General features: G+C 44.2%; 2 protein-coding genes across 5 annotated transcripts; one reads left to right on the top strand and one right to left on the bottom strand.

Moving 5' to 3' along the window:
• The first annotated feature begins 18,252 nt into the window (after positions 1-18,252).
• On the top strand, positions 18,253-27,258 carry LAGE3 (L antigen family member 3). 2 transcript variants are annotated; one of them, XM_078766395.1, is made up of 3 exons: positions 18,253-18,544; positions 26,355-26,483; positions 26,926-27,258. In XM_078766395.1, the coding sequence occupies exons 1-3, from the start codon at positions 18,438-18,440 to the stop codon at positions 27,038-27,040; spliced, it is 351 nt and encodes a 116-aa protein (XP_078622521.1). In that variant the 5' UTR covers positions 18,253-18,437; the 3' UTR covers positions 27,041-27,258. The 2 variants fall into 2 exon arrangements, with proteins under 2 accessions (XP_078622521.1, XP_078622522.1); XM_078766396.1 differs by having other exon boundaries at positions 18,272-18,544; positions 26,929-27,258.
• Positions 27,259-41,463: 14,205 nt separating this feature from the next.
• Positions 41,464-125,702, bottom strand: LOC137438269 (uncharacterized). Of its 3 annotated transcripts, none has more exons than XM_068133389.2 (11): positions 124,143-125,702; positions 108,317-108,431; positions 99,327-99,479; positions 98,540-98,618; positions 97,904-98,034; positions 97,487-97,666; positions 94,916-95,241; positions 46,187-46,274; positions 45,138-45,262; positions 43,722-43,820; positions 41,464-43,575 (listed from the first exon to the last, which is right to left on the bottom strand). In XM_068133389.2, the coding sequence occupies exons 1-11, from the start codon at positions 125,430-125,432 to the stop codon at positions 43,465-43,467; spliced, it is 2,697 nt and encodes an 898-aa protein (XP_067989490.2). In that variant the 5' UTR covers positions 125,433-125,702; the 3' UTR covers positions 41,464-43,464. The 3 variants fall into 3 exon arrangements, with proteins under 3 accessions (XP_067989490.2, XP_067989491.2, XP_078622520.1); XM_068133390.2 differs by having other exon boundaries at positions 43,722-43,817; XM_078766394.1 differs by lacking the exons at positions 41,464-43,575; positions 43,722-43,820; positions 45,138-45,262; positions 46,187-46,274 and adding an exon at positions 68,034-69,109.
• Positions 125,703-133,239: the final 7,537 nt, after the last annotated feature.

The raw sequence follows: 133,239 nt of genomic DNA, 5'->3' as shown, positions 1-133,239 counted from the left end.
AGTGAGGTAAAAGACACAGAAGAGATAGGCACTTCGATACAATCTTATCTATCCCAGACAGACCACAGACAAACGGAACAAGACTGACTTACACAGGGATTGATGGCAGGGAAGGACAGGCAGTCGATAGCACAAGGTGCACCTTGGCTCAGGGACAGGATAAAGCACGGTCCAGTCCAGAGATGCGGGGAGGTGTCACAGCGCTCGGAGGTGGCGTCCTTCTCTCTCCAAGCTCAGCGCGCATCTGACGTCACCTCCCTCTTCCTGCGCATGCTCAGCGGGGAGTGACACGCCCTCGGCTCGTTGGCTCCGCCCCAGATGGGATCGGTCCGCCGCTTCTATTGGGTGCGGGGGTTACCGGGCTCCGCCCTTGACGAGGAGCTGACAGCGAGCCCCTACTTGGTAACCCCGTCGAGCACATGCTCGATGGCGGCTCGTTGGAAAGGCATGGTGCCCTCCCAACACCCCCTACCGACCAAGCCGGAGTGAGGACGCGCACTCCCCGCGCCGCCGCCGTTGTTGTTGTTGTTGTTGTTGTTGTTGAACCGTGAGGAAGAGCTGCGGGGAGGTATTGGGAGGTCCTAAACTTCCTAACGGTGCCATACAATCACATTCTGGTGCAACGAAGAGTCAGAATTAATGGAAACGAGTCCTTAACTGACATAGACTAAGAATAACTAGCAAGATGTCCTATAGTTGTCTACGTGAGATGCGGTGGACCTGGATGCGACATTTAATGGGGGAAATAGGGGGAGGTCGGGTCTACAGAGTGTTGTTTACAGAAAATGGGACTAGGGAATGGGGGATTGGGGATAGTTGGGAACTATGGAGGAAATAGGGGAATATTTACAAGCGGATATGGATGGATGTAAATCCCATATCCGCAACATTGCACCCTTCTCTACCTCGGGGCGTCCCGACCCGATAAATTTTTACCTACTTTAGTGTGGCACTCAGATGTAGTTCCCTCTACTATTAACTCAACCCTGAGTGCGACAGTTTTACAGATGTTCACAAATGAGTAAATATGTCCCCCTGCGACGTTGCACCCTTCTCCTAACAGAAACACACCCACAGGATAACCGAATCGCGGAAAGCATTCTCAAACTAAACATACAGCCGGTAGGGAGCATTATTTACACAAGACTGATATTTACACTACGATCCAGGACCTGTTCTTTGAGGAACACATGCAGATGTTATGCATAGAGAGAGCACGCATGCCAGCATCGATACACCAATCCACGAGTGCCCTGTGGCCCTACGGCCTTTAATAATGTGCAGAGCACCCCATCCAAGCACCAAAAGCACCACCCCATACACAGTCAGCACCATCCGGTGCACCAATAAAGTGTTCATAGTCAGCGGTGGTGTCGCAGCCGGCCGATGTTCTACCGCTGGTCTTGCCTTCATGGAGTGCACTTGGCCTTCTGGCTTCTTTAAAAATAAAGAAAGGCGCCAACCGCGTCCATTTCTAAATTGTGGCCGTCAGGGGGGCCAACTATAAGTGGTTCACCTGTATGGCATAGGTGCCACGTTGACCCAGAGGTCCATCAACGGGTGGTGCTTGCCCGCAAAAGAACTGCGGTCCATTGTGGGCGGCCACCAAAATTGCGGTCCATATGGTGTATCGATCCAGGCAGCAAGCAGCGGAAGTACAGGCCCACAACTGCAGAGCCAGCACCTCTCTCTCCTCTCTCCAAAGCCAGATCCTCGGAGGTGGGAGACAAAAGAAGACAAGTGAGTAAGGTGGTAAGGGCGCAAAAGTGCACGCAATACTAGGTAATGCACACTGGGGGCACATGGGAACCAGGTGAGACAGGTACGTTCCTACCGTACACCCCCCCCCCCCCCCCCCAACCAGGTAACCTACATTGCCCCTCCCTTACCCCTTACTGTATCCACAAAACACAACACTACCCATAAACATCTACTTTACACATCAACAAACGTCCCTACTGTCTTCCCCGTTCCTCCCATAAACCAAATTCGTCTTCTCTCCCTCCTAACCAATCAAATTTGCCATTTCCAAATCTCATCAAAATTTGCCATCTCCAACTAAACATCAAAATTTGCCATCACCAATTCATCATCAGTCCCTCCTAAGGAGGGAGAGATGGAATCACCCCAATGTCTTATCCACGTCGTGATGCGTCTCACAAATCCACACAGCAATTCTCCTTTCCTGCAACACAGAACAAAGGAACACAGGTGTGGAGTCATCATCATCACCTCAGGTAAGTGGCTGCGTATGGTGCGACAGGTTCATCAATCCTAACTATTTCCTAAATGACTTTAACAACTTTACATTACCCGGGGTCTTTCCCTGCCAATCCATTGGCCAACTTACACTATGGGTTCTAAAAACCAATTCCCATTGCCCAAACTGTGGTGCTTCTCAAGTTGGGGTCTCACTCCCCCGATTCATCACTCGGTGGCCCGCACAATTTCGGTGGCTGGGTCGTGTGACGCTCCCAGCTGGTCCGCCCACCTGCACACCTCCACCACTGTTGTTGCCTACCGAGCTCACCTGCTCCTCACCCTAACCTAACTAACTGGGGAAGGCCCTCTCGCACTCTCACCCCCTCAGTGCCCTCTCTGGCACGGGCTGCCCGATCCACACCCGGGATCCTCAGGCACCCACTGACACTAACGGCTCCCAGAGCCCACCTGCGGCCTCACCTGGCCGACATCTAACAGTGGCGGAGTGCCCAACCATTCACACTCATACTAACAGGCCACACGACCAGCCAATTTCACCACACCAATGAACCCATCCACAATACCATTCTGCATCCGCACCACAAATGCCAATATCCAACCACAATTTACCTATACCCTCTACCTAACACTTACACTACCCGCCCCGGGTACTCGTGAAAGGGGTCCACTCTTCCCCCATCCACACCTTCGCACCATGCACACCACTCCGTACCACTTACTCCAACTCTCTCTACACCACTCATTCTCCGCTCCATATATTCCATACACCTGTGCTCTCATACTTGGTGCCGCCTGCACCCTTCTCTCCCCCAAGCGCATTCGCGCTGATCCACAACACTCACTACTCATACACTGCTCCACACACCTGTCCAGTTCTCACACAGCATCATCTCATCTAACTACTCCCCTCTGAAACTTGCGCTTCCCAGTCGTCCCTTTAAACTATTGCGCTCCCTCGTCATTATCATCCACTCTAATCTACCTGCGTCCCCTCTACAGGTATCCTTGTCACTAACTAATCTTAACGTTACCTAATGTCATCTTCGCTAGATCCCTACACACAATATCCTAACCCACCCGGGCTAGTTTTCACTGCCATACACCCCATAATCTATAGCGCATTTGCCCCCATTGTGAGTGATGACAGAGTTGCCATCCCACCACATCGGGCATCTCCCACTACCAATTTTGCACATCAAATTTCAACAAATCAAAAATTTGCCAATCACTACGCATCTGCCAATCATTACTGCCAATCCTTTGCCAATCATCAAATTTTGTTTTTCTAATTTCGGGGCCAAAACACTATCCTCGTCATTACAGTCTACTTACTAGATCCTCTCGGTGCGCCAATTCCCTTCTAAAGCTCGGCTTCGTACAGCCGAGCAATGAATGCGGGTTGTTTTGTGCCAGCGGCTGGATGCGTCCGGCACTCAGTGCAGGGAAGGAGGTTTACCCGGGCCGAGGTCCCACGCACCATCTCGGCACGGAGCCATCCCCTGGCCCGATCTCGACCTGCCGGAATGCCTCAACAAAAAGTGGTCGCCATGACGACCCTTCCTATCGGGCTGCCCGCTCCGCCTCGTGGAGCACGGACGCGGCCGTTCAAAGCGAGGCCCAGCGTGGATCGCGTACGGCGGTCCTTTCGAACCCGCCGTGGCTCGGATCCCCGCTGGTTCTTGCGGCACGCGAAGCCCGGCACGCACCGAGGGCCCGATTCGGCTAACTGTCGTTCTAACCGCTAACCCGGTTACCGTCGATGCCTCACCTGCATGCTTACACGCATACGCTACCCCTTTCTTGCTCATACCTCCAGCTATTCCCATGCTCCTCGTACCTTTCCTTACACACCTCGGTACACTCATTCCGCTCACAGACTTGGTCACACACCTGACCACCGAACACCTTGGCACACATTCATCGCTCGCACACCTCACCAACACACCTCTTCGCGCCCCTTCCTCGGTCACCTCTGCGACAATCACAGGTGTGCTTTCACTCGCACACCCAACCACGTGCCTCACTACCAATTCCAGCGTGCATTCCCACACACGCTCTACCATTCCAGGTGTGCTTCCTTTCTCACCTGCCACAACCAACTCACGCTCCGTGTCACTCTTACTACTCTCACCTCCACTCTTGACAGCGCACTCACCCTTACTCTCGACAGCGCACTCTTTCCTCATGCACCCGTCCGTTACACACCTTTCTCGCGCACACTCTCCCGTTACACCCTCTGTAACACTCACCACAGGTGTACACTCTTCCTTACTTTTGACAGCGCACTCTTTCCCCATGCACCTGTCCGTCACACATCTTTCTCGCGCACACTCTCCCGTTGCATCCTCTGTAACACTCACCACAGGCGTGCTTTCTCCCTTTACATCCTCCGTAACACTCCTCGCTACGCGCTTCCATGTGCTCCCTCGCACACGCGCTACGACCGACTCACTCTCGACAGCACCCTCACTCCTTGGCACGCACTTTTTCCTCACACACCCCAGAGTCGGACTTTCTCGCACACCTCCTTTTTCGCACACCAGACCTGTCGCACACTTCACCAACGGCCTCTCACGAACACCCGGGTCCATCTCGACCCCCAAGCTTATTAAATCACCTGGCGCATCATACACACGACCATATTGGTCACCACTTACACCGGGTCCTCTTTCTCTTCGCTTCTCCTCCATCACCTGCGAATCCCTCATCCGGTTAATGAGCACATCATCACGATCCGAACACAGACTTTGGACCAATTCTTTTACTTCCTCCTTTATCTCTTTCTTATCCTCTCTCCGTCGCTTCTTAATTTCGCTCACCCCTTCTTCCACTTCTTCTAATTTCTGCTTCACCTCCTTCATCTCCTCGTGCGCCCCCTTAAGTTCTTCCTCTAACTCCACCTTATTTTTTTCTATGTGCTCCCGCACCTCCCGCTCTTTAACCTCCATCACCTCTACCACCTTGTTCATTTTCCTCGTCAGGTCCTCATGTACCGTCTGACACTCTTTTTTAATTACCCCTACGTCCTTTTTCATCTCCTTCTGTGTCGATTTTAAACCCTCTATTACCGCTGTGTTCTTCTATACCTGGTCCCCCAACTCCTTTTGTCCCACTGTCAGTTGTTCTACTCCCAGCGTCAACTCCTCTATACCACCTTGCAATTTTACAGTCCCCTTTCTCACCTCCTTCTCCATGCGCTCCTTACAGTGCCTCACCTCCTCGCGCACTCCTCCGACCTCCTCACTCACACCTCTTCTGATCTCCTCTCCCATCACTTGCATCTCCTGCCCAGATGCCACCCTCATCTGCTCCATTTCCTCCCTGTGAGCATCCAATTTAGTTTCTACCCCCATTCTGACCCCCTCTATCTGCTGCCCCATTTTTTAAACTTCCTTTTCCGCTTGGTTCCTCATGTCCCTCAATTTGCCTTCCATACTGTTTTCTAACCCCTCTAACCCCTTTTTCACTCCCTCTATCTGATTCTCCTGGGCAGCCATTCTATTTTCTACCCCCGTTAACCCCTCCTGTATTTCCCCTAATCTATTGTCTAATTTCCCAAATTTCTTGTCTAACCCCTCACCGGTACCCCTCGCTTCGTCCCTCATTACCCACATTTGGCCCTCCAATCGCTCACCCTGAGCATCCATCCCTTTGAAATTATCGTCTGTTTTTACCATAAAGGCCATCATCTGTTTCATAAACAGGTTCCAATTCATTGGCATCTCGGGTTCGGCTACTGCGACCATGGGCGCGGCTAAATTTGGTGCCACAACAACCATGTGCGCGAGCACGCCATCTTGTGCGCCCGAAACCTCGTGCGCGAGGACGCCATTTTGCGAACCTGCCGCCCTCACTGCTTCGCTCTCCTCTTGTCCCTCAATTTGGTCCTGGATCGACCCTGCCTCACTCTCCTCTACCGGAACCCAGCCGTCTTGATCTGCCATAGCGCGACTTTCAAAATTCGGGTTTTTATTTTAAAACAAAACAAATTTCACACTGCTTGTAATTTTGAGCGCGTTAAGCGCGCTTCGGGTCCAATCCCACTCCTGACACCAATTGTTACGGACACGGCTTAAGATGTTGCTTGACCGAGCGGAATGGCCGCCGTGTTCGCACAGTTTACCCGATTACCCCCAACTCACCCGATTCCACTCGAACGTTGGCCAAATCGCGCTACGCTAAATCAATGATGGAAAGGACACAACGACTGGGATAAATGAAACGACGCAAGGGGGTACAGTTCTCAAGACCTCCGGAGGAGGATATAATTAGTGGTGGAAAAAAAGGGGTAGATTACAAGGTAGAGTGAGGTAAAAGACACAGAAGAGATAGGCACTTAGATACAATCTTATCTATCCCAGACAGACCACAGACAAACGGAACAAGACTGACTTACACAGGGATTGATGGCAGGGAAGGACAGGCAGTCGATAGCACAAGGTGCACCTTGGCTCAGGGACAGGATAAAGCACGGTCCAGTCCAGAGATGCGGGGAGGTGTAACAGCGCTCGGAGGTGGCGTCCTTCTCTCTCCAAGCTCAGCGCGCATCTGACGTCACCTCCCTCTTCCTGCGCATGCTCAGCGGGGAGTGACACGCCCTCGGCTCGTTGGCTCCGCCCCAGATGGGATCGGTCCGCCGCTTCTATTGGGTGCGGGGGTTACCGGGCTCCGCCCTTGACGAGGAGCTGACAGCGAGCCCCTACTTGGTAACCCCGTCGAGCACATGCTCGATGGCGGCTCGTTGGAAAGGCATGGTGCCCTCCCAACACCCCCTACCGACCAAGCCGGAGTGAGGACGCGCACTCCCCGCGCCGCCGCCGTTGTTGTTGTTGTTGTTGTTGTTGTTGTTGAACCGTGAGGAAGAGCTGCGGGGAGGTATTGGGAGGTCCTAAACTTCCTAACGGTGCCATACAATCACATTCTGGTGCAACGAAGAGTCAGAATTAATGGAAACGAGTCCTTAACTGACATAGACTAAGAATAACTAGCAAGATGTCCTATAGTTGTCTACGTGAGATGCGGTGGACCTGGATGCGACATTTAATAGGGGGAGGTCGGGTCTACAGAGTGTTGTTTACAGAAAATGGGACTAGGGAATGGGGGATTGGGGATAGTTGGGAACTATGGAGGAAATAGGGGAATATTTACAAGCGGATATGGATGGATGTAAATCCCATATCCGCAACAATATTAACTAGAAATCTGCTTTATAAACCGGCAGTGATGACCGGTTTCCTCCGCCTTCGCGCTTTGATACAACTCCGCTTTGATACAACCACACTTTGATACAACCCCGCTTTTATGCAACCCCGCTATGATACAACCCCGCTTTGATACAACCCAGCTTTGATACAACCACGCTTTGATGCAGCCCCGCTTTGATGCAGCCCCGCTTTGATGCAGCCCCGCTTTGATGCAGCCCCGCTTTGATGCAGCCCCGCTTTGATGCAGCCCCGCTTTGATGCAGCCCCGCTTTGATGCAGCCCCGCTTTGATGCTGCCCCGCTTTGATGCAGCCCCGCTTTGATGCAGCCCCGCTTTGATGCTGCCCCGCTTTGATGCAGCCCCGCTTTGATGCAGCCCCGCTTTGATGCAGCCCCGCTTTGATGCAGCCCCGCTTTGATGCAGCCCCGCTTTGTTACAAACCCGCTTTGATACAACCCTACTTTCATCATAATTGGATACACTGAAAAGTCACATGTCTGAAGAAGATAAAATGTTAAGTTTCTTCACACATTAACAACTTCTACCTTCCAGACCGTACAACCAATTATGTTGAAATTTTAAACATTTATGCCTCTTGATTACGTTTACATTACTTTAAAGTTTCATGTCGATCAATCAAGTGATTCAAGATAGGTTTTCAAGATCTTCGTTCAATTATGCATTTTTGGCAAATCATGTGGATTGTCGAAAATACCAAAAGACTATTTTAGCTTCCAGACATGGGGAACATGTTTGTGAAGTTTCACTCGATATCTTCAAAAATGAGGGAGGAGATCGATTTTAAAGTTGATGCTTCAAAATGTCATATCTCCTAAACCATGTGGCCTGTGACGTCATGTTTACTGAACTTTTTGTTCATCATGGGTATGTGGTCATGCATGTAAAGTTTGGTCTCGATCTGTCCAGCCATTTCGGAGAAAAAGCTTTTTTAGTGTTTTCACAAAAAACAATATGGCGGCCGAACCACGTGACAGATGACGTCAAAAATTTTTGGTTTCTGAATTTATTTTTCCTTAGATCATGGACAAAAATATCATATTCATAGGATCAAGGGTTCTATTTGTCGAATTCTAACCTCATAACGTTAGCATCTTTAATATCCCAAATAAACATATTTTTGGTCCCAAGGCAGAGTTCTTTAGAATGAGACATGATTTAAAAAAAAATCCATTTAGCCGTTTGGGAGATCGAGGGCCAAATTTGAAGGTTTTCTTTCCAATATGGCGCCCGTACTATGTGACCCATGACGTCATAATTAACAGGAAATTTTTTTAATGTCTGGCCAATCACTTGGTGAAAATGTCGTGTCAATCGGACCAACGGTTACTGAGAACAGAACATTGATTTTAAAAGTTTTCGGACATGAAAAATGTGGGGGTGGGGGTGGGGGGGGAGAAAAAGAAGAAGAATCTGCACAGAAACAATAGGTTTTCTGTCCAGTACATGCAGAGAAAACCTAATAATATCCCACCTCCCCAAGGGGTGTTTCCTCCTTGAACAAACTCTGTTAACGTGTATAAACATCTCATAGTGCCGTTTTCATGGGAGCACCTCCACCAGAAGTAAAAATATTGTAAACGATAATCACATATGATTACCTTATTAAACTAGATGGTATTCATGGAATACTTACCCTGCGCAGTCAACTTTGTGTGAGCCAACTATTCTGTTTTTGAACGTTTCCTTTTTTTTTGATCCAATATGGCTGATCCAATGTGATCCAATTTTTTGATCCAAATTTAAACTGATCAGACTAAGCGTTGTCCCTGTCGAATTATGACGTCATAATTATGGCACCAATGACGTCATCGTTAACAACACCTATTCCACATATGGAGTTATTTACAATGAGCCACGTTTCAATTTTTTCCATAGAGCGGTTTTGGAGATATCAAGGTGCAACGTTTTTTCGGTTTTTCCAAGATGACGCCTGTAACACATGACCTATGACATCATGATTATTATTAAAATATTCCAAAGGAGGTGCTCCTTTGGTGAAAATGTTGTGTCCATCAGACCAACAGCCGCTGCGAAAAAATTAATAATGATCGGATGGATAAGTGTATTTTTCGAATTATGACGTCATAACGAAGGCACCGATGACATCATCATCATCATCATCATCATCATTAACATATCTTATTCCCCAAGCGGAGTTCTTGACTGAGCTATGTTTCAGTTTTTTTCCATGGAGTGGTTTTGAAGATATGGAGGTGCAACCTTTTTTCGATTTTTCCAAGATGGCGCCTGTACCACGTGATCTATGACATCATAATTATCATTTTTAAAATTGCACAGGAGGGGCCGCTCATATTCTGGAAAATTCGTGCCAATCGGACGAACATTTGCATAGGAATTTTTTTTTTCATACTGATCAGATCAAATGTACTTGTCGAATTATGACGTCATAATTAAGGCACTGATGACATCACCATCTACATATCTTATTCCCCATGGTGAGTACTTGACAATGAGCCATGTTTCCATTTTTTTTTCTTTCCATTGAGCGGTTTGGGAGATACAGAGGTGCAACGTTTTTCCAAGATGGCGCCTGTACCACGTGTTTTATGACGTCATAATATTCACAAAAATATTCTCTAGGAGGAGTCCCTCGTGAAAATTTCATGTCAATCGGACCAACGGTTGCCGAGAAAATTAATTTTTAAAATGCTGACACGGCACACACTTTACTTTACTGAAATGCAGACACGTACGTACCTGAATGCTTAACCCTGCTTTTCACTTCGCGAGCGCAGGGTAATAACCGCTAACACTGCTTTTTTATTGTTGTTGTTTTTTTAATACAGAATCAAGGCTCGTGTAAAAGCTAACACATTAAACATGAAAACATGCAATAAAGGGAGCGGGAGACAAGATGGGGAAAGAGAGGGAAGCACACAAGCACAACAACATTAGAGAACAGGGACATCGGGAGATCTGTGGGAGGGAGAGGGCTTGGGGGGGGGAGTAGTGGGGGGAGGGCTACACAGTATAAAGCAAATGAACACGACTAGGAATTTCAGGAATGAAGTCGGAGATTTAAAGAGGCGGATTTGGGCCGTTTTAAAGAGGGTAGGAAAGATCAAGGTTTTGGATGGGGGAGATAAATGATGGTGAACAGCTGTTTTATTTATTTATTTATTTATTTGTTCATTTATTTATTTTTTTGTATACAAAACCAAGAAGGCTGCAAAGAAAGAGATAGCAAAGGCGCAGGAGGCATGGAGGAAAATGTTCGGAGAAAGCTTGGATTCGGAAGAGGGTCAGAGAGCAGTATTTAGGATTGCAAAGCAGATAGCGAAAGAGGTGTGATGTGATGGGGGTGAGTTGCTTGAAGGATGAAGTGGGACAAATCGTTGTGGACCCAGATGGAATTAAAGGAAGATGGAAAAGATATATGGAAATGCTGTTGAATACAGAGAATGAATGGGATGGCAACATAGAGAGTAACCCAGTTTTAGGACCGGCAGAGAAGATAACTGAGAAGGAAGTTGAGGAAGCGATAAAAGCAATGAAGAGTAGAAAAACGGGAGGGCCGACGGGAGTTGTAGGAGATATGTTGAAGGCAGCAGGAAGTTGGGGTGTGAAGAGAATGTCAGAGATCTGTAATCTAGTGGTGAAAGAAGGCTGCATTCCAGTGGATTGGGAACTGAGTACCCTCCTCCCTCTATACAAGGGGAAAGGTGATCCTCTGGAGTGTGGCTCGGGCCGAGCGATAAAGTTATTAGAGCATGGAATTAAGGTATTGGAAAGGGTGTTGGAGAGGAGGATAAGGAAGAAGGTGAAGATCGACGAAATGCAGTTTGGATTTATGCCAGGAAGAGGAACGACAGATGCGCTCTTTATTGTGAGGCAGTTGCAGGAGAAGTACATGGAGAAGAGGAAGAAGTTGTTTCTTGGTTTTGTTGATCTGGAGAACGCATTCGATAGGGTTCCCCGCGAAGTATTGACATGGGCATTGAGGAAGTTAGGCGTGGAGGAATGGTTGATCAGAGTAGTGATGGCAATGTACAAAAGAGCGCGCACAGCTGTAAGGACGAAGGACGGGAACAGGGGTGAGTTTGCGGTGAAGGTGGGAGCGCATCAGGGGTCGGTACTAAGTCCACTACTATTTGTAGCTGTGATGGAGGTGTTGGCTCAGAACGTAAAGAAGGGTTTACCGTGGGAGTTGTTGTATGCAGATGATCTGGTGTTGATTGCGGAAAGTATGGATGGACTGAAGGAAAAGCTGAACAAGTGGAAGGAATGTATGAAGACAAAACGTCTGTAGGTGAATATAGGAAAGTCGAAGGTGATGTCAAGTCGAAGGTGATGTAAAGCATGTTGTGAGGTGGAAAGAACTGGGAAGTGGCCATGTGCTGTGTGCAGGAAGTGTGTCGGAGTGAACTCCATTCAATGTACAATGTGCGCTGAGTGGGTTCATCAAAAATGTAGTGGTCTGAGAGGGTCATTAACCAGTGTGGCAGCTACATTCAAATGTAAGGTGTGCACAGAGGGAGCTGCAGATAGAGGAAATGTTGAGTTGGATCTTGGAGATGGCGTGAAGCTGGAAGGTGTGAAAACATTTTGCTACCTCGGAGACATGCTGAATGGAGAAGGTGGATCAGACTCGGCAACGGTTGCAAGAGTGAGATGTGCATGGAAGAAGTTTCGGGAACTGAGTGCCGTGCTGATGAGGAGGGGAGTGTCGTTGAAGCTGAAGGGAAAGGTGTATGCTGCATGTGTGAGAAGTGTTATGATTTATGGGAGCGAGACATGGGTAATGAACGTAGAGCAGCAACGAAGGCTGGAAAGGGTGGAAATGTGAATGGTTCGGTGGATGTGCGGAGTATCGTTGAGAGAGAGGAAGACAAATGATGAAATGCGAAAGATGATGGGAATAGAGCCTGTGATTGATGCTGTGAAGAGGAACAAGTTGAGATGGTTTGGTCATGTGTTGAGGAAGGATGAAAGTGACTGGTTGAGAAGAGTGATGGAAATGAATGTAGAAGGAAGTAGAGGACGGGGAAGACCGAGAAAGACTTGGCTAAAGATGGTGGAAGAAGAAATGCGGGCAAGGGGGTTAACAAGGAGAGATGCAGAAAATAGGGCAAAATGGAGAAGATTGTCATGGGGACTGCAAGGCTAACCCCTGCTCTAGCAGGGAAAATGGCCTTTAAAATGCATGTTGTATACAAGACCGAGGCTCGTGAAAGAGCTAACATTAATCACACAAAAAAATCAAACCGACACACAAAATATATATATATTAAGGGTAGCGGTGGACAAGATGGGGAGAGAAGGGGAAGCACACAAACACAACATTTGAGAGCAGGGACATCAGGAGATCTGTGGGAAGGAGAGGGCTTAGGGGAAGGAGGCATGGGAAGGGGAGGGGGGGGGGGGGGTGGGAGAAATATAACACACAAGGACACTGCAAGGACTTCCAGGAAGGAAGTTGGAATTTCAAAAAAAGTGAATCTGGGGTGAATTAACGGGGGTAGAAAAGATCAAGGTTTTGGATGGGGGAAGATAAGAAATGGTGGTGAACAGCTGTTTTAAAGACCTGGAGGGAGGAGTGGGATTGAAGAGAGTGAGGGAGTTCTGTTCCAGAGGTGGGAGAAAAGAGGAATGAAGGTGAGGAGAGAGTCTGGATTTTGGCAGTTTAACCATAAGAGGGTTGCTGGCAGATCTTGTGCAACATGTCGGAGTATGTTATTAACCCAACATTTGTGGGGTATATAGAGTACAGTCGATCTTTGCTCAGTTTAGCAAGTAAACCTTAGTTCACGGATGTTGGGATTCCTCCAAATTTCTTAATTTAGTGTTGTAAAGAGCATTAGCAACTGTTTAAAAAGCTAATCACACGTGTTTGTGGTTTATAATATTTTTACTTCCAGTGGAAGCCGTTCCTCCCACAGAAACGCCATTATAATTATAAGCTATTTATAAATGTTCTCACTGCAGGAAAAACGCCTTATAGTGTAGCAGCATAGCAAACCTGTTGTGCATTTTGTGATACAAGCACCAAATTTGGCACAAATGTACATTAATATGTTGCGAACATTTTCAGATATTGGGCCACTTGAAATTCCGTAATTTTTTTTTTCAAATTTCGTAATTTCAAATTTTTCGGGTGACACCGTCACAATTTCAGTCTTCGAGGCCGGCCGATATAGTGGGGCGGCTTAGCCCAAATATTCAAAAGAATTGTGCATTTTGTGATACAAGCACCAAATTTGGCACAAATGTACATTAATATGTTGCGAACATTGTGTGGTCAGCAATGAAGACGAGAGTCTGAATTACATGTATGCAAAAGACCTTGTGAACCAGTGAAGCAAATACACGGGTAAGCATGAATTAAATCTAGGGCATGATATAATTTCCATGATGTTTACCTCTACACTCAATGGTGGAAGGAGGTAATGTTTTGATCCCAGCTTGTCTGTATGTCTGTTTGTCTGTTAGTCCACAAAATTCCAGACAAAGCTTGTAGTAGTGGTAGTTGTAGTGGTAGTGGTGATAACAGAAATTGTTATATAGAACTGAACTTATATTATTATTATATGCAGAAAATAACTTCATTTCTATATGCCCTGCAGTGGACAGGTTAATTGGTTTATGCACTGAAGGGGTCACCCTGGTGTGCACTGCTGTGTTCTGCCTCACTGAGTTGTTCAGGTATGATGTACTCAGCACAAGCTTCCGGTCGGCCCGGAGGTGGGGGTGCGGGGCCTGTCACGGAACGTCAAAACAAACGGCCTGCCGGGGCCGCCCAAAAGTCGGGCGTGAGGGGCGCGTCCACTAATGGAACGCCTCTCGCTTCCCAGATGGAGGGCCACGTGGTCAGGAGAACCTCGTCCCTTCCGGTCACACTTTGCCTATCGGCCGGCCTCGAAAACCGAAATTGTGACGGTGTCACCCGAAAAATTTGAAATTACGAAATTTGAAAAAATTTGAAAAAAAAAATTACGGAATTTCAAGTGGCCCAATATCTGAAAATGTTCGCAACATATTAATGTACATTTGTGCCAAATTTGGTGCTTGTTTCACAAAATGCACAATTCTTTTGAATATTTGGGCTAAGCCGCCCCACTATTAGGAAAGTGGTTCCATTATTAGTATTACTATTAATATTGTTTTATAATAACATTTGCAATATGCGGTTATGATTAATTTTTTTATTAAAAGCGTATTTTGGAAAAACACAACGATAAATCTAATTTAACATTGATATACACCTCAACACGCAACCCATTGACAGCAACGGAGGGCAAACTCGCTCGGGGGGAGTAAACCTCCTTGGGAAGGGGGGCAGATGAATGAGCTACAACCTTCATTATGTAACCCTTTGTCATCCTGTCAAGTTTGGTAGAGATTGGATCAGTAACGACAATGTATTGGAGTTAAAAAATCAGACAGACAGACACAAATGGTGTATTTTAGTATGAAGAGTGAAGTGCACAGAGGCTCTTTCATTCTGCACTCGTGCACCTGCTGCTGGTCCAAAAGCCCTATTCGACAAACGCTTCTTTGTATACCAGGTTGAAACATGCCAACCCTAAAAGCAGTCCGCTTGCTCGCCAATGGAGGCTTCTGGACACGCCGAAGCTCTGCAAATCCAATCTCATCAAGGTTAGAGCTGAGGCCCGCGACCCTGAGTCTCAGAAAATCGATCTTGTGCTACAAACTGGGTGGTTTCCAGCCCGGCGGGTTTATGTACAAACTCCTCACAAAAATGCCAGTGTCGTAGGGAGGCAGGTAAGCTTTACGATGTCACAGCTAACCTTGGCACCTACTTCTATAACTAGCAGCCAAAAAAAAACATCCATTGGTGTCTGCCCGCCCTTCGGAGGATTGAAAAAGGAGCCCGTCCCCACGAACCTCTTATTTATTGAGAAGGAGCCCAGAGCCTGAAGTTATGACTGAAATGTGAGCAGGAACCCCTCGAGTTATGTGATCCTCTGGCCAGAAAAACTGTAAAAACTCCTACAGTTTGTATGTAGACCGCGCGAATCAGCTGTTTGCCGATGGCCAGCGTATAAAGAAGGGGAAAGTCATCGCTCTGGATGAAATTTCCAAAGAAGCCAAAATGAAATATTGTATGTATGATATGAACTTCGCCCCTCGACTGTCCAAAATGGTAAACCAGGTCCAATAAAGGTCCCACAGGGCGACCCTAAGTTTGCCAACAGCGTTGCACAACGCGGTGCCCATCACTTTCAGAGTGGAGGCACTTCACGCTCGGCTGGGCTGACCAAGACCTGCCATATGGCACTGAAGCAGTTTGATGCAAAGGTGGCCAGCCTGGGTTGCACCAAGGAGGATGTACGAAGGTGGCCAGCCTGGGTTGCACCAAGGAGGATGTACGAAGGTGGCCAGCCTGGGTTGCACCAAGGAGGATGTACGAAGGTGGCCAGCATGGGTTGCACCAAGGAGGATGTACGAAGGTGGCCAGCATGGGTTGCACGAAGGAGGATGTACGAAGGTGGCCAGCATGGGTTGCACCAAGGAGGATGTACGAAGGTGGCCAGCATGGGTTGCACCAAGGAGGATGTATTTGTTCTAGAAATTGCCCTCAAATCCAAACTAATGATCGTTGATGCAGTAGACCATAACATGTGGGACTCCGGGAAGAGCAACACACACAGCTTGTCATAATATCATGCATGGGCTGAGTTGCTGATGGACGTACCTGCAATCGAACAGGTATGTGGCCTTGACCTTCAAGCAGAAATGGCTCCAGCAGAAACACCCAAAATCGGCCACAGACCAGTGCAGCCATGAGGACATATGAGGCCAGGATCCGTCATCATCGTTCTCCAGTTTGTTGTGAGATGCATACATGCCACACATGGAGTGAAGTTTTGTCGTTCTCCAGTTTGTTGTGAGATGCATACATGCCACACATGGAGTGAAGTTTTGTCGTTCTCCAGTTTGTTGTGAGATGCATACCTGCCACACAGAGTGAAGTTTTGCAGTCGTGTGCTTCTGATGCACAACGGTACTTTATACAGAGGTGTACGCCTGATGCAAGGGCAATAGGTAATACCTTTGAGAAAGAGACCAGCTGGCACCTTAGCGAATTAACAGACGAACTACTGGAATTGGCTAAGGAGTACCGTGTTCCAAAATGATCTGGACAACTTTGGTTGTTGATATATTTAGTACCATAAATGATACAACGATACACTTTGTTTTATATAATGCAGAAACTCATAAGGTTTTCTTTATTTTCATGTCTGGTGGTTTAATGTAAAGAAATTGGCGACTCCACAAGAGAAAGCTCAGTGCGTCGAATGGATCATCGAGACGAGATCCGACACCCGAGTTCAGCGTAATTTCCATACAAGGTATGGAAGCAATCCTCCATCGTGGACTCGTATCAGAGAGTGGTGCAACAGGTGTAAGGAGATATGTGATGGAACGGAGAGGAAGTGGGGAGAAGGGGAGAGGGGGAGAATTGGAGAAATATAGTAGGGGGGGGAGTTTTGAAGGGGAGGGGTGAGCGGGGGGGTTTGAAGGGGAGGAGTGAGGAGGGAGTTGAAGGGGGAGGGAGTTTAGGAGGTGAGGGGGGAGAATTGAAAGGGAGGGGTGAGGGTGGAGTTTCGGAGGGGAGGTGTGAGGGTGGAGTTCAGAAAGTGGATGATTCATGAAAAACGAACATTTATTACAAATTGGGTTTATTGTGATTTTCAAGTTCGAGATCCGTTTAAAAACGACAGAGGAGGGGTGGAGTGAAGGTGAGTTTAGAGAATGTAGAAACGAAGAAATACAAGAGATTTAGGTTTTTTTAAATGGAATGAATTGAAGAGGAAATTGAAAAAAGCCTTTTAAATAATCTTCCCACTTCAATCGCAGTCCCCCTCCAGGTCTTCAAAACAGCTGTTTACAAAACCTTGATCTTTTCCACCCCCATGAACCTCATGGTCTGTGTTCCCTTTTCTACCCTAGGATGGCTCGAGGCCATTCTATGGGTAGCTGGGTCCATTGGACCTGAGCAATACATCCTCGGGTTCACCCAAAATCCACCTCCTCCAAATACCGTTTTCTTTCCTGAAAGCCCCTGTAGTGTCCATCTTGTTTATCCCGTGTACCCCGCCATTGCACTCTCTCTTCCACAGATCTCCCGATGTCCCTGTTCTCTACTGTTGTACGTCCATCTCTCTCCCCCTCTTTTCTCCGGTCCCTTCATTCCATGAATAAAAAAAAGACTATCGTTGCCTGTGTGGAGTTGAGGAGTTGTGGGCTGGGGACGGGGAGGGGGTTTGGAAGCTTGGATTGTGGAGGAGAGGGGATAACCAACATGGCGGCTATGTGGCGACACCGCGCTGTGTGTTGTGAATGGCTGTATAGGCCTACTCCTCTTATCCAACTCGGTATACAAAACATAAATTGTTCAGTTTGCGGATGTTTGTGCTCTACCGAATGTTATTCTGTGCTATAGAGGGGCAGGAGGAGTAGGAAGGGGGATTTCGATTTCCGGGGATTTATGTTGACAAGATTCCATTATTTTGCGGATGTAATAAGTAGATCATGGTGTATCAGTGCTTTTCCCTCTCAGTATCGTTGTTTCTTGGTCTCACAGTTGAGTATTTTTTGCTTTATAAATTTATACCAAATGATCACCACTTGGGTTTCGGACCCACGAGTCGCCCACCGTTTGGCGCACGATGCAAGGTGGAGTCGTAATATGGCGTCCAAACAAGGGAAGTTCACTGCTGCTGGAGTCGTAATATGGCGTCCAAACGAAGGGAAGTTCACTGCTGCTGGAGTCGTAATATGGCGTCCAAACGAAGGGAAGTTCACTGCTGCTGGAGTCGTAATATGGCGTCCAAACGAAGGGAGGTTCACTGCTGCTGGAGTCGTAATATGGCGTCCAAATAATGCGTCACAGCAACGACCATTTTGCCGCCGAGCTGTCGCAGCCCGTCGTGCTCGCTCGAATGGATGAAGCCCTGAGCGGGTACCCGGTAAAGTGAGTACGTCGCTCCATCTTTCCTCATCATGATGTGTTCCTCGCACGACACTCACTCTCAGGAACGGGTCGCTCATTCGACAAAACCTTCGGACATGGCGAGTGTGCCGGGATCCCTGGCGCAGACAACGCTCTTGTATCTTTTACTTGGTGAAACTTGTGAGGCTCATTGTTCCCGGGGATACAGTAACCGTACAGTAACCTGGGTTTGTTTTACTTCGTTCGCGATCGCAATCAGGATTCTTTAATTGACCCGACATTGGGAAATAGTTATTTTATTGTTTTGTTTTGTGTTCAAGTCGTCGAACAGTGTGGTTACCTCATGTAGGTGGTGGTTACCTCAGGCTCATGTAGATGGTGGTTACCTCAGGCTCATGTAGGTGGTCGTTACCTCATGTTGGTGGTGGTTACCTCATGTAGGTGGTGGTTACCGCTCATGTAGGTGGTGGTTACCTCATGTAGGTGGTGGTTACCTCAGGCTCATGTAGATGGTGGTTACCTCAGGCTCATGTAGATGGTGGTTACCTCAGGCTCATGTAGGTGGTCGTTACCTCATGTTGGTGGTGGTTACCTCATGTAGGTGGTGGTTACCGCTCATGTAGGTGGTGGTTACCGCTCATGTAGGTGGTGGTTACCGCTCATGTAGGTGGTGGTTATCGCTCATGTAGGTGGTGGTTACCTCATGTAGTTGGTGGTTACCTCATGTAGTTGGTGGTTACCTCATGTTTGTGGTGGTTAACTCTTGTAGGTGGTGGTTACTTCTCATGTTGGTAGTGGTCAACTCTTGTAGGTGGTGGTTACCGCTCATGTAGGTGGTGGTTACCGCTCATATAGGTGTTGGTTACCTCCCATAGAGGTGGTGGTTACCTCATGTAGGTGGTGGTTACCTCGTGTATGTGGTGGTTACCTCTTATGTTTGTGGTGGTTAACTCTTGTAGGTGGTGGTTACTTCTCATGTTGGTGGTGGTTAACTCTTGTAGGTGGTGGTTACCGCTCATGTAGGTGGTGGTTACCGCTCATATAGGTGTTGGTTACCTCCCATGTAGGTGGTGGTTACCACTCATTTAGGTGTTGGTTACCTCCCATGTAGGTGGTGTTTACTGCTCATGTAGTTCATGGATAACGCTCGTAGGTGGTGTTTTTTTTTTTTTTTTTTTTTTTTTTTTTGTATGCAAGGTCGAGGCTCGTGTAAGAGCTAACATTGATAAAAAAAAAAGACAAACTGACACATAAAGCATAAAACATATGATAACGGGAGCGGGAGAACAAGATGGAGAGCAGGGACATCGGGAGATCTGTGGGAGGGAGAGGATTCTTTAATTGTTTACCTCCCAGGTGGTTACCTCCCATGTAGGTGGTGGTTACCTCCAATGTAGGTGGTGGTTACCGCTCATGTAGGTGGTGGTTACCGCTCATGTAGGTGGTGGTTACCGCTCATGTAGGTGGTGGTTACCGCTCATGTAGGTGGTGGTTACCGCTCATGTAGGTGGTGGTTACCGCTCATGTAGGTGGTGGTTACCGCTCATGTAAGTGGTGGTTACCGCTCATGTAGGTGGTGGTTACCGCTCATGTAGGTGGTGGTTACCGCTCATATAGGTGGTGGTTACCGCTCATGTAGGTGGTGGTTACCGCTCATGTAGGTGGTGGTTACCGCTCATGTAGGTGGTGGTTACCGCTCATGTAGGTGGTGGTTACCGCTCATGTAGGTGGTGGTTACCGCTCATGTAGGTGGTGGTTACCGCTCATGTAGGTGGTGGTTACCGCTCATGTAGGTGGTGGTTACCGCTCATGTAAGTGGTGGTTACCGCTCATGTAGGTGGTGGTTACCGCTCATGTAGGTGGTGGTTACCGCTCATATAGGTGGTGGTTACCGCTCATGTAGGTGGTGGTTACCGCTCATGTAGGTGGTGGTTACCGCTCATGTAGGTGGTGGTTACCTCTGCTTATTGGATGAAGCCTCCAGGCACGGACTATTTTGCCCTCATCGAGGCCAGTCCTTAAATAAAAGAGAAGAAAAGTGTATGAAGAAAAGTGTAGGTGTTTGTTTGTGAGAAAGAGATGTTGAAGCTCGGCCCGGAAATGATAGTTTGAGTGAGACAGGAAGTAAGACCAGCAATCCTGACACGGAGAGTGTAAGGTCGTTGCGGGCACCACTTTAACACTCATAAGTCTGAAGTCGTACGGCCCTGGGCGGTTGCTGTCTTCAACCTACGATACTACTTAATAGTAGGTTGTAGGGTCATAATGGGATCTTAAGGGTTGTAAAGGGTCTTCAAAGAGGTCTCAGAATTTTAAAGGGTTAAAAGGTACTTTACAACAGTATGTAATTGATAGACACAAAAAGTAGCACACACACACACACACACACACACACACACACACACACACACACACACACACACACACACACACACACACACACACGTTCACTACGCTCGAGCATTCAATGAACTTATCCAAGGGGATCAGGAAATGGATGACTGGTTCACAGAGGGTAAGACCTTCCTCATCCCAAAATCTGAAGAGACCCAAACACCCCACAGATACTGGCCAATAACCTGTCTACCAACAACTTACAAACTTTAACAGGAATCATCACAGAAATGATATACCACCACCTACCACAAGAAGGAGCCCTAGAGGCAGAACAGTAGGGATGTAAAACAGCCTTCGTCCATCCTGTTTGACTGGCCCTGGACCCACTGAGCAACCTTATTAATGAGTACCTTCATACAAGGTAGACCAACATGAAGGACATGGATACACCCTGACATCAAATAAGGGAACGCTCAAAGAGACAAAAAGGTGACATATCTATCTTCTTTACATGGATCAATTAAAACCAAACAACGAAAATTTAGCAACAACAGGCATTTTAAGGCCATTTTCCCTGCTGGAGCGGGGGTTAGCCTTGCGGTCCCCATGACGATCTTCTCCATCTTGTAGAGCATTTTTTAAAATTAGATTTTGGCAGAGCCACTCAAATTAGTGAAACATTACTCCGACAACATTCCAATGGAATTTGGTCTGGAAAAGTGTGCCAAGTGCACATTCGTACAAGGTAGACCAACAAAAATGGACAACATAAAAATCGACTGAGATACAACAATACAGGAGCTAGACAATGAAGCATCACACAAATACCCAGGGGTAGAAGAGGGCAACCAAATTTGGCATAAAAATGTGTGAAACATTTACCAAAGAATAGCTGCGGAGAACGAGGCTCATCCTGGAAACATACCTTTCTCCAAAGAACAAAGTCAAAACCATAAACCAATTCACAATTCTTGGGGGAAATGCCAGGGGCATAGAAAAGGTCCCTTTATATGGTATGTGCCATGTGGCAAAATCTAGAAAATAAGGAATATTCCATGCCTTTTTTTTGTTTGTTTGTTTTTTTTTGTATACAAGATCGAGACTCGTGAAAGAGCAAACATTAATCACACAGAAAGACAAACCGACACATAAAACATGTAACATGGGGAGCGGTAGACAAGATGGGGCGAGAGGGGGAAGGACACAAACGCAACATTTGAGAGCAGGGACCGAGAGACATGGAGACATCGAGAGATCTGTGGGAGGGAGTGGGCTTTGGGGGGGAGGCATGGGAAGGGGGGGGGGGGCGGGGTGGGAGAGGTATAAAACATATGGACACTGCCAGGACTTCCACGAAAGAAGTTGGAATTTCAAACAAGGTGGATCTGGGGTGAATTAGCGGGGGTAGAAAAGATCAAGGTTTTGGATGGGGGAAGATAAAAGATGGTGGTGAACAGCTGTTTTAAAGACCTGGAGGGAGGAGTGGGATTGAAGGGAGTGTGGGAGTTTGTTCCAGAGGCGGGAGAAAAGAGGAATGAAAGAGTGAAGGTGAGCAGAGAGCCGAGATTTCGGCAGTTTAACCATCGGAGGGTTGCTGGCAGATCTTGTGCGACCTGTAGGAATATTTGGGGGACAGAGCACAGATAGAGCTGGGGGAGCAAGGCTGGAGAGGAGTCGGTAGAAGACAGAAAGACCACCTACCTGCCTGCAGTGAGTGAGTGGAAGGCCCTCAGAGATAGCTTCATCGCGGGAGATTCCAATGATTCTGAAAGCTTTGGATTCAACAGCGTGAAGCCGAGCTAGGTGTGAGGCAGGAGCACCGGCCCATAGGGGAGAACAGTATTCCATTGAGCTGCGGATGAAAGCCTTGTATGTGGTGAGGAGCTCAGGTGTGCCTAGGAAGGACTTCGCACGACGGAGGATGCCCAGTCGGCGACTGGCTTTGGAGGCCAGCTTGGAAATGTGGTTTTCCCAAGAAAGATCATGGCAGATAGTGAGACCCAAAAGCTTGAGCGACAGAACTTCTTGGAGAGGATTGTTGAGAAAGTAGATGGGAGGGTTGTCCAGTCGATCTTTTCGGAGAGACATAGTGAGAGTGTGAGATTTGTCAGGATTGAAAGACATGTTCCACTTGTTTGACCAGTTTGTGATTTTGTCCAGGTCTGCAGAGAGTGAGGAGGCTGCAGACTGCCGATCTGAGGGAAGAGGAATGGAGCGGCAGAGAGTGGAGTCATCAGCAAAGAGATAGAGAGGATTTTACAGAGAGTCGGAGAGATCATTGATAAAGACCAGAAAAAGCACAGGGCCCAGAACACTGCCTTGGGGAACTCCAGCCAGAACAGGAAGGGGAGATGAGAGAAATCCATTCAGGGCCACACGTTGACTAAGTCCAGAGAGGAAGTCCGCAAGCCATGCATGGATACCATGGGAGGAGAGTTTGGTGAGCAGATCTGGGTGCCAGACCGTATCGAAGGCACGTGATATGTCAAGGGAGACAGCTCTGATTTCCTGTTTGGCATTGAGCACCTCCAAACCTCAATGCCAAACCTGTTTGGTTTGGCATTGAGTCTTGTAGAAAATGCCAAAAAATAGAAAATAAGGGATATTTAAAAAATATCTCGTGTGTATGCTGAACTACCCTCGTGTTCTTAGGAGGAACCAAGTAATGCTCTAGAAAAGTTCATGTAAAGGTGCGCCCTATGTATTATTATTTAATGTACTGCGCATGTGTACAATTATTTCATCTAATCCATTTGTTGCCAATAATGTGTACACAGCACACTTGTCCCAAAGAATACATCACACCGAACAGGTCTGCAATGGGTTGCTACTTACTTTATTGATTTTTTGAAATTAAATTAATCACACACATGCACATTATCTTATGTGTTTTCGTTTTCAAGGTACACAAAAATGTTTACGTACCGCCGGGTTTTAACCTGTATATGTAGGTTTAAAAAAGTCATCTGCAAATCAATCAGCCGCACCTCCTCATCATCCGCAAAAATGTTTTACAAAAATGGATGCATCCCGAGAACGTACTTGCCGAGGCGAGGAGGTAGTGGCCTGATGGAGCTCGACCAAGTGCACAGAATGACAACTGTAAGATTGGCTGAGCATGTAAAAAGTGGAACAGACTACCAATCCAATTAGTAAGCAAACACAAAGACAACAAACCGCAGAAGGTATCCCTAACCTATCCAGCAAAAAATTTCCAGACAGGTGTGAATGGAATATGTCATGCAAGAAACGGAAACAACAACGAATACAGCCCCAAGTATTGCAAAAAAGAAGAAAGGAACGTATACAATGAAATATCAACAGATATACACCAACAACTGGGAGAACGATAAAAGAGCAGGAAGGTATAGAAAAAGAGTTGGATAGATTGGGAGTGTATTAAGAAAGCTCTTTGGAAGCCTAAGAAGAGGTCAGCTCAACTGGGACAGAGAACGAATCATTATAAATGCCGAAGATCAAGGACACAACACCAATGCGCGAAGAAAATTGTGGAACTGAGTCAATCGGACAAGTGTACGTTCTGCATGTCGAAAAAGAAAGTACGAGTCACCTCCTATCAGGATGGAAAACACTCATGACAGAGCAGCTGTACACCCAAAGGCACAACAAGGTATGTAGAGTAATCCACAAGCACTTCTGCAGGAATTTCAATATCCCAGTCCCATAAAACTCATGGAAACATGAACCAAAAGCAATCACTGAAAACAAGGAAGTAATGCTCACATATGACTTGATGATCCCATCCAGCATGGACATAGAAAAACAAAGCATTGCGACCGGATATAGTACTGAGGTACAAAGAACAAAAGAAAGCATTCCTTATTGAGGTGTCAACACCCATAATTTTAACAGTGATTATTGGAGCAACAGGAATGATTAAAATAACCTCACAGAGAACTTAAAAACCATCCCTGGGAATATGACGACAAACTAACTGCAGTTGGAAGCTGTCTGAGGCTCAGTGACGAAAGAGAGTATCCTCAAAAGAGAACTCTGAACAAAACTTTGAGAACAAGAAAACTTCACAAACTGGTCCATGAATCCTGATCCCTCACTGATAGGGAGGTGGATACTTTGAGACCTGGGAGGACTTCGTTCCATCTCTTGAGGCCCACCCACGGTGTGGAGATAGCAGGCAAAAACGACATGCATGCATGCACATATATACATATATAGACACACACAGACGCACACACACATACATACATGCACACACACACACATACAGACACACACACAGACACACACAAACAGACACACGCACACACATACACAGACACACACACACACAGACACACTCACACACAGACACACACACATACATACACACAGAGACAGACACACACATACACACACAGACACATACATGCATACACACACACATACATACATACATACACACACAGACAGACAGACACACACATACACACACACACACACAGACACATACATACACACACACACACATACATACACACACAGACACACACAGAGACACACACACACATACACACACACAGACACATACATACACACACACATACAGACACATACATACAGACACACACACACACACACACACATAGATACAGACACACACACACATACATGCACACACATACACACACATGCACACAGACACAGACACACACACACAAACACACACATACATATATACCACACACACATACACACAGACATATATACACAACACACACACACACGCACACACACATACACACACACATACATATACACAACACACATACACACAGACACATATACACAACACGCACATACACATATACACACACACACACACACACACATACAGACACACACAGACATACAGACACACACACATGTACACACGTGCACACACATACAGACACACATACATGCACACACACACACACACACACATACAGACATACAGACACACACAGACACACACACATGTACACACATGCACACACAGACACACACACATGTACACACATGCACACACATACAGACACACACACATGTACACACGTGCACACACATACAGACACACATACATGCACACACACACACACACACACACACACACACACACACACACACACACATATACAGACACACAGACATACAGACACACACAGACACACACACATGTACACACATGCACACACATACAGACACACATACATGCACACACATGCACACACATACAGACACACACACATGCACACACAGACACACACACATACAAACACTCACACGATGATATGTAGTATGATAATTAATAAATATATAACTGTATTTTCTGAATAGAAGTTCCGAAACCTTAAAAGGGATAAATGCGCTACCTGTCGTCATTGTCTCTGTCGTCCTGTCGTCATTCCACCTGTCGTCATTGTTCTGAACAAAAACCCAAATTTTATTTCTTTTTTTGTTTAAAACAAAAGTTCAGGAACACCCATGGCGGTGTAGTTTGTTATCATTTGATGTTGATAACGGTCTGATGTGAACGATGCAGACTCCAAGTTATATTGAAAGGTAACTCTGCAATGGTTTGAGTGCCGTTTATCCCCAAACTGAACGTTTACACCTTGACGAGAGCAAAGTGAGGTATCCGTGTCGTGTGGTGAAGGTGGCGCCGCTCGGATCTTGCTGGGATCCCTTGGACCCGAGCGCGAGCCAAAGCGTGGTGGAGTGACCCGACACCTGCAGGTCCAGGGAGACGTCCTGTTTGTGTGAGTTGGATACGTCACTTTGTTTGGTAAAAGGTTAAGAAGGGTTGAGGAAGGTGATTGTGGGATTTTCTGTGTGGGAAGGTGTCTCAGCAGAAATATTGTACATCAGGTGAACCGGTAATTAAAACGAGCTCGTTGCTGGAAGGAGTCACCTGTAATTATGACGTACTCTCCAGTGGAACCAAACAGGCAGGTGAGAGATTTCAGGAAAAGATGACATTGTGTTGTGGGCCGCACGCCCCACTCTCCCCCAAAGGTGCAGGAGAGTGTTGTAGGTCATGTTTAGTTTATAGTTTTGACCTTTGGGACCATCAAAGCACATTGAAGTCTTTGTTTAAACCGTCTCTTTAAACTTACCCCCCCCCCCCTCCACTTTATGTTTTAGAGCACGCTTTTCCTGAATGACCAAATAATGCGTCTTTCTTCACCTTACCTGTCACAGCAGGTGGTGTGCCGATGATGTACGAGTGCTCAGACCTTCGGTGTCTACCTTTTTGGACCACCTGCTCCTCGCCGTTGAGACCATGGAAGCCTTTTCACTCCCCCCTGCAGACTGATGTCAATGTGCAAACAAGTTTGTAAAAGAAGTTGTAAAAGTCGTTCATCATTATCTTCCATCTTCCCTCGATCACCTGGTGTTGCCCAGTTCGTATTGTCGCAACATTTCTGCAATGCAAACGGTACAATATTGAAGTTACCATTTGGTAACAAATTCCTCTTAACTCGATTACCTTCAAAATAAACTGAAACTGAAAGCAAAAGTCAGTACCCATAATGCAATTCTCAGCATGTTGATGAATTCCAAGTGGGGAGCAACAACCCAACAACAATTCCATCAACAATCCTCGTCCCCTGGTTTTCCATTGTGGAATTTGCATTCCTGGTTTGGGAGCATTGGACCCGCTGCGCCACTCGAGGTGTTCTTCCATCACCGGCTGTGTGAAACTCGTCAATAAGTGCCACCTGGTATTGCATTACCTCATACGAGAAGGTAACAAGGCAGACAGGACACCTTAGATCTTTCCACGGCCTAAATGTCACAGGAGTTTCCCGTCATCAGTCCATTCACTAAATTGCAATCCCACCTCGGGGAAGCTGAACCTTTGGGATGAAAGAGGCCAGGTGGCCTCACAGGATGAGTTAATGAACCTTGAGGAAACACAGAAAATCCCATTAGGTGTTGATCAACCACTAACAACCTGGTGCAGCCTCGATGGAGCAATGGAGTATGTGCCGCGGTTTGAAGGTGAAAAACAAATATGCTTAAAAGATGATGATGCTGAGTGCGTTCTTGGAACGGAAGGGTGGGAAAGGAGGGAGGGGAAGGGGTGGAGTGGAAGAGAGGGGTGGAGGAGAAGAGAAGAGGTGGGAGGGAGGTGGAGGAGGGAGAGAGGAGGAGAAGGGGTGGGAGTCTGGAGGGAGGGGCTGTGGTGGGAGGAGGGAGGGGAATGGGTTGGAGGAGGGAGGGGAATGGGTAGGAGGAGGGAGGGGAATGGGTGCGATGACGAAGAGAAATGCGTGGGAGGAGGGAGGGGAATGGGTGGGAGGAGGGAGGGGAATAGGTGGGAGGAGGGAGGGGAATGGATGCGATGACGAAGGGAAATGGGTGGGAGGAGAGACCCGACGTTACCCGACAACGTCACGTGTACCTCTGCAGGTATATAATATCTATAAAAATAAACGGTTGTGTGTGTGTCTTCTCCATAACTCCAAAACCATGAAACCTAGCGGCCCCAAACTTTGCATGCATACTTATCGACGTCCAGGGGATTGCATGAATCAAAGCTGGGGGTTGCATTTGTTTTTGAAGACAATGTACGCTCACAGGCCTACCTTTGGTCAGCCTGCATTCATGTGGCTCTGCCAGCGTCTTATTTCCAACATTTTGTCCACTCAACTCAAGTACGCCTTGCCTCAGAACAGGTCGGTTGCTGCACAATAAAGCTTCATACCTACGAATGGTAATATTGCTGAGCTTCATACCTACGAATCCCCGTATTCCTGTCCACATCACGATGCTTATGTTTATATCGGTGTTGTGCCTTTATTTAATTTCCTCGAAGCTCGAGAATCTCTTCATGTGAACCGAAGGTGAATCATTTATAACTGCGGAATTGACCTCAGCAGCAGTTCCGACTATTAAAAAAGGGTCAACTTGTCTAATTCGGACATTGCGGGACACTCGAGGCATCTCAACAGTATTGTGGGAGTGCTTAAGCAGCTTGGTAATGGAACACCCCTGCTCTCTCCTCAGATTGCGTCTATTTTATTTCCTTCCTTTAAAAAAATGAAAAGTACATTTATCTACAAACAAAGGCCCCCCCCCCCCCCCCCCCATCCCGGTGCCTCACCTTCATTACGCTATTTTATTCTCCATTTTTGTACGATTTCCTTTCATTATACAACTCATCACTTCCACATAAATAGGTAAATGTGAAAATAACGTCCATCAACCTTGTGTTGGAGTTCCAGCACGAGCCGTGAATTTCAAACTCAACGAGAAACTTCTTATTCAAACTCGGAAAACGGAACAGGGGAAACGATCTGATTCTGATAATTCTTCTTCTTCTGGAGAAACAGTGTGAACAAAGCAATAGCCCTTCTTCTTCTTCTTCTTCTTCTTATTCAAAGAATGATGGAGAAACGCAGCTCTCATGAGATTGCCAAAACATCAACGTCAAAAAATAACAAATGTTATGATTCCCTGCGTTCTTGGTAACAATAACATACACTGAGGTGTTCTTGGTAATATAACATACACCGCCCACATGTTAAAACTCACAAGAAACTACAGTATTTATTCAAACTCGGAAAACATTACAGAGAAACAATCTGCTTCTGATTTTTGAACACCGCTCCTTTCCTATTCCATCTCAAGGTGCTGAATGACATCATCGGGCACCGAAGGGGGCTCGGCAATGACGCACGCTGAAAGGGAGTACTCAGTTTTCACTCTGGTTGTTTGTTTTCTTGTTTTCTTTCTTGTTTGTTTGTCCGGGCGATATCTCAGCCATCCTTTGAGCTAGGAAGCTGAAATTTCGGCACAATAGTGAGCAAGTCCTTTGTCAAAAAGGGTATTTTTTGTTTTTTGATTAATCAATAAATTGAGGAGTTATTTAATTATTAGCGATTAATTAAGTACTTATTTAATTAATCAAATTTCCTTTCTCTTCTGACCATTAACTCAGGCACCTTTTGAGTTAGGAAGCTGATATTTGGACATGCCAATGACCAGGTGATTTGGCTGCAAAGGCTATTTTTGATTTATTAATTAATCGATTAATTATTTAATTATTGGATTAATGACAATTTTTTATATTTTTTTTAAAGTTACAGATTCTGATGAAATGGTTGGTGATGGTTTATGTGTTCTCTGACCGAATTGATTAGTAATTTAATTTTTTATTATTATTATTTATTTATTTTCATTATTAATCATTTATTTATTTTCTTTCTCATTTGGCCAATATCTCAGGCACCTTTTGAGCTGGGAAGCTAATATTTGGACATGACAGTGACCAAGTGATGTGGCTATCAAGGATATTTTTGATTTATTGTTTAATCATTTAATCGATTCATTATTTATTGATTAATCGATTAATTATTTAATTTTTTATTAATGACCTATTTGATTAAATTTCTAAAAGATACATCTTCGGATGAAGCACTAGTGGTTTAGTTATGCGATTAGCCAATTGATTATGAAAATATTTTGTGATAATCTTTTATTGATTTTAATTATACAATTAATCAATCAATTAGTGTACACCTCTCCCTCCCAATGCTGCCTCAATGAGCTGCACTGCGGTATATTTAATTATTTGGCATGGGGCGGTGTACTTTGAATGTATCTGTACTTGTCTTGGTTCTTTTCTTGGTTGTTTGTTTGATTGTCTGGGTGATATCTCAGCCATCCTTTGAGCTAGGAAGCTGAAATTTCGGCACAATAGTGAGCAAGTCCTTTGTCAAAAACGGTATTTTTTGTTTTTTGATGAATCAATTGATGAGTTATTTAATTATTAGCGATTAAGTAAGTACTTATTTATTTCTGATGGAGCTGATTTGTTGATTTGTAATACTCAGTTCCAGAAACAGGATAATAAGCTTGTTACATACACGTCAGGTGGGTCGACGACAACCGTTGACTACCTGATGGTGCGTAGGCGAGATAGGGGGCACCTCCGGGACACAAAGGTGATCCCGGGGGAGGAGGCTGTTTCACAGCACCACTTGGTTGTCTGCGACATAAGGGTGAAAGGTGCGAGGAGAGCTCGGCGTGTGAAGTACCAACCGAGAATGAAGGTGTGGAGGTTGAAAGAGGTGACAAAGAGGTAAAGAAGGCATTAAAAGAGAGGCTGAGTAGGGTCGAGGATGATGTGGTTGAGCTTGAAAGTGGTTGGATGTTAATGAAAGATAGTCTGTTGGGAGCCGTTGGTGAGGTATGTGGATGGACAAAAGGACCACCGAGGCACTCGGAAACATGGTGGTGGGATGAGGAAGTTGGAAAGAGGATGGACGAGAAGAGGAAGAAGTTCAAGGAGTGGCAGAAGGCAAAGGGTACGGGAGCAGAAAAAGCAGAGCATGAAAGTTATAAGGCAGCCAGGAAGGCTGCAAAGAAAGAGGTAGCAAAGGCGCAGGAGGCATGTAGGAAAATGTTCGGAGAACGCTTGGATTCGGAAGAGGGTCAGAAAGCAGTATTCAGGATTGCAAAGCACATAGCGAAAGAGAGGTGTGATGTGATGGGGGTGAGCTGCTTGAAGGATGAAGTGGGACAAATCGTTGTCGACCCAGATGGAATTAAAGGAAGATGGACAAGATATATGGAAATGCTGTTGAATACAGAGAATGAATGGGATGGCAACATAGAGAGTAACCCAGTTTTAGGAACGGCAGAGAAGATAACTGAGAAGGAAGTTGAGGAAGCGATAAAAGCAATGAAGGGTAGAAAAGCAGGAGGGCCGACGGGAGTTGTGGGAGATATGTTGAAGGCAGCGGGAAGTTGGGGTGTGAAGAGAATGACAGAGATCTGTAATCTGGTGGTGAAAGAAGGCCGCATTCCAGTGGATTGGGAACTGAGTACCCTCGTCCCTCTATACAAGGGGAAAGGTGACCCTCTGGACTGTGGCTCGTATCGAGCGATAACGTTATTGGAGCATGGAATGAAGGTATTGGAAAGGGTGTTGGAGAGGAGGATAAGGAAGAAAGTGAAGATTGACGAAATGCAGTTTGGATTTATGCCAGGAAGAGGAACGACAGACACGCTTTTCATTGTGAGGCAGTTGCAGGAGAAGTACATGGAGAAGAGGAAGAAGTTGTTTCTTGGGTTTGTTGATCTGGAGAAAGCATTCGATAGGGTTCCACGCGGAGTATTGACATGGGCATTGAGGAAGTTAGGAGTGGAGGAATGGTTGATCAGAGTTGTGATGGCAATGTACAAAAGAGCGCGCACAGCTGTAAGGACGAAGGACGGGAACAGTGGTGAGTTTGAGGTGAAGGTGGGAGTGCATCAGGGGTCGGTACTAAGTCCACTACTATTTGTAGCTGTGATGGAGGTGCTGGCTCAGAACGTAAAGGAGGGTTTACCGTGGGAGTTGTTGTATGCAGATGATCTGGTGTTGATTGCGGAAAGTATGGATGGACTGAAGGAAAAGATGAACAAGTGGAAGGAATGTATGGAGACAAAAGGTCTGAAGGTGAATATCGGAAAGACGAAGGTGATGGCAAGTGGTAAAGCATGTGGTGAGGTGGAAAGAACTGGGAAATGGCCGTGTGCTGTGTGCAGGAAGGGTGTCGGAGTGAATTCCATTCAGTGTACAATGTGCGCTGAGTGGGTTCATCAAAAATGTAGTGGTCTGAGAGGGTCAGTAACCAGTGTGGCAGCTACATTCAAATGTAAGGTGTGCACAGAGGGAGCTGCAGATGGAGGAAATGTTGAGTTGGATCTTGGAGACAGCGTGAAGCTGGAAGGTGTGAAAACATTTTGTTACCTCGGAGACATGCTGAATGGAGAAGGTGGATCAGACGGTTGCTAGAGTGAGATGTGCATGGAAGAAGTTTCGGGAACTGAGTGGCGTGCTGATGCGGAGGGGAGTGTCGTTGAAGCTGAAGGGAAAGGTGTATGCTGCATGTGTGAGAAGTGTTATGATTTATGGGAGCGAGGCATGGGTAATGAACGTAGAGCAGCAACGAAGGCTGGAAAGGGTGGAAATGCGAATGGTTCGGTGGTTGTGCGGAGTATCGTTGAGAAGAGAGGAAGACAAATGATGAAATGCGAAACATTATGGGAATAGAGCCTGTGATTGATGCTGAGAGGAACAGGTTGAGATGGTTTGGTCCTGTGTTGAGGAAGGATGAAATTGACTGGTTGAGAAGAGTGATGGAAATGAATGTAGAAGGAAGTAGAGGACGGGGAAGACCGAGAAAGACTTGGCTAAAGATGGTGGAAGAAGAAATGCGGGCTCGGGGGTTAACAAGGGGAGATGCAGAAAATAGGGCAAGATGGAGAAGATTGTCATGGGGACCGCAAGGCTAACCCCCGCTCTAGCAGGGAAAATGGCCTTGAAATGCATGTTGTTGTGTAAGTACTTATTTATTGCCTTTCTTTTCTGGGCATTATCTCAGGCACCTTTTGAGTGAGGAAGATGATATTTGGACATGCCAATGACAAAGTGATTTGGCTATAAAATATATTTTTGATTTATTGATTAATCAATTAATAGATTAATTATTTATTTATTCAATTCATGACAATTAATTAGTTTTTTTAAAGTTACAGATTCGTATGAAATCGTGGTGGTTTGTGTATTCTATTCGCGAATTGATTAATTATTTCATTTTTTAAATGATTATTATTTATTTATTTTCATTATTAATCATTTATTTATTTTCTTTCTCATCTGGGCAATATATCAGGCTCCTTTTGAGCTCGGAAGCTAATATTTGGACATGATAGTGACCAAGTGATGTGACTACAAAGGATATTTTTTTGATTTATTGATTAATCATTTAATCGATTAATAATTATTTATTGATTAATCAATTAATTATTTAATTTTTTATTAATGACTTATTTAATTAAATTTCTAAAAGATACATCTTCGGATGAAGCACTAGTGGTTTCGTTTTGCTATTAGCCAATTGATGAAGAAAATATTTTATGATAATCTTTTAATGATTTTAATTATGCAATTAATCAATCAATTATTGTACACCTCTCCCTCCCAATGCAATCTCTATGAGCTGCACTGCGGTATTGCCGGGCGCCAGAGGCAGTTTTTTGGCATGGGGGTGGTGTACTTTGAATGTATCTGTACTTGTTGTTTGTTTTCTTGTTTATTTTCCTGTTTGTTTGTTTGTCCGGACGATATTTCAGCCATCCTTTGAGCTAGGAAACTGAAATTTCAGCACAATAATGAGCACGTGCTTTGACAAAAACGTTATTTTTTGTTTTTTGATTAATCAATGAATCCATTTGAGTTGTGGAATCAATCATTGCTTTGTGTATCAAATCCTTCCTCTCCAATGGCTTGATCTCAGATCATCAATTTGTTTTCAGATCAGGTTACACGACTCTGGACATGCTGCTTCTGCTGTCTCAACAATGGATGGAGGTCCTCAATGCTAAACAGGAAATCAGAGCCGTCTCCCTTGACATATCACGTGCCTTCGATACGGTCTGGCACCCCGCTCTGCTCACCAAACTCTCCTCCTATGGTATCCATGGAAATCTCCACGCATGGCTTGCGGACTTCCTCTCTAGTCGTAGTCAACGTGTGGCCCTGAATGGGTTTCTCTCGTCTCCCCTTCCTGTTCAGGCTGGAGTTCCCCAAGGCAGTGTTCTGGGCCCTGTGCTTTTTCTGGTCTTCATCAATGATCTCTCCGACTCTCTGGAAAATCCTCTCTATCTCTTTGCTGATGACTCCACTCTCTGCCGCTGGATTCCTCATCCCTCAGATCGGCAGTCTGCAGCCTCCTCACTCTCTGCAGACCTGGACAAAATCACAGACTGGTGGAACATGTCTTTCAATCCTGACAAATCTCATTTCCAATCTGGCCTCCAAAGCCAGTCGCCAACTGGGCATCTTCCGTCATGCGAAGTCCTTCCTTGGCACACCTGAGCTCCTCACCACATACAAGGCTTTCATCCTCAGCTCAATGGAATACTGCTCTCCCCTCTGGGCTGGGGCTCCTGCATCAAACCAAGCTCGGCTTCACGCTGTTGAAACCAAAGCTTTCAGAATCATTGGAATCTCCTGCAATAAAGCTGATTCTGAGGGCCTTTCACTCACTCACCGCAGGCAGGTTTGTTGGTCTTCGTCTTCTACCGACTCCTCTCCGGCCTTGCTCCCCCAGCTTTATCTGTGCTCTGTCCCCCAAATATCCCTACAGGTCGCACAAGATCTGCCTGCAACCCTCTTCTGGTGAAACTACCAAAATCAAGACTCCCTGCTCACCTTCACTCCTTCATTTTCCTCTTTTCTCCCGCCTCTGGAACAAACTCCCTCACTCTCTTCAATCCCACTCCTCCCTCCAGGTCTTTAAAACAGCTGTTCACCACCATCTCTTATCTTTCCCCATCCAAAACCTTGATCTTTTCTACCCCCGTTAATTCACCCCAGACCCACTTTTTTGAAATTCCAACTTCTTTCCTGGTCCTTGCAGGGCCATGTGTTTTATACTTCTCCCCCTCCCCCCTTCCCATGCCTCCTCCCCCCAAGGCCCAAGCCCTCTCCCTCCCACAGTTCTCTCAATGTCCCTGCTCTCAAATGTTGTTTGTGTCCTTCCCCCTCTCTCCCCATCTTGTCTCCCGCTCCCCTTATTTTGTGTTTTATGTGTCGGTTTGACTGTGTGATTAATGTTCGCTCTTACACGAGCCTCGATCTTGTGTACAAAAAAATCCCCAAAATTTATTAGTTATTTCATTATTATTGATTTATTCATCATTTATTTTCTTTCTCATCTGGCCAATATCTAATGCACCTTTTGAGCTAGGAAGCTGATATTTGGACATGACAATGACCGAGTGATTTGGCTATAAAGGATATTTTTGATTTATTAATCGATTAATTATTTATTGATTAGTCAATTAATTATTTTTTTGGAATAATGACCTATTTAATTAACCTTCAAAAAGTTATCGCTTCGGATGAAGTACTCGTAGTTTCGGTATGCTATTAGCCAATTAAGAAAATATTTTGTTTATTGATTTTAATTACGTAATTAATCAATCAAGTATTGTACATCTCTCCCTCCCAACACCGTCTTGTATCGCCGTGCGCTGGAGGATGTTATTTATTTATTTGGCACTCGTAGGAGTAGCGGGGTGGGTGAGATCGGGGGGGGTGGGTGAGATCGGGGGGGGGGGGTGGGGGGGGAGGTGGCTTTGACAGGCTTCTCCGTTTTGGGGAAGGGGAAGGGGGGGGGGGGGGATGGGAAAGAGGAACGATTTAACCGTGCAAAGAGTGCTTTAACCTTAGTGTTACCCAGGTAAAAAATGGAAATTGTAATACCCTCTGCCACCTGTTTTACCGTCTGTCGCCAGGTGGCGCTACACGGTACAAATTTACAGAGAGAATGTACGCCCCTCACCTGGTCCCCTACACCCCCGGATGAGGCCGCGGCAAGGTACCCTATGTTACCCCCAGACAAAGTTGTGTTTGTATTTGTACCCCGAGTAAAGTATTGTTGCGGTTTTGAGTTTGTTTAATAAAGGTTAAATTTCCCCCTCATAGTTAGTCACACAGCAACATGTAGCCTCGCGATAGTGTAGTTATCTCTTCGTATTTGTGAGCTTAGTCCTTTTCATATGTTAGTCCTGCGTTGAGTAGAGTAAGGAGAATAGGTCCTACTCCTACTTCTATTGCCTTATCCCGCCTCCCTAGCCTCAAGCCTCTTTGTGCTGCCTTTGGTTCATTTTGGCACGAATTAACACGAGGCAGGCCGAGGAGGGTCGGGGCGGGACCGAATGAGGGCGGCAGAGGAGCTGACGGTAAGCGCGAGCCGCCAATCAGGGCTCAGAGGGTGTGGCGGCAGCACTGCGTCACAGGGCGTGGTTGGAAGGTTCGAGAAGGTTCGGGGCGTATCAATATAAGCGGTTGCGCAAAGCCCCCAGGAGGACTCGCGGGCAGTAAGAGGAGAGCGCGGTGAGCAGTGAAGTTCGAGCAGCAATCGAGGTACGAGGACTGAGTTGGCATTGAGTGGAGGAAGACGCGCATGAACCAGGATACGTGCTCATATGAAAGTGACGCTCGGTTGAGCTTGAAGCCGAGCTGTGATAGTGCATTGAGTTACGCGAGTGATAACGCGCTGTGTAACCGCCAGCCGCGCTGAGACGCGTACTTTTCCCTCCTACCTCATCGGCTGCCTTTTGTTCGGGAGACGCGCTACGAGGATCCTTCCACCGCCTGCTTGCCTTCTTCGCGGGACGTGCTGGGGCCGTGGAGAGCCGGACGGGGCCGTTCCTGGACGACCACGTCGGCGCGTTTGGCCTGCACATCATCCTGCCTGCAATCCGCTGTGTGAGTGTGACGGGCCCGAGTCTGGGTGTTAAGGATAAGACTGTTTAAGTGCTGCTCTGTGTCTCTGCGTCTACCGATCATTGTAGGCCTACATACCTGTGGGAATAATAATTAAACCTGTGTTCTTCCTTCCATTCGATCGTTCCTGTGATTTCCTCATTGACTAAGCGTGGTACGAATAGAACCGCTCGAATCGGGTTCCACTACTAGAAAACTGCACGGACCACGTGGTAGTCAATCCGCTCGGTCACACAATCACACGTGGCTCGTGCGAGGCTTGCTTCCCCGCTTCCGTGGCGGCGCAGGGATTTAGGTACGAGCGAGACTTGGTCCCGAAACCCTACCTTGCGTTTGCCCGGAAGAGGCGTTTCAAGTCTCTCGGTTCCGCCAAGCCCAGAAAGAACATGGGGCTTAATCCCCCCTTGGTAAGGGTAAGAAGGGCGGCGGAGAATGGTAACAGTATATATAAGTGTTTATAGCTGGAGTACCCGGCGTTGCTCAAGCGAAAAAGAAACATTAAAATGTTTGAAATGAGAGAAAATATAATGGAAAAGCAATTACATCCAAATCAGAATCCATCACAAATGTCAAATCGCATTGTGAATGTATATAACTTGTATATAACTGTCGTTAATCAAAAAGGCTTCGGCACGACAGAGCGATTTTATTAAAATCCCCCAAAAAACAAACTTTTTTTTTTTCAAAAAAAACAAACAAAATTTCCCCCTAAAACTCTCCCAGGTAGTCACCGATGAACCTGTGAAAGTTTGATGAAGATCCGTTCAGCGATCTCTGAGAAAAATGGCGACACAGACAGACCTACGGCTCTCTTTAGTAGTACAAGATGGCGAAGGTATGCTTTGAATGTATCTGCACTTCGTACTTGTTTACATTTACATAAATATTGGTATTCCCGTCAGTCAAACGACGAGTCTTATACCGTGGTATGTAGTTTTGGTTAATCTACCACATGCAATGTTCGTCCAATCAAAGCACTGCTGTTCTCACTCTACCAGGATTACAACTCAAATGCTTTTCCAACCAAGAGAGCTTCTCTTACCGTTAACAATTGCGGCAGATGAAGTTTCAAACCGAGCCAGGAGAGGCTTCCTATTGGACGAGGTATCTACATTTGGGTTATACGTTGGTGCTTCTCAACACACCAAGCATCGTTAAGGAACATTAGGGATAACAAGGGAGGACAGTCAGCCTTGGTGGTGAACATGTCCTGAGGAAGGAGGTGAGGAACGTCAGCCTTGGTGGTGAACATGTCCTGAGGAAGGAGGTGAGGAACGTCAGCCTTGGTGGTGAACATGTCCTGAGGAAGGAGGTGAGGAACGTCAGCCTTGGTGGTGAACATGTCCTGAGGAAGGAGGTGAGGAACGTCAGCCTTGGTGGTGAACATGTCCTGAGGATGGAGGTGAGGCAGATCAGCCTTGGTGGTGAACATGTCCTGAGGATGGAGGTGAGGCAGATCAGCCTTGGTGGTGAACATGTCCTGAGGATGGAAGTGAGGCAGATCAGCCTTGGTGGTGAACATGTCCTGAGGAAGGAGGTGAGGCAGATCAGCCTTGGTGGTGAACATGTCCTGAGGATGGAAGTGAGGCAGATCAGCCTTGGTGGTGAACATGTCCTGAGGATGGAAGTGAGGCAGATCAGCCTTGGTGGTGAACATGTCCTGAGGATGGAGGTGAGGCAGATCAGCTTTGGTGGTGAACATGTCCTGAGGAAGGAGGTGAGGCAGATCAGCCATGGTGGTGAACATGTCCTGAGGATGGAAGTGAGGCAGATCAGCCTTGGTGGTGAACATGTCCTGAGGATGGAAGTGAGGCAGATCAGCCTTGGTGGTGAACATGTCCTGAGGAAGGAGGTGAGGCAGGTCAGCCTTGGTGGTGAACATGTCCTGAGGATGGAAGTGAGGCAGATCAGCCTTGGTGGTGAACATGTCCTGAGGAAGGAGGTGAGGAACGTCAGCCTTGGTGGTGAACATGTCCTGAGGAAGGAGGTGAGGAACGTCAGCCTTGGTGGTGAACATGTCCTGAGGAAGGAGGTGAGGAACGTCAGCCTTGGTGGTGAACATGTCCTGAGGAAGGAGGTGAGGAACGTCAGCCTTGGTGGTGAACATGTCCTGAGGATGGAAGTGAGGCAGATCAGCCTTGGTGGTGAACATGTCCTGAGGATGGAGGTGAGGGAGATCAGCCTTGGTGGTGAACATGTCCTGAGGAAGGAGGTGAGGAACGTCAGCCTTGGTGGTGAACATGTCCTGAGGAAGGAGGTGAGGAACGTCAGCCTTGGTGGTGAACATGTCCTGAGGAAGGAGGTGAGGAACGTCAGCCTTGGTGGTGAACATGTCCTGAGGAAGGAGGTGAGGAACGTCAGCCTTGGTGGTGAACATGTCCTGAGGATGGAAGTGAGGCAGATCAGCCTTGGTGGTGAACATGTCCTGAGGAAGGAGGTGAGGAACGTCAGCCTTGGTGGTGAACATGTCCTGAGGAAGGAGGTGAGGAACGTCAGCCTTGGTGGTGAACATGTCCTGAGGATGGAGGTGAGGCAGATCAGCCTTGGTGGTGAACATGTCCTGAGGATGGAGGTGAGGCAGATCAGCTTTGGTGGTGAACATGTCCTGAGGAAGGAGGTGAGGCAGATCAGCCTTGGTGGTGAACATGTCCTGAGGATGGAAGTGAGGCAGATCAGCCTTGGTGGTGAACATGTCCTGAGGGTGGAAGTGAGGCAGATCAGCCTTGGTGGTGAACATGTCCTGAGGAAGGAGGTGAGGCAGGTCAGCCTTGGTGGTGAACATGTCCTGAGGATGGAAGTGAGGCAGATCAGCCTTGGTGGTGAACATGTCTTGAGGAAGGAGGTGAGGAACGTCAGCCTTGGTGGTGAACATGTCCTGAGGATGGAGGTGAGGGAGATCAGCCTTGGTGGTGAACATGTCCTGAGGAAGGAGGTGAGGAACGTCAGCCTTGGTGGTGAACATGTCCTGAGGAAGGAGGTGAGGAACGTCAGCCTTGGTGGTGAACATGTCCTGAGGAAGGAGGTGAGGAACGTCAGCCTTGGTGGTGAACATGTCCTGAGGAAGGAGGTGAGGCAGGTCAGCCTTGGTGGTGAACATGTCCTGAGGAAGGAGGTGAGGCAGGTCAGCCTTGGTGGTGAACATGTCCTGAGGAAGAAGGTGAGGAACGTCAGCCTTGGTGGTGAACATGTCCTGAGGATGGAGGTGAGGAACGTCAGCCTTGGTGGTGAACATGTCCTGAGGAAGGAGGTGAGGAACGTCAGCCTTGGTGGTGAACATGTCCTGAGGAAGGAGGTGAGGCAGGTCAGCCTTGGTGGTGAACATGTCCTGAGGAAGGAGGTGAGGCAGGTCAGCCTTGGTGGTGAACATGTCCTGAGGAAGGAGGTGAGGCAGGTCAGCCTTGGTGGTGAACATGTCCTGAGGAAGGAGGTGAGGCAGGTCAGCCTTGGTGGTGAACATGTCCTGAGGAAGGAGGTGAGGCAGGTCAGCCTTGGTGGTGAACATGTCCTGAGGATGGAGGTGAGGGAGATCAGCCTTGGTGGTGAACATGTCCTGAGGAAGGAGGTGAGGAACGTCAGCCTTGGTGGTGAACATGTCCTGAGGAAGGAGGTGAGGAACGTCAGCCTTGGTGGTGAACATGTCCTGAGGAAGGAGGTGAGGAACGTCAGCCTTGGTGGTGAACATGTCCTGAGGAAGGAGGTGAGGCAGGTCAGCCTTGGTGGTGAACATGTCCTGAGGATGGAAGTGAGGCAGATCAGCCTTGGTGGTGAACATGTCCTGAGGATGGAAGTGAGGCAGATCAGCCTTGGTGGTGAACATGTCCTGAGGAAGGAGGTGAGGCAGGTCAGCCTTGGTGGTGAACATGTCCTGAGGATGGAAGTGAGGCAGATCAGCCTTGGTGGTGAACATGTCCTGAGGGTGGAAGTGAGGCAGATCAGCCTTGGTGGTGAACATGTCCTGAGGAAGGAGGTGAGGAACGTCAGCCTTGGTGGTGAACATGTCCTGAGGATGGAGGTGAGGAACGTCAGCCTTGGTGGTGAACATGTCCTGAGGAAGGAGGTGAGGAACGTCAGCCTTGGTGGTGAACATGTCCTGAGGAAGGAGGTGAGGCAGGTCAGCCTTGGTGGTGAACATGTCCTGAGGATGCTGCTCATCCACATGTACAAAACCGAAAACACGGTCCGTACGACCGCCCGTAAGTCGTGAAGCTGTGCGATTATATGTCTATTAATTACGTATTGCTGAAATGTACCTTTCGACCCTTTACACCTGAAGACCCCTTACACCCTTCAGACTGATTAGACACCTTGGTCCCTTGACCATTTAGAGCTTTACACCATTTGGACCTTTTTTGATTACAAATAAATAATATCAGCAATAGTACAAATTAATTTGTACAAAATGATTGTTTGTTTATGATTGGTGTAAATCATGACAACACAGAAACTCAGGTACAGTCAGGTCATTATTCTCAGGTAAAACAAGCCCGTTCCTCTGCGGTGACATTTGGCGAGCCGAGCCACGCGAGTTCAATATGAATTAATGTTTAGAAATAATGATTTTATCAAAACTCTGTTTATATATAAATCACATTTTTGAACAAATGAGATCAAATTCAGAACTTAAAAAGTGGTGACTGTCACCCAGGACAACGAGGCCTCGCTCAACCCAAACTAGTCTCACTTGGACCAGCGAGCAGATGCTTTCTCGGATGAACAATAGTCAAGCTGAACATGAACATAAATTAGACAACACAGGCCGTTCATGAAACACGCTTCGAACATGCCATGCAAATAAGATATTTATATTCTGTATACTTTGGACAAGAGTAGATTTATGTTCAACTTTACACAATCAGCAAGTAGATTTTATGTATATAGTGAAAGTAGAGTGAATGGTAAACCGGAATGGTCCTCTTCAAATTCCAGTAAAAGTACACCGACGTTTCCCAATGTCTGTCCTGCATCCAATGTATGTACAAGCTTCTCCACAAGGTTTTGCTCAATGTTTTGTTTTTTTAATCGAAACTAAATATTAAAGAACGAACAGAAAGTGAGAGGTTTACCAAATTGAACAAAAATGTTTGATAACTTACAGCCTCAACCCTAAAACATTCCCAATAACTTAACCCCAAGCCACTCCCGACAACTTACAGCCTCAACCCTAAAACATTCCCAATAACTTACCCCCAAGCCACTCCCGACAACTTGCAGCCCCAACCCCAAAACATTTCCAATAACTTAACCCCAAGCCACTCCCGATAACTTGCAGCCTCAACCCCAAAACATTTCCAATAACTTAACCCCAAGCCACTCCCGATAACTTCACCCCAAACCATTCCCGATAACTTAACCCCAAACCATTCCTGATAACTTAACCCCAAGCCATTCCCGATAACTTCACCCCAAACCATTCCCGATAACTTAACTCCAAGCCACTCCCGATAACTTGCAGCCTCAACCCCAAAACATTCCCAATAACTTAACCCCAAGCCACTCCCGATAACTTACAGCCTCAACCCTAAAACATTCCCAATAACTTAACCCCAAGCCACTCCCGACAACTTGCAGCCCCAACCCCAAAACATTCCCAATAACTTAACCCCAAGCCACTCCCGATAACTTGCAGCCTCAACCCCAAAACATTTCCAATAACTTAACCCCAAGCCACTCCCGATAACTTCACCCCAAACCATTCCCGATAACTTAACCCCAAACCATTCCTGATAACTTAACCCCAAGCCATTCCCGATAACTTCACCCCAAACCATTCCCGATAACTTAACTCCAAGCCACTCCCGATAACTTGCAGCCTCAACCCCAAAACATTCCCAATAACTTAACCCCAAGCCACTCCCGATAACTTAACCCCAAACCATTCCTGATAACTTCACCCCAAACCATTCCCGATAACTTAACTCCAAGCCACTCCCGATAACTTGCAGCCTCAACCCCAAAACATTCCCAATAACTTAACCCCAAGCCACTCCCGATAACTTAACCCCAAACCATTCCTGATAACTTAACCCCAAGCCATTCCCGATAACTTCACCCCAAACCATTCCCGATAACTTAACTCCAAGCCATTCCCGATAACTTCACCCCAAACCATTCTCGATAACTTAACTCCAAGCCATTCCCGATAACTTACAGCCTCGACCCCAAGCCATTCCCGATAACTTCACCCCAAACCATTCTCGATAACTTAACTCCAAGCCATTCCCGATAACTTACAGCCTCGACCCCAAAACATTCCTGATACCTTAAAGCCTCAACCCCAAAACATTCCTGATACCTTAAAGCCTCAACCCCAAACCATTCCTGATAACTTACAGCATTAACCCCAGGCAATTCCAAATTGGATCAAGCCCACGGGAAATATGAGCTTGTCATCTGGTTCAAGTCCAGACAAATGGAGCAGCAAGGAGAGGACAGCTCTTGGGGGTAGTTCATGCAAGGTCCTGCAAGTTGATGGTGCTTCCAGGAAAACCAGTCACGGATGAGGAAGGGAGAGGAAAGTCCTCTCCTGCTCCTTCATCTTCCACACTCAACGGCTGCTCCTGCACACAATGCAAAGGAATTTGAAGAACATTTTCGGTGTGTTAGATCATGATAACGTTAAAATCGAACCCGATCAATGCGCGAACCTAGTAGAATACAGGTAACGCTACCACATTCCTACCTTGGAGCGAAATGGCCTACCCACCTGTAAGATGTTCACAGGGAGATCAGCTGGGAGTTGCGAATGAGGAACCTGAGCTGAGAGGCTGAAGCTTAGGTCTGGTTCTCCTGTGCCTTCGTCCTGCTGGAATGGAACAAAATAGATAAACAAGAAAGAGCAATCAGAGATTGCAAACACTTGCCAGTATGTATTTTCAGTGGTTTTTAAGGCTTTTGTGTTAAAACAAATATGGTGGCTGAACCACGTGACTGATGACATCATCATTATTTGTTTTCTAAACTAATTTACTCCTAGATTATGCTCAAGAAATTTCATCTTGATCGGATGAAGTTTTGTACTTGTCGAATTATGAGGTCGTAATGGAGGCACCTATGACATCATCATTAACATATTTTATTCCCCATGGAGAGTTCTTTACAATGAGCCATGTCTCAATTCTTTCTATTCAGCACTTTCGGAGATATAGAGGTGCAAAGTTTTTCTGTTTTTCCAAGATGGCGGCCGAACCACGTGACTGATGACGTCATCATTATTTGCTTTCTAAACTAATTTATTCCTAGATTATGCTCAAGAAATTTCATCCTGATCGGATGAAGTTTTGTACTTGTCGAATTATGAGGTCGTAATGGAGGCACCTATGACATCATCATTAACATATTTTATTCCCCATGGAGAGTTCTTTCAAATGAGCCATGTCTCGATTCTTTCTATTCAGCACTTTCGGACATATGGAGGTGCAAAGTTTTTCGGTTTTTCCAAGATGGCGGCCGAATGACGTGGCCGATGACGTCATTATTTTTTTTCTCCACCAGTTTATGCCGACATGGCGCTCAAGAAATTGCATCTTCATTGGATGAAGTTTTGCACTTGTCGAATTATGACATCATAATGGAGGCACCTATAACATCATCATTAACATATTTTATTCCCCATGGAGAGTTCTTTACAATGCGCCATGTCTCGATTTTTTCTATTCAGCACTTTCGGAGATATAGAGGTGCAAAGTTTTTCGCTTTTCCATGATGGCGGCCGAACCACGTGACCGATGACGCCATCATTATGTTTTTTCTCCACCAGTTTATGCCGACATGGCGCTCAAGAAATTGCATCTTCATTGGATGAAGTTTTGTACTTGTCGAATTATCAAATTACGACGTAATAATGGAGGCCTTGGGCCGAGAGAGTTAAAAATTGGGCACAGTCTATACCAGGGCAAGACAAATATGTGTGTGAAGTTCGGCGATTCTATGTGCAACGATGTAGACGTAGTGCTGCGAACAAACAGACAAACAGACAAACCAACCGATCAACATACTTGCCGGAATCTTTTCCGGCAAGTAACAAACAGGGGTGAAAACATAACCTGCATCCACCTTTGGTGGTTGAGGTAATAAAGAAGATAAGGAATGTTGGACATGCTTATCGAACACTCCACATTACCTGAAGGAACTGGTTTTGCATGAACTGCATGCCAGCCGATCCCAAGGTGACAAATCTTGCTGCACTCACTGCTGATGCTGGGGTAACCTTGCCTGCTTTATCTTTCTTACCTGCACCTTGTACCGCTGTAATACACACAAAATCTTTTAGAAATCCATTCATCAACAATCACAATTAATGTTTGCAACAAGTCAGGAGACGACGATGGTTCACGAGCGAGCGGTATTCAATGACAAAGGACGGACTACAACCGAAACAGGCCCGGAAATGTCAAAACGAAGGTTACTGACCTTGAAATGAGATAGAAAATAATGTATAATCGAGTTATGAGGTTAGTTAGCGGTGAAAAATGAAATGAAAAAAAAAAGAAAAATGAAAAATCAAGCTCCGTGGGGCTAGACACGTGACATTGGCCTAACCAAATACCGAAACCCCTGTCAGATTCCACCAAACCCCTCGGGGAAGATGTAGCTTGAAATCGATTACCCCCTAAAAAGACATCTTTTTCGGGCGTGGCTCCGCCCACAATGGGCGCAATACGCCCACTCTAGGCAGGACACAACTAGATCATGATATCGACCTCCCACCCAAGTTTCATCAAGATCGGATGATGTCATCGGGTAGTTATGCTGCGGACAGACACACAGACAGACGCACACACATGACGAATATAGTCGTCACTTGATAACTCGTGAAGCAAAATTCGGTCATGAGAAATGTAACCTTTAACAACAGGGCTCATGATTGGCTCAATGCGACTCACACATGGTGCATTTGGTAGTATTTCCAACTTGTTAACCAAACCCAGAGGTTGTGACTTTGGAATAACCGTAAAACAGCTGTTCAGTGTAATTGCAGGAAAATCATCCAATGATAATTATTGTTTCATGCAATTAAATACCCCGAGTGCAGCAAAACCGTTACACATTATCATCACAAGGAACATTATCACAAGCTAATTTGTCATTCGCGTATAATGGGATTCCACCTGGTTAATATTCGATTCAACATAACACTTTCTACTCCCATTAATTTTATCGGCACTTTACCTGCAGTGTGCACCTGCGAGCCTTTTCGTTTCCTTCTCTTTGCAATGTGCACGGCACGCAGGTCGGTACGTGCAGAACCACGGCTAGCCTGCATTCACCCACGTCAAGATTCACCATAACACTACTTGCACACACATATATATATATAAAACAACACAATATCTATAATAATAAATGTCAGTATGTGTGTGTGTCTCCAAGACGACAAAGCCATGAAACCTAACGGCCCAAAACTATATATACAGTCACGTGAAAAAGTAAGTACACCCCACGTAAAGTTTTGACTTTTTCAACATATTTCAACATGCAGCTATTTGATCTTCATTTCAACAATATTGATAGATAAAGGTGATATAATATAACAAATATCATGAAACATTTACATTTTGTAGTCCATTGTATAATTTAAATAAACATAAATGCAAATTTCGCATGTGGAAAAAGTAAGTACACCGTTGGCTCTAATAGGTGGTATTGCCCCCTTTGGCAGAAACAACCTCAAGTAGGCGTTTCTTAAAACTGTCTACCAGTCTCTGACATCGACTGGGAGAAATGTTTGCCCACTCCTCCATGCAGAATTCTTTCAGCTGTGCGATGTTTGAGGGGTTTCTTGCATGCACAGCTCGTTTCAAATCCCCCGACAACATCTCGATGGGATTTCGATCCGGGCTTTGACTTGGCCATTCCAGAACCCTCCATTTCTTTCTTTTCAGCCATTCCTTGGTAGATTTACTGGTATGTTTAGGGTCATTGTCATGTTGCAAGGTCCACGTTCGGTTGAGCTTCAATTCTCCGACAGATGGCCTCACATTATCCCCAAGCACCCTCTGGTACAATGAAGAATTCATTGTGGATTATATGATGGTGAGCTGCCCAGGCCGTGATGCAGCAAAGCTGCCCCAAACCATAATATTTCCACCACCATGCTTTACAGTTGGTATCAGGTTCTTGTGTTCAAATGCTGTCTTTGGTTTTCGCTAAACATGTCTTCTGGTACTGTGGCCAAATAGCTCTACCTTTGACTCATCTGTACAGAGCACATTGTTCCAGAAGTGCTGGTCTTTGCCTCGGTGTTCATTGGCAAACTTTAGTCTTGCCCTGATGTTCTTTCTGGACAGCAAAGGTTTCCTCCTGGCACACCTCCCATGTAGATCAAATTCGTGCAGCCTCTTTCTAATGGTAGACTCGTGCACTTTGACATCAACAGTGGCAAGAGCTACCTGTCGGTCCCGTGATGACATTCTGGGGTTATTAGAGACTTCTTTCAGCATCTTGCGGTCTGCACTCGGGCTGAACTTGCTGGGGCGGCCTGGCCTGAACAAGTTGGCAGTTGTTTGGAATCTTTTCCACTTGTAGATGATCTTCCGGACAGTCGAATGATTGATTTCAAATAGTTTGGAGATCTTTTTAAATCTCTTCCCAGACTCGTAGGCATCTATAACCTTCTTTCTGAAGATCTCAGAGAGCTCTTTTGATCTCGGCATGGTGACGCCGCACACTTCAACAACAAAGAGCAAACCAAACTAAATGTCTGAGGTTTAAATAAGACAGGTTCCTCCAAAATCCTCTCTAACGATGTTCTAATCATTTGCACCTGAGCTGGTGCACCTGATTCTAATTTTAGGTATTTGAAGTAGTGATAAATGTAGGGGTGGACTTACTTTTTCCACATGCGAAATTTGCATTTATGTTTTTAAAAATTATACAATGGACTACAAAATGTAAATGTTTCATGATATTTGTTATATTATATCACCTTTATCTATCAATATTGTTGAAATGAAGATCAAATAGCTGCATGTTGAAATATGTTGAAAAAGTCAAAACGTTCCATGCGGTGTACTTACTTTTTCATGTGACTGTATATATATATATATATATGTAATATAGAACATATATGTTATAAATAATATATATAAAATATAAGGGAACTCCAAAGGAGTGCACAAATGGAAATTGGGTGTTTGGGTAATTTTAAATACAGGACTCCTTTTTAAGATAATTAATGAGGTGTTCATCATAAAAAAACCCAACGCCTTACCAAGATGGAGGCACGCCATCTTGGTCAGTCTGTTGTAACCTTGCTGCAGTCTTAAGCCACCATTTTGTTTCAGCCTGCACAAATATGCCTTGCCTTGGAACAGGCTGCAATGGTTTCTATCTTTACGACAAAGTGCTAAAAAATTATTATTTCACTTTTAGTCCGTGGGCTGAGTAGGGTTTACATGCACCCCCCCCCCCCCCCACACAACTTAACTTCCCGGGTATGTCCATGTACCCCCCACCCTAGGGGTTAGGAAAAACCATGTTGACAGAAAAAAAACTCATTCCCTCATAGTTTGACCTCTGGTGACCTCATTAGTGACCTCATTTGCATATAACACATATCATTGTAAAGAGTGTCCCAGGACAAACATTTTGAGGGGTCATATGCAACCATAGGATGACTAGGTAAAAAGTTATGGCCATTTGAATTTCGCCTACCCCTACTTTTTGGAAATCACTGACACAGGGGGGGGGGGGGGTAACATCAAAATATGCGTGGGAGGTACCTTGGGAATGAGTTTTATTTCTGTTGACATGGTTTTTCCTAACCCCTAGGGTGGGGCGTACATGGACATACCCGGGAAGTTAAGTTGTGGGGGGGGGGGGGGGGGGGGGGGGGAGGGGTGCATGTAAACCCTACTCAGCTCACGGACTATTTCCTCACATATCATCGAATGCCTTGATCTTCATGATTCGCTGTATACATCACTTTCGCTGGTGCTATAGTTTTCATATAAAGAGGTTGGAGCGATTCTATGCATTATATGATGCGATTTTCCACGATGGAATGTCATGGATCAATTTAAATATTATGACCAAAATCTGTCTGCGGATTTGAGCATCGAATCTCGTGAACTAATTAAGTGTTGAAATCTGGAGTGAAATCTGAAAATTTAAAGGAATTAGCGATTCTTACAACTGTGTGTGTGTGTGTGTGTGTGTGTGTGTGTGTGTGTGTGTGTGTGTGTGTGTGTGTGTGTGTGTGTGTGTGTGTGTGTGTGTGTGTGTGTGTGTGTGTGTGTGTGTGTGTGTGTGTGTACACTCACATGGGTTGAAGAGAAAGATTACAAAAAGGTTTTATAAAACATCGTTACATCCTCACAACAAGAATTGGATGATTTGGAAGTTGGATATTATTTTGAGGTTGATTTGAAATATCCTGAAGAACTTCATAATAAACACGACGACCTGTTAAAGATATGCCCCTGTTGAAGCCCCTGTTAAAGAATGTCCGAAAGAAGAATGGCTGATTGATTTATCAACGAACATTTCATATAAAAGGTAAACCAACAGAAAAATTACTTACTACATTATATGATAAAGAAAATTATGTTTTACACCAAAGGAACTTAAAGCAATATGTATTGGCAGGATTGATAGTAACGAAAGTCCATAGAGTTATACAGTTGAACCAACGTCATAAAAACATTGCCTCAAACAGGGAACCATGATTGTCATGGGGCCCGCAAGGCTAACCACCGCTCTAGTGGGGAAAATGGCCTTAAAATGATCATTCATATTCATATTCAACGTCATTGGATTAAGGAGTATATTGATTTTAACACTCAAAGGAGAACCGAAGCAAAAAACCGATTTTGAGAAAGACTTTTATAAATTGATGAATAATTCTGTATTTGGAAAGATGATGGAAAATCTTAGGAATAGAGAAAACATAAGACTTACTACATCTATGGAGCAAGCATCAAAATTAATTAATAAACCTAGTTTTCAAAGAGAAGTGGTGTTTTAAGAGAACTTTGTCGCTATTCATTTGCAAAAAGAGGGTATTAAAATGGATAAACCTATTTATATAGGAACAACGGTTCTTGATTTATCAAAATTACTAATGTATGATTACCTTTACAATAACTTGAAAAAGAAATATCAAGATAATGTTTCTCTACTTTATATGGATACGGATAGTTTTATTTTAGAAATTAAGACGGGAGATGTTTATTCAGATATGCTTGAGGATAGTGACTCGTATGATACGAGCAATTATAAGCCAACCGATAAGTTGTTTTCCTCAAAGAATAAAAAGGTTATTGGAAAGTTTAAGGATGAATTAGGAGGAAAGGTAATGACTGAATATGTTGGATTGAGAGCTAAGGCTTATGCTTATAAATATATTGATGATAATAATATGGAAAGATGTGATAAGAAGTTAAAAGGAATAAAGAAAGGCGTTATCAAAGAAGAAATAGAGTTTGAACATTATTATAATTGTTTAATTTTAAAGAAAGAGGAGTTTAGAAAAATGAATACGATAAGAAGTTATGCACATCAATTATATACGGAGGAGGTGAACAAGAAAGCTCTTGAGGCTTATGATGATGATAAAAGGTTTATTTTAAACAATGGAATTGATTGTCGCTCTTATGGGAACATGTACATAATTAAAAAATAAATTAATCTAATAATAAAATGAGTTATTGTATCAAGTGTAAAAAGAAAACCAAAACTAAAAATATATCGTATGATATAAATAAAAAGAATAGAGTTTATGAAAAGGGAGAATGTGTAATATGCGGTGCGGGTCTAAAAAGTGTCGATTCATCTAAAAGTGGGGGTGATATACAAAAATTTCTATCAGGTAGTAGGTTTACAACAATGGGGATTCCAGGGGAACTACATATACTGGGGTATTCCTTCTGTGGCCCTGGAACAAACTTGGAAAAAGAACGAGATGAAAATGACAATCCTAAACCGTGGTCTAAACCCATAGACAGGGTTGATGAGACGTGTATGAAGCACGACATTGCTTATCGTAACACCGATACATTATCCGGAAAACATGAAGCCGATAGAGAAATGCTGTATAATTTGTCTTTGATACGAAAACCAACGTTGAGAGAGAAACTTGTTAGGCCTCTCGGGAAGAAGGTGATAGCTCTTAAATTGAGATTTGGGGTGGGGGCTGCCCTTCAAATAAACTACTAAACTCCAAGAGTGATATTAAACCTAAGGAACGAACCATTTTAGCTAATGAGTTACACAAACCTATCACAAAGTTTAAACGAAGGAAGGTTTATTCCAAAGGTGTTGATTACATCTGGTCTGCTGATTTAATTGAACTAAATAAAAATAATGATAAAGGGTACAAATATGCTTTAACCGTTATTGATTTGAGGAGTAGATTTGCCTGGGTTGTTCCCCTGAAAAACGAGAGGTAATACTCTGATGTTAGCCTTCCAACAGATATTTAATAAAAGTAAGAGAACACTGAAGAAGCTGTGGACCGACAAGGGGACGGAGTTCGACAACAGCATATTTATGAAATTTCTTAAAAGGCGCATGCGATTTGCACTTCTGGAAGAAGAAGAGCTCTCTTCCGGTCGTTCGATTTGGACTCTTCTCTTCTCGGAAGCTCTTCTGCCTCTTCCCGTTATCCAGCAGAAGAGGCACGGGCTCTTCGAAAACAAAATGGCCTCGCCGATTACTTTGAAAGAACTTTGTCATACATGACACGTTGATATTACAGCTGTATGGCAAAAGTTTGCTTAACAGGCTTAACTCACTTCATCACGAGTTATATTTTACTTATTTGTTGTTTTCTTGGTAATTAGTGAGTGATATGGGAGTGATATATATGCCGTTTTCACCCATAATTTCAGTCATGGAGAAACACTGCTGGTTATACTTACGCAGCAAAACTTGCAAGTGAAAACACAATCTGGATATTTGCATCAATTTGTGATGTAGTGTCATCTTTGTCTAATTCTTCCATCATGAGCGCGAGTAATACATGTTTAGCCGCCATCTTGCCTCACTTCTGCCTGTTCGGCACAAAGCAATCCTCCGGAAGAGGCTTCTGTCTTCGGAAGAGACCAAATCGCACGCGCCTAAAGAGCATGACATTACATTATACAGCAGTAGTGTAATAATGTTGGTTCTGGGACACCCCAAATCCCCATTCACTTACATGTTAATTTTTCCATTCCCTCATTGCCCCTAAACACCTCTATTTCTCTCACCCTGTTCTTTACGAACCTTCTAACCTTTTGACATGTTATCCTTATTCATTAGACCACTTAAACAATGGTCCTTCTGTGTGAACCTGTGATCCTTCTGACCTTATGGACCTTTTAACCTTTTACTCTTAATATCATCTGGTGAATCATCTTTGACCCACTCAAACAACGACCCTACAAATATTTGTTTATGTGTGGGAAATAATTTAATTCTCCTACAACTATCCTCACCGTCTAATACATTAACAAAAAATATGTTTGAGTTTGGTTCTTTATCAAGATATTTTAACTGAGCTAAAATAAAATGATAAACCTCCCTCAATGTTCTTGTCTGAGCGCCTCCTCTCCCACATACCATTTTAAAATTAATGTATATATTTTCCTGACAACCATCAAAGTTTTCCGTCCACTCAAAAATATTTTAATCTTTTTTACCCAACTCACCGGTATTTAAATTAATTCTCTTATTTGTTTTGTGAACTTTTTTACCAGTTGCCTTTTCAATTATACCTATTTGATATTTTTCACATTCATTATGTTTTCCATTTATATACCAAGGTTGATTACACCTCCACTCTTTAGTCTGGTTGATACTTGGTTCTATCATTTATATAATAGTAAAAAGGCGGCGGTAGCCCGTTAAAATCCCTAACCCCCCTTTTTAACTTATCACTTATATACTTATATAACCATAAGGGAGACTATCAATTCCATTTTCTAAAATAAACCTCTTATCATCAAAAGCCCCCAATGCTTTCTTATTTATCTCTTCTGAATATAATTGATGTTTATAACTTCTTATTCCATTAATCTTTCTAAACTCTTCTTTCTTTGTTGTTAAACAGTTATAATAATCCTTAAAGTTTATTGTTTCTTTAATAACATTTTTCTTTACACCTTTTAACTTCTTATCAGTCTTTTCAACGTTATTCACAATGTATTTATAAGCATAAGCCTTTGACCTCAATCCCACAAATTCACTCATAACATTTCCTCCTAATTCATCCTTGAACTTTCCAATCACCTTTTTATTTTTAGAAGAGAACAACTCACTCTCTGGACTGTAATTACTCGTGTCATAGATATTAATGTCTCTTTTCATGTCTGAATAAACATCGTTGGTATTAATTTTCAAAATAAAACTATCTGTATCCATATAAAGTAGATTAACATCATTTTGATATTTCTTCCTCAAGTTATTATAAAAGTAATCATACATTAATGACTTTGATAAATCAAGAATTGATGTTCCAATATAAATAGGTTTGTTCATTTCAATACTCTCTTTAATCAAATGGATCGCACAAAAGTTCTCAGTAAAGACCTCAGCTCGAGTAAAACTCGGTCTATTAATTAATTTTGATGCTTGTTCCCAAGATGTTGATAGTCTGATATTTTGTCTTTTCCTCACATTCTCCATAGTCTTACCAAAGACCGCATTATTCATCAATTTATAAAAGTCTTTCTCAAAATCTGTTTTTGACTCTGTTCTTCTTTGTGTATTAAAATCAATGTACCCCTTTAACCAATGACTTTGATTGAACTTTAGAACCCTATGGATCTTCTCTACTCTTAGACCTTTTGATAAATATTGTCGCAAATTTCTTTGGTGTAGAACATAATTTTTCTTGTTATATAATGTAGTAAGTAATTTTTCTGTTGATTCACCTATATCAAACGATCGTTGATAATCACTCAACCATTCTTTCTTTGGACTTTCTTTCTCACAAGCAAATGGGAGATCTGTGTGTAGGTTATGGAGTTCCTCTGGATATTTTAAATCAATTTCAAAATAATAACCAACTTTTTCTTCATCCAATTCTTTTTGTGTAGAGATACATACATCTTGTAAAACGTTTTTGTAGTCTTTTTCCTTTACCCATATACGTTTTCCATAAGGAAGAGCCTGAGACATTGCCCAGCCATACAGGTTGTTCGCGTCATAGTACATCAAGTAAGAACTCTCTTTCGTTGGATCATAATTTGGAAGATATTTGTTATTTGCTTTTGCGTATCTACTCGAGCAGACTTGTGAAATTCCACCTCTTTTTGCCTTTTCAATCATCAAAAGCATATCAACATCGGTTATCAAATCCAAATCTTGTTTTGTCATTTTCAACATCGCACTCCAGGCCAATCCAGGTGCTGTGTAGTAGTGAGCAGGATCCAATCCATATCCAGTGCGACAAACAGATCTAAAGGCTTCAAATACATCGGCCAATAAAAGCACATCAGTTTTGAGATACAAATCGTGATACTCGCCAAGATTCTTGATGTTATATTTTTCCCAAACATTTTGTGCGTGTACATAATCTTTATCAGATATATTACTGTTGTTTAATTTGTTATAGAAATTTTCTTTTGAAGGAAGTTGTGTTTCATTGAATCTCTCAAATGAGTCCATATAGTCATAGGGGTAAATTCCCTTTTGTGTTAGAAAATCTTTATCTAAAAAATACTCTGAAAGACATGGAAACTCTTTTAGATTTTGAACCAAGTTAGCCAATGGACTTGCCATGAATTTAAATGTATCAATAAATCTGATATGAGTAATAGGAGATGTGTGAATTGTTTTTGTGAATGAAATGTATTTCTGATCCGTGTTTGGAATTGCTGAGATACTTCCAGAAGTCTTTGAGAGTTCCTTGATAAATAGATGTGTATCATAATGAGCGTTGTTATGAAGAAAGACAGGAATGAAAGAGGGGAGTTGATAATTAATATTACAACTTTGATGAGCCGGACCTCTATATTTACCAGTGAGATGACAATGGTCTCTAACCTTTAGACCTTTACCAATTTTCTTCTCACAAATATGACAGTCAACCTTTGGCTGTCTAAATTCTCTTTTTTCTTTACTTGTTAAGGACATTGGTTTATTGGTTTCTCTCATTATCTTGGTTAATCGGACACAGTCTTTTTCTAGTCGTTTCACAAACTCCTCTGGGGTATTTGAGCCTCTATACACCTCTAACTTGTTATATTCATCACCAACGGATGATTTGATATCTATCTATAATTCCAGTAATCTCTGTGTGTGTGTGTGTCTGTGTGTCTGTGTGTTTGTTTGTCTGTGACCGCTGTTTCTCGACAACCACGGGTCCGATATACTTGAAACTTGCCAGGTATATTGCTGGGGACCTGAGGATGTTCCTTTTCAAGGTTTCATATTAATCGGAGAAGTAGTTACCGAGCTATGGCGATTTCTTTACCAAACTCCGCAAGCCGTTCGCTTTGGCTTTGCGAATGGACCAAACCATTTCATGTAAATAGAGGGGGGGGATTGTCACCGTACTCGCAAGCCGTTCGCTTTGGCTTTGCGAATGGACCAAACCATTTCATGTAAATAGAGGGGGGGGGATTGTCACCGTACTCGCAAGCCGTTCGCTTTGGCTTTGCGAATGGACCAAACCATTTCATGTAAATAGAGGGGGGGGGGATATAATTTTAGATATATATATAGTACGGGCATGCCCTAGTAATAACAAAAACCACAAGGAGTATGTTTTTGATATTTATTTGTGTATGATTCTTTTGGATCTGGAGAAGCAGTATCTATTTTTTCTAGAATACTTTCAAAATCAGCATATATAACAAATGGATGTTTGATCTTTTTATTTTCATCTTTGAATGTGATCTTTGAGCCTTCTTTAGGCATATTGATTACCGTTGATTTATGTTCGCCACAATAATTTGAATGTTTATCTAATCTTTCTTGTGAATTGAAGAAGTTAAGACAACGCAAACAAATATATATTTTATTTGTTCTCTTACAGACTTGTGGTTTTATTAATTTAGCAATATCTTTGATGTATGTATAATGTGAATTTTCCTCTGAATTAAAATATAGAAGATTAATATGAGTTTGTTTACAATTGTTAGAAAGCTTTAAAACCTGAATGTTGTTTGTTTCTGTTAGACCATAAACATTAACTGATAAATTATTCATCTTTTCAAATTTAGGAATATCATTTAAAGTCATCGGAAACTTTAGATCTTTCGTATTTAATGTATTCTCATATTTTTTATAATGAGATACTCTTTCATCATGAAAATGTGGAGGATGTAAGTGTGCTAAAATAGACCAGAGAAAACATTTATTGTCTTTATTTTTGATATTGATAACTGCTTTTCTATTTTTGATAACACTGGGTAAATCAATGTAAGAAGAAGCTTTTAGAGGATCTGATTTGAGAATATGAATGTCCATGTAAATAATTTTTCCTATATTGAATCCACTTCCTACGATTGAATTATCCACATCTTGCTCTTGTTTAATAAGTTCATCATAGACTCCTGATGTTTTAAAATCTTGATATGAAGATATAAAGTGTGGCTCAGTTCTCATGTATGGTGTATCTATAACTCCTTTATCCTTTGTCATTTCTAATTTTACCCCCATATAAAATTTAAGTGGTTTCATTTCTTTTAGTGTTTTTTCAATCAATGTTTGAACAGCAGGTTTGACTATTTCTACAGCATCAACTATAGACTTTGGTTCGGGAGGTTTGAAGTTAAAGATTCGAATCCTGATATGTCTTTTGAAAGCACCATCAGTATTTTTAATAGTAAACAATTTTGACAAGTGTTTGTTAGTTTTAAGATGGGCTTTAAACCCCTTCTTGAGGATGGTTGTTTTTACAGACCTTACAATGTTTTGTTTTAGGTGGAAGAGGGGAAAGTTTGTTAAGAATGTTGTATGTATGTTTTGCGGTGAGAATATGTTGTTTATAATATTTTACTTCCTTCTCGCAAGTATCACAATAAACCATATTTATAGCGTGAGAAAACGTGATGTTTTATATATATCACTGTGCTTAAAATAAAACACTTTTGAGCTTTACAGCTCCGTTTTATATATATCGCTGTGCTTAAACTAAAACACTTTTTCACTCAGAATCATCTAAGTCATAACTATCACATGAATACTCAGAATCATACTCAGAGTCATCAATAAAGCTACTCTCATAACTATCATTTGAGCACAAACTATTAGTATCATAACTATCATCTGTGTTCAATGAAATACTATCATCACCATCGTCCGAGTTCAATGAAATACTATCATCACTATCGTCCGAGTTCAATGAAATAGTAAAATCTTCACTGCTGTAATGACTCATATTTAATTAGCAGAAAAAACCTTTCCATCTATACCAATATACTTTCTTTCATTAACGGATTCAATCTCTACATTTTTAATATCAAAAGTTATTTTTAAATAATCTCTAACTATCATAGAACGAAATGACATTTCACCAGAAATATTAACATCATTCATTTTACTTAGATCTACACCCTTTGGATTATTAAAGTAAATACAAATTTCTCCACGAGTATTGTTGATGGTCTTATCATTCTTTTTCAAAGTATCGTGGTCAATCACTTTTTCAAGCTTTGAATAAATTGCCAGGATAGAGGAGAAACTTTTGTTAGATTTACTTTAATGGATGTCTTTCCAGGTATAGTTAGAGCTCTTCCTTTAAATGAAATAGAGGGGCTCATGTTATTTTCCATAACTGGTTTTACCCAAAAATTTCCATATTTATCTTTGTTCAATTTAACATCTTTGACATATTTTTCTATATCTTTCACCGAAGTAGAGATTGATTGAAATTTGTCTTTTGTGCTTTGAAACATTGTATTTATTAATGAATAAACTTGCGTTTAGTTTAAGTAAAAATTTACCATATAAATATGATAAGTTCTGAAGGATATTTAGAATTTCCAGACTCTCCATATGATAAATTAGAGAATTGTCCGGCTTGTGATAGAATAGGGCTTAATAATGAGGGTTCATATAAACAATGTATTTTCTGTGATTTAATTTTAATTAATGATAATAAAAAAAATAAAAAAATATATAACTCTTTAAATTAGAACCAAAAATGAATTACTTTACAAGATTAATAAGAGAGATAAATGTTAAGTATTGTGATGATAATACACCATTTCTTTCAAGGGAAGAGACTATTTGTATTGAGGAAATGTATAAGGGTTTAATGATATTTATTATTCAAAATAATTTTAATGGAAATGTTAATACAAGATACTATATAAATAAAATAATGAATTATTTTGAAATTAAACCCGAACTCAGGATAAAATATAGAGTTTCTAAAATAGCTCAAAAAAAGTTAGATGACTTGTTTTCCAAATATATAAATGAATGATTTTTTACCCGTTTGGGAAAATAAGATAAAATTTAATAACCATAAAAACATTCCAAATTCATTGAGATGTCTAATAGTTGGTTCAAGCGGATGTGGAAAAACCTGTTTACTTTTAAAGATGCTCCTTGGTCCTAATTTTTTAGATTATGATAATTTAATAATTTTTACAAAGTCTAGTTTTCAACCCGAGTATCAACTACTCTCACAGGGTTTTAATGCAGGTCTTAAAAAGGAAGACATTATCGGTTTATTTAAACTTCAAAACAAACTAAATGATTATAATATTGAAGATATAATACAATTATTTTGTGATACACAGAAATCAAAATCGAAACCAAAACCCATAACTTGTATTCTCAGTGATAATACGGATGATATACCTTCACCTCAAGATTTAGATAAATCAAAAAAGAACCTTGTCATCTTTGATGATTGTGTTAATGAGAGAAACCAAACAGTAATGGATAGCTACTATACAAGAGGGAGACATTCTTCTTGTAATTGTATATATCTTAGTCAATCATATTTTCAACTCCCTCGACGCTCAATAAGAAACAATGCCAATACTTTTATTTTATTTAAGTTAAATTCAATAGATGTAAATAATTTTTGGAGAGATAATTGCTCTACGTTATGTAGTAAAAAAGAATTTGAAAATTATATGAAACACACGATTGAAAAATATAAATATATTGTTGTGAAACAAGATGAGATATTAAAGGATGTATTTTTATTTTAAACATAATTACATATATAAATGATAACTATTATTATTAATCTTGTGGGTAAATCTGCTTCAGGAAAGAACTTTCATAAATCTAAACTCTTGAATAGTAAAAATGAAAAGATTGTAAGTTTTTTAAAAAAACACCCTATGATTCGTTTTGTGAGTACTACAACCAGAGCAAAGCGACCAGGAGAAGTAGAAGGGAAAGATTATTACTACATTTCAATGGAGGAACATATGCGATTGAGGAACGAAGGTCAAATATTTGAGGAGGTCTCTCTTGGTTCTACAAAATATTCACATTGTAAGAGTGAGTTAAATAAAGTAAAATCTAATGGTCTTGGGATTTTAGAAACTAATCCTGAAGGAATGAGACAAATTATTAAACATTTGTGTGGTGATGGAGTTAAGATTTTATCATTCGGTTTTGATATCGATGAGGAGACTCAACACAAACGTATGAAAAGCAGAGATACAAGTATTAGTGAAGAAGAAATAACAACTCGTATTAATACCAATAAATAATTTGATGAAATATTTAAAGAAAAGGATTTATTTCAACACATTTACTATAATGATGAAGAAAAGGAAAATTTTCCCATTGACCTTTACAATTCATTAAATGATATTTTTCAATACTAAATGAATGCCGAAGAAAGAGAAAGAAAGTTTAAGGAACATTAACAATTAGTTTCAAAAGTTGTTAAACAACAGGAAGAGATAAAGAAGAAACGGAGACATAAACTAACTGGTGAAGAAGCCTTTGAAAGAAAACAAGAGAAATTTTTTAAACCGCTTTTAAAAACTCAACACCCTACAGTTCCCACGGTAGAATTTACTCCGAAAAAACTTCAAATGCTCAAAGATTTTAGTCAGATAACAAAACAAGAACTTGGAAAATTAGAATATAATGATGAAGAATTATTTCAGAAACTTGAGGAGGTAAATCAACCCCCTAATTATGTAGTGGAAGCTCTTCAAAAAGTTTCAAAAGTTGTTAAACAACAGGAAGAGATAAAGAAGAAACGGAGACAGAAACTAACTGGTGAAGAAGCCTTTGAAAGAAAACAAGAGAAATTTTTTAAACCGCTTTTAAAAACTCAACACCCTACAGTTCCCACGGTAGAATTTACTCCGAAAAAACTTCAAATGCTCAAAGATTTTAGTCAGATAACAAAACAAGAACTTGGAAAATTAGAATATAATGATGAAGAATTATTTCAGAAACTTGAGGAGGTAAATCAACCCCCTAATTATGTAGTGGAAGCTCTTCAAAACAATGAATATTTGGCAGATTCAAAAACCAGAGCAGGTCTCATTCCAACAGAAGAACCAGCAGTGTTCCATCTTGTGAAAGAAAAGGTATTGATATTTAATGATGAATTGATGTTCTTGAGTTCTACTCAACCAAATGTTAAATTAACTCCAAGATTAATGTTTCTTCTAACAAACCCCGGATTCAGCGGTTCAAAATATTTTGAGGAACCACTTGATATGGAAAGAGAGGAAGATAGGGTATATATTGAGTTGCTAAATGCACTTGATTATGGAGTTTCTGTTGCTGGTAAAAGTAAGAAGAATGAGAAGGAGAAACATATTATTGATGCTTTAAGTAAGCTTGGTTCAGGTGTTAGTTTTCTTCCAAATGACCCATCACAATTAGTTAATAGGCTATTATTGTTGTTAGGTAGTAAGAAGGCTGGAAACAACAATTGTTTTAATGAATCCTCAGCCATTTTAGATCAGTTGATGAATATGAAAATAATTAATAAATGTCAATACAAAGATATTTTATTAGATATTAAATAAGATGAGAAGCACAATTCTTAGTTTTAATTTCACAACGAGCGATTACACAGCTTCATTCCCTTACCCACTACAACTTGACCCCACAAAAGAATATGAGGCTTCTTTGTTTGCAATGGAAACTTACAATACCCTTTTTAATATCACAGAGAAAAACAACAAGTTTAGTTATAATCCAGGAAGTGGATATAAAACTATAACCGTTTCACCCAGAGCTTACGAGATTTCTCAAATATCTTCAGAAGTCTCTCGCCTTATGAAAGAAAAAGGTGATGAACCAAAAAATATGGTAATAGATATTCAAAAACACACTTCAAAATCAACGATTAAACTTAAAAATAATTATAAAGTTGATTTCACGATTGAAAATTCATTCAGAGAGCTATTGGGTTTCTCTTCAAAAAAGATTGAAACTAACGGGACGTTTTACAGTGATAATGTTATCCAAATATCCTCCGGTATAAATTCAGTATTAATTCATTGTGATTTGATTGATGGTGCTTATAACGATGGAATAAGAACAAATACAATATTTTCATTCAGTGCATACTCAACCCCGATTGGTTATAAATTTAATATGGAACCAAAAAATCTTGTCTATTTACCTGTGTCAGGAAAAACCATATACAGAGTAAATTTTAGGATAACCGACCAAGATAATCGTATGATATCCTTTAATGATGAAATTATATCCATCAGAATTCACCTACGTGAAGTTTTTCAATAAATAAATAATGGTTATTGTGAGAAAACACGAGTTGGGAAAATATAAAATAATTACAGGGGAGGGCATGTACCTTTCACCATACTATACAAGGTATGTGGGTAGAGGATACTATAAACCTAAGAGACAACGAGGTGTAGGTCATCAATTTCGAAATAAAGGAGATGGGATAATTGATACTCTAATGGGTATTGGTTCAACCATCCTTAAACATAAAGACCTAATTGGTTCAACTGCTTCTGCCGTGGGTTCAGTTGCGGGTGCTATAAAGAGTATAAAAGATGCTCAAAAGGAGTCTCATAAATTACAAGCAATCAAAGAAATAAAAAAAGGTAAAACTCAACTATCTTCACAAGAACGACAAAAAATCATTAAAATACTTGGGTCAGGGTTTCAACAATTTTAATGCTATATAAATACAAGTATGGAAGCGATTGATAGTATCTATGATTTGGATGATACGATTATCATTTCAAACTCCACTAAAAAGGAAGACTATTTTAAGGTAAATGCTATAACAGGAACAGACTGGAATTCAAACGGAACAAAAAGTTTTGAAATAAATAATCAACAAACTTACTTGAATATAGCTGATAGTTTCTTGCTGTGTAAATTTAAATTCACTAAGGCTGCGAATAATACTAATGCTACACTCGTAAATGATTTCTTCTGGAAAATGTTTGACAGTGTCCGCCTGTATATTGGAACACAAGAGGTTGAAGCGGTTGATTATGTCTCTGCTACATCTGAAATGATGAAATTTACACTATATTCGTTTAGTGATAGAATGGGTAAGGGAGCTGTTGAAGGTTTTATTCCTGATATGTCAACGGGAACAAATGCTGACCCCGGTTATAGTCAAAGGAAGTCAATGTATAATGATGAAACAAAAGCAGAGAATAGTTTTACCGTAGCAGTAGCTCTTAAAGGTATATTTGGATTTTATGATTATGATAAAGTTTTGTATGGGCTTAAAATTAGATTTCAACTACAAAGGAATGATAATGTAAATAGATTGCTTTTTGGGGCTCAAAATGCTTTTGGTGATAATAATAAATTTGTTATTAATGATCTGTGTTGGTATATTAGTGAATATACTCCTAATCTTAAAACGGAAGAGATGTTAAATAGAAGACTTAACTCAAAGAAACCACTAAATGTATCATACCTTAAAAGAAGATGTCAACACGTTAAACTGGAACACACTACCTACACTTGGAATTTAGGTGTTCTTCAAGGAAAGCCACGATACCTATGGCTCATTTTTAAGAAACCAGATGGAGATGAAGGCACTGATAAGAATAATGCGCTGAGTGATAATGCTAAGGTGAAACAACTTCGGGTTTCTCTTGATGGCACATTTTATCCGCGAGATAGATTGGAAATTGATTGGGAAAAAAATGATTATGCGGAAGCCTACAAGTCCTACCAAAAGGTGTGTGAAAGTAATGGTAATAATGATCCTATTTTGGATATGGTTGCGTTTCAAAAACTTTATACAATCTACGCAATTGACCTGAGTTCTCAAAAGGAAACTATAAAGTCTAATCGAGTGGATACTTCTCTATACATTGAAAGAGGGGAGAGTGAAGAGGTTAATGCATATTGTTTGCTTTTGGAGGAAACAGAATTACAGATTAATACAGATAATGGTGTTATGATTAATATCACATAGGTTTTTTCTCATAAATAAATGGTTGGGGTATATGTTAATCAAATCAATCTTAATAAATTAACATCTTGTATTCAAAATCAAAAGCCTTGTATTATTAATGTTAATACAATTCAAAGAAAAGGAGCTGTAAGAATTGATGTTTTACTCACACACACACACAAGTAAAAACACTAAATGATGTTGGATCTCTTAAAATTAAAATGACGAAACCTATGTTAAAGAAATATTCAATAGACGAGTCAAGAGGAGGATTTCTCCCGTTTCTAATTCCTTTATTTGCTGGTTTAAGTGCGGCGGGAGCATTGACTGGTGGTATTTCAGCAGCGGTAAAAACTGCTAACGAAAGGAAGGCACAACTAAAAGCTCAAAAAGAATTGGAAAGACATAACAAGGAGTTGGAGAAACAAATTAGTGGAAGTGGTGTAATTGTAGATTTTGCTCAAAAACCTGAAAGTCTACCTGATAAAGCTAGATTGTTGGTTGGAGATATGCTTTCCTCTATCGCTCAAGCGGGTGTTAAACTAACTAAACGGGGTAATGGATTGTATCTTTCTCATAAATAAATGGATAAATGGTTTAAACAATTTGGAAAGAATACAACGTCAAATATAGAACTAGCTAAGTATTGTAAAACACTAAAAATTGATAATGTGGTTATTTGTATGAGAGATGAATTAATACATATAAATAAGAATGCAAAGAATATTATTATGAATTTAGACACACAGAATGGTTCTCATTGGGTTTGTATTCATAATAGTCAGGATAAATATTATTTTGATAGTTATGGTATGCCACCGCCTGTTGAAGTAATACAATTCTTACAGAATGGTGTTTATCAAACATTTCAAGTTCAAGAAATTAATTCTAAATGTTGTGGTCAATTATGTTTATATGTATTATTTCAACTCAACAATAATGAAAATTTTTATGATATCATTTTTAATCTAATATAAATGACTTATGTTGGAAAAGATGGTACTATCTTTGGAAAATCCTCTCAGGATATTGATTTATCAAATTATTATACAAAGGCACAGGCTGAACGACAAAAATATAGTGTAAGTAAAAATATTAATATGAAGAATACTTATAAATTAATCAATTATCCAAACCCTACAGATGCGAATGACTTAATTAGATTAAGTGATTTATCACAATATATATTTTTAAAGAAAACAGCACGTTTTGTTAAACAAGTAAAATTTACAACCACAACACCTGGTTATACTGACCATACACCTTTCCTCATTGAATTTAACTACCTGCTTACAATTGAATTTTATAAAGAAGGACATATAGTTAATATGCGAATTAATAAATGGGGGTATGATATGCCTGATTTAGGGTATAATTGGTCTTTTTCAATAAACATAGTAGACCTACATGATTTTAATCAGTCTCGTAAAGAAGAATATTATCCACTTGGTGAGGATAAGGATTTATGTGGAAGTACAATTAATAAACAACAAATACATGGTTTTAAGAAAAGAAAAATATATGATAGTATAGCGATGGTTAGCATGACAAAGAAGGAAGGTCATGAGATAAGGATAGAAAGCCAAAGAATACAAACCAATTTGGTAGTGGGAAGATGGGGTGGTATTACCTGTCATAATATTAATCTCACATATATTTCTGATACATAAATGGCAGGAAGAAGACTACAAGAGAATTATAATTTTTGTATTCAAGGATACCGACAAGAAAAGGGTGCTCGGTATTACATACCTTATGATGTGGAGCATATACATGGGAATTTTGTCATTAAAAACTGGCCTTATACTGATATTGTTAAACCCACAAATAGAGACTTGTTTAAAATATTAAATAAAAATGAACTTCTCAAAGTTATGAAATATAAAACTCTTTTAGAAATCGTCAACAAATCTTATTGGTATCCTATTATGAGAAAAATAATTATAGATACAAGAATATTTCAAAATCCAGATGAGTATATGTATAATATTCTTTGGGGCTCAAGCTCAAGGGTAGCAAGGGATGAGGAAGGAGTTAAAGAAGAGAAGGAGGAAAGAGAGAAGGAGGAGAAGGAGGAAAGAGAGAAGGAGGAGAAGGAGGAAAGGGAGAAAAAGAAGGAGGAAAGGGAGAAAAAGGAGGAGGAAAGGGAGAAAAAGGAGAGGGAGAAAAAGGAGAAGGAGGAGAGGGAGAAAAAGGAGAGGGAGGAAAGGGAGAAAAGAGAGAAGGAAGAGAGGGAGAAAAAGGAGGAGGAAAGGGAAAAAAAGGAGAGGGAGGAAAGGGAGAAAAGAGAGGAGGAGAGGGAGGAAAGGGAGAAAAGAGAGAAGGAGGAGAGGGAGAAAAGAGAGAGGGAGGAAAAATATAAAAAGATGGAAATCAGTGAGATTAATAAAAGATTGAAGGTATTACAGCAAATAAATCAAACTCAACGCACTGAGGAGGAAAATAAAGAAATGAAAAGTCTAATGGAAATATTATTTTCAAGAATAACGGCGTCAATGTCTTCACTTTCAGGGAGGAGATTTAAACGAGAAAGTGGGGATAAAGAAGAAGAAGAAGGAAAAGATTATGTGGTTTATGATGTCGGTGTAATTGACTTTAGATAGTTTTATTTGTAAATAAATGGAGGAGAGAGTGAAGGCATTCCTTAGGATTCTTTATGTTTTAAAAATTAAGATAGAAATGTATATGTTGAAAACCAAAAAGGTTTTGATCCTCTGTCGGAATTTTTCTGATAAATAAATATGAGTTATTGTCTCAAATGTAAAAAGAAAACTAAATCTAAAAATATCTCTTATGTTAAAGCTAAAAATAATAGAGTTTATCAAAAAGGAATATGTCAAGTGTGTGGCTCTAAAAAGTGCCAATTCATCTCTCCTAAAAGAGGAGGAGACATACAAAGGTTTCTCTCAGGAAGTAAATTTACAACAACTGGAATTCCAGGGGAATTACATCTACCTGGATATTCGTTCTGTGGTCCAGGAACAAACCTAGATAAAAGATTAGATGAGGCTGACAATCCTAAACCTTGGTCCAGACCTATAAATAGGGTTGATGAAGTGTGTATGAAGCATGACATTGCTTATGGGAATACCACTACATTGGATGAAAAACATGAAGCAGACAGAGAAATGTTATATAATTTGTCTTTGATACAAAATCCTACATTGAGAGAGAAAGTTGATAGGTTTATTGTTAAAAAAATGATAAGTGTCAAATTGAAACTTGGTCTTGGTTATTCACCCTCAAAAAACTATTAGACTCCAATGATGTTATCAAGACTGAGGAGCTTTTGGCTAATGAATTACACAAACCTATAATCACAAAGTTTAAAAGAAGGAAAGTTTATTCTAAATACACCGACCACATATGGTCCGCTGATTTAATTGAATTGAATAATGACAGGGGATACAGGTAGGCTTTAACCGTTATTGATTTGAGGAGTAGATTTGCCTGGGTTGTTCCGTTGAAAAACAAGAGAGGTAATACTTTAATGTTAGCCTTTAAGCTAATATTTGATAGGGATAAAAGGAAACCAAAAAAGTTATGGACTGATGAGGGAACAGAGTTCTATAACAAAATATTTATGAAATTTCTTAAAGGGGAGGGTATTAAATTATACAGCACCTTTAATGAAGGAAAAGCAGTTGTTATTGAGCGTTTTAATCGCACTTTGAAAGAGAGACTATATAAAAAATTCACACAACTCGGTTCTCAAAAATGGGTGTATTTAATTCAGGATATTGTAGATAATTACAATAATACAGTTCATTCATCAACAAAATCAAAACCATCGGAAACATTTACAAAATTAGAATATGAAAAGGAGATTAATTTGAGAAAGCCCAAGTTCAAAGTTGGTGATATTGTAAGAATATACAGATGGAAAAGCCATTTTGAGAAAGGTTATACACAAAAATGGACTCGTGAATTATTTAAAATCATTGATGTAATGGATACAGTCCCTTGGACCTACAAATTATATGATTTAAATGGAGAAGAAATCTTGGGTTCATTTTACTCACAAGAATTACAAAAAACACAAGTAAGCAGTTAATACCCTTGAAAATAATAAATAAATAAATAAAATGTAATGGGGATACGTTTTTAAATCTGTGAACCCCAAACACAGAATCCCACAACTTTTTAGTTGGGGCTTAACTTTTGTGTGTGTATAATGGTGATACGTTTTTAAATCTGTGAACCCCAAACACAGAATCCCACAACTTTTTAGTTGGGGCTTAACTTTTGTGTGTGTATAATGGGGATACGTTTTTAAATCTGTGAACCCCAAACACAGAATCCCACAACTTTTCAGTTGGGGCTTAACTTTTGTGTGTGTGTGTATGTGTGAGTGAGTCATAATAATATACAAACCCTAACCCAACCCCATCCCTAACCCAACCCCATCCCTAACCCAAACCCATCTCTAACCCAAACCCATCCCTAACCCAACCCCATCCCTAACCCAGCCCCATCCCTAACCCAACCCCATCCCCAACCCAACCCCATCCCTAACCCAACCCCATCCCTAACCCAACCCCATCCCCAACCCCATCCCTAACCCAACCCATCCCTAACCCTCACATTCAAAATCCCATCCCTAACCCAACCCCATCCCTAACCCAAGCCCAACCCTAACCCTCACATTCAAAATCCCACCCTAACCCAACCCCATCCCTAACCCAACCCCATCCCTAACCCAACCCCATCCCTAACCCAACCCCAACCCCATCCCTAACCCTCACATTCAAAATCCCACCCTAACCCTAACATAATCTTTTTTTCTTCTTCTTTTTTAAATACGTATTTCATTTTTTTTTCCTCCTCTTCTTCCAATTCTGTCTTTCAAGGCTTTCAAGTTTGAAGAAGTAGAAATGGGAAGAAAGAATTTTCCAGCATTTTCTTCCTCGAACTTTCTTGATATTGCTTAAATCAAGCGTCATTAAACAAAGAACATTGTTCATTGCTTTAGAATGCAAAGAGTCTCCAAGATGGACCCCACAGGTAGAGTCTCCAAAATAAAACCAACTTTCCAAGTTCCCAAGGTATAACCACATTCCTGTTGAGCCTCCAAGATAGGTATCACATTCCGAGTCATCAAAACAAAACCCCCATTCCGAGTCTCCAAAAATATAACCATCTTTCCAAGTCTCCAAGGTAGAACCACAATTTTCAGAAATATTGGGGGTTTCCGTGATAAGTCTCACATAGTATAACTGCGGACCATCAGGGAAAACTTCCCTTTCCCAATTTTTTAGGGTTTCTATGATGTGTCTCACATAGTATAACTGCGGACCATCAGGGAGAACTCTCCTTGCTCAATTTTTTAGGGTTTCTATGATGTGTCTCACATAGTATAACTGCGGACCATCAGGGAGAATTCCCGTTTCCCAATTTTTTAGGGTTTCTATGATGTGTCTCACATAGTATAACTGCGGACCATCAGGGAGAACTCTCCTTGCCCAATTTTTTAGGGTTTCTATGATGTGTCTCACATAGTATAACTGCGGACCATCAGGGAGAATTCCCGTTTCCCAATTTTCAGAAATTTGTGGGTCTCCAATGTATGACTTGTATTCTGACTCATCAAGGTAGAACTTGTTCAGTGGGTTTTGTTTTGATAACTCACAACAAGTATCATCATGGTAAAACTCTTTTTCAGGATTTTGTGGATCTACAAGGTATAACTCTTTGACTGGATCATCAAGGTAGAACTCGTTCTGGGGGTCTTGGTTGTTCAAAAAGTCTTCAAACAAAAAAATAACTTCATCCCAAGTTGTGTTAAAAGCAGAATTTTCATTTCGTATCTCAGATACAATTTCCTGTGAAAGAAAATAACAATGTATTAATTTAATACAATATTTTTATTTGTATAAATCAAGCTCTATGAATATTAAAATTAACTTTGTTAACTCTTACACGAGTCTCACCTAAAAAAAATTAAAAAATTAAAAAAAAATTAAATAAATAATTAATTAAATAAATAAATAAATAAACAAACTTACCTCCATTGATAAGAGGTTCGAGTCCAGTTCATCAATCGGAAGGTTGAGTTCTACACAGGTAGTAGGACTCCAAGGAATAGCAAAGTTATCCCATTCCATTTCGGCATAGTAGTCCATTCTCAAGTGAAGCAGAAAGCGTGTTTGAAAAAGCCTGTGTGGTCGGTGCCTTTTATAAGAAGGGCTGGGTGTGTGTCATTTCCTGTGGAAATTCCCTGGGCAAACCTGGGCGTGTCTTAACTGGAAATGATGTGATGGAAATTCCCTGAAAATGATGTAATGTATTACCTGGAAATGATACAATGCTGAAGAGTTTATAAAGTGGGTGGGACTTAACAAAGTGGGTGGGGCCTAGCAGAAGTGGGCGGGGCTTAGCAAAAGTGGGCGGGGCCTAGTAAAATGTGGGCGGAACTTACCAAAAGTGGGCGGAGCTTACCAAAAAGTGGGCGGCGCTGGAGGCGCTCAGACAATAACATTGAGGGAGGTTTATCATTTTATTTTAGCTCAGTTAAAATATCTTGAGAAAGAACCAAACTCAAACATATTTTTTGTTAATGTATTAGACGGTGAGGAGAGTTGTAGGAGAATTAAATTATTTCCCACACATAAACAAATATTTGTAGGGTCGTTGTTTGAGTGGGTCAAAGATGATTCACCAGATGATATTAAGAGTAAAAGGTTAAAAGGTCCATAAGGTCAGAAGGATCACAGGTTCACACAGAAGGACCATTGTTTAAGTGGTCTAATGAATAAGGATAACATGTCAAAAGGTTAGAAGGTTCGTAAAGAACAGGGTGAGAGAAATAGAGGTGTTTAGGGGCAATGAGGGAATGGAAAAATTAACATGTAAGTGAATGGGGATTTGGGGTGTCCCAGAACCAACATTATTACACTACTTACAGCACATTTAATGAAGGAAAAGCAGTTGTTATTGAGCGTTTTAATCGCACTTTGAAAGAGAGGTTATATAAAAAATTCACACAAGTCGGTTCTCAATAATGGGTATTAGAAATTCAGGATATTGTTGATAATTATAACAATGTGGTACATTCATCGACTGAAGAAAAACCGTCAGAAATAGTTACAAAATTAGTATATGAAAAGGAGATTAATTTGAGAAAACTAAAGTTCAAAGTTGGCGATGTTGTAAGAATATACAGATGGAAAAGTCATTTTGAGAAGGGTTATACAAAGAGATGGACTAATGAGCTTTTTAAAATCGTTGAGGTAACGGATACAGTACCTTGGACTTATAAGTTATATGATTTACATGGAGAAGAAATCTTGGGGTCATTTTATTCACAAGAGTTACAAAAGACAAAACTTGGCGAATAAATTATTTTAAAAATTGATCTTTAGTATTACGAAACATTGCGTTATTAAAATAAGTAATGCTTTTTTACGCTCGATCAAAACATCCAAACAAGTTTAAAGCCCTGTTTGAATTGTTATATAATAACATGAATACCGTTTGTTTCACGATAACTGCCGAAGGTTTACATCTTGAAACGTATACGACACAAAACATACTGATCAAAGTTATATTACCCTGCGATTGTTTCGAGGAATATTATTACAACCATACGGATATGCTTCACATTGGACTTGGATTACACATTACACAGTTTTTCAAATGTATCAAAAGTAAAGCAGAGCTCGTTTTTAAAATGGAAACACCCCTTGAATTTATCGTTGATGTGAAGTCGTTGGTCGATAATTCTAGCATGCGGCTTGGGATTAATATAGAATCTGTTCAAAATATAATTCCCGCAAATATTCAAACGTATCAAACGGTGCAACCCCTATTTCACCATCAAGTTTTAATTCGCTTTGTCAATCATTTAAAACACCAACCATCGAAATAAAATGTAGTAATAATACTCTTTCTTTTATTTTTGAGATGGCACATATGGCAAAAAAAGATTGTTTCTTTCACTAATTCAGAAACAGAAATAGAGGAGGATGAGGAGGGGATAACTAATAAATCAGATCATCACAGTTATTTTAAATCAGAACAATTTACGCGTATTGGGAAACTTGGTTCTATTTCAAGTAATCCTATTGCAATTCATACAGAAATGAATGAGAATAATATCCCCAAACCATTATTTTTATGTTGTTATAGCGTTGTAGGCACGGTAAAAATGTTTATTGACCCAATTGAAGGTAATTAATAATTTCTTTATATTAAAATGGCAAGAAAACTACTTCAGGAGAATTATAATTTTTGTATTCAAGGATACTTGCAAGAAAAGGGGGCAAAATTTTTAATTCCTTATGAATTGGAACATAAACAGGGAAAGTTTGTAATCAAGGATTGGCCATATACAGATATTGTAAAACCTACAACTAGAGATCTGCTTAAAATACGAAATAAAAATGAACTCAGAGTTATGAAATATAAAAGTCTTTTAGAAGATGTCAACAAATCCCATTGGTACCCTATTGTGAGAAAAATAATTATAAATACAAGAATAGCTCAAAATCCAGATGAATATATGTATAATGTACTCTGGGGAGATGCTTTAAGGGTTAAAAGGGATGAGAAAGAGAGGGAGAAAGAAGGAGAGGGAGGAGAAGGAGGAAAGGGAATGGGAGGAATGGGAGAAGATGAAGGAGGACTTGGAGAAGATTAATGAGGAGGTAAGTAAAGTAAGGAAAGCAAATATAGCAAAGGAAGAGGTGACGGCAAGTGAAAGGGGGGTATCAGTAATAGAGGAGGGATACAGGGGAAGGGTGCCGCCAGAGCACCACACAACATGGACATTTGGGGCAATAGAGGAAGAGGCAGTAGGAGTAGCAAGAGCAGTAGTAGGGGCAACAAAGGAAGAGGAGGAGAGGTCAGCAAAGGCAACAAAGGTAGCAGAGTTGGCAGCAATGGTAGCAAAGGAAGCAGGGGCAAGGATAGCAAGGTCAACAAAGGAAGAGGAGGAAGTAGAAGCAACAAAGGAAGAGGTGGTAAGGGCGGCAAGGGATTAGGCATCCCCCTCTCTTCATCTAGGTCTTCCAAGTTTAATGAAAAGAACCAATTATAACCCAAATCAGGCATATCATAGCCCCATTTATTAATTATCATATTAACTATAGGTCCTTCTTTATAAAAGTTAAATGAAAGTCGGGAGTTAAATTTAATAAGAAAAGGTGTATGGTCTGGAGAACTGGGTGTTGTGACTGTAAAGTCTACTTGTATACTAAAGCCTCTATTATTTTTTTGCTAAATCACTATCTCACCAAGTCATTGTTATCCGTGGGACTCGGAAAATTGATTAATTTATAACTATTTTTCATATTAAGATTTTTAGTTATATCATATTTCTGTCGTTCAACCTGTGCTTTTGTATAATAATTTGATAAATCAACAGTCGTCTCTTGAGATCCCCTAAAGATAGAACCGTCTTTTCCAACGTAGGTCATTTTAAATAAGAGTAAAAATAATATCAGAAAACTTTTCATTATTGTTGAGGTGAAATAATACGTATAAACATAATTGCCCACAACATTTAGAATTTACTTCTTGGACCTGAAATGTTTGATAACCACCATGCTGCAAGAAGTCTTTTACTTCAAGAGGCGGTGGAAGCCCATAACTATCGAAATAATATTTATCCCGGCTATTATGAATGCAAGTCCAATGAGTACCATTCCCACTATTATCTTCTAAATTAATTATAATATTCTTTGTATTTTTAGGCAACTTTGGTAATTCATCCCTCATACAAATACTTACGTTATCGAGTTTTAGCTGTTTACAATATTTACCGAGTTCTATATTTGATGTTGTATTCTTTCCAAAATGTTTAAACCACTCCTCCATTTTATTTTCAAAAATACATTTTCTTTTTATTTAGGAGAAAGATATAACCCATTACCCCTTTTAGTTAGTTTGACACCCGCCTGTGCGATAGAAGAAAGCATATCTCCGACAAACGATCTCGCCCTATCAGGCAGACTTTCAAGCCTTTCAGCAAAATCTACAATTACCCCACTTCCACTAACTTCTTTCTCCAATGCCTTGTTATGTCTTTCCTTTTCCTTTTGGACTGCTAGTTGAGCTTTCCTTTCATTAGCAGCTTTTACCGCTGCTGAAATACCACTCGTCGCCGCCCCCGCTGCACCTATAGCTCTGGTAATTAGGGGGATTATGGCTAGAAGTGGAGGAAATCCTCCATTTATTTCCTTTAGTGAATATTTCTTCGACATAGGTTTTGACATTTTTAAACTAAGTGAACCGTCACTATTTAGTTTTTCCTCCTGCACTTTTGTGAGCAAAACACTAATTCTCATATCACCCTTTCTTTGAATTATACAAACATTAATCGTACAAGGTTTTTTATTTTGAATACAAGATGATAGTTTATCACGGTTGATTTGATTAATATATACGTCAGTTGTTACTTTACTCATTTTATTATGAAAAGATGTTTTTCCTAGTTATATGAGAAAAAAATCTACAATATCCCCGAAACATACAAATTTTCTATTTATTATGAAAATAAATTTTCTATTTATTACTTAGGTGATATTAGTCATAACACCATTATCCGTATTAATCTGTAGTTCTGTTTCTTCCAAGAGCAAACAATATGCATTAAGTTCTTCACTCCTCTTTCAATGTATAGGGAAGTATCCACTCTATTAGACTTTATAGTTTCCTTTTGAGCACTCAGGTCAATCGCATAGATTGTATATAGACTTTTAAACCCCGCCATATCCAAAATGGGATCCATATTACCGTTGCTTTCACACACCTTTTGGTAAGACTTGTAGGCTTCGGCATAATCATTATTTTCCCAATTAATTTCCAATCTATCTCGTGGGTAAAATGTGCCATCTAGAGAAACCCGAAGTTGTTTTACCTTAGCATTATCACACAACATGTTATTCTTATCAGTAGCAGTATCTCCATCTGTTTTTTTTTTTAAAATGAGCCACAGGTACCGAGGTTTTCCTTCGAGAACACCCAAATTCCACGTGTAAGTGGTTTGGCTAAGTTTAATGTGTTGACATCTTCTTTTAAGGTATGATACTGTTGCAGATATGAGGATTGTATTTTTTTTATGGTATTGTATTGTAGTAAATTGTTGTGAATTATTGCTTAAGTCTGGACCCTCCTGCCTCCAGTGTTGTATAAAGGTCAAAGGGCGTTCCCGTAGTTAGTTCCATAAAGCATACACGTTAGCCAATCATAGATTTCCCCCTGGTTGATAGTTAGATCCTTATTATGTGTGTTAGGGTAAGGCTGTGTCTCCCATTAATTTAAATACTCCATTGCACCAAGTGAAATAAGAGTAGATCCCCTTTCATTTCATTTCAATGGCCAACTGCATTTTGGGCAGTTTTCTTCAACCACCATTGGCCACGAGGCAAGGTTGGGGAAGAAGGGCGGGTCTGGACCTCGTCATCAAGGGTGGAGCCAGAGGGCTGTGCCCACCAATCAGGGCCGAAGGAGCTCACCGATGGGCGTGTCCGGGAGGCCGGCGGCTTGATTTGCCCGCGGCGATATAAAGGAGTGTGCGCGGAAGCCGTAAAGGAGGTCCATGACAAGAGTGGCGGCGAAGAGATCACCGAGAAGAGAGTTGAGTAAGGGATCCCTGAAGAGAGCAGCTTGAGCCACCGCAGCTGCATCAACAGCAGCTTGAGCCACCGAAACTGCAGCCACAGCAGCTTGGGGCCTGGACGGACGTTTTGAGCAGGACCGAAAAGGAACGGCGGCTGCCAAACGCGCCGATCGTGCTGCGGTATCCGTGGACCGGCCTCCCCCCTCCAAGCCATCCACCTCCGCCATTCCTATCATCATTCCCCGTGTGAGTCGTCTTCGTTTGTTCTGTCTTGGGTATTTAATTAAGTTTGTATAAGCTAGGTTGCACTGTGTCTAAAATCTTCTGTAAATTATTTTATTATCTTTCCTTCTCCTTGGTTTTTTTGAGCCTGTACATAGCAAATAAATTATATTCGTATTTCCAACCTTTTTGTCTTCTTCTTCACATCCGTGTCGCCTTAGTCTTTTCCCTATTGAATATCTGTGGCGCGATCCGGCCAACGTTCGGGGATCGGGTTAGTCGGGGTAACTGTTAGGCCGCGGTGCCATCCGCTCGGCAAACCAACATCCTTAACCGCGGGCCGTAACAATACATTTAGCGGGGTGAGTTAAGTCTTCTATTCAACATCTCTTCCGTTTTAAGACTAGGAGTATATTCGCTGATATACCAACACAGATCATTAATAACAAATTTATTATCATCAGCGAGAGCATTAGCAACCCCAAAAAACAATCTATTTTCATTAGCATTCCTGTGTAGTTGAAATCTAATTTTTAGACCGTATATAACTTTATCATAATCACAAAATCCAAATATACCTTTAAGGGGTACAGCTACGGTAAAACTATTCTCCGTTTTTGCCTCATCATTATACATTAACTTCCTTTGAGTATAACCGTGATCTTCGGTTGTTCCCTTTGACATATTGGGAATAAAACCTTCAGCAGTTCCCTTACCCCATCTATCACTATGCGAATATAATGTGAATTTCATCATTTCAGATGTAGCAGAGGCATAATCAACCGCTTCTACTTCTCGTGTTCCAACATACAAACGAATACTATCAAACATTTTCCAGAAGAAATCATTTACGAGTGTAACGTTTGTGTCAGCTGCAGTCTTCGTGAATGTAAATTTACATAACAAGAAACTATCGGCTAGGTTCAAGTAGGTTTGTTGATTATTTATCTCAAAACCTTTTGTACTAGGTGTATTCCAATCTGTTCCTGTTACGGCATTTACCTTATAATAATCTTCTTTTTTTAGTTGAGTTTGAGATGATGATAGTATCATACAAATCATACATATTGTCAATCGCCTCCATTCTTTATATATAACAATAAAAAATATAATAAATAAATTTATTATATTTACATGTAATACTAATAAAATATTTAAAACTTTTGAAAACCCGACCCAAGTATTTCAATTATTCTTCGTCGTTCTTGTGGAGTTATTTCAGTTTTACCTTTTTTTATTTATTTGATCGCTTGTAATTTATGAGACTCCTTTTGAGCGTCTTTCATACTCTTCACAGCACCCGCTACATTTCCCACGGCAGAAGTGGTTGAACCAATTAGGTCTTTATGTTTAAGAATAGTTGAACCGATACCCATTAGAGTATCAATTATCCCATCTCCTTTATTTCTAAATTGATCTCCTACACCACGTTCTCTCGTAGGCTTATAGTATCCTCTCCCAAGAAACATACCTTCACCCTTATAGTAGGGTGAAAGGCACATACCTTGACCCTTATAGCACGGTTAAAGATACATACCTTCCCCAATCCCATTCCCAGCTGTTTTACTAACACCTTTTGTATCTTTAGTAATAATTTTATATTTTCTTAACTCATATTTTCATACAACAACCATCGTGTTTTTATTCCAAGTAGAATAAAAAACTTTTAACATTTTAGTTTTAATTTTTCAATTTATCCACTTTGATTTTACGTTCTAGTCATGAATAATTAGTGTGTGGCGGCCAAAACAATTTTTCAAAACGTAATTTATCTTTCATTGAAAATTTTTATGGAATTAAAAATTCTCCGCTCTATGTTAACATAACCTCTCCTCTTTCCCGAGTAAATACAAGACCTATTTCTCCAAACGCTAACTCTTGGTAAGTTTTCTTTTTATCTTGATCACTCGTGTTAAAACTACATTCTAGAAAAAACAGGTGGATGTTCATTTATTAATTAGTTTATAGTTATTATATAATTTTTCCAAATATTTGTTGAAGAACTTCACGTAGCTGATCTGCAGTTGATTGTTGAACAACTTCACGTAGGTGAATTCTGATGGATATAATTTCACCATTGAAAGAAACCATATGGTGATCCTGATCGGTTATCTTAAAATTTACTTTAGAAATGGTTTTTCCTGACACGGGTAAATAGGTGAGATTCTTGGCTCCATAATGAATTTATATCCTGGCGGAGTCGAGTGAGTGCTGAATGAAAATATTGTATTTGTTTTTACTCCATCGTCATGAGCACCATCAACCAAATCACAGTGAATTACTATTGAATTTATGCCTGAGGATACGTCAACGATGTTATCACTGTAAAACGTATTATTATACTCAAGCCTTTTTGCGGAGAAACCTAACATCTCTCAGAATGAATTAGTAATCGTGAAATCTATTTTATAATTATTTTTAAGTCTAATAGTTGATTTTGATGTGTTTTTGAGTATCTATTTCGATATTTTTTGGTTCATCACCTTTTTCTTTCATAACACAAGAAATTTCTGAACATAGTACAGGTATCTCGTAAGCTCCAGGGGGTACTTCTATAGTTTTATACCCAGTTCCCGGATTATAACTAAACTTGTTATTCTTTTCTGTGATATTCAACAAGGTATTATAGGTTTCCATAGACAATAACACCGCTTCATATTCTTTTGTGGGATCAAGTTGTATCGGGTATTGGAATGGTGCCGTGTGATCACTCGTTGTAAAATCAAATCTAAGAGGATAGCTTCTCATTTTGTTGTATGTGAGATAAAAGATCTTTGTATTGACATTTATTAATTATTTTCATATTCATCAACTGATCTAGAATGGCTTATATTTCATTAAAACAATTGTTGTTTCCCGCCTCCTTACTGCCTAACAGCAGTAATAGTCTATCAACTAATTGTCATGAGTCACTCGGAAGAAAACTAACGCCCGAACCAAGCTTACTTAAAGCATTAAGAATATCTTTTTCCTATTCATTCTTCTTACTTTTACCGGCAACAGAAACGTGATAATCAAGCAAGTGTAGTACATCAATATATACCTTATCTTCCACATTTTCCATATGAAGCGGTTCATCAAAATATTTTGAATTGGTATATCCATCTTTTGTGAGAAGAAACGTTAATCTGGGGGTTAATGTAATTGGTGATAGGTTAGAATTTAAGAATAACAAATTATCATTAAATATATATACCTTTTCTCTAACAAGATAAAACGTTGCTGGTTCTTCTGTTGGAGTGAGACCCGTTTTGGTTTTTGAATCCACCGAATATTCATTGTTTTGAAGAGCTTGCACAACATAATCAGGAGGATGATTTCTCTCATCAAGTTGTTGGAATGTGTCTTCATTATCAGATTTTAATGCTTCTATATCTCTAAGCTCTTACACTGTCATTTGACTAAAATCTTTTATCATTTGAAGTTTTTTCGGAGTATATTCTATCGCAGGAAGTTGAAACGAAACTGCCTTTTGTTCGGCAGATTTTAAAAGAGGTTTAAAAAAAACTTCTCTTGTTTTCTTTCAAATATTTCTTCACCTGTTAGTTTCTGCCTCCGCTTCTTCTTTATCTCTTCTTCTTGATTAACAACTTTTGAAAGTAATTGTTGATGTTCCTTCAATTTTCTTGCTCGTTCTTCAGCATTCATTTTATTTATGCAAATAAATTATTAGTTATTATATAATCTTCTTTAACAACGATATATTTATATTTTTCAGTCGTATGTTTCATATGACCCTCAAATTCCTTTTTATTACATAATGTAGAACAATTATCCCTCCAAAAATTAGTTATATCTATCGCATTTAGTTTAAATAAAATAAAAGTATTAGCATTGTTTCTTATTGAGTGACGAGGGAGTTGAAAGTATGATTGACTATGATAAATACAATTACAAGAAGAATGACGTCCTCTTGTATAGTAACCGTTTGATTTCTCTCATTAACACAATCATCAAAGATAACGAGGTTCTTTTTTGTTTCATCTAAATCTTGGGGTAAAGGTATATCATCGGTATTAGACCAAAAAAAAAAATATTGCTGGTCTCTGGTCAGACCAAAGTTACAGAATTGATGCGGCGATGCGGTTTTTTTTTGAAAAGCATGGATTGCACATATAAAGGTGTTGTTTTTTGTGTCCTCATGCCTTGTGGTCCTCATCTGCCATGGCGCCGTCCAGAGAGAAATTAAAGACAACCAATGGGACAGGTAGGCCTTTTTGTAAATAATGAACACAAGCTTAAGTTATTTTAAAATGTATTTATTCTGAAAATCATTAAGTTCTTCAAGCATATTATAGACTGCCATTTCGTTCTCGAGATCGCCTCGCCGTACCATCAAACATTCCAATGCGTCGATCGCGTCAACACTGCGCATGCGCAAGTGGTCTAAATGACTTCAACGCTGAAAAAAACCCGCTGGTTTGACTACACCCGCTTTGACTACACCTGTTTGACTACACTACAAAAACAAATGACTCCACCCACTGGAAAGCTGTTCGTGCACAGGGTGACACGATGGACGTGGTGACGTCATAACGTAAACGGATCACATTTCTTCACTTATCTCCTGAACCACCGGTCGGATTTCGACGCCGTAAAGGTCTTCGTGCAGTGTGAATAAATGCACAAATTTTAAGACCACTCCTGACTTGGTGGGCCTTGTGGTTGTAGAGATATCCTGGATGAACCGCGAGACGATGTTTATTTTCAAAAAAATGGATTCGTATTTACGCAGGACACGTATTTCAGAATCACGAGGTGACGTCACGGCGTAAACGGATCACATTTATTCATTTATCTGCCGAACCGCAGAATCGATTTTGACGCTGTAAACGTCATCGTGTAGCCCGCAGCTCTCTCGACCTTCTGGTTGCTTCACACGTACCCGACAAAGAACGTCTTCGTTTCAATAAATGACAATATCCAGCCGATTGGATTCATGACGGCACGGCACCCAAAACTACTCATATCTTTGGAACGGCTGGTTGGATTTGGAGAAACTAAACGTAATCTTGTAGGGGAGAACCGTGCGCGAATGTCAATACCAATGCCGACCCTCACAGACCCGTATTTCCCGAGATAGCGCGCCGGCCCGGCAACATGCATACATTATATGGCTCCTCACGCTTGAAATCGCGTTTTCGGCGAGAACCTGACGTCACGGCTCACTTAATTGCAATTATCTCGTCTCGGCGCCGCCTCAAGTATACGCGAATACTTGAGGCTGTGCGGCATTGTTTTTGTTTAATGTGCTCTATAATTTATGATGTGCTCTATCTCTATATATAAAGGAGGAGTGTCTGTGTGTGTGTGTGTCTGTCTGTCTGGATGTCCGCTTATAACTCAAGAACTACACATCGGAGAAAAGTTTTAGACACAGATTCGGAATCAGCATAAAACCCTGGTGGTTATAGGCTACGTTTTATTTTAATATCAATGGTTTAAAAAACCGCGCCAGCTGCAATTCCTTGGTGTAGTTTGTGGCGGCGATATTGCCCCTTTCCGATCCCGCAGTTGCGCGTACGTACAGTATACTTACTGTACGTACATATTTATATATTTTCAATGTGCTTTTTATTGTATTTTAAATTGTTTTTTTGCTTCTTTTATTGTTAATTTATGTACTATTGTATTTATTTTAAATATATTTTTAAAGAAAACAAATGTTTTCACGTCCGTAGGAGTGATGTAAAGTCGCACATAATGACAAAATGCGCGCCATTTTTTCGCGCCAAGAACGAATAAACGGTAGTTGAGATTTTATTCGAATTCCATTAAATTTCAACTGTTGGAAACAATAATTATTTCAACTGTTGGAAATTGAAATAATTATTGTTTACAACAGTTGAAATTTAATGGAATTCGAATTCGAATAAAATCTCAACTAAAAAAAAAAACGTCGCGTTTTAAAATTATGACGTCATCAACGTATTTCGGAACGTTAATTTTTCAACTTCATATTCGGAATCAGTACGTCCCAGAGCAACTACAGCACACCTTAAATGTTTAAAAAACCTTCGGGTTTTAAAATTATGACGTCATCAGCGTATTTCGTAACGTTAATTTTTCAACTTTGCCGACAATGACTTCCGACTTCCGGGTTCGGAATGCGGGACCAATGCCATTTGACAGGGAATAAAAAATAAATGCGACATTCAATTGACGACAATGACTTCCGACTTGACTCCCCCCTCCCCCTCCCTTCCCCCCATGGCCCTCCCTTTCCCCCCTGCCCCATCCCCTCCCCCCTACCCCCTCCCCTTCTCCCCTCCCCTCCCCCCTAACCCCTCCCCTTCTCCCCCTTCCCCCCTACCCCTCCCCCCTTTCTCCCTCCCCCTCCCCTCCCCCTCCCTTCCCCCTCCCCTCACCCTCCCCCCTTTCTCCATCCCCCTCCACCTCCCCTCCCCCTTTCTCCCTCCCCCCTCCCCCCTATATCCCTCCCCCTCCCCTCCCCCTCCCTTGCCCCTCCCTTTCCCCCCTATCCCCTCCCCTTCCACCCTACCCCTCCCCTTCTCCCCTCCCCTCCCCCTTGCCCCTCCCCCTTCCCCCCTCCCCCTCCCATCCCTACCCCTCCCCATCCCCCCCCCCTCTTCTCTCCTCTCCTCCTCCCCCCTCTTCTCCCCTCCCCCCTCTTCTCCCCTCCCCCCCCCTCTTCTCCCCTCCCCCCCTCTTCTCCCCTCCCCACCCTCTCCTCCCCTCCCCCCCCCCATTCCCCTCCCCTGCCCTTCCTCCTCCCCTCCCTTCCCCCGTCCGGCAATGCCGGGTACGTCCCATGGCCAGCTGTACGTGGGCTGCTCGAGGGTTGGAAAACCAAGCAATCTTTATGTCTTGGCACCAAGTAAGAAAACCAGAAATGTTGTATACCAAGAGGTTTTGAGAAATTGACAATTGACAAAACGTCATGTAGGAAATGTACTGTGATATTGCTCTAAAATATACATGTTCTTTTCATCATATATTTGTCTTATTCTTATTCAACCCGGGCGAAGCCGGGTACCTCAGCTAGTATTATATAGACGGCGCGCGCTTTTGTCGGTACCGTTAGAAACTTGGAAAAAAAGAATTGTTGACGCGGAGGGTCAAAATCGATGCGCGCGCTGACCAGAGACCGGAAATATATTTTTACCGGCCTTATCGCTAAGAGTAGGTGATGTGGGTTTTGATTTCTTTTTCCATTTTTGTGGAGTATCACAAAATAGCTGTATTACATCTTCAATGTTAAGCTTATTTAGTTCGTGTTGAAGCCTTAATGACCCGATTATATCTCCTTTTTGAAGGCCCGCATTAAAACCTTGTGCTAGTAGTTGGTACTCTGGTTGAAAACTTGACTTTGTAAAAATTATTAAATTTTCATAATCTAAATTTTTGGAGTAAGGAGCATCTTTAAAAGCAAACAGATTTTCCCACATCCACTTGACCCGACTATTAGGCATCTTAATGAATTTGGGAGGTGCTTATGATTATTAAATTTTGTCTTACTTTCCCACACGGGTAAAAAATCATCCTTTTTATAAATGTTTGAAAATATATAACGGTTAACCATTTATCCTGTGTGCTGTTATCGCTATTTGCATTATAATTGTGTATACATATTAGAAATTAGATTTTTTATACATATTTTTGAAATTAGTATTTAGTATTTGTATACAAATTTACAAATTTACAAATTTGTATACAAATTACATTTGTATTTGTATACAAATTTTAGAAATTTGTATATATATTTACCCTGGTGTTGGGCTAGCGGCTAGGGTGCCGGCTTAGGATCCTAGGATCCTGGGTTCGAATCCCGGTCGATCGCTGAATTAGCGCCAGGGGGGTTGACTCAGCCTGTCATCCTTCCGAGGTTGGCTAATTGAGTACCAGTTCACTGGTAATTCCCTGTTTGTCGTTAAAGGCGGCAAAAAAGGGTTGGCGTCAGGAAGGGCATCCGGCCGTAAAACATTGCTTCAAAAAGGGGACCGAAAAACAACAACAACCACGGTTCCAGAAAAAAGGCCAACCCCCGCTTTGCGGGGAAAAATGGCCTCTATAGGTGGTTATATTTTTATATATACAAACATATTGTTGCGGATATGGGATTTACATCCATCCATATCCGCTTGTAAATATTCCCCTATTTCCTCAATACTCCCCAACTCTCCCCAATCCCTCAATCCCTAGTCCCACTTTCTGTAACCAACACTCTGTAGACCCGACCTCCCCTTATTTCCCCCCATTAAATGTCGCATCCAGGTCCACCGCATCTCACGTAGACAACTATAGGACATCTTGCTAGTTATTCTTAGTCTATGTCAGTTAAGGATTCGTTTCCATTTATTGACCCTTCGTTGCACCAGAATGTGATTGTATGGCACCGTTAGGAAGTTTAGGACCTCCCAATACCTCCCCGCAGCTCTTCCTCACAGTTCTCAGTAACAACAACAACAACAGCAACAACAACAACAACAACAACCACGAGCGCGGGGAGTGCGCGTCCTCACTCCGGCTTGGTTGGCTTGGTTTGGTTGGCCATGTGCTCGACGGGGTTAACAAACAGGGGCTCCCTGTCGGCCCCTCGTCAAGGGCGGAGCCCGGTAATCCCCGCACCCAATGGAAGCGGCGGACCGGCCCCCCAGTTGGGGCGGAACCAACCAGCCGAGGGCGTGTCACTCCCCGTGGAGCATGCGCAAGAGAGGGAGTGGGGACGTGAGATGCGCGCAGAGCTGAAGGAGAAAGGACGCACCCTCCGAGCGCCGAGAGACCTCTGCCATTAAGAAAGACCTCCCAAAGACTGAGCTGTATCCTGTCCCCGAGCCAAGGTGCACCTTGTGCCATCGGTCTACCTGCCATCAATCCCTGTGTGAGTCAGCCTTGTCCGTTTGTCCGTGGTCTGTCTGGGGCTAAGTAAGCCAGTTAGATAAGCTAATCTTTGCACTGTGTCACCTGCTGTAAATAACCTTGACTGCTCCTTTTCGTTTGTGTGGTATAAATAATAAATCCTGTTCCTCTTCTGTACGTCTTCGTCCTCTTCTTCCTCTTTCCATTCGATCGCTTTAGAGTTTTCCCCAATTGAATATCTGTGACGCGATTTGGCCAACGTTCGGGGTAATCGGGTAAACTGTACGAACACGGCGGCCATTCCGCTCGGTCAAGCAACATCTTTAGCCGTGTCCGTAACAAATTGGTGTCAGGAAGTGAGATTGGACCCGAAGCGCGCTTCACGCGCTCGAAATTATTAACTGTGAAATTTGTTTTGTTGTTTTATAAAACCCGAATTTTGAGATCGCGCCATGGACAATCAAGGCGATCGGATGTCGGTGGGGGAGATAGATGGGTTAGGGGTAACCCAGGACCTCGGGGAAATGTATGTGGAGGAAGGAGAGGAGGAGAGCAATGGCAATGTGGTTGAGGGAGTATCAGGCGCACAAAATGGCGGCCTCGCGCACGAGGTTACGGGCACGCAAAATGGCGCCTCGCACATGGCCACGGCGCCCGCGACCGTAGCAGCGCCACTGGTGGATTCGAACCTTTTTTTCCTGCAAATGAGGGCCCTTATGGGACAAATGGGAGACCAAATTGGAGGTTTGAAAAACAGTATAGAGGCTCAGAGTGAGCAAATGGGGGAAATGAGGGGCGAAATGGGGGGCAAAATGGGAGAAATGGGGGAACGGCTAGAAGCTAAATTTGAGGGGTTAGACAATAATCTTAAGGGATTAGACAAGAAATTTGAGGGGTTAGACAATAATCTTAAGGGATTAGACAAGAAATTTGAGGGATTAGACAATGGGATAGAAGGGGTGAAAAATGGGTTAATGGGGTTAGAAAATAGGATGGAAGACAAATTGCGGGAAATAGGGGAACAATCTGCCCGGGAAATCAAACGAATGGGGAACCAAATAGAGGAGGTGCAAATCGGGTTAGAAAGTAAACTGGATGCTCAGAGGGATGAATTGGGACAGATGAGGGTGGCATCTACAAAAGAGATGGAGGAGATGAAAGAGGGGATACGACGAGGTGTAAGTGAGGAGGTTTCGAGGCTACGCGAGGAGGTAAAGCGAGGTGAGAAGCGTATGGAGAAAGAGGTGAGAAATGGAACGGCAAGGTTACAAGGGGGATTAGAAGATCTGACGGAGGAGGTGGAACAGCTGACAGAGGGACAAACGGAGTTAGTGGAGCAGGTTCAAAGGAACACTGCGGTACTAGGAGGGTTAAAGGCGACACAAAAAGAAATTAAAAATGACTTGATAGCGACACAGAGGCAATGTCAGATGGTACGTGAGGGACTGACAATGAGGTTGGACGAGGTGACAGAGGTAATGGAGACAAAGGACCGGCAGGTGAGGATGCACATAGAGACGGTCACGGTAGCCTTAGAGGACGAACTTGAGGAGACGCACCAGGAAATAAATGAGGTGAAGCAAAAATTAGAGGAAGTGGAAGAAGAGGTGAGTGAAATTAAGAAGAGACGGACAGAAACTAAGAGAGAAATAAGGGAGGAGGTAATGGATTATGTACAAGGTCGGTGCTCAACTCATGATGTGCTGCTCACTAACCCAATAAAGAGTTTGCAGGTGGCAGAAGAGGTGCGACGAAGAGGTGCCAAGGTGAGTGGCGATATAATCGGGAATGTACATGATGTGAGGGGAGCTTCGGTCGGCTTGGGGGTTGTTGTGGACCCGGGTGTTCGTGGGGGGCCGTTGGTGAAGTGTGCGACAGGACTGGTGTGCGAAAAACGAGGTGTGCGAGAATGTCCGACCATGGGGTGTGTGAGGAAAAAGTTCGCGCCAAGGAGTGAGTGTGCTGTCGAGAGTGAGTCAGTCGTAGCGCGTGTGCGAGGGAGCACATGGAAGCGCGTAGTGAGGAGTGTTACAGAGGATGTAACCGGAGAGTGTGCCGTCAAGAGTGAGTTGGTCGAAGCGCGTGTGCGAGGGGGTACATGGAAGCACGGTGTGGTAAGTGTTACGGAGGAAGTAACGAAAGAGTGTGTGCAAGAGGATGCCCAAGAAAGGTGTGTAACGGACAGGTGCATGGGGAAAGAGTGCGCTGTCAAGAGTGAGGGGGAATGCACACCTGTGGTGAGTGTTACAGAGGGTGTAATGGAAGAGTGTGCGCGAGAAAGGTGTGTAACGGACAGGTGCATGAGGAAAGAGTGCGCTGTCGAGGGTGAGGGTGAGTGCGTTGTCAAGAGTGGTGGTAAGAGTAGTGAGAGTGACACGGAGCGTGAGTTGGTTGTGACAGGTGAGCGAGGATGTACACCTGGAATGGAAGGATGCACACCTGGAATGGTAGAGCGTGTGTGGGAATGCACACTTGAGTTGGTGGTGAGGCACGTGGTTGGGTGTGCGAGTGAGAGCACACCTGTGATAGTCACAGAGGAGGTGACCGAGAAGGGGGCGCGAAGAGGTGTGTTGGTGAGATGTGCGAGCGACGAGTGTGTGCAAAGGTGTTCGGTGGTCAGGTGTGTGACCAAGTCTGTGAGTGGAATGAGTGTACCTGGGTGTGTAAGAGAAGGTGCAATGACCAAGAGCAGGGAAACGGCTGGATGTATGAGCAAGAAATAGGTAGCGTATGTGCGTAAGCATGCAGGTGAGGCATCGACGGTAACCGGGTTAGCGGTTAGAGCGACTTATAGCCGAATCGGGCCCTCGGTGTGTGCCGGGCTTCGCGTGCCGCGAGAACCAGCGGGGATCCGAGCCACGGCGGGTTCGAAAGGACCGCCGTACGCGATCCACGCTGGGCCTCGCTTGGAACGGCCGCGTCCGTGCTCCACTAGGCGGAGTGGGCAGCCCGATAGGAAGGGTCGTCATGGCGACCACAGTTTATTGAGACGTTCCGGCAGGTCGAGATCGGGCCATTGGACGGCTCGGAGCCGAGATGGTGCGTGGGATCTCGGCCCGGGTAAGCCCCCGTCCCGGCCCCGAATGCGGGACGTATCCAGCCGCTGGCACAAAACAACCCGCATTCATTGCTCGGCTGTACGAAGCCGAGCTTTAGAAGGGAATTGGCGCACCGAGAGGATCTAATAAGTAGACGGATGATGATAATAGTGATAGTGGTTTTGATCCAAAATTTAGAAAAGTGAATAGAATTGGCAGTAAATAGAAAATTTTTGATTTGTTGGATTTGGTGTGCAAAATTGATAGTGGGAACGTCCCCCATGTGGAGGGATGGCAACTCTGACATCCCTCACAATGGGGGGGGCAAAGGAGCACTAGCTTATGGGGTTGATGGCAGTGAAAACTAGCCCGGGTGGGTTAGGATATTGTGTGTAGGGACCTAGAAGATGACATTAGGTAACGTTAAGGTTAGTTAGTGACAAGGATACCTGTAGTGGGGACGCAGGTAGATTAGTGTGGATGATAATGACGTGGTATGTGCTTAGTTTAAAGGGAAGACAGGGAGCACTAAGTTAGCAGGGCAACAGGTAGTTCAGATGATGCCGTGTGTTTGAGGATTGAACAGGTGAGATTGAACAGGTGCGATTAAACAGGTGTGATTGCACAGGTGTGCAACTGGACAGGTGTGTGGAGCAGTGTATGAGTAGGAGTGTTAGTGATGAGTTGTGCTGACCAAATGGTCCAGGGAGAAGGAGGGTGCAGGTGGCACCAGGTATGATTGCACAGGTGTGCAACTACAGGTGAATGGAGAATGGTTGTGTGGAATACACCATGTGGAATATCTGGAGTATTGGAATGGATGGTCGTGGAGTGAGTAGGATGGGAACTGTGGAGTGGAGTGGATGGTGCGGAGGTGTGAATGGGGGAAGAGTGGACCCCCATCACGGATACCCGGGGCGGGTAGTGTAAGTGTTAGGTAAGAGGGTATAGGTAAATTGTGGTTGGATATTGGCATCTGTGGTGCGAGTGGAAGAATGGTATTTGGATGGGTGCATTAGTGTTGTGGAAATGGCTGGGCGTGTAGCCTGTTAGTGTGTGTAGTTGGTTTGAGCACTCCACCACTGTGAGGATGTCGGCCAGGTGAGGCCGCAAGTGGGCTCTGGGAGCCGGTAGTTGTTGTGGATGGGGCCCGAGGATCCGGAGGACGGACCCGGGTAGCCCAGTGCCGGAGGGCACCAAGGGGTGACAGAGCCAGGAGGGGCCTTCCCCAGTTAGATAGGTTAGGGTGAGGAGCAGGTAAGCTCGGGTGGCAACTACAGTGGTGGAGGTGTGCAGGTGGGTAGACCTGCTGGGAGAGCTACACGTCACAGCCCAGAAATTGTGCGAGGGCACTGGGAGATGAATCGGGGGAGTGAGACCCCAAATTGAGAAGCACCACAGTTTGGTCAATGGGAATTGGTTTTTAGAACCCATAGTGTAAGTGGCCAATGGATTGGCAGGGAAAGACCCCGGGTAGTGTAAAGTGTGTTAATGTCATTTAGAGGATAGTTAAGATTGAAGTCTCCTCGCACCATCTACATGCACTCACCTGAGATGACGTACCTCCACACCATGCCATGTTTTGATTATTTTTATTGTGCAGATGTTTGGAATGTGAGACGCATCATGACGTGGGTGTGACATTGTGCTTTGTTGTTCCATCTCTCCCTCCTTATGAGGATTGATGATGAATTGGTGATAGCAAATTTTGGTTAGAGGGATTGTGGTAACGAATTTGGTATAGCAGAAAAATGGGGAAGACGTGACAGTAGTGACGAATTTGTAAAGATGTAGATTTTTGTAAATATGGGGTAAGGGCAAGGGTAGGGTAGGTGACAAGGGGGGTGACGTACGTTAGGGACGAGCTTTTCTCACTTTGCTCTCCGTACGCACTTCACCTTGCATTGCCTTTATGGATGTGTACCCTTGAGACCTTACCCCTCGCTCATCTGTCTTGTTCCCCCTTTTTGTCTCCCACATGAGGACCTGTGCGCCATTGGGCGCCGAGGGGAGCGTGCGTGAGTCGACCATTGTGCGCCCGGAACTCTCAGAACCAGCTGTCTGCATCGATGCACCACATTATGGACCACATGTCTGTGGCCGAGCACCACTGATGGACCCCATGGGTTGGGGCATGGCCCCTCTGCTGGAACCGGCCATGAGGGCCCGAAATCTTGCTGGCGGACCTTGGCCACAGGGCACCGATGCCCCACAGGTGAACCACACGTAGTCGGCCCTGTGGGCCATAAATAAAGAAAATAAAATGGACACGTGGGGCACACTTTATTACAAATAGGCCGCCAGTAAGAAAATGAAAGAATGACAACATCTGGAAGAACAAATAATAATAACCAGCAGAGGGAGCCGAAGAGCAAGAGATCACCTGCAGGGTTTGGGTTTGTTGGTTTTATTTTATTGATGAACAGTGGTGACTGCACTGATTGGTGCTTGAGAATGTATTGGTGTGTTTTGGGTGTTTTCATGGTGCGTCGATGCAGAGCAGACTGTCTCCCCCCAGAAAGAACAATCGCAGGTCCTGGGTTAGTTTTGTAAATAAAGTAAATAATGCTCCCCACTGTCCATGTATAGTTTGAAGACCATTCCGCGATTCGGTTATCCTGTGGGTGTGTTTCTGTTAGGAGAAGGGTGCAACGTCGCAGGGGGACATATTTACTCATTTGTGAATACCTGTAAAACTGTCGCACTCAGGGTTGAGTTAATAGTAGAGGGAACTACATCTGAGTGCCACACTAAAGTAGGTAAAAATTTATCGGGTCGGGACGCCCCGAGGTAGAGAAGGGTGCAGTGTTGCGGATATGGGATTTACATCCATCCATATCCGCTTGTAAATATTCCCCTATTTCCTCAATACTCCCCAACTCTCCCCAATCCCTCAATCCCTCAATCCCTAGTCCCACTTTCTGTAACCAACACTCTGTAGACCCGACCTCCCCCTATTTCCCCCCATTAAATGTCGCATCCAGGTCCACCGCATCTCACGTAGACAACTATAGGACATCTTGCTAGTTATTCTTAGTCTATGTCAGTTAAGGATTCGTTTCCATTTATTCTGACCCTTCGTTGCACCAGAATGTGATTGTATGGCACCGTTAGGAAGTTTAGGACCTCCCAATACCTCCCCGCAGCTCTTCCTCACAGTTCTCAGTAACAACAACAACAACAACAACAACAACCACGAGCGCGGGCAGTGCGCGTCCTCACTCCGGCTTGGTTGGCTTGGTTTGGTTGGCCATGTGCTCGACGGGGTTAACAAACAGGGGCTCCCTGTCGGCCCCTCGTCAAGGGCGGAGCCCGGTAATCCCCGCACCCAATGGAAGCGGCGGACCGGCCCCCCAGTTGGGGCGGAACCAACCAGCCGAGGGCGTGTCACTCCCCGTGGAGCATGCGCAAGAGAGGGAGTGGGGACGTGAGATGCGCGCAGAGCTGAAGGAGAAAGGACGCACCCTCCGAGCGCCGAGAGACCTCTGCCATTAAGAAAGACCTCCCAAAGACTGAGCTGTATCCTGTCCCCGAGCCAAGGTGCACCTTGTGCCATCGGTCTACCTGCCATCAATCCCTGTGTGAGTCAGCCTTGTCCGTTTGTCCGTGGTCTGTCTGGGGCTAAGTAAGCCAGTTAGATAAGCTAATCTTTGCACTGTGTCACCTGCTGTAAATAACCTTGACTGCTCCTTTTCGTTTGTGTGGCATAAATAATAAATCCTGTTCCTCTTCTGTACGTCTTCGTCCTCTTCTTCCTCTTTCCATTCGATCGCTTTAGAGTTTTCCCCAATTGAATATCTGTGACGCGATTTGGCCAACGTTCGGGGTAATCGGGTAAACTGTACGAACACGGCGGCCATTCCGCTCGGTCAAACAACATCTTTAGCCGTGTCCGTAACAATATTTTATACAATTTAGGTTTTTATACATATTAGAAACGATTCAACCAACCGTCTAATTGTGTTGAATATATCTTGAAATATTTTGAAAATGGGTTCGTCCATTTTCTATACCCTGACAAAAAATTTTTTGGAAAAATCGGAAATTTGGAAAATCAATTTATAAATTTTTTTGAAAATCGTGAAATCTGAAAAATAAATAATTGGTCACTTCTGGTTTTTGGTGAATCACTTCCTATTTTGGGTTGAGGCAGTTTCGGTTTGGGAACAAGTGGGATGTGGGGAATGTGGTCTGAGTTGGGGCTGGTCTGGATATCTCCTTCATCTACGATTTGTGTGCATGTGTACATGTGTATGTGTGCGTGTGTGTATATGTGTGCATGTGTGTATATGTATGCATGTGTTCATGTGTGTGTGTGTACTGTGTATATGTGTGTGTGTGTGTGTGTGTGTATATATGTGTGCATGTGTGTGTGTGTGTGTGTGTGTGTGTGTGTGTGTGTGTGTGTGTGTGTGTGTCTGTGTGTGTGTATATATGTATGTGTATATGTGTGTGTACATGTGTATATGTGTATGTATTTGTGTATATGTATGTGTGCGTATATGTGTGTATATACACGACATGACCAAAAGTATGCTGACACCCCTTCTAATTAGTGGATTTGGCTATTTCTGCCACACATATTGCTGACAGGTATATATAAATATAATCAAGCACACAACCACGCAACCTCCATAGACAAACATTGGCAGTAGAATGGGCCGTACTGAAGAGCTCAGTGACTTTCAACGTGGCTCAGTGACGTTCATAGAATGCCACCTTTCCAACAAGTCAATTCGTCAAATTTCCTGAACCTGCTCTCTCCTCAAATAAAAAAATAAAATTTTCAATAAAACTCTGCTCTGCCGCTCTATCTCACCCTCTCTCTGTTCTTTTCACCCTCTCTTTTGCTCAAGGTCATCTGCCAGCATCTTGGAAATCAGCAAACATTACCGCTTTACACAAAAAAGGTGCAAAAACAGATCCTTGCAACTACAGACCAATCAGCCTGCTCCCAATTATCAGCAAAGTCATGGTATCCATCATTGCTTTGGATATCAAATCCTTCCAATCCTCCAATGGCTTGATCTCCGATCATCAATTTGGATTCAGACCAGGTCACTCTACTCTGGACATGCTGCTTCTGCTGTCTCAACAATGGATGTTGTTGCGATCCTCAATGCCAAACAGGAAATCAGAGCTGTCTCCCGTGACATATCATGTGCCTTCGATACAGTCTGGCACCCAGCTCTGCTCACCAAACTCTCCTCCTATGGTATCCATAGAAATCTCCTCGCATGGCTTGCGGACTTCCTCTCTGGTCATAGTCAACGTGTGGCCCTGAATGGATTTCTCTCATCTCCCCTTCCTGTTCCAGCTGGAGTTCCCCAAGGTAGTGTTCTGGGCCCTGTGCTATTTCTGGTCTTCATCAATGATCTCTCCGACTCTCTGGAAAATCCTCTCTGTCTCTTTGCTGATGACACCACTCTATGCCGCTCCATTCCTCATCCCTCAGATCGGCAGTCTGCAGCCTCCTCACTCTCTGCAGACCTGGACAAATATCACAGACTGGTCAAACAAGTGGAACATGTCTTTCAATCCTGACAAATCTCACACTCTTACTATGTCTCTCCGAAAAGACCGACTGGAAAACCCTCCCATCTACTTTCTCAACAATCCTCTCCAAGAAGTTCTGTCGCTCAAGCTTTTGGGTCTCACAATCTGCCATGATCTTTCTTGGGAAAACCACATTTCCAAGCTGGCCTCCAAAGCCAGTCGCCGACTGGGCATCCTCCGTCGTGCGAAGTCCTTCCTCGGCACACCTGAGCTCCTCACCACATACAAGGCTTTCGTCCACAGCTCAATGGAATACTGTTCCCCCCTCTGGGCCAGGGCTCCTGCCTCACACCTAGCTCGGCTTCACGCTGTTGAAACCAAAGCTTTCAGAATCATTGGAATCTCCTGCGATGAAGTTAACTCCGAGGGCCTTTCACTCACTCACCGCAGGCAGGTTGGTGGTCTTTCTGTCTTCTACCGACTCCTCTCCGGCCTTGCTCCCCCAGCTCTCTGTGTGCTCTGTCCCCCAAATATTCCTGCAGGTCGCACAATACCTGCCAGCAACCCTCTTATGGTTAAACTGCCAAAATCTAGGCTCTCTGTTCACCTTCACTCTTTCATTCCCCTTTTCTCCCACCTCTGGAACAAACTCCCCCACTCCCTTCAATCCCACCCCTCCCTCCAGGTCTTTAAAACAGCTGTTCAGCACCGTCTCTTATCTTCCCCCATCCAAAACCTTGATCTTTTCTACCCCCGCTAATTTCACCCCAGATGCACTTTTTTGAAATTCCAACTTCTTTCCTGGAAGTCCTTGCAGTGTCCATATGTTTTATACCTCTCCCACCTCCCCTCCAAGCCCTCTCTCCCCATCTTGTCTTCCGCTCCCCTTATTTTGTGTTTTGTGTGTCGGTTTGACGTTTTGTGTGATAAATGTTAGCTCATTCACGAGCCTCGATGTTGTATACAAAAAAAAAAAATATATATATATACTCTTGCAATATACAGACGATAACTGTTTCAGCAAGAAATGTACAAACTCCACCCATCCAGAAAATAGGAACTGTGCTAATGACTTGTCTTCTCTAATACCCCCTCGCACATAATTTTCAGGAGAGAATTGGAGAGCTCCCCTCACCCTGAGCCTCAAGGACAGAGTTTTTTCCCCCTTTATAACCTTCCCGTGCACTCCCGGGTACAACCACCAGTTTTCAACTCATTATGTTATGTTCAGGAGTGCATATAATTCAAACAACTCTCTGTTGTTTGTCAACAGCGTGAAGCGTGAAGCCGAGCTAGGTGTGAGGCAGGAGCCCTGGCCCAGAGGGGGGAACAGTATCCCATTGAGCTGCGGACGAAAGCCTTGTATGTGGTGAAGAGCTCAGGTGTGCCAAGGAAGGACTTCACACGACGGAGGATGCCCAGTCGGCGACTGGCTTTGGAGGCCAGCTTGGAAATGTGGTTTTCCCAAGAAAGATCATGGCAGATAGTGAGACCCAAAAGCTTGAGCGACAGAACTTCTTGGAGAGGATTGTTGAGAAAGTAGATGGGAGGGTTTTCCAGTCGGTCTTTTCCGAGAGACATAGTAAGAGTGTGAGATTTGTCAGGATTGAAAGACATGTTCCACTTGTTTGACCAGTCTGTGATATTTGTCCAGGTCTGCAGAGAGTGAGGAGGCTGCAGACTGCCGATCTGAGGGATGAGGAATGGAGCGGCAGAGAGTGGTGTCATCAGCAAAGAGACAGAGAGGATTTTCCAGAGAGTCGGAGAGATCATTGATGAAGACCAGAAATAGCACAGGGCCCAGAACACTACCTTGGGGAACTCCAGCTGGAACAGGAAGGGGAGATGAGAGAAATCCACTCCTCCCTCCAGGTCTTTAAAACAGCTGTTCACCACCATCTCTTATCTTCCCCCATCCAAAACCTTGATCTTTTCTACCCCCGCTAATTCACCCCAGATCCACCTTGTTTGAAATTCCAACTTCTTTCCTGGAAGTCCTGGCAGTGTCCATATGTTTTATACCTCTCCCACCCCCACCCCCCCTTCCCATGCCCCCTCCTTCCCATGCCCCCCCCCCCCCAAAGCCCTCTCCCTCTCACAGATCTCTCGATGTCTCCATGTCTCTCGGTCCCTGCTCTCAAATGTTGTGTTTGTGGCCTTCCCCCTCTCTCCCCATCTTGTCTACCGCTCCCGATGTTATATGTTTTATGTGACGGTTTGTCTTTGTGTGATTAATGTTCGCTCTTTCACGAGCCTCGATCTTGTATACAAAAAAAAAAAAAAAAAATCGATATTTCTTTAATGATAGCACGAATTAAACACAATTGCACCCTCCATATCATACAGCCATGTCAAGCATTCAAGAAAGGCTCAAATACTGTACTGAAAAAAAAAAATCAGCACCCAAACCCTCAAGAGAATGCCTACTTAGCTAGTCTAAGCAATGTTCAACTTCTTTCCCACATAAATAATTACTTTTCTTGTCTTCTGACCTTTGAACTGCACACACCAAGCTGGATTGAAGTTGATGATGTCGAACTGTCAAATTCTTTGCGGGTGTTTCTTGTCGATACATTCCCAGGGGAAACGTCAGACATCGATGTCGCAACCAAGAGCATGAGACCCGAACTGTCCATGGTGACCATGTCTGAAGATAACGATGACGCATCAACAGCAACGGAAAGATCAGAAGGTAGCAGAGGAAGGTCGTCAGTCACACACGAAGAGGTTAGATGTTCAACGTTTTCCAAAGGGTCACCAGGTTGAAGGGCAGAAAGCGGCACGAGGCAGCCAAAACTCTCCAAGTGCGCTAACTGGGCTGCCATGGGGTTGAAAAGCATAAAATAATAGTCAAAAGTCAAATCAATATTTGACCAAATTGGTGAAGGATACTCAACAACATTGGCTAAAATTTTAAGGAAATCAAAGGTATCAGATTGGGGATTTTAGTTTCACAAATCAAGTTTATAAGGCCTCAATCCATTCGCATCAACCTGTTGAATACATTTCAGTTTTAAAGCATGAAATAATAACGTGGCTGGTCAGGAGATATGATACACAATAAATTTTCTGGTGAAACTTCGATGTTCTTCTGGTGAAACTTCGATCTTCTGGTGAAAGTTCGATGAAAAGAAAGTTAATGATCAACAAGTAGAGTGACATTTAAAGTACACCGCCCCAATGCCAACAAGACATTATGCAGAGCACGATACCTTCACCTTTTGACTTCAAATATAGTTGGTGTCCCAATTCAGTGAGGCACTATGCAATTGCCATTTAATTCTCAAATCAATCGTATGAAAATTGATGATTTTAGAAGTTTGACCTTCAGTTAACCTGTGACCTTTTGACCTTAAAAATAATTGGTTTTCCAACTCAGTGAAGCACTTTGCAATTGCTGTTTAATTGTCATGTTAATTGGATGTACGAGTAAATGGACGGTTTTTTTTCAGATGAAATTTGAAGATTTCATAGGTTTGACCTTGAGTTGACCTTTGACCGTTTGACATCAAATATAGTTGTTTCCCAATTCAGTGAGGCGCTATGCGATTGCCGTTTAATTTTCAAGGAGATCAGATGAAAATTGACAATTTTTCAGATGGAAAACAATGATTTTAGAAGTTTGCCCTTAGGTTGACCTTTGACCTTTTGACCTCAAAAATAGCTGTTTTCCAAATTTAATGACTCAATATGCAAATGCTGTTGAACTTTCAAGTAAATCAGATGAAAAATGATTTTCGAAATTTGACCTCAAAATCAATGGACTAATCAGTTGAGACGACCTCTACAACTTGTTGAAATTCCATGACTATGGGTTTAGAATTATGACCTGTATGCGAGTGACCAACAAACTAGAAAGCATCTGAAAATGCAAAGCCTGTCTGCGTCCGTTGGTGTAGTCAGACATCTTCTTCTTCTTCCCTATGCTCAAATAACAAAAACAGTTTAAAACTAGAAAGAGCAATCAGATTGCAGACCCTCGCCAGGACGTGTTTTCAGTGTTTTTTAAGGCTTTTGTGTTAAAACAAATATGGCGGCCGAACCACATGACCGATGATGCCATTATTTTATTCGCCACCAATTTCGCCACCATCCTTATCCCACTCCTCCCTCCAGGTCTTTAAAACAGCTGTTCACCATCATCTCTTATGTTCCCCCGTCCAAAACCTTCATCTTTTCTACCCCCGTTAATTCACCCCAGATCCACTTTTTTGAAATTCTGGCTTCTTTCCTGGAAGTCTTAGCAGTGTCCATGTGTTTTATACTTATCCCCCACCCCCTTCCCATACCCCCTATCCCCAAGCCCTCTCCCTCCCACAGATCTCCCGATGTCCCTGCTCTCTACTGTTGTACTTGTGTGCTTCCCTCTCTCTCCCCATCTTGTCTCCTGCTCCCTTTATTATATGTTTTATGTGTCCGTTTGTTTTGTTGTGATTAATGTTAGCTGGAAGCAAGATGTTAGCTGGATGTTAGATGCATTAATATTAGCTGGAAGGAAGAAGGTTTAATAATGCAGAAATCAAGAAAATGACCAAATACCGGGACCTCAAGAACGAAGTGAAAAGATCCTGGAAGCTGAAGAGCACCGAAATTGTACCAGTGATAATTGGGGCAATGGGAATGATAAAGAAGAACTCCACTGAGATCTCAAAAACCATCCCTGGGAACATTACAACAAACGAACTACATTTTGAGGCTGTAGGGAGTTCAGTGATGATCCTGAAAAGAACCCTTGGAACAAAACTCTGAGAACAACAAAACTTCACAACTTTGCCCATGAATCGCAATCCTTCACCGAAGCGGGGGTCGATACTTTGAGGCCTGGTAGGACTCCGTTTCACCTTCCGTTACACCTTGTTTTAAAAAGCTGAGCTTCAAGCAAGGAAGTGGCATATACCATTTTAAAGTCTTTGTTATCACTCAGTCAAAGTTCAAACCACCGGCCATCCAGACTCAAAGCGGATGCTCGAAGCATTACAACACCGAGTCGGGTAACACTAACATTTGGACAACGCAAAATCTCTTCTAAAGCTTAATATAAAGCCGCATGCTAAAAAGCTCACCTGGACCCAAGTTGTGCATGCGCATCATGTGAGTCTTTGCACTACGTGCCGAGTCAAAAATCCGTGCACAGGCCAACACGGGACACTGCGCTCTGCCGGGTCTTGCACCACCGCCCTGAGCTTGGTGCCTACGCGCATGCACGTACAAACTGCTCCTTGCAGAAAAACTCATACCACAACCTGCAAACACACAAAAGGCAACTCACTAGTAGCCAACAACCCTCACGGACACAATATGTTGTTTAATTTGCCATTTCCATTACACAGGAAAATAGCTTTATAATAAATCTTAGCATTGTGCAGGAATGACTGGAAGAGCTACGTTGTACCACTATTATATCGGGGAAGTGTCGCATGCAGATACATTAAAAAGAATAGGTAATCGACACACGCACGCACGCACACACACACACTTGCCTTCGACTGGGCAGTGAAAAGGACGAGTACCAGAGTGTGTTATGGCATGTCCCTTAAGGTGCTCGGCACGGGTAAAGGTCTTTCCACACCCCGGCGCGTGACACACAAATTGCCGGTCATTTTCATGCTTCCTGCGCACGGCAATGCGTATTGCACGGCAAAATTACTATTCTGAGAATCACAACAACAAACTAGAAGGGCACTCGGTAGAGCGCATACCTCCGCCAGGCTGAACAGTTTACATTTTGTGTCCCGCTGATAGGCCGGATCTGGATCCGAACCTGAAACCCAAATCGAATCGGCTTGTTCTTGTCACACACACAACCTGTCCACAACTTTTAGAGATATCGAGTTATATATCAGTTTTAGCCCTATCACTCGATGGCGAAGAATCACTTTAAAAATTATAGTATCCGGATCCGAATGTTCACCAAAATGTATCATTCCGTCTTTGTCACACAACCAACCGCTCCACCAAATTTCGTCTGAATACATCCACAACTTTTTGAGATTTCTTGTTCACAGAAACCAGACAGGGGTGAAAACAACCTGCGTCCACCTTCGGTAGCAGATGTAACAACGATTACCAAGTTTCCACTCATTGCTCAATAGGACACCTGTTGGCAAGCACCTGACCTGTTATGCCTCAGCAGCTTTGACATGCATGTAAAGGTCCAGTGACAGCCCTCAAACTCACAGCGGAAAGGTCGTTCACCTGAAATGTGCAGAAGCACACGGTATCAAGTACACTGATAAGCAAAGGTATTTTTCAACAGCCATCATGAAGCATACAAATGAAGAAACTATCGTACAAGCTGCAAAATCCGGTGCTGAACCACCATGTACCTTTAGTCGTGGTATCACAAAACCCTAAAGATCTTACAGCGTTAGGTATTAGCAATACGGTTACAATTTGTATTCAGATTGGAATTTCCTTTTTTTCAACATTTTACCATTAAATAATTATAAAAATATACTCTTTGGGCAAAATTAATTTTCTCAAACTAGCAACGGTACACGCCCTGCGGGCGGGGCTTCAATTGTGAGGCCCAAATGAAAAGGCAAAATATCAGAAATTGAAGGCTTTTTTATTTTAAACGATTCATATAAACATCCGTTAAATCATATCACACGCAAATCATCAAAATCTAAACAGTATTTGTAGAATTTCAATAAAAGCCACATCACTGTTCATATCGGTAAATATTATTCCATCGTGTTTGGAAAATTGTGGAAAATTTTGAAATTGGAAAATTGGGGAAAAATTGGAAAAACAATATAGCCTATTTTACTCCAGGGGGTCCCAGGATTACCCACCCAAAATTTTGTTGCGATCGGTTCAGCCGTTTTTGCGGTACCTGGGAACAGACAGACGGACAGACATTTGGTGAATTATAGTAAGATTACAATCACTCCAACTCACCGGTATGGCTTCTTAGGTGCACAGTCAATCGACATGCCCTGTCATAAACCTTCCCGCAGCCAGGCACGGAGCAGCAGAAGACTTCTGGTTCACGCTCGTGTGAGCGCGTATGCCGGCTCAGTGAACTCGCCGTAGCAAAGGCCTTATCACAGTCTGCACCGCCACATGGTCACACGTCATCACCGGGGTGGGAGCAGTGTTCACATCAAGCCACAATATGCGACATTATCATCACCAGATACAAAGGAGGGTGTGACCACAGAATAAAGAGGGAATTTTTTATTATCCACTTCATTGAATATACCTCATCAATTGAATATACCTCTTTCAAGTTCAATTCAAGTGCTTCTAAATGCCTATGAAATCACCTTTCTATGTGAATTACGAGATACAGTCACGTGAAAAAGTAAGTACACCCCATGAAAAGTTTTGACTTTTTCAACATATTTCAACATACAGCTATTTGATCTTCATTTCAACAATATTGATAGATAAAGGTGATATAATATAACAAATATCATGAAACATTTACATTTTGTAGTCCATTGTATAATTTAAATAAACATCAATGCAAATTTCGCATGTGGAAAAAGTAAGTACACCCTTTTTTTTTTTTTTTTTTTTTTTTTGTATACAAGATCGAGGCTCGTGAAAGAGCGAACATTAATCACACAGAAAGACAAACAGACACATAAAACAAATAACATCGGGAGCGGTAGACAAGATGGGGAGAGAGGGGGAAGGACACAAACACAACATTTGAGAGCAGGGACCGAGAGACATGGAGACATCGAGAGATCTGTGGGAGGGAGAGGGCTTTGGGGGGGAGGCATGTGAAGGGGGGGAGGCATGTGAAGGGGGGGGGTGGGAGAGGTATAAACATATGGACACTGCCAGGATTTCCAGGAAATAAGTTGGAATTTCAAACAAGGTGGATCTGGGGTGAATTAGTGGGGGTAGAAATGATCAAGGTTATGGATGGGGGAAGATAAGAGATGGTGGTGAACAGCTGTTTTAAAGACCTGGAGGGAGGAGAGGGATTGAAGGGAGTGTGGGAGTTTGTTCCACAGGCGGGAGAAAAGAGGAATGAAAGAGTGAAGGTGAGCAGAGAGCCGAGATTTCGGCAGTTTAACCATCAGAGGGTTGCTGGCAGATCTTGTGCGACCTGTAGGAATATTTGGGGGACAGAGCACAGAGAGAGCTGGGGGAGCAAGGCCGGAGAGGAGTCGGTAGAAGACAGAAAGACCACCTACCTGCCTGCGGTGAGTGAGTGAAAGGCCCTCAGAGATAGCTTCATCGCGGGAGATTCCAATGATTTTGAAAGCTTTGGATTCAACAGCGTGAAGCCGAGCCAGGTGTGAGGCAGGAGCACCAGCCCATAGGGGAGAACAGTATTCCATAGAGCTGCGGATGAAAGCCTTGTATGTGGTGAGGAGCTCAGGTGTGCCGAGGAAGGACTTCGCACGACGGAGGATGCCCAGTCGGCGACTGGCTTTGGAGGCCAGCTTGGAAATGTGGTTTTCCCAAGAAAGATCATGGCAGATAGTGAGACCCAAAAGCTTGAGTGACAGAACTTCTTGGAGAGGATTGTTGAGAAAGTAGATGGGAGGGTTGTCCAGTCGATCTTTTCGGAGAGACATAGTAAGAGAGTGAGATTTGGCAGGATTGAAAGACATGTTCCACTTGTTTGACCAGTCTGTGATTTTGTCCAGGTCTTCAGAGAGTGAGGAGGCTGCAGACTGCCGATCTGAGGGAAGAGGAATGGAGCGGCAGAGAGTGGAGTCATCAGCAAAGAGATAGAGAGGATTTTCCAGAGAGTCAGAGAGATCATTGATAAAGACCAGAAAAAGCACAGGGCCCAGCACACTTCCTTGGGGAACTCCAGCCTGAACAGGAAGGGGAGATGAGAGAAATCCATTCAGGGCCACACGTTGACTACGACCAGAGAGGAAGTCCTCAAGCCATGCATGGAGATTTCCATGGATACCATAGGAGGAGAGTTTGGTGAGCAGAGCTGGGTGCCAGACCGTATCAAAGGCTCTTGATATGTCAAGGGAGACAGCTCTGATTTCCTGTTTGGCATTGAGGACCTCCATCCATTGTTGAGACAGCAGAAGCAGCATGTCCAGAGTAGAGTGACCTGGTCTGAAACCAAATTGATGATCAGAGATCAAGCCATTGGAGAAGAGGAAAGATTTCATATCCGAAGCAATGATGGATTCCTTGGCTCTAATAGGTGGTATTGCCCCCTTTGGCAGAAACAACCTCAAGTAGGCGTTTCTTATAACTGTCTACCAGTCTCTGACATCGACTGGGAGAAATTTTTGCCCACTCCTCCATGCAGAATTCTTTCAGGTGTGCGATGTTTGAGGGGTTTCTTGCATGCACAGCTCGTTTCAAATCCCGCCACAACATCTCGATGGGATTTAGATCCGGGTTTTGACTTGGTCATTCCAGAACCCTCCATTTCTTTCTTTTCAGCCATTCCTTGGTGGATTTACTGGTATGTTTAGGGTCACTGTCATGTTGCAAGGTCCACCTTCGGTTGAGCTTCAACTCTCCGACAGAAGGCCTCACATTATCCTCAAGCACCCTCTGGTACAATGAAGAATTCATAGTGGATTCTCTGATGGTGAGCTGCCCAGGCCCTGATGCAGCAAAGCTGCCCCAAACCATACTATTTCCACAACCATGCTTTACAGTTGGTATCAGGTTCTTGTGGTCAAATGCTGTCTTTGATTTTCGCCAAACATGTCTTCTGGTACTGTGGCCAAATAGCTCTACCTTTGACTCATCTGTCCAGAGCACATTGTTCCAGAAGTGCTGGTCTTTGCCTCGGTGTTCATTGGCAAACTTTAGTCTTGCCCTCATGTTCTTTCTGGACAGCAAAGGTTTCCTCCTGGCACACCTCCCATGTAGATCAATTTTGTGCAGCCTCTTTCTAATGGTAGACTCGTGCACTTTGACATCAACAGTGGCAAGAACTACCTGTGGGTCCCATGATGACATTCTGGGGTTCTTAGAGACTTCTTTCAGCATCTTGCGGTCTGCACTCGGGCTGAACTTGCTGGGGCGGCCTGGCCTGAACAAGTTGGCAGTTGTTTGGAATCTTCTCCACTTGTAGATGATCTTCCGGACAGTCGAATGATTGATTTCAAATTGTTTGGAGATCTTTTTAAATCCCTACCCAGACTCGTAGGCATCTATAACCTTCTTTCTGAAGGCCTCAGTGAGCTCTTTTGATCTAGGCATGGCGACGCCGCACACTTCAACAACAAAGAGCAAACCAAACTAAATGTCTGAGGTTTAAATAAGACAGGTTCCTCCAAGTTCCTCTCTAACGATGTTCTAATCATTTGCACCGGAGCTGGTGCACCTGATTCTAATTTTAGGTATTTGAAGTAGTGATAAATGTAGGGGTGTACTTATTTTTTCCACATGCGAAATTTGCATTTATGTTTATTTAAATTATACAATGGACTTCAAAATGTAAATGTTTCATGATATTTGTTATATTATATCACCTTTATCTCTCAATATTGTTGAAATGAAGATCAAATAGCTGTATGTTGAAATATGTTGAAAAAGTCAACACTTTACATGGGGTGTACTTACTTTTCGACGTGACTGTAGATAAAAAATATTTTGAACAGCTGCCAGGCTAGATCAGGTTAGACTTCAGTTACCTGGATTTTGATAACCACTAAAATTTTCCTCCTGCCCCATTGTCAGTTCATGCAAAGATAAACTGAAAATAGGAAAGAAGGACAACAATTTGGCACAACCAACAAGGTAATAAAGAGGAAAACAAGAGAGAGCGAGAGAGGAAGAGGGAAGAATAGAGGGTGGGAGGGGGGGGGGGGGGTGGGGAGGTTTTTTTTTTTGTTTCCATTCACCAGGAAAACGTTTTTTACTTTCATTCACCAGGAAAATGTTTTTTACTTCTGTTTACCAAGAAAAGGTTTTTGCTTTTGTTCACCAGGAACCGTTTTTTGCTTCCATTCACCAGGAAAAACATTTTTTGCTTCCGTTCATCAAGAAACGTTTTTTGCTTCCATTCACCAGGGAAAACGTTTTTTTGCTTCCGTTCACCAAAGAAAACGTTTTTTGCTTCCATTCATCAGGAAAAGGTTTTTCCTTCCGTTCACCAGGAAAATAATTTTGCTTCTGTTCACCAGGAAACGTTTTTGCTTCCCTTCACCAGGAAACGTTTTTTGTTTCCGTTCACCAAGAAAAGGTTTTTGCTTCCATTCATCAATAAAAGGTTTTTGCTTCCGTGCAACAAGAAAAGGTTTTTGCTTCTGTGCACCAAGAAAAGGTTTTTACTTCCATTCACGAAGAAAAGGTTTTTGCTTCCATTCATCAATAAAAGGTTTTTGCTTCCGTGCAACAAGAAAAGGTTTTTACTTCCGTTCACCAAGAAAAGGTTTTTGCTTTTGTTCACCAAGAAAAGGTTTTTGCGTCCGTTCACCAAGAAAAGGTTTTTGCTTCGGTCCATGAAGAAAAGGTTTTTGCTTTGGTTCATCAATAAAAGGTTTTTGCTTCCGTGCACCAAGAAAAGGTTTTTACCTCTGTGCATGAAGAAAAGGTTTTTACTTCCGTGCATCAAGTAAAGGTTTTTACTTCCGTGCACCAAGAAAAAGTTTTTGCTTCCGTTCACCAGGAAAACGTTTTTGCTTCCGTTCACCAGGAAAACGTTTTTTGCTTCCGTTCATCAGGAAAACGTGTTTTGCTTCTGTTCATCAGGAAACGTTTTTTCTTCCATTCATCAGGGAAAACGTTTTTTTGCTTCCATTCATCAGGAAAAACGTTTTTTGCTTCCGTTCACCAGGAAAAGAATTTTGCTTCTGTTCACCAGGAAACGTTTTTGCTTCCCTTAACCAGGAAACGTTTTTTGCTTCCGTTCACCAAGGAAAACGTTTTTTGCTTCTGTTCACCAGGAAAATAATTTTGCTTCTATTCACCAGGAAGCGTTTTAGCTTCCCTTCACCAGGAAACGTTTTTTTGCTTCCGTTCACCAAGAAAAGGTTTTTATTTCCATTCATCAATAAAAGGTTTTTGCTTCCCTTCACCAAGAAAAGGTTTTTTGCTTCTGTTCACCAGGAAAATAATTTTGCTTCTATTCACCAGGAAACGTTTTAGCTTCCCTTCACCAGGAAACGTTTATTTGCTTCCGTTCACCAAGAAAAGGTTTTTACTTCCATTCACAAAGAAAAGGTTTTTGCTTTGTTACGTGCTCCTCCCCAACCCCCTGGTCACGGTGTACCTCCGAGCCCCGAGAGGAGTCACGGCAGAAAAATGTGTTATTCTGTATGTCAAAGATCAATGGTGAAGCCACACCAATTGTTACCAACAAACAAATATTGTATTAAGATCACACAAGAATAACAGTACAAAAACAATAGTAATCAATTGCACAACAAATAGTGTATCATTCCTATGATGGTACCATCAGGTTCATACAATATAACTCACTGTGCTCCAAGTGAGCGAAAAGAAGAAGATTCCCAATGTCTCTATTCCCGGCTTCAGGCCAAAGTTGATTCGCTCCAGCGATCGTCAGATCAATGTCCAATCGAGACCAGAATCCCGTTGGGTTGGCAGTTACAGTCCTGCTGCCAAAGCTGTGCAAAGGCGCCCTCCAGGCGACTGGGAAATCCAAAGGCGCCCTCCAGGCGACTGGGAAATCACACCCTCGGGTATGGACGTTCCACGGCTCACAGTCGGCGAACCTCCGATTTACCTTCAAAATCCACGTTGCACACACACACACTAGATATGTCTGAATGCGGTGAAAACGGCTGACGTGAAGCAAAGAAAAACCTTGCGCGACACGCAAAGGCTGAAGCGAAGCAAAGAAACCTTGCTCGACGCACAAAGCGCGTGAGTCAAAATGGCCGACGGCCAGTTCTCGAGACGTAACGGCCCGACGATGATTCTCTCCAGAATCGATCGCAAAACCTGACACGCAGGTTAATCTGTCACAACGATAACCACTCTGTCGCAGGAATCCCTTTCCTGGGAAACCCAAAGTTCACTCGTGACTCTTGCTCGCCAACGTTCGCTCCTGACCGCAAAGCAACTATGCTTCTTGTCCGACTCCACTCGCTCCGCCTTCTTTTCTCCTCTTCCTCTTCGTCGTCATCCGGTTCCCGATCCGGTTTCCGATTTCTTTTAACACTAACTTTTTCACCTTTTGAAAACAGTTCATAAACAATAAACCTTTTGAAAACAATAATAGTACATGGAATCAAAAATGTTTACAGTGGATGAAAACCAACACAACGGAAGTGACGAATCCGTAACAGCTTCCATTCATCAATAAAAGGTTTTTGCTTTTGTTCACCAAGAAAAGGTTTTTGCTTCCATTCACCAAGAAAAGGTTTTTGCATCGGTTCACGAAGAAAAGGATTTTGCTTCGGTTCACGAAGAAAAGGTTTTTGCTTCGGTTCATCAATAAAAGGTTTTTGCTTCTGTTCACCAGGAAACGTTTTTGCTTCCCTTCACCAGGAAACGTTTTTTGCTTCCGTTCACCAAGAAAAGGTTTTTACTTTCATTCATCAATAAAAGGTTTTTGCTTCCGTGCACCAAGAAAAGGTTTTTACCTCCGTGCGTCAAGGAAAGGTTTTTGCTTCTGTTCACCAAGAAAAGTTTTTTTTACTTCCGTGCACAAATAAAAAGTTTTTGCTTCCGTTCACCAGGAAAACGTTTTTGCTTCCGTTCCTCAGGAAAACGTGTTTTGCTTCCGTTCATCAGGAAAACGTGTTTTGCTTCCGTTCATCAGGAAAACGTGTTTTGCTTCCGTTCATCAGGAAAACGTGTTTTGCTTCCGTTAATCAGGAAAACGTGTTTTGCTTCCGTTCACCAGGAAAATAATTTTACTTCTGTTCACCAGGAAACGTTTTTGCTTCCCTTCACCAGGAAACGTTTTTTGCTTCCGTTCACCAGGAAACGTTTTTTGCTTCCGTTCACAAAGAAAAGGTTTTTACTTCCATTCATCAATAAAAGGTTTTTGCTTCCGTGCACCAAGAAAAGGTTTTTGCTTCCGTGCACCAAGAAAAGGTTTTTACCTCCGTGCATGAAGGAAAGGTTTTTGCTTCCGTTCACCAAGAAAAGGTTTTTACTTCCGTGCACCAATAAAAAGTTTTTGCTTCCGTTCACCAGGAAAACGTTTTTGCTTCCGTTCACCAGGAAAACGTGTTTTGCTTCCGTTCACCAGGAAAACGTATTTTGCTTCCGTTCATCAGGAAAACGTGTTTTGCTTCCGTTCATCAGGAAAACGTGTTTTGCTTCCGTTCATCAGGAAAACGTGTTTTGCTTCCGTTCATCAGGAAAAACGTTTTTTGCTTCCGTTCACCAAGGAAAAGGTTTTTTGCTTCCATTCATCAGGAAAAACGTTTTTTGCTTCCGTTCACCAGGAAAATTTTGCTTCTGTTCACCAGGAAACGTTTTTGCTTCCCTTCACCAGGAAACGTTTTTTGCTTCTGTTCACCAAGAAAAGGTTTTTACTTCCATTCATCAATAAAAGGTTTTTGCTTCCGTGCACCAAGAAAAGGTTTTTGCTTCCATGCAGCAAGAAAAGGTTTTTTTACCTCCGTGCATCAAGGAAAGGATTTTGCTTCCGTTCACCAAGAAAAGGTTTTTACTTCCGTGCACCAAGAAAAAGTTTTTGCTTCCGTTCACCAGGAAAACGTTTTTGCTTCCGTTCACCAGGAAAACGTTTTTTGCTTCCATTCATTAGGAAAACGTTTTTTGTTTCCATTCACCAGGAAAACGTGTTTTCCTTCCGTTCATCAGGAAAACGTGTTTTGCTTCCGTTCAATCAGAAACGTTTTTTGCTTCCGTTCACCAGGAAAACGTGTTTTGTTTCCGTTTACCAGGAAAACGTGTTTTGCTTCCGTTCACCAGGAAAACGTGTTTTGCTTCCGTTCACCAGGAAAACGTGTTTTGCTTCCGTTCACCAGGAAAACGTGTTTTACTTCCGTTCACCAGGAAAACGTGTTTTGCTTCCGTTCACCAGGAAAAGGTTTTTGCTTCCCTTCACCAGGAAACGTTTTTGCTTCCGTTCACCAGGAAACGTTTTTTTTACTTCTGTGCACCAAGAAAAGGTTTTAACTTCCGTGCACCAAGAAAAAGTTTTTGCTTCCGTTCACCAGGAAAACGTTTTTTGCTTCTGTTCACCAGGAAAACGTTTTTTGTTTCCGTGCACCAAGAAAAGGTTTTTGCTTCTGTGCACCATGAAAAGGTTTTGCTTCTGTTCATGAATAAAAAGTTTTTGCTTCCATGCACCAAAAAAAGGTTTTTGCTTCCATTCACCAAAAAAAGGTTTTTACTTCCGTGCACCAGGAAAACGTTTTTGCTTCCGTTCACCAGGAAAACGTGTTTTGCTTTCGTTCACCAGGAAAACGTGTTTTGCTTCCGTTCACCAGGAAAACGTGTTTTGCTTCGGTTCACCAGGAAAACGTGTTTTGCTTCCGTTCACCAGGAAAACGTGTTTTGCTTCCGTTCACCAGGAAAACGTGATTTGCTTCCGTTCACCAGGAAAACATGATTTGCTTCCGTTCACCAGGAAAACGTGTTTTGCTTCCGTTCACCAGGAAAACGTGTTTTGCTTCCGTTCACCAGGAAAACGTGTTTTGCTTCCGTTCACCAGGAAAACGTGTTTTGCTTCCGTTCACCAGGAAAACGTGTTTTGCTTCCGTTCACCAGTAAAACGTGTTTTGCTTCCGTTCACCAGGAAAACGTGTTTTGCTTCCGTTCACCAGGAAAACGTGTTTTGCTTCCGTTCACCAGGAAAACGTTTTTTGCTTCCGTGCACCTAGAAAATGTTTTTGCTTCTTTTGACAAGGAAAACGTTTTTTGCTTTTATTAATCGAAGCAAGTTTTTGAAATTGTGTGAACACAAAAACTATGGAAGAATACAACCGATGTACTTATTTGAACAAAATATGGAGACCCTTACACTGTGCCCCCAGGAAGAAAGCACTCACCGACCCACTCGCACTTGAAGCCCAAAAGTGGCTCCTCGTGTACACGCTGGTGATTCGTTAGCTTCGCCTGAGTGTGGAAAGCCATGGCACAGACATCACAGACGTGTGCACGTTCCTGCAGGACAGAAAATTAAATAACATTGCCAAGTGATAGTACGAACTACTCCACATCAAAGTACAACTACAAGTGCGAGTAATTTGTTTTTTTTATATAAAAATAAATATACATTTCTCCCAAACCATAAATGAGTCACTTGACACTAGGTAACTCGAGGAAAGATCATTTCCAGCCATTGTCACATTTTTTTTTCTCTTTCAACAGTGGGTGTTTTGTGATGCTATTGGAATTTATTGTTGTATTTTTTATATTTTTGTACTTCTTTGTATCTTTTTGTATTGTGGTGCTGCTGGAATAAAAATTGTATTAATTTTTCGATCCTCTAAACTTTTTGTAAAGTAGAAAACTCTCACCCTCCGTCATACCTCCCAAAATTAAATACGAAGGAACAAAGTAATATTTGCATTGTACAAACACTCGGAGCAAAATGTAAACTTTACACAAGGCCTTTTATTCTGATCAAGAGCTCGTTTTCGATATATTTATTTATTTATTTATACATATACAGTGGGGAGAACAAGTATTTGATACACTGCCGATTTTGCAGGTTTTCCCACTTACAAAGCACGTAAAGGTCTGTAATTTTTATCATAGGTACACTTCAACTGTGGAAGACGGAATCTAAAACAAAAATCCTGAAAATCACATTGTATGATTTTTAAGTAATTAATTTGCATTTTATTGCATGAAATAAGTATTTGATCACCTACCAACCAGTAAGAATTCCGGCTCTCACAGACCTGTTAGTTTTTTCTTTAAGAAGCCCTCCCATTCTCCACTCATTACCTGTATTAACTGCACCTGTTTGAACTCGTTATCTGCATAAAAGACGTCTCCAGACCGTCTCCGACCACAAAGACCGCAAAGACCGACCGCAAAGCCGTCTCCAGACCTGTCCACACTCAATCAATCAGACTCCAACCTCTCCACAATGGGCAAGACCAGAGAGCTGTCTAAGGACATCAGGGACAAATTTGTAGACTTGCACAAGGCTGGGATGGGCTACAGGACAATAGGCAAGCAGCTTGGTGAGAAGGCAACAACTGTTGGCGCAATTATTAGAAAATGGAAGAAGTTCAAGATGACAGTCAATCTCCCTCGGTCTGGGGCTCCATGCAAGATCTCACCTCGTGGAGCCTCAATGATCATGAGAAAGGTGAGGGATCAGCCCAGAACTACACTACGCCGTCATGGATTAAAATCCTGCAGCGCACGCAAGGTCCCTCTGCTCAAGCCAGCGCATGTCCAGGCCCGTCTGAAGTTTGCCAATGACCATCTGGATGATCCAGAGGAGGAATGGGAGAAGGTCATGTGGTCTGATGAGACCAAAATAGAGCTTTTTGGTTTAAACTCCACTCGCCGTGTTTGGAGGAAGAAGAAGGATGAGTACAACCCCAAGAACACCATCCCAACCGTGAAGCATGGAGGTGGAAACATCATTCTTTGGAGATGCTTTTCTGCAAAGGGGACAGGACGACTGCACCGTATTGAGGGGAGGATGGATGGGGCCATGTATCGCGAGATCTTGGCCAACAATCTCCTTCCCTCAATAAGAGCATTGAAGATGGGGCGTGGCTGGGTCTTCCAGCATGACAACGACCCGAAACACACAGCCAGGGCAACTAAGGAGTGGCTCCGTACGAAGCATCTCAAGGTCCTGGAGTGGCCTAGCCAGTCTCCAGACCTGAACCCAATAGAAAATCTTTGGAGGGAGCTGAAAGTCTGTGTTGCGCAGCGACAGCCCCGAAACCTGAAGGATCTGGTGAAGATCTGTATGGAGGAGTGGGCCAAAATCCCTGCTGCAGTGTGTGCAAACCTGGTTAAGAACTACAGGAAACGTCTGATCTCTGTAATTGCAAACAAAGGTTTCTGTACCAAATATTAAGTTCTGTTTTTCTGATGTATCAAATACTTATTTCATGCAATAAAATGCAAATTAATTACTTAAAAATCATACAATGTGATTTTCAGGATTTTTGTTTTAGATTCCGTCTTCCACAGTTGAAGTGTACCTATGATAAAAATTACAGACCTTGACGTGCTTTGTAAGTGGGAAAACCTGCAAAATCGGCAGTGTATCAAATACTTGTTCTCCCCACTGTATATATACATATATATATATATATACAGTGGAACCTTGACTTACGAGTTTAATTCGTTCTGTGACCGAGCTCGTAACTCAAATTGCTCGTTTCTCAAATCAAATTTCCCCATTAAAATGCATTGAAATGCTATTAATCCGTTCCAGCCCGCCAAAAACCACACCAATTTTTTTTAAAATATACAGTATATATAAAAATATCTCGCGCTTTATATTTCACCTGTATGCAGCATACAAGTTGGCAGGATGGCCTGGACTGGAGGTACGCACACTTGACTCTAAAGTCTAAACTGTCCAGCCTGGGTTTGAATCCCGACCCAGCTATAACCTGTCATGGGTGAATCACAGGCAGGGTGATTCATCAATGTGTGTACCGCTAAACTGGGCGCCCCGTTTGCGTCCCATTAGTTGTTGGATGTTAAGGATCTCACCGTGTTTTCCACAAAGAGAAGGCGAGCTATCGCCGGCACTCTGAACAAGTTGTGGCCTGGCATGGCATGAACATGGAAACATGAACATGAACATGAAATGTTCGACATGAACATAAAATTTTCCAAAATAACCAAAATGCGAAAACAAAAATGCAGCGCTATACGACAGAGATACTGTACGTGCACGGCAAGATAACCACGTGACCGGAACCCACCTGGCGGCGTAAACTCAAAATAACCAACATGCGAAAACAAAAATGCAGCGCTATACGACAGAGATACTGTACGTGCATGGCAAGATAACCACGTGACCGGAACCCACCTGGCGGCATAAACTCAAAATAACCAACATGCGAAAACAAAAATGCAGCGCTATACGACAGAGATACTGTACGTGCACGGCAAGATAACCACGTGACCGGGTGGCGAAAGCTCGTAACTCAGATCTCGGCTCGCATCTCAAAGCAATAAACCGCCCGAGCGACGGCTCGTATCTCGAAAAACTCGTAAGTTGGGGCACTCGTAAGTCAAGGTTCCACTGTATATATATATATATATATATATATATATATATATATATATATATATATATATATATATATATATATATATATATATTGTTGCGGATATGAGGATTGTATTTTTTTGATTGTATTGTATTGTATTGTAAATTGTTATGAATTATTGCTTTATTCTGAGCCCTCCTTGCTCCAGTCTGTTGTATAAAGGTCAAAGGGCGTTCCGGTAGTTAATTCCATAAAGCATACATTGAAGGACACTATAATACCCTTGTTCAGTAGTTTATTTCCTTATTCTGTGTATGAGGTTAAGGCTTTGTCTTCCATTAAAATGACACTCCATTGCACCAAGTGAAATAGATAGATCCCCTTTCATTCCCATTCCCCAAAAAACCGCAATTGCCAACTGTTCCCTCCACGACTCCATTCGCCACGAGGTAGGCTCGGAAAAGAAGGGAGGAGTGAGCCAGCCCCGAACAACCAACCAAGCACGAGGGGTTTGGTTTGAGAGGGCGGAGGAAGATCGATCGAGGAGGTTCGCGAAGGTTGAGGGGCGGGGCCTATATAACCCGCCGCGGGACGCTCCCCAAGGAGATGAGTTCTGAGTTCTGCAAAGAGACGAGCTTCAGAGAGAAGTGCGCAAGGAGGGAAGAGAAGCGAGAAGGAAGCCTTTAACACAAGTGCGCGAGAGAAGCGCGGGGAAGCCTTGAGAGAAGTGCACGACGTCACCCTGCTCGCTCCCAGCCTGACGAGGCCGGGTTTGCTGTGCGCCCTGCAAAGCCTTCCAGCTTGTGGTCCGAGCTGAACCTTCCTCCCGGTCCAGCCAATCGTTCCTGCCTCCATTCCCCATTCGTGTGAGTCCGTCTCTGTTTGTTCTGTCAAGGGTATAAGTTAAGCCTGTTTAGATAAGCTGGTAATTTTCACTGTGTCACCTGCATTTACATGTTCCCTGTAAATAACTTTGACTGCTCCTTTTGCTTGTGTGTGTAAATAATAAATCCCGTTACTCTTCTGTACGTCTTCTTCTTCCTCTTTACATTCGGTCGCTTTAGAGGTTTCCAAATTGAATATCTGTGGCACGATCTGGCCAACGTTCGGGGGATCGGGTGAATCGGGGAAACTGTTCGGCCGCGGTGCCTCCGCTCGGCAAACAACATCCTTAACCGCGGACCGTAACAATTGGTGTCTGGGAGTGAGATACGAGGCCCGAACCAAATTTTGAAAACATCTAGAAAAAATTTGGTCAAAATTTGGAGCGGCCGAAATTTGTTTTGTTTTACAAAACCCGAATTTTGAAATCGCGCCATGGCTGGTCAAGGCGACGGGATGCCGGTGGGAGAGATAGACGGGGTAGAATCGACCCAGGACCATGGGGAAATGTATGTGGATGAAAGAGAGGAGGCGAACATTGGCAATGTGGTTGAGGAGGTTTCAGGCGCGCAAAATGGCGCTCTTGCGCACGAGGTTACGGGCGCGCAAAATGGCGCCTCGCACATGGCTACGGCGACCGCGCCAGCGACCGTAGCAGCGCCACCGGTGGATTTGAACCTTTTTATGATGCAAATGAAAGCCCTTATGGACAAGAATAGTGAGCAATTGGGAGACCAAATTGGAGGTTTGAAAAACAGTATGGGAGAAATGAGTGAGCGATTGGAGGGCCAAATGGGGGCAATGAGGGATGAAGCGAGGGGTACCGGTGAGGGGTTAGACAAGAAATTTGAGGAGTTAGACAATAATTTTAAGGGGTTAGACAAGAAATTTGAGGAGTTAGACAATAATTTTAAGGGGTTAGACAAGAAATTTGAGGGGTTAGACAATGGGATAGAAGGGGTGAAACATGGGTTAACGGGGGTGGAAAATAGAATGGCTGCCCAGGAGAATCAGATAGAAGGGGTGAAAAATGGGTTAAGGGGGCTAGAAGATAGAATGGAAGGCAAATTGCGGGAAATAGGGGAGCAATCCGCCCGAGAAATTAAACAAATGGGAGAGCAGATAGAGGAGGTGAAAATCGGGGTAGAAACCAAATTGGATGCTCAGAGGGATGAATTGGGACAGATGAGGGTGGCATCTACAAAAGAGAGGGAGGAGATGAAGGAGGAGATACGACGAGGTGTAAGTGAGGAGGTCTCGGGGGTACGCGAGGAGGTAAAGCGAGGTGAAAAGCGTATGGAGAAAGAGGTGAGGAATAATACGGCTAGGTTACAGGGGGGAATAGAGGGTCTGACGAGGGGAAACAGCTGACAGTGGGACAAAAGGAACTCGTGGACCAAGTGGAACAGAACACTGCAATAATCGGGGGGTTAAAAGCGACACAAAAAGACATTAAAAATGAATTAATAGCGACACAGAAGGAATGTCAGATGGTACATGAGGGGTTGACGAAGAAGTTGGAAGAGGTGACAGAAGTAATGGAGACGAAGGACCGAGAGGTAAGGACGCACATAGAAACGGTGAAAGTGGCGTTAGAGGAAGAGATAGAGGGGGCGCACCGGGAGATGAAGGAGGTAAAGGAAAAATTAGAGGAGGTGGAAGAAGGGGTGAGTGAAATTAAGAAGAGACGAAGGGAAACTAAAAAGGAGATAAACGAGGAGGTAATGGAATTGGTACAAGGTCTGTGCTCGAATCGTGATGATATGCTCACTAACCAAATAAAGAGTTTGCAGGTGGCGAAGGAGGTGGGGAGACGAGGTGCCAAGGTGAGTGGCGATATACGTGGAAATGTATATGATGTGAGGAAAGCTTCAGTCGGCTTGGGGGTTGATTTGGATCCGGGTGTTCGTGAGAGGCCGTTGGTGAAGTGTGCGACAGGTACGGTGTGCGAAAGAGGTGTGCGAGAATGTCCGACTCTGGGGTGTGTGAGGAAAAAGTGCGCGCCGAGGAGTGAGTGTGCTGTCGAGAGTGAGTCGGTCGTAGCGCGTGTGCGAGGGAGCACATGGAAGCGCGTAGTGAGGAGTGTTACGGAGGAAGTAACGGGAGAGTGTGCGCAAGAGGATGCGCGAGAAAGGTGTGTAACGGACGGGTGCATGGGGAAAGAGTGTGCTGTCAAGAGTGAGGGAGAATGCACGCCTGTGGTGAGTGTTACAGAGGGTGTAACGGGAGAGTGTGCGCAAGAGTGTGCACGAGAAAGGTGTGTAACGGACAGGTGCATGAGGAAAGAGAGAGTGCGCTGTCGAGAGTAAGGGTGAATGCGCGACCGAGAGTGGAGGTGAGAGTAGTAAGAGTGACACGGAGCGTGAGTTGGTTGTGACAGGTGAGAGAGGATGTACACCTGGAATGGAAGGAAGCACACCTGGAATGGTAGAGCGTGTGTGGGAATGCACACTGGAATTGGTAGTGAGGCACGTGGTTGGGTGTGCGAGTGAGGGCACACCTGTGGTTGTCACAGAGGAGGTGACCGAGGAGGGGGCGCGAAAAGGTGTGTTGGTGAGGTGTGCGAACGACGAGTGTGTGCAAAGGTGTTCGGTGGTCAGGTGTGTGACCACGTCTGTGAGCGGAATGAGTGTACCTGGGTGTGTAAGAGAAGGTGCAATGACGAGGAGCATGGGAACAGCTGGATGTATGAGCAAGGAACGGGCTGCGGGGTGTAAGCATGCAGGTGAGGCATCGACGGTAACCGGGTTAGCGGTTAGAGTGACGTATAGCCGAATCAGGCCCTCGGTGCGCGTCGGGCAGCTTCGCGTGCCGCGAGGACCAGCGGGGATCCGAACCACGGCGGTTTCGAAAGAACCGCCGTACGCGATCCACGCTGGGCCTCGCTTTGAACGGCCGCGTCCGTGCTCCACTAGGCGGAGCGGGCAGCCCAATAGGAAGGGTCGTCATGGCGACCCCTTTTTGTTGAGGCGTTCCGGCAGGTCGAGATCGGGCCATTGGATGGCTCCGTGCCGAGGTGGTGCGTGGGATCTCGGCCCGAGTAAACCTCCTTCCCTTCACCGAGTGTCGGACGCATCCAGCCGCCGGCACCAAACAACACGCATTCCTTGCTCGGCTTTACGAAGCCGAGCTTTGGAAGTGAATTGGCGCACCGAGAGGCACTAGTAAGTAGACTGTGATGACGAGGATAGTGTTTTGGCCCCAAAATTAGAGAAAAACAAAATTTGATGATTGGCAAAGGATTGGCAGAGAGAGGATTGGCAGTAATTGGAAAATTTTTGATTTGTGGAAATTGGACGAGCAAAATTTATAGTAAGAGATGCCCCATGTGATGGGATGGCCAATCCACCATCCCTCACATAGGGGGCAAAGGAGCACTAGTCTTATGGGGTTTATGGCAGTGTAAGCTCACCGAGGGAGGGTTTAGATAATGTGTAGGGACCTAGAAGATGACCTTAGGTAACGTTAAGGTTAGTTAGTGACAATGATACCTGTAGTGGGGACGCAGGTAGATTAGTGTGGATGATAATGACGTGGTTTGTGCTTAGTTTAAAGGGAAAACGGGGAGCACTAAGTTAGCAGGGCAACAGGTAGATTAGATGATGCTGTGTGAGTGTTGGAGGTGTATTCAGAAGCGTATTGTGAAAAGTGTGTGAGAAACAGGTGTGATTGCACAGGTGTGCAACTGGACAGGTGGATGGAGCAGTGTTTGAGTGATGGTGATAGTGATGTGAGTTGTGCTGACTAAATGGTCCAGGAAGGAAGGAGGGTGCAGGTGGCACCAGGTGTAATTGCACAGGTGTGCAACAACAGGTGTATGGAGAATGGTTGTGTGAAATACATGGAGTGTGGAATACATGGAGTGTGGAATATATGGAGTATTGGAATGGATGGTCGTGGAGTGAGTATGGTGGAAACTATGGAGTGGAGTGGATGGTGCGAAGGTGTGAATGGGGGAAGGGTGGACCCCCATCACGAATACCCGGGGAGGGTAGTGTAAGTGTTAGGTAGAGGGTATAGGTAAATTGTGGTTGGATATTGGCATCTGTGGTGCGAGTGAAAGAATGGTCTTTGGATGGGTGCATTAGTGTTGTGGAAATGGCTGGGCGTGTAGCCTGTTAGTGTGTGTAGTTGGTTTGGGCACTCCACCACTGTGAGGATGTCGGCCAGGTGAGGCCGCAGGTGGGCTCTGGGAGCCGGTAGAGTTGTTGTGGATGGGGCCCGAGGATCCGGAGGACGGACCCGGGTAGCCCATTGCCAGAGGGCACCGAGGGGTGACAGAGCCAGGAGGGGCCTTCCCCAATTAGATAGGTTAGGGTGAGGAGCAGGTAAGCTCGGGTGGCAACTACAGTGGTGGAGGTGTGCAGGTGGGTAGACCTGCTGGGAGAGCTGCAGGACCCAGCCCGGAAATTGTGCAAGGGCACCGGGAGATGAATCGGGGGAGTGAGACCCCAAATTGAGAAGCACCACAGTTGGTCAATGGGAATTTGGTTCTTAAAACCGCATAGAGTAAGATGGCCAATGGTTTGGCAGGGAAAGACCCCGGGTAGTGTAAAGTGTGTTAATGTCATTTAGAAAGTAGTTAGGATGAAAATCTCCTCGCACCATCTGCATCCACTCACCTGAGATGACGTACCTCCACACCATGCCAGGTGGTTTTTGTTATTTTATTGATGCAAATGTTTGGAATGTGAGACGCATCATGACATGGGTGTGACATTGTGCTTGATGTTCCATCTCTTCCTCCTTATGAGGATTGATGATGAATTGGGTGAGGGCAAATTTTGGCGAGGGATTGTGGAGACGAATTTGGTATAGGGGAAATATGGGGAAGACGTGACGATAGCGACGGATTTGTAAAGGTGTAGATTTTGTACATATGGGGTAAGGGCAAGGGTAGTGTGGGTGACAAGGGGGGGGGTGACGTACGGTAGGGACGAGCTTTTCTCACTTTGCTCTCCGTACGCATTTCGCCTTGCATTGCCTTGTTTGATGTGTACCCTTGTGACCTTACCCCTCGCTCATCTGTCTGTCCCCCCTTTTGTCTCCCACATGAGGACCTGAGCGCCACTGGGCGCCGAGGGGAGCGTGCGTGAGTCCGCCATTGTGCGCCCGGAACCCCCAGAACCAGCTGTCTGCATCGATGCACCACATTATGGACCACATGTCTGTGGCTGAGCACCACTGATGGACCCCATGGGTTGGGGCATGGCCCCTCTGCTGGAACCGGCCATGAAGGCCCGAAATCTTGCTGGCGGACCTTGATCACAGGGCACCGATGCCCCACAGGTGAACCACACTAGTCGGCCCCCTGTGGGCCATAAATAAAACAAAAATGGACACGTTTGGGCAAGTTTTATTGCAAATAGGCCGCCAGCAAAGAAGATGACAACAACAAGATAGCAATAGCCAGCAGAGGGAGCCGAAGAGCAAGAGACCACCTGCAGGGTTAGGGGTTGTCGATTTATTTTTATTGATGAACAGTGATGACTGTGCACCGATTGGTGCTTGAGGGTGTGTTGGTGCGTTTTGGGTGCTTTCATGGTGCGTTGATGCAGAGCAGACTGTCTCCCCCCCCAGAAAGAACAATCACAGGTCCTGGGTTGCGTTTTGTAAATAAAAGTAGCGTCAATTGTAAATAATGCTCCCCAGCATCAATGTATAGTTTGAAGACCATTCCGCAATTCGGTTAGCTGTGGGCGTGAGTCTGTTAGGTAGGGTGCAATGGAGCAGCGGGACATATTTATTTATGTTTTAAAACTGTCGCACTCAGGGTCAGGTTAAAAGTAGAGGGAACTACACCTACGTGTCACACTAAATTAAAGTTATAGGCCCGGGTCGTGTCTAAGAGGAGGAGGGTGCAGTGTTGTGGATATGAGGATTGTATTTTTTTGATTGTATTGTATTGTATTGTAAATTGTTATGAATTATTGCTATATTCTGAGCCCTCCTTGCTCCAGTCTGTTGTATAAAGGTCAAAGGGCGTTCCGGTAGTTAATTCCATAAAGCATACATTGAAGGACACTATAATACCCTTGTTCAGAAGTTTATTTCCTTATTCTGTGTATGAGGTTAAGGCTTTGTCTTCCATTAAAATGACACTCCATTGCACCAAGTGAAATAGATAGATCCCCTTTCATTCCCATTCCCCAAAAAACCACGATTGCCAACTGTTCCCTCCGCGACTCCATTCGCCACGAGGTAGGCTCGGAGAAGAAGGGCGTGTCTCCACCTTGTCATAGAGGGGAGGAGTGAGCCAGCCCCGAACAACCAACCAAGCACGAGGGGTTTGGTTTGAGAGGGCGGAGGAAGAGCGATCGAGGAGGTTCGCGAAGGTTGAGGGGCGGGGCCTATATAACCCGCCGCGGGACGCTCCCCAAGGAGATGAGTTCTGAGTTCTGCAAAGAGACGAGCTTCAGAGAGAAGTGCACAAGGAGGGAAGAGAAGCGAGAAGGAAGCCTTTAACACAAGTGCGCGAGAGAAGCGCGGGGAAGCCTTGAGAGAAGTGCACGACGTCACCCTGCTCGCTCCCAGCCTGACGAGGCCGGGTTTGCTGTGCGCCCTGCAAAGCCTTCCAGCTTGTGGTCCGAGCTGAACCTTCCTCCCGGTCCAGCCAATCGTTCCTGCCTCCATTCCCCATTCGTGTGAGTCCGTCTCTGTTTGCTCTGTCAAGGGTATAAGTTAAGCCTGTTTAGATAAGCTAGTAATTTTCACTGTGTCACCTGCTTTTTCCATGTTCCCTGTAAATAACTTTGACTGCTCCTTTTGCTTGTGTGTGTAAATAATAAATCCCGTTACTCTTCTGTATGTCTTCTTCTTCCTCTTTACATTCGGTCGCTTTAGAGGTTTCCAAATTGAATATCTGTGGCGCGATCTGGCCAACGTTCGGGGGATCGGGTGAATCGGGGAAACTGTTCGGCCGCGGTGCCTCCGCTCGGCAAACAACATCCTTAACCGCGGACCGTAACAATATATATATATATATATTGTCGCGTGACTACCCACTGGTGAACACAGCAGGGTGACCCAGATGACCAAATAAGCTTTAACTCCGAGGCGTTCAATTCAATGGCGGACCATCGTTATACGCGTGGGGAGCAAGTGGGGGAGACGCCGTAAGCGCTTACCTTCACGAGTCCACCCGACGTCCTCGACCCTGCAATAAATCAAGTCAAACCGACACGGAATTAAAATGTAAAAAAATACCCGATTTATTAAAGAAAATGCCAGTCACAAAATAATGCACGATAAAACTATGATTCCTAATTGGAGCACTCCCATACAGACCCGAATACAGACAAAGGGAAAACGATTTTGTATACATGTATGAAAAATTAACACCGAGAATCTTACGAAAGACACACTATAGGTACACACACCGAAAGATAGATGCAGTTTCGACAAAAACACAATTGTGAAAAATTACTTATCATCTCGAAAGCATGAGCGCATGGACAGCTTCGAAAAGACGTCGTTCGCGCGAAGCAGGCCTCCGTCCGCCTCGTTCACGCCCTGCTAGGCCCCGAGCCACCCACGCAGCGGCACGCCTCGCTCGCCGTGGCGTCGGTCGCACGTGCGGTCCCGTCTGCTCGTAGCACCAAGACTCGCTCCAAGCACCGCTCCAAGCACCAAAACCAAGAGCACCACGAAGAACCCAGGGAAGACTCCGACCGAACAACCAGGGAAGAACCCAGGGAAGAACACAGGGAAGAACGCAGGGAAGAACACCTGAGCTTGGCACACCTTGGCACACCTGAGCTCCTCACCACATACAAGGCTTTCATCCGCAGCTCAATGGAATACTGTTCTCCCCTATGTGCCGGTGCTCCTGCCTCACACCTAGCTCGGCTTCACGCTGTTGAAACCAAAGCTTTCAGAATCATTGGAATCTCCTGCAATGAAGCTATCTCCGAGGGCCTTTCACTCACTCACAGCAGGCAGATAGGTGGTCTTTCTGTCTTCTACCGACTCCTCTCCGGCCTTGCTCCCCCAGCTCTCTCTGTGCTTTGTCACCCAAATATTTCTACAGATCGCACAAGATCTGCCAGCAACCCTCTGATGGTTAAACTGCCGAAATCTAGGCTCTCTGCTCACCTTCACTCTTTCATTCCTCTTTTCTCCCGCCTCTGGAACAAACTCCCACACTCCCTTCAATCCCACTCCTCCCTCCAGGTCTTTAAAACAGCTGTTCACCACCATCTCTTCTCTTCCCCCATCCAAAACCTAGATCTTTTCTACCCCCGCTAATTCACCCCAGAGCCACTTTGTTTGAAATTCCAACTTCATTCCTGGAAGTCCTTGCAGTGTCCATGTTTTATACCTCTCCCACCCACCCCCCCTTCCCATGCCTCCCCCACACAGCCCCCCAAAGCCCTCTCCCTCCCACCGATCTCTCGATGTCCCTGCTCTCAAATGTTGTGTTTGTGTCCTTCCCCCTCTCTCCCCATCTTGTCTACCGCTCCCCATGTTATATGTTTTATCTGTCGGTTTGTTTTTCTGTGTGATTAATGTTGGCTCTTTCATGAGCCCCGATCTTGTATACAAAAAAAAAGAAAAAAAAAGGAGAACAAGGGAAGACGTCGACCGAACCGAGAATGCCCACGAGCAAGACGTTTTGTCCCCTGTGGTCTGACGTCAATTCTCCCGCGTTACCAATCAGTCCCTCCCTTCTTTGTGGTCTTTCCCACCTTCTGACGTCACCGGCCCTTCTCCTCAAATCAACGACCTGCTTCTAGGTAGTGGTTTGGCGCCTTCCGCCCTGATTGGCCGAGTGTTCGCGCCTTCCGCACTGATTGGCCAAGGTGTCAACGGTCGGTGGCCAATCAGTGCGCCGCTTCCTTCAGCTTCCTTTCACCAATCATTGGCCAGCTCCTTATCCAAGCCAACCACACGTTCTCTGGGCATGGCTATAGCTTGCCTGGCACGATGTTTGTCACCCATGGTGGCGTACTACGTGGCTGCTGCCTGTTGCTCTTCCAAAGTCATTGTGGTGGCGGGGAATTATTTAATGTGTCCACTAATGGACCTATCTAAGTGTCTATAGGATGTATTGCCATAAGGGACACTGGATTGCTCACAGAGGGAACGACACATGAGGGAATTTTACCCATAATCCCTGTACTAACTAGCATGCCCCGCCCCCTCATGGCGAGGACACAGATACAACTTATTCCGACATCCGGCTAAACATAGAACTTATTATTGCAAAATGGGCCCAGACCGGCCTCGCCACCTAGCCTATAACCTTACCGGGGTACAATCTTCTTCTTCGTTAATCTACAATGTTGATTTGCTAATACAGTAGTGCAATCTTCTTCTTCATTATTCCAAAATGTTGATTTGCTAATACAGTAGTGCAATCTTCTTCTTCTTCATGATTCTACAATGTTGATTTGCTAATGCAGTAGTGCAATCTTCTTCTTCATGATTCTACAATGTTGATTTGCTAATACAGTAGTGCAATCTTCTTCTTCATGATTCTACAATGTTGATTTGCTAATACAGTAGTGCAATCTTCTTCTTCATGATCCTACAATGTTGATTTGCTAATACAGTAGTGCAATCTTCTTCTTCATGATTCTACAATGTTGATTTGCTAATACAGTAGTGCAATCTTCTTCTTCATGATTCTACAATGTTGATTTGCTAATGCAGTAGTGCAATCTTCTTCTTCATGGTTCTACAATGTTGATTTGCTAATACAGTAGTGCAATCTTCTTCTTCATGATTCTACAATGTTGATTTGCTAATGCAGTTGTGCAATCTTCTTCTTCATGATTCTACAATGTTGATTTGCTAATGCAGTAGTGCAATCTTCTTCTTCATGATTCTACAATGTTGCTTTGCTAATACAGTAGTGCAATCTTCTTCTTCATGATTCCAAAATGTTGATTTGCTAATACAGTAGTGCAATCTTCTTCTTCATGATTCCAAAATGTTGATTTGCTAATACAGTAGTGCAATCTTCTTCTTCATGATTCTACAATGTTGATTTGCTAATACAGTAGTGCAATCTTCTTCTTCATGATTCTACAATGTTGATTTGCTAATACAGTAGTGCAATCTTCTTCTTCATGATTCTACAATGTTGATTTGCTAATGCAGTAGTGCAATCTTCTTCTTCATGGTTCTACAATGTTGATTTGCTAATACAGTAGTGCAATCTTCTTCTTCATGATTCTACAATGTTGATTTGCTAATGCAGTTGTGCAATCTTCTTCTTCATGATTCTACAATGTTGATTTGCTAATACAGTAGTGCAATCTTCTTCTTCATGATTCCAAAATGTTGATTTGCTAATGCAGTAGTGCAATCTTCTTCTTCATGGTTCTACAATGTTGATTTGCTAATGCAGTAGTGCAATCTTCTTCTTCATGATTCTACAATGTTGATTTGCTAATGCAGTAGTGCAATCTTCTTCTTCATGGTTCTACAATGTTGATTTGCTAATACAGTAGTGCAATCTTCTTCTTCATGATTCTACAATGTTGATTTGCTAATGCAGTAGTGCAATCTTCTTCTTCATGGTTCTACAATGTTGATTTGCTAATACAGTAGTGCAATCTTCTTCTTCATGATTCTACAATGTTGATTTGCTAATGCAGTTGTGCAATCTTCTTCTTCATGATTCTACAATGTTGATTTGCTAATACAGTAGTGCAATCTTCTTCTTCATGATTCTACAATGTTGATTTGCTAATGCAGTAGTGCAATCTTCTTCTTCATGATTCTACAATGTTGATTTGCTAATGCAGTAGTGCAATCTTCTTCTTCATGATTCTACAATGTTGATTTGCTGATACAGTAGTGCAGCTTCTTCTTCATGGTTCTCCAATGTTGATTTGCTAATACAGTAGTGCAATCTTCTTCTTCATGATTCTACAATGTTGATTTGCTAATACAGTAGTGCAATCTTCTTCTTCATGGTGCTACAATGTTGATTTGCTAATACAGTAGTGCAATCTTCTTCTTCATGATTCTACAATGTTGATTTGCTAATACAGTAGTGCAATCTTCTTCTTCATGGTTCTACAATGTTGATTTGCTAATACAGTAGTGCAATCTTCTTCTTCTTCATGGGTCTACAATGTTGATTTGCTAATACAGTAGTGCAATCTTCTTCTTCATGGTTCTACAATGTTGATTTGCTAATGCAGTAGTGCAATCTTCTTCTTCTTCTTCATGAATCTACTATGTTGATTTGCTAATACAGTAGTGCAATCTCTTCTTCTTCTTCATGAATCTACAATGTTGATTTGCTAATATAGTAGTGCAATCTTCTTCTTCATAATTCTACAATGTTGATTTGCTAATACAGTAGGGCAATCTTCTTCTTCATGAATCTACAATGTTGATTTGCTAATACAGTAGTGCACTATTCTTCTTCTTCTTCGTTTGAATGCAGCACAAGGCCGCAGGGTGGTATCACTGACAGCGTGCGGCTGTGCCACTGATGCAGTGCCCCCTGTAACTGAGGGCAGGAATTTGGTCAAGGTGCCGGCGATGACTCGCCTACTCTTCGTGAAAGACACCTTGGGGTCTTTAACGTCCATCCGAAGGACGGCACACGCAATGATTCATGACCTACCTGTGCAGCACCTGGACGAGTTTATAGCTGGGTCGGGATTCAAACCGCCGTGGAGGCGACTTACAGGTGAGCGTGCGTACCTGCTAAGCACCCTAAATAATGGTGCGTCTAACATAACGAACGGTTTCTACCTTCACGACATTTATGTACAAATCTGCAACGTGAGCTTCCGATCACCGGAATGGAGCATTGAGCAATTACCACAAGGTGTGCTTTGGTGTGCGCCCGCAGGTTGTACACGGTGGAGAAGCGCTTGCCACAACCAGCAAGGTCACACACAAAAGGTCGTTGTTTTTCGTGTGCCACAACGTGCCTGCGCAGCTTGTAACCGGTGCTGAAGGACCAGGTGCACCAGGTGTAGGGGCATTGAAAGGCTTTTCCGTTGCCGATGGTTTTCGCGTGTCTGACGGACGTGACACCTTGTACAGGTGGAGGTGACCCGGTGCTTTCGGAGGGTTTAACACCTGTGGTGACCTCCGTGGTCTCACGACCGGGTCCGACGGTGAGACCCTCTGGAAGACTGATGAGACATTCTCCATTAGGTGAGATGATCATGCTACCTATAGGGATACCGTCGGACATGGACATGGACACGGAGGCTTCACAAAGTGGCTTTTGCAGGTGCACTCCAGGAACTCCTGGAAAAGGTGTGCTGCCCTCGGAACGAGCCCTTTCACAACGATCGTCCACCTTGCGTTTGGACACGTTTCCAGGTAAACGAGCATCGCCGGCTTTCCCCATCCCATCCAGGTCCACGAAGATGCAAGCGTCATCGGAAACGGTAAACAGGTCAGCGTGAGGTGCACCTTCGTCATGGAGCACCGAGGTGCGGGCGTCGCCAGGTGCGTCCGTGACCAGCGGGACCAGGGAGTCACGGTCGGGCACACCTGCGTCGGGCGAGACCACCTGCCGCCCGAGACCCTCATCGGCGCCGACGTCCTTCCAACAGGACGAGCAGACGGTGCTCACCTTCGCCAGGTAAGGCGCTGTCGGACATTCTTTCTCGACTCCATATTCCGAGACCTGGGCTGCTTGTCCGAGACCCTCGCGACGCTCGTCCCGTGTCGAGTACGAGTCGTCGCAACGTCGACTACAGGTGTCCGTGTGTCCCTCGGTCAACAATGGCTCCTCCAAATCCACCGGTGAGCCCCACTCGTCCACGATACTCAACACCACGTACACCTGCTGCTGCTGCTGCTCGCTCTCGGACTCGTCCATGGTCCCCACCTTGCCGCCATGCTCCGCCACCATGTCCGTGCCGACGTCGGGGGACTCGACCAGAACAGGTAATCTGATGACGCCTGCGGACGCCAACACCGACGGGAGGCTTACCTGCACGTCGGGGTACGTGTTAGTCACGTGTCCCGAGGATCCCACGACCGGGGACCCGGGTTTCCATCCGACCTGAACGATCCGTCCGTCCGCCTCCGCGTCCCCGACGACGTCTCCTTGTCCGTGCTCCTCGTCGTCGTCCGCAGAATGCCGAGCCATGGGACAATGTGACGTCACCCTCGACGTGTACCCTCTACAATGCGAAACCTAGAGGCCGAAACAGAATGCGGACACGACGCCGACATTGGAGCTCGTCCATTCGACTAGGCCGCACGGAACCACCATCATCATCATCGTCATCACGACGGATGTTTTTGTTTCCACGGATTTAAAACAGCCGCATTTGGGTTCCTCATACGTCTTCGATGTTATATTCTGATGCGCTCATCGTAAATAATGCTTCCAATGAACTATGACATGTTAACATGTACCGTTGTTATTGTTGTTGTTGTTGTTAAAATAATACAAAACAAAGCAACCTCAAAAGTATGTCAAATGTAATAAAATCGCCTCATAAACACTGCACAGCGACGTGTCGGTGTCGACGACTGTTGAAGAATAAGATGGAGCATAATGAACCAACATGTATGTACAGTGTGTGTGTACCGTATATTTCTGACTGGGAGCACGGAGTTATAAATCTATATATACCTCCGTGACTGCGAGTGGACACGGAGGTCTCAAAATAAAACTGGATGCACAATGACGCACGGGAAGTGAGGCCAGCAGAAGTGCTACGGCGGCCATGTTGGCATGCCCATGATTTTGGAAACAAAGTACCGACAGGAAGTGGAGAAACTGATGCTGTCAAAGATTGTTAGAATGCAAAAGTGTCGACGCTCTCGAGTTCTTTGCTCCATATTTATGAGAGATTGAGTGAGGATTCATCCAGCATCAATATGCTTGGACTTGGGACCAGATTATAATCCAACATGAGTATACAGCCGTAATCGTACCATTATAACCACCACATTATAATACATCATGAGTATACAGCCGTAATCTTACCATTATAACCACCGGATTATAATACATTGTAGCGACCCTTGGGTCCCCCAAGCGAGACCAGCAACAGAATCTCCTTGCTCCAGCCGGTGACGTAACCGGCGGGCAAACCACGGCGCCGGGGTGGCCGGTCACGTGACCACCAAAGCGTGCCGCGCGTGCGGTTATAATCCTTTGCACCTGTCGGTCACGTGACCACCAAAGCGCGCCTCGCCTGAGAGGCGTGGCTTTCGGTTTCGGTTGTGCTTTCTGGTTTTGATATATATGCAGCCCGATAAACGGGCTTTTGAGAGTTCCCGAGTTGGTTTTTACAATAAACATCTTCTCGGACGAGTTTGTGTCTTGCCCGTCACTTCGTCCGTCTCAAGCAAGAGCCCTACTCTTCACTGGTTACCCCGAATTTACGACACGTGATGGACACCGCAGTGTCCCTCAAATTGCCCACCTTCTGGGAAGCACATGCCGCCGTCTGCTTCGCGCAGGCGGACTCCCAGTTCGCCCTGCGTAGCATAACGGAGGACGCCACGCGATACCATTACGTGGTCGCCGCGCTTGGCTCCGCGACCGCCGCCCGCTGCCTGAGCTTCCTCCAGAACCCGCCCGCTGACGGAAAGTACGACGCCATCAAGGCACTTCTTCTGGGCGCTTTCGCCCTCTCCCCGGCTGAGCGCGCACGACGCCTGCTCGACCTTCCTGAGCTCGGCGATACGCGCCCGTCCGAACGCATGGACTACATGCTCGCGTTGCTCGGCGAGCACCCCTCGGATTTCCTGTTTCGGGAGCCTTTTCTTCGCCAGCTCCCGGCCCAGGTACGGGTCGCCCTGGCAGGCACGACCATCGTGAACCCCCGCGACCTCGCCAAGGAGGCCGACAAGATCGATTCGGCAAGCCTGCTCGCCGGAGCGGCGAGCCAGCTCGTCGGGGTGGCGGCCGGGAGCCCTCCCGCCCACCCGCCCGGCGCCCGCGACGCAGTTTCCTTCCCGGAGGCCGCCGGGCCGGCGCGACTGCCAGCGGCGACGCCGCGTCGCCCGGTCCCGACGCGTCGACCGGAAACCCCGCCGGACCCGGCCTGGTGTTATTTCCACGCCAGGTTCGGGCGGCAGGCCCGATCATGTCGACCCCCGTGCACGTTCGGCAAGTCGGGAAACGGGCGGGCCGGCGTTCCCTACCAGCAATGAACGCCGGCCGCTCCGGAAACCTGCTATTCACCGCGGACCAAGCGTCGGGGCGGCGCTTCCTCTGCGACACCGGCGCCCAGCTGAGCGTCATTCCCGCTTCGGCGGAGGACAGGCGGGCCGCCGTTTGCGGCCCCTCCTTAATCGCGGCCAACGGCTCCGCCATCCGCACCTTCGGGCCACGCACCGTCGCCCTCCGCTTCGGCAGCCAGCTCTTTCACTGGGAGTTCGTGACGGCGGACGTCCCCATGGCTTTGCTCGGGGCCGATTTTCTGTGCGCCCACGGGCTGCTGGTCGACGTGAAACGCCGGTGTCTCGTCAACGCCGAAACTTTCAGCTCCCTGGCATGCGCCTTGAGCCGTTCCGCGCCCACCGAGTTTTCCTGCGTCCTCCCATTGGCAGACGACTTCGCACGTCTCCTCGCGGAGTTCCCGGCCCTCACGCGACCGACGTTTTCGGCCATCACGGTGCGTCACGGCATCGAGCATCACATCCCCACTACGGGCTCGCCGGTGTACGCCCGGGCTCGCCGTCTCGATCCCGCCAAACTCGCCGTCGCCAAGGCCGAGTTCGCCGCGCTGGAGCGCCTCGGCGTCGTGCGGCGCTCCGACAGCGCTTGGGCCTCGCCGCTGCACATCGTCCCGAAGCCGGGGGGCGGATGGCGGCCATGCGGCGACTACCGCCGCCTTAACGACGCCACTACCCCCGACAGGTACCCCGTCCCGCACATCCAGGATTTTTCCGCCCGTTTGGCGGGGCGGACCATTTTTTCAAAAGTGGACCTGATTCGGGGGTACCACCAGGTGCCCGTCCGCCCGGCCGACATCCCGAAGACGGCCGTTATTACACCTTTCGGCCTCTTTGAATTCCTCCAGATGCCCTTCGGCCTCAAAAACGTGGCACAGGCGTTCCAGCGCCTGATGGACGGCGTGCTGCACGACTTGCCGTTCCTCTACACCTACCTGGACGACATCCTCGTCGCCAGCTCGTCCAGAGCCGAGCACCTCCTCCACCTCCGGACGCTGTTCGGCCGCCTCAGCGAACACGGATTGATCGTCAACCCAGCCAAATGTCACTTTGGTGCGGCGAGGATCGACTTTTTGGGTCACCGCATCACCCGGACCGGCGCCGTGTTCCACCGGCCAAAGTCGAGGCCATCGCCGTTTTCCCGCGCCCCCGCTCCGTCAAGGCGCTGCAGGAGTTCCTCGGGATGGTGAACTTTTATCACCGCTTCATGCCCCGAACGGCGCAACTCATGCGGCCCTTGTACGCCGCCCTCCGCGGCCAGCTGGCGAAACGTGACGTTGTCTGGTCCACGGACATGGACGCTGCTTTTACCGGCGCAAAACGGGCCCTCGCCAACGCCACGCTGCTGGCCCACCCGGTACCCCAGGCTCCCATCGCCCTCACCACGGACGCCTCCGACTATGCCGTGGGCGCGGTCCATGAACAATGGGTAAACGGGGCCTGGCAGCCGCTCGCGTTCTTCAGCCGGCAACTCCTGCCCAACGAGTTGAAGTACAGCACCTTCGACCGCGAGCTCCTCGGGCTGTACCTGGCCGTCCGCCATTTTCGCCACCTCCTGGAGGGCCGCCCGTTCACGGCTTTTGTCGACCACAAGCCGTTGGTTTTCGCCATGGCCAAGGTCACGGAGCCGTGGTCGGCCCGCCAGCAGCGCCACCTCTCCGCCGTGTCGGAGTACACCACGGACATCCGGCATGTCGCCGGGAAGGACAACGCCGTGGCCGACTGCCTTTCTCGAGCCGGCGCCAACGCCGTCCACCTCGGCATCGATTTCGCCCTAATGGCAACGGACCAGGCCACCGACGGCACGGTGCAGGCGCTCCGGGTGGCGGACACGGGCCTCCGCTTGGCTGACGTCCCCTTCGCGGACACGGTCCTGCTGTGCGACATCTCCCAAGGCCGACCTCGCCCCGTTGTGCCGGTCACCTGGCGGCGTCGCATTTTTACTTCGCTCCACGGCCTCTCTCACCCGGGCCGGAAGGCGTCCCAGAGGCTGGTGGCGGCGCGTTTCGTCTGGCATGGGCTGCGACGGGACGTCCGTGACTGGGCCAACGCCTGCACACCCTGCCAGCGGGCCAAGGTCCACCGTCATACCCAGGCTCCGCCTGCTCCCTTCACCGTGCCCGAGCGACGGTTCGACCACGTCCACGTGGACCTGGTGGGTCCCCTTCCCCCCATCGCAGGGGTTCACCCACCTGCTTACCATGGTGGACAGGACCACCAGGTGGCCGGAGGCTGTGCCCCTCGCCTCCACCACCACCACCGACGTGGCCCGGGCGTTCATCGCCACCTGGGTCGCGCGTTTCGGCACACCAGCGGACATCTCGTCAGACCGCGGCCCACAGTTCACGTCCGAACTATTTTTTTTTTTTTTTTTTTTTTGTATACTGAATCGAGGCTCGTGAAAGAGCTAAGTATGGGGCGCGGTCACCCGCACATTTGGCGTTACCCTGCACCGCACCACGGCCTACCACCCCCAGGCCAACGGGTTGTGCGAGCGGTTCCACCGCTCCATGAAGGCCGCACTCATGGCCAGCCTCCAGGACGACGGATGGGCCGACCAGCTCCCGTGGGTCCTTTTGGGCCTCCGCACGGCTCCCAAAGAGGACCTCCAGGCGTCCACCGCCGAGCTGGTGTACGGCCAGGCTCTCCGCGTACCGGGCGAGTTCAATCCCGACGCCACCAGCCCCTGGTCCACTGCGCGCCAGCGCACGGACTTCCAGGAGGCTGCCCGACGTTTCGCCCCGGTGCCCACGTCCCGTGGCGACCCCCAATCCTACGTCCCCCCAGCACTCCGCACGGCAGAGTACACCTTCGTGTGCCACGACGCTCACCGGGGGCCGCTCCGGCCACCATACGACGGACCCTTCCGGGTCCTACGACGGGACAACAAGTCCTTCATCGTCAACATCGGCGGCCGGGTGGACCGGATTTCGCTGGACCGCCTCAAGCCGGCCCACATGGACGTCGGCCAGCTGCCACGGCTGGCTCTCCCACCGCGGCGCGGCCGCCCCCCGTCCACTGCACCCCCCGTCCGACCGCCCGCCACCACACCGGACCCCCCCCCCCCCCGCGACTGGCCAGGGGTCGTTTCGGTCGGGTCATCCGGACCCCCCTCAGGTTGACCTTCCTGGATCAAGTCCATTCTGGGGGGGCGTGTGTAGCGACCCTTGGGTCCCCCAAGCGAGACCAGCAACAGAATCTCCTTGCTCCAGCCAGTGACGTAACCGGCGGGCAAACCACGGGGCCGGGGTGGCCGGTCACGTGACCACCAAAGCGTGCCGCGCGTGCGGTTATAATCCTTTGCACCTGTCGGTCACGTGACCACCAAAGCGCGCCTCGCCTGAGAGGCGTGGCTTTCGGTTTCGGTTGTGCTTTCTGGTTTTGATATATACTAGGACGTGCCCGTACGTGGGTGCCCGTTCCTTGCCAAAAAAAAAAAAAAAAAATGTCTTCGCCCATGCATGCATGGGCGTGCCCATGGGCCCATGGGCGTGCCCGTAAGTGCGTGATGTGACCGTACAATGAATGTATCGTCCCGACGCCGCAGCTCGGATGGCGCTGCAGTTAATCGGGCCTGTATCGGCAGAGTTATTATAAACGTGTACTACAATCGATCGTACCTTACAACAATCAACACAGATTGCAACGTCAAATAAATGAATACGCTCTCAAATGTGCCGTCCGAGGCAGCGTCTGCTCGCCACGTTCAGCATCAGTACGTCGTCACTATGACTATCCGTAAGTCCGGAAGTGACGTCCTCATTTGACTGTCCGGAAGGTCGCATATCGCAGTTACGATGAATCGCAAATTTGTTTTAATTAGTTTTAAAACATAGTTTAACGCCAACATAGCGCCAACATAGTTTGCCAACGTGAAATAAATGAATACGCTCTCAAATGTGCCGTCCGAGGCAGAGTCTGTTCGCCACGTTCGGCACACGTGATAGCTCGCTGCTCTCTGATTGGTTGAATCGTTTTTTGGACATAGCTCGGTAACTACTTCTCCGATTAATATGAAACCTTGAAAAGGCACATCCTCAGGTCCCCAGCAATATACCTGGCAAGTTTCAAGTATATCGGACCCGTGGTTGTCGAGAAACAGCGGTCACAGACAAACAAACAAACACACAGACACACAGACACACAGAGATTACTGGAATTATAGATAGACTAGGGCATGCCCGTACGTGGGTGCCCGTTCCTTGCCAAAAAAAAAAAAAACGCTACCCGTACGCTCTACCCCGCCCGTACGCCCGTACGCCCGTAAACAAAAAAAACAACGCTCTTCGCTTCCGCCCTTCGCTCTGGGAGAAATAATGCGCATAAGAAATCGAGAAATTATTATTTTCTCCGGAAGAAATCGAATTACGAACCGTAATGGCGCACGCGCTCGGCTCGGCTCGCAACAACGCGTTCTGTGATTGGCTGCCGGAAGTGAAGTCTTCACTGTCCGGAAGGTCGCAAATCGCAGTTACGATGAATCGCAAATTAGTTTTAATTAGTTTTAAAACATAGTTTAACGGCAACATAGTTTTCCAACGTGAAATAAATGAATACGCTCTCAAATGTGCCGTCCGAGGCAGAGTCTGTTCGCCACGTTCGGCACACGTGATAGCTCGCTGCTCTCTGATTGGTTGAATCGTTTTTTGGACATAGCTCGGTAACTACTTGTCCGATTAATTTCAAACCTTGAAAAGGCACATCCTCGGGTCCCCAGCAATATACCTGGCAAGTTGCAAGTATATCGGACCCGTGGTTGTCGAGAAACAGCGGTCACAGACAAACAAACAAACACACACACAGACACACACACACACACACACACACACAGAGATTACTGGAATTATAGATAGACTAGGGCATGCCCGTACTATATATATATCTAAAATTATACCCCCCCCCCCCCTCTATTTACATGAAATGGTTTGGTTCATGAAATGTTTTGGTCCATTCGCAACGCCAAAGCGAACGGCGAACGCTTTACATGAAATGGTTTGGTCCATGAAATGTTTGGTCCATTCGCAACGCCAAAGCGAACGGCGAACGGCTTGCGAGTACAGTGAAAATCCGCCCCCCTCTATTTACATGAAATGGTTTTAATTAGTTTTAAAACATAGTTTAACGCCAACATATGGCATGCCCGTACCCGTACTATCCGTAATGGCGCACGCTCTCACAGGAGCTCCGGAAGGTCGCATATCGCAGGAAAGCGAAAGAATCGCAAATTAGTTTTAATTAGTTTTAAAACATCGTTTAACGCCAACATAGCGCCAACATAGTTTGCCGACGGGAAATAAATGAATACGCTCTCAAATGTGCCATCCGAGGCAGAGTCTGTTCGCCACGTTCGGCACACGTGATAGCTCGCTGCTCTCTGATTGGTTGAATCGTTTTTTGGACATAGCTCGGTAACTACTTCTGCGATTAATTTAAAACCTTGAAAAGGCACATCCTCGGGTCCCCAGCAATATACCTGGCAAGTTTCAAGTATATCGGACCCGTGGTTGTCGAGAAACAGCGGTCACAGACAAACACACACACACACAGACACACACACACACACACACACACACAGAGATTGCTGGAATTATAGATAGATGCAGCCCGATAAACGGGCTTTTGAGAGTTCCCGAGTTGGTTTTTACAATAAACATCTTCTCGGACGAGTTTGTGTCTTGCCCGTCACTTCGTCCGTCTCAAGCAAGAGCCCTGCTCTTCAACATCATGCGTATACAGCCGTAATCTTACCATTATAACCA

This window comes from Myxine glutinosa, chromosome 12 (genome assembly GCF_964187855.1).
Source record: "Myxine glutinosa chromosome 12, kmMyxGlut1.1, whole genome shotgun sequence".
NCBI classification, from domain to species: domain Eukaryota; kingdom Metazoa; phylum Chordata; class Myxini; order Myxiniformes; family Myxinidae; genus Myxine; species Myxine glutinosa.
The sequence above is the reverse complement of the archived record's forward strand: the minus strand, read 5'-3'. Positions and strand labels throughout refer to the sequence as shown.

Bases quoted from the DNA above. Each gene is read 5' to 3' on its own strand.
- LOC137438269 (XM_078766394.1), bottom strand. From the start codon at position 125,432: ATGGCTCGGCATTCTGCGGACGACGACGAGGAGCACGGACAAGGAGAC. The intron at 98,619-99,326 runs GTGAGTTGGAGT...TGCACATTTCAG, and splicing joins GCACCTAAGAAGCCATACCG to GTGAACGACCTTTCCGCTGT. The intron at 95,242-97,486 runs GTGAGCTTTTTA...ACCCCATGGCAG, and splicing joins CATGCACAACTTGGGTCCAG to CCCAGTTAGCGCACTTGGAG.
- LAGE3 (XM_078766395.1), top strand. From the start codon at position 18,438: ATGATGTGTTCCTCGCACGACACTCACTCTCAGGAACGGGTCGCTCAT. The intron at 18,545-26,354 runs GTATCTTTTACT...ACGAGAGCAAAG, and splicing joins CTGGCGCAGACAACGCTCTT to TGAGGTATCCGTGTCGTGTG. The intron at 26,484-26,925 runs GTGAGTTGGATA...TACCTGTCACAG, and splicing joins CAGGGAGACGTCCTGTTTGT to CAGGTGGTGTGCCGATGATG.